The sequence below is a fragment of the Nesoenas mayeri genome, assembly GCF_963082525.1.
Source record: "Nesoenas mayeri genome assembly, chromosome: 6".
Lineage (NCBI taxonomy): Eukaryota > Metazoa > Chordata > Aves > Columbiformes > Columbidae > Nesoenas > Nesoenas mayeri.
In genome coordinates this window covers 8127212-8234063 of record NC_137545.1, presented here as the reverse complement: position 1 = coordinate 8234063, position 106852 = coordinate 8127212, and the positions used below count along the sequence as shown (strand labels likewise).

At 48.6% G+C, this 106852-nt stretch overlaps 4 protein-coding genes across 4 annotated transcripts; 1 reads left to right on the top strand and 3 right to left on the bottom strand.

The window, feature by feature from the left end:
• Positions 1-10204: 10204 nt before the first annotated feature.
• SLX9 (SLX9 ribosome biogenesis factor) lies at positions 10205-61464 on the bottom strand (the record flags this gene model as incomplete). The annotated part of the gene is made up of 6 exons (XM_080346295.1): positions 10205-10595; positions 12971-13039; positions 17549-17702; positions 21480-21548; positions 59522-59630; positions 61324-61464. 6 exons carry the CDS (start codon positions 61462-61464, stop codon positions 10469-10471), a joined length of 669 nt encoding a protein of 222 aa, XP_080202421.1. The 3' UTR covers positions 10205-10468.
• Positions 61465-70096: 8632 nt separating this feature from the next.
• ITGB2 (integrin subunit beta 2) lies at positions 70097-76659 on the top strand (the record flags this gene model as incomplete). The annotated part of the gene is made up of 15 exons (XM_080347087.1): positions 70097-70181; positions 70526-70614; positions 70906-71089; positions 71317-71487; positions 71687-71928; positions 72295-72450; positions 72639-72734; positions 72875-72964; positions 73293-73433; positions 73691-73875; positions 74553-74797; positions 75509-75728; positions 75850-76055; positions 76160-76326; positions 76594-76659. 15 exons carry the CDS (start codon positions 70097-70099, stop codon positions 76657-76659), a joined length of 2343 nt encoding a protein of 780 aa, XP_080203213.1.
• A 7984-nt stretch (positions 76660-84643) lies between these two features.
• On the bottom strand, positions 84644-92427 carry KMO (kynurenine 3-monooxygenase; the record flags this gene model as incomplete). The annotated part of the gene is made up of 15 exons (XM_080346673.1): positions 84644-84796; positions 85001-85060; positions 85142-85243; positions 85517-85599; positions 85709-85766; positions 86038-86185; positions 86358-86479; positions 86982-87053; positions 87558-87723; positions 88360-88447; positions 89194-89242; positions 89490-89579; positions 90526-90623; positions 91379-91448; positions 92374-92427. 15 exons carry the CDS (start codon positions 92425-92427, stop codon positions 84644-84646), a joined length of 1413 nt encoding a protein of 470 aa, XP_080202799.1.
• A 4660-nt stretch (positions 92428-97087) lies between these two features.
• LOC308041770 (uncharacterized protein C21orf58) lies at positions 97088-104020 on the bottom strand (the record flags this gene model as incomplete). Its single annotated transcript, XM_080346672.1, has 7 exons — positions 97088-97264; positions 98915-99054; positions 100447-100561; positions 100971-101114; positions 101674-101741; positions 103636-103693; positions 103961-104020. The coding sequence occupies 7 exons, from the start codon at positions 104018-104020 to the stop codon at positions 97088-97090; spliced, it is 762 nt and encodes a 253-aa protein (XP_080202798.1).
• Between the last annotated feature and the right edge of the window lie 2832 nt (positions 104021-106852).

Below are 106852 nucleotides of genomic sequence, written 5' to 3'. Positions count from 1 at the left end.
GCGTGCCCCCGGCCTTTCCCCCTGCCAAAGCAGAGCTGGGTTTCCCCACCCAACACAAAGGCTGGCCATGGATGGAGCTCAAAGGCCATGGCTGCTGGTGACACCAAGACACAAGCAGAACCCAGGAACCGCCAGCCTTTGCACAGAAGAATATCCAGAACTGCAACAGCCAACACTGACACCAAGATGCCATGAAGAGAGGTGGGACCTTGCTTGCAGGGTCCCTCCTGGAAGACCACTCCTGACACTCATCCTCCTGTGGCTGCCCACAGGCCCATGGGTGGAAGAAACTGTTCCTTAAAGCAGGTAGGATACAAAAGGAGGGGACATTTAAAGGTAAAACATTTAAAGAAAAACACGTGATTTTCCAAGGCACTGACCTGGACCAGTGGGAAAAGCGGCTGCTCCACTCCCCATGGCTTCTTCCCTCTCCCCGTTTGTTCCTGGCAGCACGAGGATCCGTACGCACATTCATGGGGAGGGTGAAGACGATGGGCATGAAAGCTCATGCTGGAAACAACCACCTCTTCTTATTCTTCCTCCCTTGCAGGGACCATCCTCAACCTCTGCCTGGCTTGGGGGCTGCAGCGCCTTCACCTCCGGGAACACCTGTCTGTGTTTCCTCATCACATTTTATTTTCGGCTCAAGGAATTTAACACTAGCTACTACTTTTTTTTTCTTTTTTCCCCTCCTTAGGATCAGCAGTGAAGCCAGCAAGAATGAAAACACATTCCTCAATTCCACCTCTGTGGCATGGGCTGAAGCAACTGCCATTACCAGGCTGGGAATTAATTACCTTGATGAGTACCCCTGGCAATGATGATCACAGCACCCATTCTGCTCCATGGCTGGCCCGATCAGAAAAGAGCTCCCTCCGTCCCCAAACAGCGCTGTGCCGCTGTAGCACAGTTGCTGGTGCTTATGAAACATCACATTTTCTAAATGATTTGCTCTTTTTCATCCTAATTTTCATCGAAATCTTGTTTTAGTTTGGGTTGGTTTTGCTTGGTTTGTTTTCCATAAACTGACTTTAATAAATGAATGGTTTTTTAACAATGGCTTTTCAACAATGGCTTTTCATCAAAATCCTGGGAAATTGGAAATACTAGGCTGTTGGTTGTAAAACAGAGCACAGCACATTTTGAACGCCACAAGCCAAATGCAGCTTTGCAGTTTCTGTGCTCTGAAATGGTGTTGCATCCTAGGGCAGATTGACTTGCAGCCTGGCCTCGCACCTCAGGGACCCACACCCCAGGACATGTCTGGGGGCTCACGTAGCACCAGTGGGAGCAGGACCCTGCCCAGCACAAGGCTCCAGCATAGCCGATGCTCCCTCGGCTGTGGCTCATTTGCCGCCAGTGTCACCAGCAAGGCTTGTGCAGCACAAGACGTCCCTGCGGGACGTGGGGTTTCGAGAGCTCAGATGACTGTGGGCTTTGCCAGAGCCACGGATTTCAGCAACAACCCGCTCTTCCTAGAAGTGTCGCCTGTGATTTCAGGGAATTTTGTCTGGAAATCTTGCCTTGCTGCCATGTCTGACCACCAGCTGAAGCTTCCCGCTGCTTTTTAATGGCTCTGTCTGCACCTGCTGCAGGCAACTTGTCCGCAACCTCTGGCCCAGAGAGCAGAGTCCGAGGTGAAGGACCCACGTTTCGGCATCCTGAGGGCGTCCAAGGCAGGGGTTGAACGCAGCCCTGTGTGCTGGTCCTGCCATCCCCACGCATTGTTCTTGCAAAGCAATTCCCATCCCACACCCGCCGCATGGGAGCCACTTTGCCATTCATCCAGACCTGCTTTTAGAGTCCTTGCCCTCGCCCGAGGGATGTGGTGGATGACCTGCCACCTCCTCCATCCCGTGCCACCAACCTGGGAAGCCCAAGCAGCAGATCCACGCTTGGTAGTTTCCCCCGCTGCTGCCATATGGTCCTTGGTGGAGCAGCAGCCAAGCCGGGGGAACCTGCTTCCAAAGCGATGCTGCAAAAAGGAGGAGAAACACTGTGGTCTGCAGCTCCCCACTAGAGCTGATGTTTCCATGCCATTGAGATATCAAATTGTTTGTTGTATAATTGGTGTTGGTTGCAAAGACACAGCTCCTACTTTGTAACGCGTGTGCCTGGATTCCTACCACCTTGTTCATACATGATTGATTTTACGCTTGTACAGATACCAGAACACGATACAGCTGCTTTGTAGATGGTCTGCAACACAAGTTTCTGAGGCCAGTGCATGACTGTAACCTTATCTGGGTGTTCCTGCTCCGGGGGGGGATTGGACTGGATGAGCTTTCAAGGTCCCTTCAAACCCCTGACATTCTGTGATTCAACTGTGCCAAGGAGAGGTCAAAAAAATTTTGTAAAATTAATATTGGGAATTAGGAGGAGAAAAAAATTGGAAGCAAGATCCAGCAAGAGTTATTAGGTACAAAACCAACATCTCTGGCTCAAAAATTCCAAGACACAGGCTGTGAGAGGTTGGAAAAATGTGGAAGAAGCATTGCTTGAACTGGTTTGCCACTTCCATTAGGCTGCCCACCATCAGCAACAGCATCCAGCCTGTGGCACCCCTGCTTGGCTGCAGCAGCCTGGGAGGCACTGGGCAGTACAGAGCACCCCACGGGTTCTATGGGGGCCCAGGACCACCAACAGGCTTTGTGGGCTGGGGAACCCCTCAGGGAGTATGAGCTCCACCTTTACACTGAGGTGGAGGAACATTAACAGCTTTGTAAGAGTTAAGTGCTCTTCCCACAGTAATACCTCCCTGCTCCCAACCCTGCAAATGGGTGCGTGAGACAGGCAGGGGTTGTTTTACAGAGCGAAGTGGGAGGTGTTTAGATTAAACTTTGTATTGGTGAGCAGTGATGAAACGTATCCAGGATGGCTGTAAACTCACTCAGATTAAATATACCCAAAATAGCTGCAAACACGGTCAGGTCCCCTTGGCTGGGCGCACCGACGCTGCACCCAGCAAGGAACCGCCGGCCACGTCTCTGGTCTGTGATGCTGCTCATGCACTCATCAACCCTCCGAGCAGCGGCCAGGCTTGCAGGAGGCATCAATGTCCCCTAACCCAGCCCAGTGCAGGACCTGAGCAGCCCCCTCCTCCCGACAGAGCCTGTGGAGAGCAGAGGGAGCAGCAGCATCCCCCGAGGAAGCAGCAATAATCCTTCTTGCCTCCCCCCTCGCTCGTGCTGGTCTGTGTCTCTCAGTACCTCAAACGGTGCCTGGTAAAGCCGGACAAACCAGACGTTTAAATACCAATCAAGTCTTCAGCCGCGAGAACAGTCTGTTCTCATGGCCCCTTCTGCCGTCTGTCTGTCTGTCTGTCTGTCCTCCCAGGCTGGCTGACCGTGGGACAAAGGGGTGCATATGCCAGGGCGATTATCTCTTCCTCCACCTCCTTCTCCGGGAGGATATCCTGGCATCATCCACCTTCGCCTGCCCGGGTTCTGACATTTGTTCCCTTCCCAGCAGCTTCCTGTTCGGGACATTTCTTTGTCTTGGCTTCCTCTCCGACTTGTGCCACTGAAACCAAGGCGACTGTGCCGGGAGCGTCAAGCGAATGAAGTATCACACACCACGTTTTATGCTGTCGGCATCCTCTGCAGCAAACTGCATCCCACATGATCATCAGGCAGACCTGTCGGCTCATCACACCAAGGAGCAAATGCGCTATGACAGCCCCAATGCCACCAGAGACCCCACCATGCTGCTGTGGTTGCCACCGGCCACACTGGCATCTTGCTGCCTGTCTGGCTCACCCAGCAGCCAGGAGAACCTGCACTAGATTCAACTACAAAAATCCTCCTTGGTCTACGAACGCTGAGCACAGTGTCCACATCCCACCGCTGCAGCCACCCCCCTCACTGCCCCAGAGCAGCACAGCAACTGTCCCCTGGTACCATCGGGGACAACCACGGCTCCTGGGATGACGAGCCACACCGAGCAGATCCAGGCGGACTTGTATGGTAACAGGAGCAGTTCACGCACAAACCACAGCGAGTTCACACAAGGTCACCAACACACCCAGTCTGGCATGAAACACCAATCTAAAAGCAGAGAGAAACCCTTAGATTATATTTTCATGCATCCTACTTGAAACCGAGTGATCTGGAAGATAGCCGAGCACTCGGACACAAAAGGTCTAAATCTCAACGACGCTCCTGGCCATGCTGTGTCCTGTTTGTACTATTTAACAGCTTCTTCATAAGGAAACAATCGACTCGGTTAAGGAAAAAAAGGCACCGCAAAAATCCTCGCCCTGCTGTTCAGCCCACAGAGCTCCACCACCAGCATCGCTCTTGACGCTGGTCCCGGTTTGTGTTGCTGGAGCTCCTGCACCCGGCGGAGGGAAACCACAGAGCCGCACGCTGCGGCTCCGGCGGCCCCGGCGCCAGGAAGGGACCGGCCTCAGGGAACTGAAGGCAACCATTTATTTTCGCATGGTTTTGGAAACACTTCCTTTAGCATATAATGCATTTTTTCTCCCATCTGTATTTCTTATCGCCCTCAAATATTCATTTTTTTTTAACCACAAGTCTAACTTTGTTACATCTGTGCTTAGTAACTGTAACCTATTTCAACACTTTTTTTGTTTTTCATGGATGGAGGCAATGCTTTTTCACACCGAGTCCAGGTCCACAGGTGCCAGCCCTGCTTGGTGCTGCTTCCACCCCGATCGCAGCTCCCGGGGGGCAACGCTGCCTTTTGCAGAGCAAATGGCTGAACAGGATTAGATTGCTCATCAAAATGAAAACACAAAGCCAGGTTTAACGCCTCACATTGAAGCAAGCCGTGCTTCAGAGCGGAATCAGCAGATAATTATCACGTCAGGGAAGAGTTAGCATTGCAGGGCATCATTTTCCCTTCCAAGGAAACAGTAAGTATGGAGATAAGGGTGATCCAATTAACCAGGCTTTGCGGTGGATTTCCAAATGGCATGTGGCAATGCTCTTAGGCGCTTAAAGAATGCCCAAAAGCTCTTAAAGAAACTGAGCTGCTGTGGGATAAGAGGTAGAGACCTCCTGGGATTAGTAACTGGCTAAAGGTCAGGATGTGAAGAGCAGGACTGCATCACTCCAGGGAGGGCACTGGTGGAGCCCTGAGGGTCTGACTCGTCCTGCACCTCCCTGGGTACTCTGGAAAAGGCCAGGACACAGCGAGGTGACAACAGGTCCTGGCAGGATGGCCACCAAGGGCAGTGAAAGCAACAGATAATGGCTACTGCAAAAAGGCGATGGTGAAGTCTGTGCTTCAGGACAGGGACACGTGGCTTTTTGTGCTCAGCAGCAAAGGCTCCATCAGGTGATCCACCTGGCCCCTCTCTTGTGCAACATGTGGTGAAAGGAGGAGCTGCTGGCACCAATCTCACCTGCTTCCGAAACCACCACGCGGCTCAGCTTTCGCATGGCATTGTATTTCCTCGGGTTCCCTGCTCCTGCTACATCTGCAGGAACCCACCTCGGGCTGGTTTCAGATGTACCTGTGCTGTAGATAAAGGGCAAAAGGAAACAGGTACAAATGTGCAAGAAGCTTCATAAAGCGTGGGAGATGCAAGGATCAGCTGGGGAAGAGGGAGAAATAACCCATGCAGGGAACGGGCTCACTGCACGTGCTGGGGTGCACAAGAGGGAGGACTGGCGGAAGGTCACAAACACCGTGTCTCTGCTCTGCCACCCACATTTGGTTCTGCCCCTTTCCCTTCTGGGCTGGATGAAGTAAGAGTCGCTGCAGTTGAAGCCTTTGTTGCTCCCTGAGCGCTGGGCTGGCCGTGCTACTGCGGTGGGACTGCCCAGGACCATCTCCATGGCTGCAGGGATCCTGTTGTCCCCACCCCAAGCACCGCAACCACCTCTCTGGCCAGCTGCCCAGGCAGAGCACGCAGGGGAGGGATGGAGGAAGGAAGTTCAGTGCTATTTGCTATTCAAAGGAAAAGTCTGGCTTCCCTGTGCCCCGGGTTCTCCATTTCCAGGAGTCACTGTGCTCACCATGCTCTCCCGAGACACGCTGGCCTGATGCAACCCCTGCTCCAGCAGAAAAAAGCACCATGGGCCATGGCCAGTACCAGGGCAAAACATGGGAGATGCAGGACCTGCTATAAAAAAATAGCCCTTTGCAACCTGCCAACCAAAGGCGCTACCCATGAGCTTCTGGTGAAGGAGAATCCCCTTCCACCCACCACTTTGGGTGCTTGTGCGTAGCAGAAAATATCCACTCGTAGCACCAGATGGACAGGATACCCAGGCTTCTGCTTTCAGACACGGCTTCGTGAACAGCCTTGAAGAGCAAAATCACCAACAAAAAAGAAAACAGCTGCGAAAAGCAGCCCCAGATTTTTCCAGTCCTGAGTTTGCAGAGCATTCGCTGCTTACTCATTCTTTGCTAAGTCTAGAGCTGCCGGGTCAGGCCCCCACCCTCCCCTCCAGCACAACCACTCCGTACAGCTTGGAAGCTATTTTTTCCCACCCTGCTATCTAAAAAAAAAAAGACAAAAAAATTGGCGTGAAAGCTTTTATCATCCTGAAAACATGCCAACTGCGAAGGCGACTCTGTGTCTCAGACGCCTGTTTCCTGGCAGATTTTAAGTCCTTTGCTCAACTGTTAGGATGGCGGGGGCAGGAGACGCCTGCGGCAGCCGGCTACAAACCGGAGTTTCAAACAGGCACATGTTTCACTGCTGCTAAACACCCAGGAGAACAACATTTTCAAACAGCGGGCTCAGAGCTAGACGCACAGCCAAGTGACGGCGTCAGCCCATCCGAGGTAAAGAAAAAGGGTGAATGTGCTCAGGGTGATGCCGTGCACGGAGCTGGAGGGCTACCAGTGTGGGTACAGCCATGGTGGTGTCACCCACCTGGGTGATGAGGCTTCAGCTCTGTTAGTTCTCTGTGGTTTGAAAGGAAAGGATGGGAGCTGGGGCTGTTTATCCCGGAGAACAGGAGCTGAGGGGGAGGCCTTATCACTGTCTACAACTGCCTGAAAGGAGCTTAGAGCATGGAGGGGGTTGGTCTCATCTCCCAAGTAGCAAGTGATGGGACAAGAGGAAATGGCCTCAAGTTGCGCCAGGGGAGGTTTAGATTGGATATTAGGAAAAAAATCTTCACAGAAAGGGTTGTCAGGCATTGGAACAGGCTGCCCAGGGAAGCGCTGGAGTCACCATCCCTGGAGGGGTTTAAAAGGCATTTAGACGAGGTTCTTAGGGGCATGGGTTAGTGCTAGAGTTGGGTTAGGCTATGGTTCCACTCGATTGTCCTGAGGGTCTCTTCCAACTGAAATGATGCTATGACCCAGCAACCAGGCTGAGCAGGGGAGAAGTGCTGGCTGACTGCACTGTTGGTGTCCACACTTCCCGTGACCCACCCTGGTCACAGCCACTACAGCTGATAACATAAAGGCGCTGGGAAGTCCAGACACAGGCCGAGACACTGGACAGTCCCTGTCTTGATGCCACCCTGAAAGAGCCACACACAGCCCAGAGCCCTTCATCCCGGTGATGCTTTTTGGGGCTCCAATGTGCTCACAACTGATTTTGCACACAGAAATCCCTTTTCCATTCCAGCTGCAAACTGCAGGCTCCCGTAGAAAAAATTGCACAGGATGAGAAAATGATGCAGTCCTGTCAGGCTTTGCTCTTTTAGAGATGGAAAACAGTGGTCTCTGGGGCACGAGACCCACACCAATATCTACCTTAGTGCCTATCACTAGCTCTTCTGCCAGCTGCGGATCCTCCCTGACCCTGCAATTCAGGCCATCCAAGCACTGATCCAACCTGAAGCCATTTGGAACCATCTATGAAAAGAAAACCAAGTAGTCTGGGAAGGCAGGAGTTGAGAGCCTTTCAGATTTGTTTTCAGCCTGGGGGGAAGTGACTGAGCAGAAACAGGCTTGGAACAAAGATGCGTGGGACAATCCAAGTAACCTTCCAGAGGCTTTAAAGGATCATCTCGCTCTGTGAAAAATAGATGGTGCCCAGGAAATCGGTGGTTGGATGAAATCACCAGTTGGGCTGGATCTCTGCAAAATGCAGCCATGATACACCACACACATCTCTGAGGGGAGGGATGTGATCCCACCCGTAGCGCACAACCCAGGATGGCATTTTATAAACCTGCCTGTGGCTTTTCTCCAGCAGTTGCACCCATTGGTGATGGTGCAGAGTGACACATCACCAATGTAACCTCATCTGGGTGTTCCTGCTCCAGCCGGGGGATTGAACTACAATGATCTTCTGAGGCCCCTTCCAATCCCTGACATTCCGTGATTCTGCAATCCCCGCTGCTGCAAAGGGAAGCACGAGGGCACAGTGCGCCTGCTGCATGACCCAGCCACACAAGGGCCCTCCTCGTGTGTCATGTATTATTTAAAAACCACAAGCCAAACAGAAAGCTGCAAAGCTCCTGCAAAATACAGAAGACAAGCAAGCTTCCATCTGTCCCCCCTGCCCTCCAGATACACTTCCCCTTCCCTGAGTGCCCTGCTCACTAACAACAGGAGCAACCTTCACCCTCCTTTGTCCTTGGATGTCTTCACCTTCTTCATCTCTTGCTTTCCCTTTGTTTAAGCACTAGGATGGTGCCTTTCTCAGGAGGCAGCTAGCTATGCGACGGAGTAAAGCGGTAAACAGTATGCTTGCAGAGAAAACCACCCTAAAAACCACAGCTTGGTCCAAGTCTTATTCACATCTTGGGCTGCCGGGAGCCACGAGCAGCAAGAGCAGCTGCAGGCCATGGGCATGAGGTGCTGTTAGTGCACAGACTCCATGTCCGACGCCTTGTTCTCCAGTGCAGTGCCCAGCCTGGATAACATGAGCAGGGCTGCAGCTGGAACTGGCATTTGGAGCTCAAAATCCAACACAGCCTAAAAGAAACACAATCAAATACTGGTAAGAGAGCCGGCAGGAACCAGACAGGAGGTGGGGAGATATTTCGAGCTGTTTGACCTCACCACAGCCCTCTGCTTTCCAGAGCCGGGGTCCCGCAGGGCATTACAGCACGCTGACTAACAGCACGGCAGCATCCACCCGCTGCCGGGGCAGAGAAGAGCCCTGCCAGCCCGAGAGCAGCACGGCCAGCATCTCTCGGTGGCCTCTGCCAGCAGGACTCTCTTGCCAGGCCTTGGGGGAGGAGCGGTGGCACAGTGACATTCCTCTAACAACCAGCAGCATCGGCAACAGCAGCTGCCCCGCCAGGGCGAAGGGGCAGGCATTAGAAAAACTGCCTTTGTTCCACAGGGCCAGCCGAGAGGGAGGAGAAAAAGCAGCATTATCAGTGACTGAAGAGACAGGGATGATCAAGGCGCCTGCCACTCCCATTGCGGTTGGTTTTAGGCACTAACTTGGGTAACTCACCTGCAGCTTCCACATTCTGTCAAGGCACCAGAGTGAATTTCTTTCTTAAAGGTTCCAGATGCTCCTCAGAGTTGACCTAACATAGGCAGGCTGCTTTGCCAAGACTAAGAAGCATCAGAAAACTTTCTGTATGGTTCAAAAGATGGCACTGAGATTTTAGGGTGTCAAACTGGGATCATCGCAAACAGGGAATGGCCCTGCCTTCAGGTGTCCCCATGAAAATTCACCAGAGTTTTGTGAAAATTGGTGTTTGGTAGAAGGCCTGCCCTTGCTGCAGCACTTCCCAAACGCATAAATGACCGGCTGAAGTTCAGAGCCTGCAGGCAGGACACGTTTTGGGACGCTTCCTATTGGGCAGGACCAGCAGTGAACACAACACAGGCCAAAAGGGATCAGCATCACCCATGGAAAGCACATTCTTCCTGGGTAGGAGGAAGGCAATCTATGTGTTAGATGTGATCTGCAATGATTTCACATGGCTTCTGTTTCACATGGATCACTGTACACATGGAAAAAATTCATTCTTTTAAGTAATTTTTCCAGTGATAGGAATAAGCTCATATTTCAATTAGTATTTACCAAAACAAGAGCCAGACAATCTCAGTACTGTGCGAAAGTGTGTTTATTTCCAAAGCTAAATTTCTGACATAAAACAGTGTCTCTGAACAGCAGCATCGGTCCTTACACAGATCTACAACAGCCCTCTGGGCTCCAGGGCTCGTGGTCTCGAACCACCCCAACAAAGCAACAGGGAATCTCTTTTCAGAGTTGTCAGAAAGGAGAGGGAAACGGCAGAAAACAGATACACTGCCACTGGCACAATGTAAGAAATTGTGCCTGCTCACAAGAAAAGGCGTCAAGAGACTTTGCAGGGAGGTTAATGCCTGCACAAAGATCTCGCAGAACACCCTGCTCTCTGCAGGCTGCTTGCCAAGGAGCAGCCGCCACTGTCAGGAGAGAACTGCCTTATTCCTGCAGACACAAACCAGGACTGTTTGATTTAATAATCCGCTGAACTGCTTCCAAGGACTGAAGCGGCCGCGAGGTCACGTCAGTGATGTGCTCCTCTGCAGCGCGGAGCCCTCGCGCCAGCCCCAGCGTGCGCGACTGGTCCCCGCTGACACCCTAGAGGGGTTTGCCTTCCTCCTCCTGCCTCAGCCTCTTGGAGAGATGCTCGCTGATGGCCGTGAGGGGGTTGGCTCTGTACCTGGGATTGGCGATGACCGCGTGGAACCGAGCCACTTCCTCCTCTCTGAGGACAGAAAAACAACACACCAACGCTAAGTGCCTCGTGCAAAAGGAACCGAGCAGATAAGAACAGAACTCACAAAGCAGCGGGTTTCTGTGCAGACAGAATGATCCTGGGCGCAAATGTCAGAAAGAAAGAGTGCAAGAAATAAACTTGATTTACCCAAGGGCAAAGCTCAAATTGCTGCCAGCTTCATGGGAGCCAGAGACTTGATCTCATGCCACAGAGACACAAACAATCATGTTAGTGTCCGGCATCACTTGGAATTGTTTTTTTAGAGATTTTCCCTAGTAAATCAGAAACAAGAGCCTATGGGTATCTGGTAAATCACTAAGAATGAAAACTACTTCAGAGTGCGCTAGCACAAAAGCAGATTCTGCTTTCAAGAGCTCATCTACTCTTTATTGCTCAATGGCTTGGTAATCTTATGTGCAACATGAGTTAAACACCATGAGAGGAGCACGACAGAATTACCTTTGCATGCTTGGTCACAACCGGTTGCTGTGGAAATGGTCTTGTCTTAAATAAAAGCAAACAAGCAGGGGAAGAAGAACAGAGCGAGAGGAAGGAGTGTGGAAAAAGAAAGTGAGTTTTCACAACGTCACATCCATTGCAGCCTCCTCATGTCCCTCAGCCAGCCAGGCTCCCCACAGCCCAGACAGACAAACATGCCCCTGTTCTCAGGAGCTGCTATGGATCAGCAGAGTGCTCCTCAGCTTGCCAGCGAGCTCCCTCCCTAGCATGGCCCTTTCCTTCAACGCCAGCGCTGCCCCTGCCAGACAAACAGAGAGAGAAGACAAACCTGAAGCTGGGGTTGTGGCAGCTGGGACAATGGGGTGAGGCTTAGGGAACCTTCAGGACTAACTAATGTCCTGGGAAATAAACCTCAAAGACCTTCCCCCAGAGTGTTTCCCTCCCAGGAAGCACAGAATTCCCATACCACTACGGTAGGATACGGGCCAGTGCATCTGTCCAGTTTGGGGCACACAGGGGATCATCGGCTTGCTGATACAGAAGATTGTGGTGGAGTTGCCTATTTGGATTTAGATCTGTATACAAGTCCCTCCTCAAGCCGTGTTCCTCAGCCCTGAGTGCCAGCACCACCGGACACTCACTGGTGGCACTCCAAGACATGACCCTTGGGTTTCTGCAATCAGCCAAGGAGGGACTCATCCAGAAAGCCAGAACTGAGCCAGAAAGACATTTCAGCACTGACAATGGCCAGTTTCAGACAGAGGAGGGTATTCAGAGTGTGCTGGAGAGCAGTGCTGGGATCTGGACTGACTGTTCTCCTCAGCCTCAGTTGGAAGTTGAATGGCTCAGAACTGACAGAAATCCTGGAAGCAGGGATCACAGAGATCACAGTGCCGAGCCCTAGCAGAGCTCTGCGGAGGGGAAACGAAGTTCTTGATGCCTGGTGGCAGCATAAAATATCCAACAGATTATACAGAGGAATATGGAGCTTTCAGACCCTTAACCAAGTCCAGGAATTATTCAAAAGCATTTAGTGCTTCGTTTTACAAGAAAAGGCTTGGCAGATGCCAGCAGACATCTGTCCTTGTAAGGGATGCACAGCACATAAGTCAGCATCCCAGGTGGGTTCCAACAGAGCTGCTGTAGCTCCTGATGCTATGCAGAGCTCCAGGAGCTCCTCACCTGCACAACCACAGGAGGCTTTCCTGAAGGGTATCTGCTAGAGCTACGTGGGCCTGTTCTCATAAGAGACTCAGCCACCGCTGGATGCTGCAGCTCCAACTCAGCAAGCTGAGCCAAGGGACACACCACCTGGTTGATAGCCACATTGTCCATGCTGCACAGAGGGACATGGGACAGACACAGACACTTGGTACAGCCAGAAATGGCAACTGTGCCCAAGAGGAACAAGATGACAGTTGCCGTGGGTTTGTCCTGAAACCCCACAGATCACACACAGGAGGCCCAAGCCATCACTTTCTTTTCAATGAGACAGGAAAAGGGAACTCTTAAAGTAGCAAGTGCAGTTCCCTGTGCTCTCTTCACTTAGACGTTATATGAGACAGAAGCAGCCTTAATCCATTTAGAATTGACCAAATCTGGCAGGGACAGAGACTGAGAGACACCCACAAACATCTTGCACTATGTAAAGAGGAAAATCAAAGCTGCCACCTCTTCTAGGGGCTTCAGGTGCGCAAGACTGAAACACAGGAATTGGTTGCCTAGAGAGGTTGTGTGATGTCCATCCTTGGAGATACTCAAAAGGCACGTGGTCCTGGGCAACCAGCTCTAGGTGATCCTATGTGAGCATGTGTGTTGGGCCAGCTGACTTCCAGATGTCCCTTGCAACCTCAACCAGTTTGTAACGCTCAGCAGCGACTGGACACTGAGAACTGAGTACTTACAAGAGCCGGTGTTTCTGAGCTTGTTTCATCAGACAGAAGTCTGCTGGTTCTGCCTTTGCTTTTACATGGCTGTGGAGAGAAGAAACAAAAGAAGTGAGTGTTACAGAGGAGCAGTAGCTCAGCAATTGCTGTGGAGATGGAAAGAGTCCAGAGATTCTGCATCTGCCTTCCCAGAAAGTGCAGGTAATTGTCCTGAATGGAAATTGTCCTGAAAGGCAATTATTTCCATAGCCAGACAGTAATGTAATTCCACCACATACAGACAACAGCTCAGGAGTCAGGACCAAATGGGCTAAATAAAGGCACTAAATAAAAACCCGATCACTTAATTCTAGAACTGGTCATATGCCGTCCGTTCCCAGATCACTTTCTGCTTATCACTAACCTCCAGGTCAAACCGATACCGTTGCTCAAAGATCCCATCGAACTTCCCCTCACCACCAGGTACACTTTACCTCTGCATGTCTCATGTTCCCTGCTAATGCCGTCAAACTCCAGCGTTGCCAGACATCATTTACAGAGACATCAGTTATAGACAGTGTCACGGTTACTCAGCAAGAAGAGGGAACCTGCCAGCCCTGCTTTGAGTCCTCTGCTGGGAGCACTGGGGTATAAGGTGTCTTTTATATTTTAAGATAAAGAAGGGCAATATTCCTTTTTCCCTGTGAACACATATCCTTGCCAAAGGCTTGCCAGGTTAAGTCAGCTGCAAACAAATTAGCTAAAGACAAAGCACAACAACAGAGCTTCAGCTTTTGCTACCAAACATAGGTTTTTAGAACCCGCGAAGCTGCATGAAGAGGAACCTGTGGGACCACAGGATGGTGCACAACGTGCAGCCGAGGCACAGCAGCAAGCGCAGACCTGCACTCTCTGCACCCATTTCTTATTCCTGGGCAAAGTCCAAGGAGAGCAGAGGTGTAATCCCATCCTGCATGTGCTGGAAGCACGTGGTGCCCCACGCCAAGCAGCGGCAGAGATTTACCACAAAACCAAGTGCTGGGCCCAAGCAAGGGACACGCAGGAAGGGCAGTGACTGCTTTTGGGACTTGAAGTGCACAAGGGGAGCTGCTGGTAGAACTGGACATTAGGGAAAGGAGACGAAACTTCCATTCTTCAGGACTACACAGATACAGAGAAACAAAACAGGAGAAGCAAGTGGGGGAGAGGGTCTGCCTCCCAGCCCTCTGTTAGGGCAAGGCTCAAGGAGGAATCTTCCCTTACCTGTGGGTGCTGGGGGCCAGGGCCTCCCCCACCTGGTCTGCCCCAGAGCCCTTGAGCTTTCTCAAGGTTAGGAAACATGACAGTCCCTCGCCTTCTTTTTAAGACAGCAGGAGATGGTATAATGTTGGCAGAGTTACAGTGACCTCCTCTTGCTTTTTCCCTCTCTGACCAGTCACCTTCCATCCTTTTATTCTGCATTTTTCCCTATTCTTCCTTTCCTCCTCCTCCCTTCGTCCACATTTCTTCACCCCACTCATTTCGCCATCCCTCTCTACTCATCAGCTCCTGCTCCTTTTCCCCATCTCTCCCCATCCTGGCCCATTTTACTTTTCCTCAAGGGGGATCCTGGTAGACCCAAGCTGCTGAGGGCTGCCCTCACCACTGTCCCAATCACATCCAATTTACCCTCAGCCCAGCACAATGTTCCCCAGTATCAAAGCTCCCCGCCAGCCAAGACAAACCCAAATGACATGGGTTTATGTTAGCCAGCCTTTGCAGCACCGAGCTTGCGCAGGAAAGGGCAGCTGGGCAGATCAACGCCTGCACGCTGCTCCGGTACCCTTCAGCCCCTCTCGAGGCCACTCTGGCACCGCCGGCATTGTCAGACAGTCCTGAAAGCTCAGGAGGAACGGCAAGAACACACAAACAGCTACAGGGCTGCGTGCTTCTGAAGGCTCTTCAGTTCCACTCAACAACTCTGCCCCACTAGTCCAGCAGTTTTGAAAGGCTGCTGCCTGAATTTCCCCCACCAAACCGCCAGCACGCTGCCTGCTCACTTGGACCGTGTTAGTAGCCCCGTTTCATTACACTTCATTGCCTTCATTCATTATAAAACAGAATAAAAACCTCACTGTAATGCTCTCTTCCCCAGCAGGAGATCAAATTCCTGGAGAATCTAATCTTTTATTAATAAGGCTGACAAATCACTAGAGTATTACCCTTCATTTAGGTAATGATTCAAATCCTATAAAAGCCTCCTCTGATTATTTCAAACACTTATGCACATACATCCTCGTGCTGTCCAGGCAGCCAAAAGCCAGCAAGGGGAAGAAGAGCACGGTAGCTCCTCCATCCCCGTACCAAGGGGTACCACACGTCCTCCACCATGAAGTGTGCCAATGAAGAGAAGAGCAATTCCAGCAGCTGGAAGGACCCTTTTGCCCAGCGTTGTGCCGTGAAGCAGCCTGCAGCAGACAGCCAGAGAGGGGTAAGACCAAGGCAAGCGTACAGCCACATGCCCTCCGGTATTTGCAGCTCAGAGACCTCGCGCCAGCTGCAGTTTCTATACATGCAGTAAACTTCCATGGAGCTGTCCTCACTGGATTTGTCAGGTCTCACCTGAACCCACAGGTTTCCCTGCAGCGAGGAGCTGTGCAGAGCACTGAGCCTCCTGCTTGCACTGAACCAGCTACTCTCTAGCTGTGTTTGACGCCTTTTATTTCTCATACTGGAAAAGACGACAAACTACTTCCTAACCACAACTGCGGCGATTAGAACTGACACACATCGGGACGCAGACCGGGATGCACGCACAGACAGATCTTGTTCAGGACGGAGTGCTGAGCCAAGCAGACCAGAGCGCTGAGCCAGGCTGAGGCCTTTATTAGCCACTGACAATTTATAGGATTTACAGATACGGGCCTGGACTAAGATGTTACATAAGATGTTTTTCCAATAATTGCTATTAAAAACATACCACACTGATGTTATGTTTGTTTCAGTTACATTCCCACTCATTCACAGACCAGGACGTTCACACATCATACATATGGGGGTGGTTTTCCAACCCGAGATATCGTTCTCACTGGCCTGGGCTATCATTTCTTACACTCCTAAAAAACATACTTCTGTATAATCTGTCCAAGGCCCTTTAGCTGGAACTGCACATCCTGCTGTTCCCACGCACAACCGCCTGATCTTATAGACTATTGCATTCCCAAGCCTCTTTGCGTGTATCTCATGTCCAGGCTGAGGACAGCCCAGTCACTTAGTCACTCCTTGCACAGAAGCTGTACCAGACCCATCACCATCATCCTTGTCAGCCGTCTCTGGGCCTTTTCCAGTTCTACTCTGTCTTTTGATCTGGTCCAGGATAGCAGCGACAGCATGTATTTTAGACTATACATCCACCCAGGAGAGCAATACCAAAGGAAGCACCGTAACTGTCCTCCTTCCCCTACACGTACTTTCCCACCTGGGTCAGAGTTTCTTTCTGGGGCATCCAGCAAATCACAAGAGGGTTCATGGTACCTCCATCCTTGATCTGCAACTAAAGAAGAGGGTGCTTTGCCAGACAGCCGCCTTCTTGGCCATTCTCTAATCTAAATGCTTTCTTATTATGGTCAAAACAAGGTTCCAGTTCCAACACCTTCTGAGCAACTGGAAAGGAGGGACAAGCGTTTGTGCAGCATGCAGAGCACTTTTATTCTGCACAGGGGGATGCAAAAGCAGCTGCAACACTGGATGGTCAGGCAGAGCACTACATTAAAAAGGAGAAAACATAAGAGCAACCAGAACCCACGGCTGGCTGGGATGGTTGAGACGTGGGTGTCAGAGGATCAGAAATAGCCCTTCTCTTCCAGTACAATAAAGGGAATGAAAACACCATCTTTCTGCTCTTGTCTAAAGTCACATTCCAAGCCAACAGGGTGAACAAAGAGTGTGGCCAGAGCATAAAGCTCTGCTCAAAGGGCTTGAACTGCCCCAGGAGAACACCTGGAGGTCTGCAAGGACAGAACAGCAGGCTGCAACGTGGCCAGAGGCTCATGCAGGAACGGAGACAAAAATCCTCGCAGGCAGCACTGTGCTCTGGACCCTGGCTATCCAGATCCACTCCTGTTACACCAGAGCTGTGTAAATTTGGGCAAGCCATCATCCCAATCTTTGTCACTTGCAATACAAGAATTTTCCCCCTTTGAAAGCTGCAGGTATAACCTGCTAGAACAAAATGGATTTATATTACTGAGTCTAAATCCATCTGCTGACAGTGATGCTGAAGACAAGTTTCATCATAAAAAACACAGGTCCCTCAGGTCCCGATTCTCATGCGAGGTCAGCAGCATCACGTGCTGGATGCTTGTGTGTCACTCCTGCAACTCCCAAGACACCTGGTTGCTCCCAGCCTGCCTCATGCCAACCCTCACCTGAGCAATACAGCTCCCTTCTTAGCTGTGGATTCAGAAGACGCACTTAAGCTTTCTTCTTGTGGCAAGTGAAGCACAGAAAGGAACAAGGCCCTGTTCTCCTGACCATTGGCACCAAGCCTGCGCTGCCTGTAGCTACAAGCTGAGCTGAAGGGCACGTCACCCTGCAGGAAGAAGGGAAATACACAGCCCATCCCTAAATGGCACGTACCTCTTGGGTGTCTTCCTGCCCCTGCTGCCTGCGGTCAGGTCAGAGAGCTCAGGTAGGGCTTCCATCAACGGCTGCATGTCTCCCACCACAGGTGTTGCTTTCCGCTTGGCTTCGGCTTTTTGCTTCTGCTTGGCTAGCTTCACACTTTCTATTTCTGAATCAGAAACAAGACATCACTGGAGGAAGGGGAAGCCTTTGCAAGATATCTCTTGAGCTATGAAATTCATAGGCTGCTTCACTATCTACAGGAACAACAGGCTAGAAGTGATTTAAACCAATGAAAGACTGAACATAATGCAGCTGGGTATTCCCTCTCTTGCTGTGTTTGCTTATAACTATATACATCGCTACTGAAATTTGCAATGGGAAGTCAAATCCCCAGACTGATTTTGCCTGAACTGTTTCCATTCTTTGCACCACACTGTGTGAGGCTGTTCATTGCTCACAGAAACACGTCACAGGAGTCCTGGAGTGGAAAAAAACACGCTGACTTTGCATGGAATCAGGAGAGAGAAACATGAGGGCAAGGGACAAATCAAATACAGTCAGCTCTATATGTGGCATTAAACAGTCACAGCCCCATCTCTGCTTTGCTGCTGAGACAAAACAATGGTCTTCAAGCACAGGCAAAAAAGATGGACTTAATTTCAGTTGTTTACTTAGTTTGCAGCAAGTCAAGGTCTCACCTTCATGACTCATGGTGGAGCTCAAGCAGTCAGATGCTGGATAAACCAGGCCCTTAGTATAGCCCTGCACCAAGTGGCAGACACAGCAGCAGCGGGCTGTTCCTTGAGACCACATTTACCAGCCTCCCTGCAGCAGCTCTGAGCAAGGCTGTGGGCACATAAGGCTCCACAAATGTTACAGCAGCCTCCCTTCATGGCCATGGGAGATGGGTATGAAAGCTGCAGGCTTCTGCCTCAGTCCTTGAGGTAGAAATAGGTCCCACAGCTGCCCAAGCCTTACAGAGCCAGCAGCCTCCAGGGTGAGCCCCAGCAGAACACGTTCGCCTCCAGGACAGCCCACAAAAGCCCAGCACTGCTACCAGCCTCCAGCTGAGCTCCAAGATGCCCCAACCTGTCCCAGAAGTCCCTTGATGATGCCACCAGAGACAGCTGGAGCTCAGTGGGACCCATGAGCTCCCTTTCCTTCTGCCAGGTGATCACCCAACCTGGAAATCTGCAGGGGAGGAGCAGCTTCTGCATATTGCCTTGGACAACGAGCGTATCGCAAGGACGAGCCCCAGCGCTGAGTCAGGAGCTCCTGGTCTGGTCGCGCCGGAGCGCAGTGCCAGCAGCCGCGGCGCCGAGACAGTGAGACCAGGAGGCCAGTGGCTCCAGCGCAGCACGGCCGCAGCAGCAGGACTACATCAGCACAAGTATTTTTGGTGGTAACACGGAAGCGGCCAGTCCCGTTTCCAGACCACAGGCACAACACCACCTGCAATTCTGGGTCTAATCCTGCCTCCCACACTCAAGAAAGCAGAACACAAATTCACCGGCCAGCTGCCGGCTCCTTTAATATCTGTGTCTCGGTCACTCCCCAACTCAGCTGTGTCCAAGACCAACGGTTTCTGATGAACTGCAATTTTGCTGTACATGGATGTTTGTGACAAATCTGGATTGTAAACGCTTCTCCTCACAGCAATCCCTGCCAAGAACACAGCTTTCTGTTCTACATCACTTCTTTTTTTGGTCTGGCTTTATGAAGCTGACTACTTCAGTGCTTTCGTAAACAGTATGTACTCAAAATTTTCAGACACCTGATTCTGCCCAAACATCCCAAATTCTTTTCCTATGAAGTCTTGTTCATCTGAGGAGCCATGCAATATATGTATTTTTAACTGCGCATACTTCTAATGTCTGAAGCATTGCATAGTTTTTTTCCCCTCTCTAGTCTCTCCTGAGATGATTTATTGGAATGGTAGAAATCTCCAAGTTTTGCATTTGCACTACTGGGCTGAACTTTAGTTCCCAGGGTCTTGGCATCCAATGTCATAAAAGCAGCCCTGGGACAAGAAGAAACAACAAACTCCTGGGAAGATTTAGGAAAACAGAGATGCAATGGTAACAACCTCAGCCATCCAAGTTGGGTTCTCTTTTGGGGCTCAGGAGAGCAGGCAAAGACTGCAGAACCCACAAAGATTTGCCATCAGATAAAAGTCAATGTGTTTCAGTTGACTGCAGCTCTTTTAAAGTCACAATGCCTGAATGCCAAGTTTCATTTAAAAATGTCCATCTCTGGAAATACCGCTCCATTTCACTCCATCAGCTAATAATAATATCAGTTCCTTTACTGATGCTTATATAGGCTCTTTCCAGCTCTTTCATTTTTCTCAATAACAAGCTGCATACCTGGTACTAACACTTGCTGACTTTTCCTATAGAAACCCCTGGTTACTCGCGACCCTTAGCAAAGCATTTGCCAGGGAATGCTGGTATTTGCCAGCTGGCCACAAGTTTAGTGGGGGAGTCAAGAGAGCCAGCAATTTAGGCACTTCTGTATCTGAAAAGCACCTCTAATATCTAGTGTCTTCTAAGAAAGAGATAATTTGGCCCAAAGTTTTCTGTCTTGGTGTTCTCTTTAAAGCAAAACCTCTGCATTTGTATTTCCTCAGTTTAGTAATTTCAGAGCCAGGAGAGGATGAAAGGGGCTATGGCAGGACCAAAATAACATATGTGATCTCAAGAAAGGCTGATGCTACAAAGGCATATATATCTATATATCTCTGTAGGATGGCAGGATTAAGAGAGTGTAGGGATCCTGCTCCTGGGCTTTTCCAAAGTGAGTTTGGGAGCAGTGCTCTCAGCTAACTGCAGCAACATGCCCTTTGTTTCTTGCAGAAGATATGAGTCCCATGTACTATCTTTTGCTGTGGATTCTGTCACAAAACGCTGCTGAGGACATCCCTTCCTCCACAGCATCTGGTACCAGTCCTGGGATGAGGGGAAGGCAAGCTCAGCTGTCTTTCTTCAGTCCCCTCCTTCAAAGGGTTTGCAGATGACAAAGGCGCTTGGAACTTGTTTGTTGGTGATAGGGAGGAGGTTTCCTTCACACTCACAGTGTTAAATTATCAGCTTTTTATGTGAGAGGAGCCAGAGACACCTTCACTGCAACTGGTGAAATCACAGGTTGATGGACTTGAGCTCAGGAGCAGAGAGCATATGGTGCGGCAGAAAGCCACATCCCTCAGCCCCAAACACCGTCTGCCAGCAACTCTGTTGGGCAGGAAGGTGCTAAGGGAAAAGCCTGTCCCAAGAACAGCTCCAGGTGGCAAGAAGAATCCTCTCTTACTGTGCTGAGATATTCAATGCAAAAACACAGACACTTCCCACAGGAAACAGAAGCATTTCTGCCACGGGCTGGTTTTGTTTAGCTCATATTTCACAGCCTCCAGAAAGGCCAGACTGTCTGGTAAGTGGGTTCACTGACCTGTGGCACGTGGGAAAGAGTAGTAACACAACCAGCAGCATCCAGAGCCCTCCTGTACAGAAGGAAGGGCAGGAGCGCCCGCTGCTTTCACCGCGGAGCCTTGGGATGAGCTGGTGGCCGCGCAGGGCTCAGCTCCAGGCTGTTCCACCAGCCCCAGAGCTATACAGCTCATATCATATCTGTACCACAGCTTTAAAAGACAGAGGGACATGCTAAGCCTACATGGGCACAGTGTCTCATCTGGATAAATACAGGTTTTATGTAATCACTTACATTACACATGGAGGGAGATCAAAGGTAGGTTTGTGGCAATGACTCAACCTCGGTGCTAAACACTGAGAAACAATTCCTGGGACTTTTAGCCCATGTGCTGAGGAGCAGATGGGAAGGTTTCTGAGAAGAATTCAGCCTCCTCTGGCACTGCCCAACACTCCCACCCACCTACAGAGACCCCACGCTCTGTGGCGTCCACGGTACCGTGTTTCGCAGGAGTACTTACTCTGCAACCACCTTTCTTTCCTCAGCTTCATTTTTTCTTTTTTGGAAAGAACAGTTTTCTCTTCTAGACCTAGAGAAAAAGAGAAACATTGAGATGGAGCCTGGCTCCCGCACACAGATTCAGTGCTGGACACTTCCCAAAGACAGCAGAGTCTGTAATATTTTGTTCAGCCCTTGATGATTTTGAACTTGCTGGCAGGTTGGGCAGGCTGCAGGCAGACTGGGGGATACACCTCAACTTATAGCCAAATAAATCAAACCCAGCTTGCTCTCAGTTAAGAAATGGGCAAGTAGATCAGATCATCAGCACCATACGCCCTGATTTCTCAGGTCAGGTAGCTCTTTGAGAAAAGGTTTTTGAGAGACCCTGTGTCCTGCACTTCTGCATGAACCTGGCCTGGGATCTGGCATCTTCTTCTGAGGACCAACCACAAGTGATGGGAGGACCTACAGCTTCCAGAACTGGGAGCAAAAAGCAAGTTTTAATCTGAAAATATGCAAGCTGATAAAGCTAAGAAAAACGAGCTGCAGACATGTGCGAGGGCAGGAGGGAGAATGGTGACCTGACATGGCTATTGGCGTCTGCCCATCCAAGTAACAGCCTCAGTGCCCACCTATGGAAGGACTGAAAAGGGTCTGAAATACCCAGATCAATGGCAGCCCTACGGAGCAGCCGGTTACTAACAGCTTGTAAAAAAGGCTAGCGCCTACTATACACCAAATTCAGTATTTGGAAACCAGCTGTTGATCACTGATATCCAATACCAAGTAAAACAATGTCACAAATATTTTTACAGCAGATCCATTGCAGACGCTATAAAATTTTATCTTATCTCTGGTGTTTAAAACAAAATTGACTTTAGTCAACTTTTCTCCTGAAATGTGCTGGGAATCCTGCTACTGGAATGCCAATGGAGGAACAAGCTCCCCAAGGACCATTCTTCTCGCCTTAGGTTATGCTTAAGCCTGGAAAAGAAAGAAAATACCCTTTTTCTCCTCAAAAGAAACAGGAGAACACAATTCAATGCAACTCTAAAAACAACTGAGGACAATTTCTCTGAAGCTGTGAAGCTTTCAGGATGATTTTAACAAAAGCAGGATCATAATTTTGCAATTTCAATGCCTTAAGATGAGAACAAGCCTGCTGGGTCCAGGGGGGACTTTTCCGTAAAGCCACCAACCAACACCATGTTTTGAGTTTCTCAAGGACACAGAGGATGAAGCTGTAGTTTTAATGCCTCACGTCGCAGAAAAACACGTTACTGCAGTCAGTGCACCCAAGAAGCGAGAAATAAAACCATACCGAGAAGCTATCGCTTATTTACAAAGCTCAGGGATGACTAGAAGGGTTTGCACGTGTCTGATGCTGCTCCCCATTTTTCCATCTTGGGCATAAAACACCAATGCAGGTGCTGGGCCAGCAGGACAGCCCTTGTGGGACAGGCAATAATGCAGACAAACATCTAATCACATTAAAGGCAAATTTCCTCAATCCGTTTGCCGTGGTATCAAAACAGACGCTAAAACAACTAATTGCACGTTCCCATAACCAATTCCCAGCCATCCCCACCTCTGATCGCTCCACATTTCTGAGGTTTCAGATGAATCACAAGAGGCCAAATCGCACCCCGCTGATCTCTGATCAGCAGCGGAGTATTTAAGGAACCACGAAAGCTGTTTTCTTGGCAGGAGCCCAAGCTCGCTGCAGGCCGGGAGATCACCCCAGGGGTGCGGGGAGGGGAGCCCCATCCCTCCTCTGCCCACCACGAGTTTCTGCCCTTTTCGGTCACCATCTCCCCAAACACATCCATGTCACCCTCCCCATCCCTCTGGAGGTTGTTTTGCTGCTGGAAGGTGCCCAGTTGCATTTGGCAACTTCCAGTTGTGACGCCGAGTGCCAAAGCCGCTGGAAACCCACTGGAGAACAGTGGAGGCAGAATTTAGCCAGTTAATTAACAACACAGACCGTCCCCAAGGTAATATTTTATTTTTATTTAGCTTGCAAGCACCTCTGAGATCAAAGCGAGACCGCAGCTCCAGTTTAATTATTTTTCTCTGAAATCAGAAAGGTTTGGGTCCCCCCTCCGGTCCATTCCACGTGTAATTTAACAACACTTGCCTTTGAAACCTCATACACAGAAGAAAGGTGAGCAAAACCCACTCACATTAGCGGGGGGTAATTTGCATACTGTAAACTTGACAATTATCCCTTTTAGCGAGGATGTGTTTTTTCTTCCCTCTGATCTGTACAGTATAAAACATCTCAAATATAAACAGATCTTTAAAAATCCAAAAGCTTTTTGCCTCCTACATCAAGCATTTGATACCAGCCCTGGCACTTCTCAGGATCCCACTTTCACAGCAGACAAGTAGGTCTTTTTTCAGTAAGGTTTTCTCCATTTCAAAAGGGCTGAGGTTTTTTGGTAAAGGATTCCTTAGGCTAAATATATATATATATATATATATATATATATATATATATACACACACACACATACTGCTTTTCATAAGGGACTCCTTAGACTAAAGATAGAAGCTGGACTGGTTAAAGCCATAAGACTACAAGCTTCCCTGAGCCCCAAAATCCCAGTTTTCAAGCTTGACTCCACAACCAAGGGGGTGAAAGCACAGGCTTCACAGTTCCAAGAAACCACATTACTTCAAGGACTTGGCCATGAGCAGAAATATCAGATACAAGCAGAAATATCAAATAAACCTGTGCCTGTGCAATGCTACATGAACAGAGGAGGGTTCTGCACCCTCCATGCAATGCTGCAATGAAGCATCAAGTCCCCATTTTTAAGAAAGAGCACATAGTATTATTCCCAGAACTCCGATGATACGTAACAGTAAAGCTGTTGCTGCTTGAAACATAATATTTTGGCAAAACAGGATAGGTATAAATTGAAGTTAAACAACAACAGATGTGTTAAATTTAGCCTCAGTCGTATAACAGCAGCAAAACTGAGCATATGCCTACAGCTGTGGGATGAGTTCACTGGAGAAATTCAAGGACTACATCCAAAAGCATAAGATTGGGTGTGGTTTGGGTTTGTTTGTTCCTTTCTTTTTTAAAATCACATAGTGTCACTTGCAAATTGCCTGAGACCCTTTTCCACTGAAAGAGCCTGGGAAATGGTAAACCGCAGCCTCCTGGGGCAAACACGATGGCGGTGTGACCTGACAGATGCCAGTGCAGAACCGCTGAAGGTATTCTCCTTCCTCTTAGATGAAAGCTGAAGGACAACACGGGCCAGGCAGAAAGTCAGCCAAGATGTCAGCAGAGATGCTGCTCCACGGGAGCATCTCCGTGTCCTCATCCCACCCAACCAGGTGACAACCATCTCCGTTTCTCCTCCAGAAAGCGCTCACGCAGATGTGTCTGGGGAGCCTGGGACACGAGTGGGACTGAGGTTTGGAGGTGGTGAGGACAGGCAGGGGGTTGATATCCAGGCTCTTTGCCCACCTTCCTCTTGGAGGAGGCCCTGGAGACAGCTTGGTAGCCTATACATGGTGCACAGAGACCATGGTGGTGGAGTGTTTTTACCCAGAACAAGCCCTGCCATCCTGAGCAGTGTTGGAAGAAAAGATGACAGCCCCTGCTGGGACAGGACAAGTTTCACCATGGATACAGCATTTACTTTTTATGTTCCACAACAAGCTAGATTATTTTTGTTCATGCTTAATCACTACACCAGCACGCAGGCTTTTGCCCCCGATGAGGAACGCATCCTCTTTAACGTGGGATCTGCATTCTGATCCTTCCAGATCCCCCTGTTATTTAAAGCGGAGCCTACTTCGAAGCCCAGTTTCCCATCCAAGACCCGGAGGAGCTGTGCGACTCGTACCCGTGCCAAGGTCGTGTCTCCATCAGGCCTGGTAAACATCCCCAGGCTCTGACCAGCTACAGCAAGGGCACGAAACCTCCCTCTGCAGAAGAGCCAGGACTCATCTCTACTTAGCCGCATAAGCGCACAAGTGACATGCCATCTGAAGCGGGAGCAGATCCCCTCGGGAGGTGACCAAGAAGGCACAATCTGCACAGCAGTCTGAGAAAGGCAACTCCGGAGACAAAATCTGTCCTCCCAAGTGATGTCTTGAGCGCTGCAAGCGTGCTCAGCCCCTGCCACAGGGTAAAATACCTTCTCCTCCTCCACCTGAGGCCTCTTCACAAGTCTCAGTCTTCCCACCTGCACGGTCTCAGCAGCCATGCCCAGCACAGACTGACACTGCAGGGGTCAGTCTCAGGCACACAGAGGATGCTCAAGGTGGCCCAATGTGTCACTGTCTTAAAGCCACTCTTGCAGCTAGAAGGTTATTTTCATAAACAGGGCAGAAAGAGGTCCTAAGGGAACCTAGATTTCTGAACCAGGCGTGCCACGAGGACTGCAAAATGCCTTGTCTGAGCCAGGAGCTTGACACTGCCAGTTCACAGCACAGAGAGATCGCAGAAACCACTGTAAGCCTCCCAATGGAGAAGTTACGGCTGCCAGAAGCAGTTCATCTCATCTGCCAGGTTGCGGGCTCCTCCTTGGGAAGAGTTCTCTTCTGCTCTTGGAAAAAGGTCAGCTTATTTCAGAAGTTATCCTCCCCATAGAACACATATAGGGAACAGACACGGTGGGGCCAAAGGGAGAAATACGCCAGCATGATCTCTGCAGCACGCAGCCTTCTTGGGGGAGAAACATCCACAGCAGCAGCACCGGGGGACAGCAGGACAGCCTTGTGCTCTCTGCTTTATTCTGTTTGTGAATTTCCATTAGTGCTTTTCCTCTGTTACCTCCATCCTGCTGTGAACACTCCGAAGGGGAGCAAATTAGGTCAGACCCATCACTAGTCCAGGGCACTGAAATGATTTTTTTTTCACATACATTTTTCTGGTTTTGGAAATTTCCTCATAAAAAATTTAAAGAAACTGTGTATTTACTATCAGCATGTCCTGCTGAGTCACCGGGTAGGCGGTGAGACTGAAAGAGGGAGAATGAAACACAGGATACCAGCCAGACAGTGCCACTGTCTGATACCAGACAGGCCAGGCTGCTCCAACCCCTCCTGGCCAGGAAAGCTTTATGAGACCCAGCCAGGACCCACAGGAGACAAAGCAACTGCAGGAGTGTTTGCTGGCAGTTACGGGAAGAGGACTTGCCTCCAGCAGGCCAAGTCAACCAAGTACTGAACTCATCTTTCAAAAAGCCTGGCTTTAAATAAACACAAGGGGATGAACAGTAACCATTTGACATCTACTAGAGCTCTTGAAACTCTCCATGCAGAAAGTATCCTTTTAAAATATAGTTTTTCTTTAAACTAATTAATCCTCGTTACATCGCAGATGCACGGTTTTGCACCTTTGGCTGCCCTTTCCCTGGGAGTCTTGGATGCCTACAGGGAGCAGCAGCCAAACCAGCCTCTGTGCTCAGCAGACTTGGAGGTACCTTCCTACCGCTCTTCCACTGAGCACCGACAGTCAATGAGACAGCTCCTCACCTCCTTCTCAAATGCTTCCCGAGTCAGAGAAAAACACCATTTGGTAAAAGGTGCAGCTGCTGAGGATGTTATTGCACCAGCACAGGAGCTCCGCATCATTTGCAAGAAAAAGCATCCCCAGTTGTGGCTCCTCACGAACCAGGCAGGTCAGATTGCTGCCTGGATTCGACACGTCTTTGCCAGAAAAGATGTGCTGCTTTACTTGTTTACTTATTTCCCTTCATGTCTCTTCTGCACCCAGAAAAACAAAAACACAGTTCTCCATACTCCCTGAGCTTGTGATACTTCAAAAACCACAGAACAAATGCAGAAAGGCTCACTCATAGACAGGTGCCCTGGGAAACGTTTGCCACATCAGGAACTTCGCAAGACCAGCTGTGATTTTGTTAAAGAAAAAGGGTTTTCCAGCTTCGGGAGAATGAGTTTGCCTTCAAGAAAATACATTTCAGCCCCGCCCTGCCCCTTTTCACGTCCACAGAAAAAAGACGACGCACATGCAACAAGTGTATGTACACGTCTTCCAACAAAAAAGCAAGAAGTCCTGCAAAAGTATCCCCAGGTTCTTATTTGTCAAGGAACAGCATGTCCAAAAATGTTGACTCTTCTTTGCTTCCTCTGGCATGTATTTGCTTTTTGTGCAGCCGCATAAGCAGCTCTCAGCACATGCTGCTGCAGCTTCTAGCCTTGCAAGAGGTTACCCAGTCTAGAGAGAAGCAAGGGGCTAGGTCATCGGTGCATGTTTGACATGCTCCTAGCAGCTCAGTTAACAAGATTTCTTTCAGGTTTCATGACAAGCATTCTTGCCCTTCCTGCTCACTCTTTGACTACAGCAAATTACACAAGGAACAGCCGTGGAAGATGAGAATTTGCCGTGTCTGCATGGGAGGCAGAATGAATGGCAAAGCCTTCTTGCAAGCCAGACAATCCAAGCAGCCCGCAGCACAGCCGTGCTTTTCCACAGTCAGACAAGAAACCTGACCATCTCCAATCTCCTTCCCTGCTACCACTAGCAGAGAAACCCCACCAGCCGGCTTCTGAAGGTGACTTCATAGCCCTGGCCACCTCAAATAGGAGAATCAGCCATGCTTTCTTTGCTTTCATTGCCTGCAAGAAGCCTGAGTCAAGTCTCCAAGAAGTGTGAGATGATGGAGCTGAGGCCAAATGCTGCTCCAGGCAGCACCAGGGGAGCCTGGATCTGCGGTGCCTCCCTCCCTCACCTAAGGGATCAAGATATTCCTTAAGAAACATGAGCAAGGGCATCTCTGCCAGCCCTCAGGTCAGAAAGCTGGTGAGCCTGTACACTGGCAGTAAGCATTACCAGACAGGTAAAGCAGCTTCCTCTGTTGTAATTCAGCTCCAAGGGTGCCCTGCAAAGCCCTCCCGACCTGACTCTTTGGGGGAAGGCTCCCTCAGGAGCATGGGCAGCCTCACTTCCCAAAGGCATCAGCCTTCCCAAAGCAGCAGCACGCAGTCCTGGCAAAAGTTTTGCAAACAAGTGGCACGTAACCCCTCCTTGGGAGTAACCCCCCTGTACCTGCTTCCCTGCTCCTGCTGGGAACGAGCCCCAGCCCAACAGGGTTTGCAGTGTCTCTGTTGCACTGCCAACTCCTTCCCTTGTCTGTGGAAGCCTAGCAAGCCGCTCTTCCTCCTCCTTCCTTCATCCAGCACTCACACTGTTTCTGGGAAAGAGCACATAAGTTTGGGGTAGCCCAGGCACTCAGAGCCCGGGTCAGCCATGGTCCAGGCTAGGACTGAAAGCAGCCTCATTACCACCCTCTTCTCATGCCGGCCACAGACACTTCTGACCTATTTCTTCCTCAAGTTTTGAACACTTCGACATTCCTTCCAATGCAACAGCAAAATCAAATTCTCCTTCCTTCAGCAAGAGAGCTGGCACTTGCTCTCTGCAGAGATGGTTTCCAAAAACACTCCCTAGAGATCTGAGAGTTCAGGCCCTCAGCCCTCACTAGCATGCAGTCCCAAATGCCATGCTTAAGTCAAAGAATCCCAAAATTAAAGAGTCACATCACTCTCCACATTGTGTGTTGGAGGCACATTCCTTGTGCAAGCATGACTGACTCTTGTAGTCATATCTTCAACATGAAAGGACCATAGAGACAAGGCGGTCAGCAATAGGAAGAAGTAGAGAGGAAAGCCATGAGCATTATATTGCACATAAAAAGGCTATGGAAAAGATAAGAGAGGCTGTGTTCCCATTTATAAGCACTGACCTTTGGGAAAGGCTTACGGCAAGGGCAGACCGCGCACTGCCACAAGGTACTTGGAACCTCTCCATCGAGCTGGATGTGCAGTCAGAGCACTGTTAACAAAGATCCCTGCGCAGCTACTGAGAACGTCAAAGGTGATTAACGGACTGGAGCATCTTTCACTTGGAGAGAGGCTGAGAAAGATGGAAAAGAGGTGGTTCAGGGGAAATCCTGTTCATGTGCACAAACACCTAATGGGAAGGAAGAAGAAGAGGGATCCAGAATATTCCCAGTGGTGCCCAGTGACAAGAGGCAATGGGCACACATTAGAACACCTGGTTTTGGTATAATTTTTATGAGTTTTTTTGTTGTTGTGGGGTTCTTTTTAACTGTAAAGGTAGTCAAACCCTGGAACAGGTTGCCTAAAGAGGTTATGGAGTCTCCAGGTCTCCATCCATGGAGATATTCAAAGCCTGACAGGATACAGTCCTGGACAACCCTGCTTGAGCAGGGGTTGAATTAGATCACCTTGAGAGGTTCCTTCCAACCATGACAATTTTGTGATTATGTGCAACATCCCAAACAAAAAAAATTAGGTACTTTTCGTAGATGCACTTACTTTCAACACCCCCATAGGGGTGGCTATCCTTTGGGAGAGATACTTGCCATCAAAACAAAGCACTTGCCTGGCATGGCATGGGAAAGCGCCGCAGATTTTCCATCCCTTCCCTTGCCTGCTGCTGATTTCAAAACAGATCAGTGCCACCAGCAAAGCACGGCGGCTTAGCGCAGATCAGCGCTTGACTCCAGCCCTAACACACGCAGGGTTTTGCTCTCTAGTTAGTTTACCATATGGCAGGAGCACTAAAGCACAAAGAGCTGAGCTTCCCAGCTGTCCCGACGGAACACAATGCACCTGGCCAGCGCGACGTGGGCAGATCCATTCCCCTTCGAGCCCATCCTCTGTTTACATGCAGCGCGGAAAGCGCACAGATCTGTGGCTCCCTTCTCATAAAAGACCTGCTCTTGCAAAAACAGCGCTTGAAAAGTCACCTTGGCAACAGACTTCCTTCCAGCAGGCATCTGTAATGACTCACAGGTTTGCCATCGCAACCTGCAAACAAGGTGCCGGGGCACACGGAGGTGTAGTTCTGAGCTGCCTTTACCTCCTGCAGCAAGTGTTTTTAAGGGTCATACAAAACCATGGGTCCTATCAAGCCGGAGCAGTGAAGTAGAATCCAGGGGGTCCACAGCACAATCTGGGCAGTCGGCAAGTCCTCTTCCACAGCGGATACAAAAAATTGTATTTTAACAACAAAGATACATGCACAAGAGAGATCTGTGTGGATACTGCAGCTTCAATAGGGAGTAATGGGAGGAACACAATACAATTGCTATAAAAGCTTAAACAGCAACAAATATCTGGAATGAGATTTATTCTGAGACCAAAAGTAATTCATGGTTACCAATGAGTAAATTCTCTCCTCAGGGCTTACTAAGGGAGACAGAATACTGAAGCGTCCCTATACTTCTTGACAATGCCTTGCAGGTTTCTATTTTAAAGAGATTTTCCCCAAAATACTCTTTCTATTCCTGCTAATAAGATTACCTTTGACTACAATGTCCTTTAAAAAAATCAGCAGTTCAGTACCTTCTGCATTATTACATACTGAAAGATCTATTAATAGATCTGAAGTTGTTACACTATTTGATTTTACCCAGTACTTGTAATTTATGCAAAACGCAAGAAAGCATTAATTTGCCTTGATTTCCTTGTCTTTTAACTGTATACTAGCTAGTAGACAATCAAATGGGCATTCTCTGAGGAAGTTTGCCATTTCCAGCCACTGGTTCCTATAAACCCTCCTGCATTTGTTTTGGTACCTGTCATTTCTTTTACAAGTGTATTCTTACCTACCACTTCATATATGCTCTTTCAGCTCCTCAGAGGAGCCAGTTCAGCTCAGTTGTACTTGTTATTACATTCTCAATGCAAGGATTTAGTGGTGATCGTACTAACTGGTCTTCAATAATACTGATTGTACTGTTCAGCAGTTTTATATAGCTGAAGCCACTTTGACACCTCAGACCATTTGGTAGCTTCTGCAAGTCATGCACAAGAGAGATTTAGACATAACCGATGTTCACTCGTACTTATGAACACACTTTTATGTTCACCACAGCTGTGTTTTAACCACAGCTATTTTTCCCCAAAATACGCAGCGGAGAACCTCATTTTATCCTGCAATTCCCTCAATGTGCAAACAGTGGCCTGATGGGGTGCTGGGGGAAGGAGAGAGGGCAGACACCGGCAGGGAAGAGAGCGAAAAACAAGCATTTAAAGATGCCCAGAGGAACTGCAAAAGCGGAGACTTGCGAGGCAGACAGGCAAATATGTCACTGTCATTGTCGCTGCAGCACTGGCAGCAGACCAGCCGCACATAGAAGGATGTGCAAGACAATACCTAGAACGAGTTTTGGAGCTGCTTTCTGTTCCTCAGGGATTACAGCAGACACTACAATGTGTTACGTGCAGAGCCCCACCTTCCCGCCCCCCTCTCCAGATAATATATTTCGTGGATTCGTTGGTTTGTTGTTAGAAGCACTGAGCTCTCCTCATTCCCTCGCTCCAGGTTGAGCATCTAAAGCTATTTCCCCTCCCTCCACTGGGATAAACGGGACATGAGAGAGATGCAGGAAAACAGTATCATCTGAAATTACTTCTTTCAACAGAAATGGGGAGGGATGGGCAACCAGATCACGTTCACCATGCGACTGCAAAACAAGCAGGAAAGAAACAAACAGGAGTCTCTGCTTTAGCCAGCTGACACTGCAGGGATGCAGCCAGAGGGAAAGCTACACCTGGACCTCTCCTCGGGTGCGGATGGAGGAAAAGAGGCAGGAATCCCAGCGCTCACCCCTTCTGCTACTACTGAGCAAAGGTATGCAGTACCTGACAGCAAGATCTGAGGAAAGAACAGTCACACAGCTAAACGTTATTAAGAATCTAAGACAAGGCTGCGCCTTCAACCCTCCCTTTGCATCTGTTTCGATGCAAATACTCATGAAGGTGCAGAAAGATGTTGTCTCTCCGGTAACACGCAGCTTAAGATCCTCAGACAAGGATCCTCACACCTCGCTGTGACTTTTGCTAACATGCTAAGTGGCAAACGCTTCCTCTGTTCCAGGAGAGCCTGCAGATTCCAAATTCAAACTGCTGCAGAATCGAAGGACACCTTAACAGAGATTACAAAACTATCTCCATCAAAATCATTTTGTTTTAATGCTTTTTACTTTGTTTTGCAAAAACACAATGTACTTCCAAATTTTTTCCCAGTTTTCTTTGGTTAGTCCTCACAACCAACTCAGGGATACAAACAGATTTCTAGGCAGGTTTTCATTAGAAAATGCAAATTAGGAACCACTCTACTAATTAAAAACAGCCCCAAACTGTCCCACAGTAACCAGACATCCTGCAGGGCCACTCCTTAAAACATGGAGGTTGTTATATTCACACTACTAGGGTAAAAACATTCTTACAAACTTGTGTGCTTCATAAAGAGTGCTGGATGTAACTAGAAAACATATAAAAATACAGAGATACCTTTATGCAGTCAAACCTTACTCTGACATTGCCTGAGTCAGCAACAACATTTCTCCAAAAGGGGAAAATTACACAGCAAACAATTCTATAAATGGTATTTCTATTAACAGACCCTCTCACCCTTCTCCAAGCAGCATACAAGCTTGGTATTAATTTATGGCTAATGCCCTCCTAGCATTCAAGTCCCATAAGTTAAGTCAGCTGCAGCCCCTCCATACGGGGCAGGATGTACCACAAGTACCAGGATCTTCAACTCTACAGTCCATCCACTCTACTTTAGGACTATTTTGAGTATATGAAAATACTACTTCCAGGTGTGTTCACATCCTCTAGTTTGGCTGAGACTAGGTACTCAGTATCCACATCGAGATAAGCAACAAGTGGTGTCCCTCAGGGGTCCCTATTGGGACTAGTACTGTTCAACAGCTTTATTAATACATAGACAGTGGGGTCAAGTGCCCCCTCGGCATGTTTGTAGATGACAGGCTGGAGGAGTGGGCCCACGAGAACTTCATGAAGTCCAACAAGGCCAAGTGCAAGGTCCCATTACACTGCAATGGTGCTAATTTGAAAAGCCATGTAATAGGCTAGCCCAGTATTTAAACTCCCAAACATCTTAAAACCTGCATAATAAAATGGGGTTTAGCTCCTCACAGACACTGCAGTAACTAAGCAGAAGGGACACAAAGGAGAGAGCCCTGTGTCTCCCACCACATTCACTGAGGTCGGGCTATGGGGCATTTTTATGCTGGTTGTAGCACTGGGGGAGCCAGCAGGGACAGTGTTTTAGGTTAAGCACACAGCTCATATTAAAGGCTGCCTCTGACCAGAGGCTTTCAAAGATTTTTGATAGGCAGAAGCGAATGTGAACTGTTGGCAAGACTTCTCACAGGAGGAAAAACCTTTTTCCCTCCCATCTGTTGTTCTTAAGCCATGTATGCACACTGGCTCTCTGTGGGTTCCCTGCTTGTCTAAGGGAGCCAGAGGAGTCGGAGCAGTGGAGACCACCAGGGAGCAAATGTGACAAGCTGCATTTATTTGCACTCTCTGTGATGTGGAGACCTGGCAGAGGAAGGCATCTACCAGCAAGCAGCTACTCAGCTCCTGAATCAGGCCACTAACAGATACTCACTCTGTCTGAGTAAGGGACGTGCTGGCATTTTCCTGGAAGCCCCCAGAAGGAGAGATGTTAACTGGAAATACTCCAGCCTGGCTTCCAACAGACGAGAGGATTTAGCCGTAACCACTGAGGTGGCGTAGGGCTTCTCCTGCAAATTTATGACCAGTAGAGAATAACAAGCAGGAACAGCTAAGAAGCAACAGCAAAACAGCAACATCTGGACCACCACTGGCCAGGAGACTCACGACTGTTAAAATGCAAGAACAAAAGCAAACACAGCACCCCACTCCAAGGTCTCTCCATGCCCTTCTTCACAATACACACACACAACGCTACTTAAACTCGTAGTTAACAAACATTATGGAATGACATACTGTTACACATAATTAATATATATTAACTAATTCGACTGCTGAGTGCACTGTGATCAATACTGAATTATATTTCCAGGCAATACAATAACGTCAGCCAGAAATGGAAATGCAGATACATAACTTCAGGGTAAAAACAAAACCATCACAAGAACAGCAATAAGTGGGACTTGTACAGGCCTCTCAGCAGCGCACACAGACTGAAGAGAACAAATGACATCACAAATGTCTTCTCGGTGAAGGAGGAAGAAGAACTGAGCCATGAAGGTCGAGAGATGAATGTCAAAACTAGCTGGGAGAAATTAGACCAAAACTGTGGAAGATCCACACAAGTGTTCTTCCCACTGAACAGTTTCCCTGACTTTCCTGGGGAGATTTTCTAAATTGGCATCTGAAGTGTGGATTGTCTTCCAGTTGTGCAGAACCCTGAGCCCGTGAGCAAATTTAGCCCCGAGAAAAAGGATTTGCTGGATGGCCTGAACTGAGCACATTCCTCAGGCTCAGTCTGCCTTTAAGTTCAGAGCATAGCAGCAGAGCTATGACAAGGAAGCTGAAATGTCACTTCTCTGCTTTCCCGCCCCAAAAGAGTTTCCATTAAGCAGAAATAGCGCTTCAGCACCTATAATCAAGCTGGGATTCAACCAAAATACATATTCCAGAAAAACATGTCAGGCAATAGGCAAAAAGTCTGAAGTGTTGCCAGCCACACCTAAGGAATGCAGTCCTCAGCCTCTGCTACACGATGCATCAGAGAAGGAGCCTTGGCTTAATTTAATAAGCTCTCTGTTCAGTAAATCTGCTTTCTTGGCACACTAACAGCCTCTTCCACTACATGCCCGTACAGGCAATGTTTCCAACACACCACTCCACGGTTTCTGTATGCCAACACTTCACCTTCTGTTAAAGGGATTGCCCTGTCCACAACAAATATTCATCGCCACAACGAGAGCACTCACTTCTGCACAAGGGCTTTGCATTCATGTTAAAAACCAGAATAACATCCTTCTAATACAAGTACAGGAGAGCTAATTTATGTCTCCAGCATGGTTTCCCAGCTGGGTCCGAGAATAGGGGGCTGCCTGTGCAGACACATTCCCAGAGTGTGCTGTGATGCTGGCAGGATGCTCAGGGGTGGTTTGAGAGCAGGGAGGAGGTCTGGAAGGTGCTGACCTGCTCCAGGGAATACTGAATGCAACACTGGATTGCTCATCTCTAATGGAACTAGTGGAAAAAAAAAAATAAAAATCAATTGCAATCGACTTCTCTGTTAATGACACAGAGACAGGGCTGTTTCCTCTGGAAAGATCGACATGCAATGCGCAGCAGTATCAATACCAGCGGCATTATCAACACATGACATTTGGAAACTTGGCACGGAGACAACAGCAGGCAGACTCCAGGAGAGAGCAGCTCAGGGTGCTGGCAAACAAGAGCTCAGCTTAGCTCAGCCAAGAGCTTGTTGCTGCAACAGCAGCAGCCTTCTGCCATGCCTGCCCCAGCCCTGCCGTGCACCTCCAGCAGAACACCCAACTCACTTCCACCCAGGTTAGTCTCTGCTAGCTTAGAGAGCCGAACCAAATAAAGTCAGCATCAGAATGGGAAAACACATGGTGAGGAGCAGGGGGAGGAAGAAGCAGGGCTCATCTTCAGCAAGTTGTTTGAGACAGCTGGACTGATCTTTCAGGCTTCAGCCTCAAGGTCTGTAGTGCCCATAATATATTCTAACTGCTGTCTAAAATAGATCAGCAGCAACATATCTCTAGGCCAGCTGCTGTCTTTATTCCAGCCTGCCATGAATGAGCACAGGAGCACTCTCACAAAGCAAGGGCAGCGGGAATGTCCGCAGAACGCCTCAGGGCTGGAGGAACAGGGGGCTCACAGGGTTCAGCACTGGCAGCATCTACAGCCCTTTACTTCTACAGCTCAGTAGTTTGTTTTTTGTAATAATTACCAGGCACTGGAAGTTTTAAGTGCCCAGTTAAGCAATTTGAGGAAAGTACTGCTGTATTCCCCAGCTTTTCCCTGCTGGTTGCTGTCAAAAGATGGGATTGCCCAACCTGTCTGTTCTTTTGTTCTGACCCAGTACACCCGTTCTTTCGCCAAACCACCTGGGAAGGTGGGGAAGATCTTGACACAGTAAGAGGTTCAGCAGTGACAGCACTGACCAAGCCACGAGAAACAAGAGAAACATGAACATCAGTGCTTTCATGCCTCTGGTCTGAAGAGCTAAGTTGGTAATTTTAGCAGGCATAACGTTGGAAATAAGGTACAATCTCAGAGTTTGATTAGAGGTGACTTTTTGGTTTAAGGTTTCAATCCAAAGTCCTGTTGACACTTTGCGACAGAAGCAGCAGCAAAGCCGAGCTGGACCCTGAAACATCCTGATTTCAGGGTTCGTCTAGGTTTGTTCAAAGCAAGCAATAAAAATGCATAGCGGTGCTGCTCCAAAGGGCCATGCAGGCACAGCTCCCCCACCCACAGCAACCACAGAAATGCAGATGTCTCACCATCAGACAAGGAGGAGAAAAAACAGCCTCCTGATCAAACACCCCAGCACCAATTCCCACCCTGATAGCAGCCTGGAAGTATAAAACAGAAGCTGCTTTAGAAACAGCTCAGGGGTCAAGATCAAATCAGCAGGTTTTGACCTGCTTTAGCACCAGCTCATCAACAGCCTGAAAAATCTTCCTTCCTCCTCAATTTCACCTTCTCCTTTAATGTTTCTAGCTACAGATTTCTCAGCTGGGTGCCTCTGCCCAAGGACCTAATTAGAAGCACAAACAGTGAAAAGGCAGCCGCCACACCTCCACTGGGAAATGAGACAATGTGCAGCATGGGAGAAGGAAGGTAACCAGAGGCAGGACATGATATGACAATATCATGCTGGGACATGAGTCAAACACATCCTTTGCTGGGACAAAGGGACAGGAAGAAAGTTCAAGTCTAAGGAACCGCCAGTGCCTGATCCTGGGTGAGACTAAACAAATAGGAAGGAAGAAAAAGGCTTGCCCCACCTTATTTTCTCTCAGGTAGCGCATGAGTAATTGGTGATGAGTTTTGCCTTTCAATGCCACCCTAGTTAATCCAACCAGTCCCTGCCCTTTCCAACTGATCGCTGCCTCTGTCTCCCACTCAGCCTCCAAACAGTTGCTTCCCAGCCGCTGGGGCTCAGGTTACCCTTTTTCCAGGCCAGCAGCGTCAGCATTTCTATCATCTGCTATATTCTTGCCCTGTTTGCTTGTTTAACCATGACCTCTGCTCTCCTCCCCAGTGCTACAATAGCTGACATTTCCAGTCTCGGCCCTAGACCTTTTCCAGACAAAACCTGCAGACCCTATCTTGAAGCAAGGAACGTGGAGCAGACACCTCTTACAGAAAGGCTGTGTGATCAATCATTTCTGCACTTTACCTGAGATAGCACTGCCAGCAAACTCCTGCCACATGGAGCAGACAAATTCCTTTCCCTCTTCTTTGTTCCTCACCAATTAATTCCATGACAGATCTGAAGGCCAGTGGGAAGCGCAGAAGAGAAGAAAGTACAGACTAATGACTACAAAACAGACTGGGAAGATTCAGCAATTTTCAGCCAGTTACAAGAACACTACGGACAGAAGGGACGAAAAAGCCCAAAGCCTAACTTGTACCCCTGAAATACTTTTAATCACCTCTTCTGCATTCCAGCAGGTCTGCCACAGAATGGTATTAAAGGCAACTGTGCAAGGTCAGATTCGTGAATACTTTCATATCAGCTTTTAAATTTCACTAGAAATACAGTGACACCTTTATGCTAACATAGCCAAATGGCAGCATCGCTGCATGAATGTATTTGGGACTGAGATCAGGAATGTATTTGAAACTGGGATCAGGTGCCCCGGCACCCCCTCAGCCCCATCCCCAGCTGTAGGTGTCTGTAGCTTTGGAAGACAAGGAAGAGCCACTGGAACTGTGGGTTGAGGGACCATCCAGCATCCTCACAGGCTCTTCACAGCACACAGAAGGTGACAAGAGCATCGCTGCTGTCAAGTGCCTGGCTATGTATCTGTGGCTGCTGCAAGGACAGACATTGCTGCAATGTGCAAAGTCTAACTAGCAGAACAGATGAATACAGGGAAAGTCTCCAGCATCTCTCCTGCATATTTCTGGGAAAACCTCTGCTTTTATCCTTTTGGTGGTTTTCATTCAAACACCTCTTTGCAAGGCTCCGCAGAGACTGACATACCACAGGCACTACTGACTGGCATGCGAATAATTCAAGATTAGTAGCCCATGTATTTCAATTAAAAGTCCCCTCCACAGCCATACAAATCCAGCTGCCCAGTTATGCAGCAGACGTGATTAAAGCATCTGCACAAATGGGCAGATACGACATCACCTGCAATTGCTGCCAGGGCTGCAAACGTAATGGAAACCTGAAGATGTGACACACAGGAGATGCAGCCAGCCTAACGTAACACGCAGCCATGGCCAGCCCCCCCTTGCCTTTGCTCTGTCCAGTGAGCAAACGCTGCTCCTGCCAGCGTCAGCAGAAGCTACACACTGAAACCTCACAGAGCTCTAACAGAAGGCACTCTGAGGGCTGGAGGTTGAGCCTTGCTGTCCAGCTTTACCGCCAGTAAATAGTACCACTGGGCTAAGAACATACCAGGCCTGACCAAGGCTTCATGCAAGCAAATAGCACACATCCAACAGGGCCAGCGATGAATGCCCAAGTATAGAGTGGGTGCATTTAGTACCACCAATGTATTTTTATTTTGGGAGATCTGACCAGTTGTTTTAAAGCCCATGCGGGTACCAGAAATTCAGAACACCTACGTGCAAGGAGTCCGACAACTTAACTGACCTTTTCCTGAAGGATCTTTGCCCATTCTGAACCTAGCATCTTCTAGTTTAACTTTATTTCTTTCACAAGCCTAATCTCTCTTAACCTCTGTGGCAATCATATTTTGCTATATTTCAGCAGCTCCTGTTTTCACGGATAGTCATCTTTTCCAGGCAAAAGAGCTCTGATCCATTGAATCATTGCTCATCGTCCATGCCTTTAGCAAGTGATTTACAGATAAACACGAAGGCTCTGAAAGGACTGCCTTTGACCACAGACGCTGTTACGAGCTCATATATCCAGGTTGGCTAATGGCTTTTTCTTTTGAGGTGAGGCATGGGTGCTTTGTCTGCCCCTGTGCTGAAGAAGCTCAGTGAACCCTGGTATCACCCTCTACACCAGGGGTGTCAAAGTCATTTCCACCAAGGGCCACATCAGCCTCATGGTTGCCTTCAAAGGGCCAAATGTCATTTTACGACTGTGTAAGTGTAGGAGTAGTTACATTTATACAGGCTGATGTGGCCCTCGGTGGAAATGACTTTGACACACCCCTGCTTTACACATTCACAGCCTCAAGTACTCGGGCATCGCCTACACACCAGCAGAAAGAAAAGCAGGAGCGGAGTTTCTAAAGATGTTTCTTTACTGCTCCGATCAGACTTTGCACGAAGTAATTACTGTGAACCTTACTCAGAGCTCATTAGGACCAGAGAAAAATTTCCACTAGCTTTTTTAAACCGTTGATTAATTCTTCTTTCCTGGCAGATCTCCTTGGATTCTTTAACATGTCTGGTCCCAGGCTCCCCATGGTGTGGGTTTGTTTCCCCACTCCTACCACTCCATGCATTGACAGGGAAATGAAAAAAGTAATCACATGTCAGAGCGTGCCCTTGATTTTTAAGTCTTTGCGGCAGATTAGCGTAGCGCTCCCCCTCCCCATGCTGGCCTATCTATTGCACAACCGTACGGCAAGGAGTTAATCCCACCATCTGCAGCTGTCAGAGCTGCTGCACACCAGGGAACCCAAACACCCAGCGGTTTGGGAGCACCAAGGGAACAAAAGTCCAACTCTGTCTTCTACCACTGAACAACCATATATTAAATATCATATTAATTAATTTTACCCAATAGCCGGCTTAGTCAACATAAACAAGCCAATTTTAGATTTAGACAGGGAAAAGAGCTCAACAACTCAGCCTCTACAATGCCAGCAGACTTCCATTATTTACATTATTTAAGAATTATTAGCTTGATCCCAGGCACATTTTAATCGTTCAGTTCCAACACTACTTGCATTTATAAGTGGCTTTATAAACCACCGCACACACAGAGGACTGAAACACTAACATAAATGCAAAGTAGGAAAAAGGGTGAAAATACCTGGGAAAGCTTCCCAAATTGTTTGCTACAGGCATGTGTTTGACCTCCAGCCCCCATCTCACTGTTCAGCTTTGCCTACGTGCAGCTGGGCAACAATGGACAGGAGCTTCATTGCCCATTCTTCCCCTCTTCTTTTTTTGGAGCACATATAGCGGATTTCAAAATGGGAAAGCATTTGAAGAACGGAGATAGACAAATAATTGCCTGGAGAAGCACAAGGCATGAAATTCATGCTACTCTGGTCTGCGATTGGGGTGGAGAGATAACTCGATCACAATCTTAAGCATCTACTACAGGTTGGCATCTGCTGCACCCAGGTACCCGCTCCTGCCCCCCAGAAGCACACAGCCCTCCCAGCTCAAAGGGCTGGCAAGTGATGTCCAAACCAGAAACAAGCTGACTTTTTTCTTCGCAGCACAATAAAACTGACTAGCATTGATAAGTAAACGCTTCACCACAAGGTCAAGACTGGAGATGCCAAGCAGAAGCCCCCAAAGCACAGACAAAGGTGACCCAGTGTCTTCATGAACATGAAGATTGTATGATCATAATGACCTTTAACCTTGAAAAGGTCTTACTAATTCTAGTATTCAAATGTGATACAGTGAACTACTTTTTTTTTTTTGGTGGTGGTGGTAATTACACATTCCAACGAGCCTAACCCATGAAAAACACTCATTCCAGGAGGTGTCCAGGCACCTTAAGTCTGCTTCCCTCCTCATGGGTGCACAGACCGCCCTGTAAGTTGCACTGGTTGAAAAACTGCTTCACTGCCTCTTACAGCCTCCGACACTTCTGGTGGCTGCTGCTTTTGTGCTGTCCCAACTGCTCTTCTGCTTCAGCAAACAATTTAGAGCTCCCAAAAGCCCAGAGGCACTCATACGATCACGGGCTGTGCCATCTTATGCAACACACGACACTCCCACAGCATCTTTTCCCCTGGGCAGCCCTGCATCCCCCTGCCTGCTCCTCTTCTGCCTGGCACCAGGGGACACATGGCCATCGTCCCGCAGCTTTACCAAGCCCCTCGACAGACCACCACAATCATTACCTCCCTACAGACCTCCTACAGCATCCTTCATCTGCCAAAACTGGGACTGACCACTCTGCCGGGGACCCTTTGTCTTTCCGGCAGTGATTTTCACACCAGGCAATTTTCCTTTTTTCAAACAGGTCCTAAACTAGAGCAAGCCACTCTACTCCAATATGCCCCCTTTGGCTCACCTAAACAAAGGTGAAATCTTTAAAAAGGGAAAATCAAAATCTGGTCCCCTCTAGGAGAGGCAGAAATTTGGTTGCTTGGTTGTTTTTTTCTCCATCCCATCACCTGTTTCCCTTTACTTTATTTGAAGCTTGCAGGACAGGATCAGTCAGCCACCCTGCAACGAAATTCTAGTGGTAAAATCTACTTTAAAGCAAGAAAAACTTATTTAAAATAACAGGGCTCCACCGCTTTGTGCTTGAAGCTCTCAGCAGCCCTGCCAGCAGCACACGTAGACAGCAAGCACTGCTGCACAGCGTTTACACTGCGCTGCATTAGCACCAACGAGCGCTGCCACCAGAGCCCCATCCATGTATCCCATGCAGTGATGAGATCAGCCGCTGCCAGAAGAGAGATGTTGCAAGAACACCCATGTCATCCAAGGAAATAATGGGGGGATCAAACCATAGTAGGTGTTTCTCTGCCACTCCCTGCTGTTGGTTTTCGGAGCTGCCAGATGTTTGGCATTGCCTTGGGCTTCTCAGGTCTGGGACTAGAGAAGCAAACCAAAGAGCCCTGAGAACTGTTCCCTTAGCTTTCCATGCTTCAGTATCCCCACACTCACAGGGGAATGTGCTCTGGCATCACTCCTGCAAAGAACATCTTCCTCAAGCCAAAAAAACTACACACCCCTTCCCAAGCAGTTGTCTTGCAATCCTTAGGCTGACTGTGCCCAAAATATACCTGCTGAGAACACCCGCATCCCCAACAAAATACCACAGAAGTTCTCAGAAGAGAGAGATTTTCCATTGTAAAAGAAGGGCCAGCACAAGATCTTTCCATCTTGCACGGAAGATGCTGTCAGGAAAGTATTTCTCCATGTTGAAGAGGACTGCTGGCATGAGCACTGTGCCTGCTGGTTTCCTGATATGGACCAAAGAGTCAAATGGGTTTAGATCCACCCGCCGTGCACCTACAGACTCATCACTGGTGTTTCACTCGGTGTAAGACCGAGTTTCATCTTTTTACCCTACTGACAGGATATTAATTTATGTAATGGCCCAAGAGCTGCCAGGCGCTATGAGACATTTTTCTGGCTTTGTTCAACATTCCTTTCCTGGCGAGGACCTTCCCGTTAGTCCTGCCTTCACTGGGGTGTCACAGCAAAGACACGAAGAAGTGCCAGCTTCCCAGCGGGTCCCAAGCCCAGAGTGCAAAGCACAATCTGCCCTTCTCCGGGAGGTGGGACTGATCCAAGCCGCTGCGCCAGGAACGTTTGCCAGTATCAAGAAGGCCGTTCCACTTCAGAGGTTTGCAGGCTTGGGTATCGCCACCCTAAAAAATAAGGTAGGACAGAAAGCAGCAGACAAGGACTCCCCTGTGAGGAACACACAGCACCCACAAAGTCCGGAGGAACCTGCAGCTATTGCGCCTTTGGGTGGGCACGTGGCCCTTTGGGTAGGGGAGGAGATAACTGAAGAACATAATGTGAAAACACCCAACACATTTTGGGAAAGGGAGAAAGGTGTTTTGTCTCCCCCTGCTAGTCCTCACACATGCCCCACCACCCTAGGAGCTTCAGGAAGAGGCAGGTTCAGCAAAGGTTCTCAAGACACGAAAGCTAGTTGTGCATCTCTTGAAATATTTGTTTTCTTGTAGTTAATGAAGTTTTGCCTCTACTGAGGACCTTGCAAAATCAGAGCCAGCTGTTGGAAAACAGAGGCTGATGCTGCCAAAACTGAAAAATCCATTTTTCCTGCTATTCCAGCTGCCTCACGTCCCCCAGAGAGGTCAACAGTGTGCAAAATACTGCTAAAAAGATGTGCACTGGAGATGTTCGCTCCTAGCCAGGATTTCTACACAGCTCTTTCTGAAGCCAGAAATACACTAGCTGCAAAGTCAAACAGCACTACAGCTGCCTTCTATGAATGTTACATAATAAATAATGCATTTAAGTATTGTGATGTTGGGCTCCAAATCCCAGCCTCACTTATCCTTTAAAGACTGTGCCATCATTATTTATAGTATTTATATTACAAAGGATGGGGGGGCATACTATCATATCCCATTTAAAGATTACTTTCAGATGAAGCAAGTCTAGTTCTTTAACATTTTCTTCAAGGAGAAAAAGGTGACAGCAGCAGCTGGGGTACAGCAAACAAATCAATAGATGTGTATGGACATATAGGTCAAATAAGAATTAGGCTGAGTGAAAAACAAGTTAGCTGTGAAACATTCTTTTGGCTGCTTTTCCACATATGGTGCTAGCCATTTGTGGTTTAATCTTAGGGAAGCTCCATCTTCATTGAGCCTACAACGCTTACAAACTTCCAATAAGCAAATTTTTACTATAATTTTTTATGTTTCCTTATACTGGGTAACATTTTCATATGAGCATCACTGTTTTATACACTTATTGCACTAGGAAAATCTGAAGGAGGAACTGGAAAAATTTGGTTCTGTGTCCTGCAGAGCAGAAAAATATCATTTAAAAATACAGAACTGACCTAGAAAAAGGAAGAGTTATTATGCTGCCCTCTAATGAGCACATCTAACATCTGAAAAACAGCACTCTCACAGAGATGATGTGTTCTGCCACTGGCACGTCCCCGCCTGCTCAGAGCTGTCAGCAATGCGGTCACAGCTGGAGCAAGGCAGCACGTCCCACACAAAGACACGCAGAAGAAACATCTGGATGGACCTGAGACCTATTCTGTGCTTTCCTAGGCTTAGGTTAGAGTATATGGCTGTGTCCTGTTCTGTTCCCATTCCTCCTCCAAATAGAGGGAGCAAGGGAGAGGCTCCTACTTGTGTCCTGAAGGTCGGAATTAAATATACCTATCAGCTCACTTCTGCAGTTGCCACGAGGACAACCCTCCCTCTAAAGCTATCTCCAAAGGATATTTGTTGCATTTACCTTCTGCGTCCCTTCCTTGGGTCCATCTGGATGCTATTCAACCTATTCTCTTCATTCAACCTAGCAAAGAAAATACTGTGACCTCATGATATGGAGCTAGACCACACTCTTCACTGCCACAGAGGGCCACTATGTTGTTAGAGGCACACAACAGAAACATGGAGGGAATGACTTGCTTAAGCATCTGTGAGTGTTAACGAAAAGCAAAGGAATTCAGTTCTCATGCCAGGGTGTCTCTGGGTCTGCACAATCATCAGAAGATGTTCGGTAGAAAAAGGCAGTAAGGAAGGCAGAGGAACAGCCATGGAGCAACACTTCTACCTGGTACTGATTCTAATCTCAACTTTTACTGAGCTACAGTTCCATGGTGGGTTGACCTTGGCCAGCCCCCACCAAGCTGCTCCCTCATTCCACCTTCTCAACAGGACAGGGGGAGGAAATCAGATGGAAAGTTCATGGGTCGAGGTTCATGGGCCAAGGAGACCACTCACCAATTACCATCAACAGCAAAACAGACTCGACTTGGGAAAAAGTATTTTAAGGTATTGCCAATTAAAATAGAATCAGGTAGTGAGAAACAAAGACTCTAAAACACCTTCCCACACACACCCCCCTTTCTCAGCTTCACTCCTTCATTCCTGACTCCTCTACCTCCCGCCCTGAGCAGCGCAGGGGGAATGGGGTTACAGTCAGTCCCCCACAGCTCCTCTCTGCCGCTCCTTCCTCCTCACCCTTACCCACCGTGGTTCTCCCCATGGGTTCACCTGGCATTTTTACCCCTTCTGAATTACACGTTTTCCCAGAGGCAGCATGGTGGCTGACGGGCTGAGCTGTGGCTGTGGTGGAGCTGCATGGACCTGTCCCCACACAGGCCATCAAAACCTTGCCACCTACACCCAGTACAGGTAAGCAGGCAAACATCCTCTATTTTGCAACAAGAAAAGACATGAAGAATTTATAATTCCACATAAACAGTATCTACACATTTGTAGGCTATTTCCATAAATAAAACCCACGCAGGTACAGGCACTACAGCAACAAGCGCCCCTGCAAATGCAGAAGAGCCCCGGCACTGGGGTCACAAATCACTGGCATAAATCAAAAATCAACAGCCAGAAGCTTCACTGAGAAAAAGATGAAAGTGCCACTGAAGGAAGCAACTTGAACTGAAAATCATTACTTTTGTCAGCAGAATTCCTGCAGTCTGGAACAGCCTTCCCCTGCCTCCCCAACAACAGGCACACCAGGTTATTTCAACTCAAAGCACATCGCAAAGTAGCTACTGGATGTATAGACGCAGCCTGTACCCATCGCAGCTGGCGATGTCCTACCCATGCTAAAGAAGCCCGTTCCCAGTTACATAACAACACTCAGTGACCTGAATTTACAAGTAACCTTTATTTTGAGAGGGAGAAGAAAACAGATATAAGTAAAAATGAATTTTAAAAGCCATGTAGCTGCAAGAGAAGCAAATCAGCCCAGAGCCCACACGTGCACAGCCACATTAGGCATGAATATTCACAGAAGCCAAAATTCTTTAAGCAGATCTATTTACTTTCTGCATGTCCTCTATCCACTGTCAAGCACACAGTACCAGTGTTTGTGTCCCCCATTTGCCCTTGGATATCCTGCCAGGGACCCTCTGAAACACCGTGTTTTCATTTCAGTTGGTTAGCAACATCACTAAATACAATGCTTTCAAGAGTACCTTCCAGCTGATGGTCACTCCTTGCTTGAATATCTGCTTGGATAGCCTGTTCTTCTGCAGGATCTGTTCTCTGCCATCAGCTTCATGGCACATTTGCAACACTGCTACTTCAATCTAAACCTGCCCAAATTTCCATTTCAAACAAACCAGAATATTTCAGTGCCCACTACATGTAATATTTGCATAGTCTTGTTTCCTACATTTAACTTAAACAATGCCCATTGACATTTACAGAGTTAAAAACTCCATGAAAAAAAAAAAAAAACACACCAAAAAAAACCACCACAAAACCCCCCCACTCTACACTTTCCCTCTTTCTACAAGCCACTTGACTAAAAAGTTAAACTCAAGTTATGTGCCATTACCAGTTATGCCACGTGCAAGCATCAATAATGCCACTTCTGCAGCACTGCCAACAGATCTCCAGCTGAAGCACACATTTCTACACAAGCATGAAGAAAACCTCTGTCCATAAATTGCTCTTTGAAGCCCTGTGTACCCCAAGGATCCCCTGAGCAGAACGGCACTCAGTGCAGGAGCCAGCACTATATACTGGTTTTTAAGTGTGCACTGCAATCAGTGGAGCCTGAGAGAAGGAAACGGCTCTGGGAGAGTATCATGTTTTCCCATAATTATAACCTATGGGCCATTAGTTCTGTAACTGAAGGATTACAGATTACCTCTGCCCCTATTACCAGGCTGTATAATTTAAAAATTAAACACAGAAGCCAAAATCTCAGGCAAGCTAGACCTGCTACTACTATTCCAATAAAGGATAACTTACATAGAATAATGCTATAGATCCCACTTCGTCTTAATTATAGACATCAGTTCTTGAGAGATCTACCACCAAATACACAATCTGTAACTGAAGTAAGACCCACATTAGCCTGGCAGAGATTTATCTCTCAGTAAATCAGAAATCTGATTTATGTAAATGACAATCCTAGTGTAGAAGCCCTTGGAAAGAATACCCAAGCAAAATAACCTGCCTCACATGGGCATTTCCCAGGGGTATTAGCAGAGGAAAGAGGCAGCTGACTTACTCCTGCACCCCAAAAGCATGCCAAGGCAAGTCAGAAGGGGCAACCCAGAAGAAGGAGACCTCTCACCCCACACACTCTTTGTTTACCAGCTTCTACCAATTTTCTAAATAGAGCGTCTATTAAATATTAAACTCCCAGGATGCACATTTCAGAAATACATTTGACAGCTTGATACAACTCCATACCGATGCTGGTGACAAGGGAAGGGCTCTGGCTTCCAGAGCTGTCAATCTGCCCTCTCCACAAGTGTTTCTTCATCTCTCTTGGGATCCAGTTTCTCAATTCACACAGTGTTAAACTGTTCCTCTTGTGCCCCATGAGAGGGTTTCATTACCAGGACTTGCGCTGGGTGGTATCTTTGCCACCGGTGCAGAACTATGCCTCCTCTCCCTTTGTAGCATTTATAATTTTATAACTCGATTATTCCAAAGCTGTAACATTAGAACAGCAAAGGCATGGATTTCAGTTCATAACCCTCTTTTGTAACACTGCAGCTTCAGTACCCTCCCCTACGCAGGGCTGATCTATTTTTGTGTAATAAGGATGTCTGACCATTTTAAAGTGACTTAGCAGGAGAATACTTGGCTAGTTTAGTATCCTTTTAAAGCTTTGGGAATCATAATCACACGGAGGGAGACACAGCATGACATGCAAGCTGCCGTGCCCCATCACACCTGACCAGGAAGGCAAGGGGGCACACTGGCCCCAAATTCAGTGAGCCCTTCAGTGCCGCAAGACACTGACACATCTGACCTAAAAAGCACACACTTGAGCACCCAGCTTTTTTTACCAAGACCAGAGGAAAGCTTCACAGAAGCACAGAGCAGCACCCCAGAATCACACAATGTCAGGGATTGGAAGGGACCTGGAAAGCTCATCCAGTCCAATCCCCCCATGGAGCAGGAACACCCAGATGAGGTTACACAGGAAGGTGTCCAGGCGGGTTGGAATGTCTGCAGAGAAGGAGACTCCACAACCTCCCTGGCAGCCTGGGCCAGGCTCTGACACCCTCACCATGAAGAAGTTTCTTCTCAAATTTAAGTGGAACCTCCTGTGTTCCAGTTTGTATCCACTGGCCCTTGTCCTGTCATTGGTTGTCACCGAGAAGAGCCTGGCTCCATCCTCCTGACACTCACCCTTTACTTATTGATAACCATTAATGAGCATCTTCACTGCCCTGCGCTGGACTCTCTCCAGCAGTTCCCTGCCCTTCTGGAACTGAGGGGCCACAACTGGACACAATATTCCAGATGTGGTCTCACCAGGGCAGAGCAGAGGGGCAGGAGAACCTCTCTGACCTACTGACCACCCCCCTTCTAATCCACCCCAGGTACCATTGGCCTTCCTGGCCACAAGGGCACAGTGCTGGCTCATGGTCACCCTGCTGTCCCCAGGACCCTCAGGTCTCTTTCCCCTACACTGCTCTCTAATAGGTCATACCCCAACTTATACTGGAACCTGGGGTTGTTCCTGCCCAGATGACAGACTCTGCACTTGCCCTTGTTATATTTCATTAAAATTTTCCCTGCCCAACTCTCCAGCCTGTCCAGGTCTCTGGATGGCAGCACAGCCTCTGGCGTGTCAGCCACTCCTCCCAGCTTGGTGTCATCAGCAAACCTGCTGACAGTCACTCTATTCCCTCACCAAAGCTTCACCAAAGGAGTCCCCAATCCCTCACTGAGCCCCACACTCTTCTTCAGCCACCCAGCACCAACACAGCCCAAAAAGCAGCATGAAACGGCTGCTCCAGGGCAGGCGGGCACCTCGACCATCACCGGTGGGGAACGTTACGCATCAGGCACAGCCACAGGAACCAACCATAATAAGAAATTACAGGGATCTGACACATCGTTCAAACTCCTAAGAATGATTTCAGGCTCTTCCCACTACTCACAGCCTGCTCTCCCTGGAGCAGACTGCAAATATTTTGGCAGCTTTAGGCACTCTGGAAAATGTTACTGTGTTTGTGTAGCGCTCAGTATCCATGACCACTAGCTAATTGGAGGATTAAAAAAAAAAAATGTTAATTTTAAGAAGAAGGATTTAGCCACAGCTAGAGGGAGGGGAAGAAAAAATGAAGTTAATTACTTCCATAAATATTAACACAACTGATTCCCATGATCTGGCACAAGGCACTCACAACATGGAAACAGTCTGTCTCCAGAAGGGAAGGCAAAGCACTTGGAGCAGTGCAAGTTTCAGACACTCATTCAGCTATTTCATTTAATTGCACTGACTCTAATTAAAGTGGAGCTTCATACGGCTATTCTCACAGCCGACACCACACTGCACAGACAATAAGTTGTTAAACTAATTTTAAGCAGTGTGGATTTGTTACTTTTTAAAAAATTATTCTTTTTATTTAAGGCACCATTGCCTTCAGCTTTCAGTAGGGTTCCCACTCCAAAGTCTCCCAGAAGCAACCCACAGCAGGTCACTGTCCTCGATTTCAGGCAGTCCCCAGAGCTGTTCACTGCTGGAGAACTTGGTCAACTTGACTCTTGAAGCAAGGTCACACTGATCTTCATCCTTTGGACCGAAGCAACAGACCCTCTGGCTTTGAGGCAAGTTGTGGCAACATACAGTCTCCTGTTCGAGCTGTTGTGTAGACTGAGGTCAGTCATAAAACATTCAGACACCAAAACTGCCCTTACAAGGTGATCTGGCATTGTCAGGGTAAGAGCAGCATCTAATGATGCAGTCAAAAAAACAAATTTCAGCTAAGAAGCAATGAAGAGGGAGCATATGGTAAACTGCTACCTAGAATAATTTATCTAGGTATGGTAAATTGTCACCTGTCACCTCATCAAACTACCAGGGTGGTTATCCTGGATGCAGCCTTGCTATGTCAGCATATATCCTTCCGAGCTCTTCACCTGCTCCCTCCACTTCAAGCCAAGATACACTCTGCTTATGGGAACTCCCATTCACAGTCAGAAGCAGACAGGCAGCAGCCCTAAGCCTGAAATACAAGTATTTTCAGCTAGCGTCAAGTCTGTAAACCTATTAATAAGCGCTATACTGGGTTGTCAAAAGTTAACAGCGCTCCTTCCCCAGGAGGTTCAAGTTTTCTGCTTGCTGCTGTGCAAGAAAGGAATTGGGCTCCCCCTGCCCCATCCCACTGGGTGCTCAGCTGGGACCAAAGGCTTCCCAGCAGGGTCAGGGTCTCCTCCTGCCCAGTGGCACCAGTTCAGGCTCTGCACTGGGTGCAGTGAGGGACAGGGTTAGTCACAGCTCAGCTCAAGGCATGGACGTGAGCAATGCTTTTTGGACTGTGGTTCTGCAAACAGGCAGAGGAACTGCTCCAACAGATAATGGAATAAAGATAACGCAGTGTCCTTCCCAGCCATTTTGGATGCCACGTCACTAACCTTGGGGCCGGGGGAGCGGTGAAGAGTATCACTTTGCCTGTTTACCCTCTGCCCAGCATTTCCCCTTTCCTGGGAATTTTTCCTTTCTTGAAAATTCCTCTACTGGAGGTTTCAGGCACTTTCACACACAGTGTCAGAGAAAACACCAGCTTATGGAGAGAAGTCCACAGTTTGACCTGAGACCCGCACATTCCAGCCCTGGGACACATCCTCGACCTGTGCAGGTTACACGAAGGACGTGGACACCTTGCAGAAGGTAAGTGGGTGAAGAGGAGACAGGCAAAAGAGAGGTGGGAGAGAACACTCCAGGGCTGAAAATGGCTGCACTTTGACTATTGTCTTCTGCTGGGTGGCTGAAGACAGAGATAATCATATGAAAGAGGAATGAGGAAATGCTAAAACAGTTGCTGGCTCTCCTGAGCCCTTCTCCCCACATCCCCTGAGCCTGTGCAGGGAGGGGGAGCTGGTGTCTGGGTACCAAGGCTGACATGCATCATTGTCAGCCTGTTGAGTCAAGAGCAAGGGACACTGCAGAGCTACTCCACCCTGAGACCACAAGAAGCAGCCGCCACCGCCAGCTGCATCAGGGGCAGCAGATAAGTGGGACAGGCTTGGGAGCACAACTTTAGGTGCTTAAGGCTGAGCTTTATCCCAATGGCAAGAGCCAAAGATTCCTTTAACGGAGCTTGGGTGCCCCATTTTAAAGCCATGTTGATATCCAGTCCCCACCCACAAAAGCGAGAAATTCAAGCTCAAATGTCACCCAAACAGCCACTCCTCCTAGTCCATAGGCCAAGTAGAGATTTTCAAAGATGTTAAAATAATTTCAGTACAACACAACCGAAGGCATCACCAATAGGTTGCCTCTGACGCCACCTCAAGGGGGAGCATTTCAGCGCTCCCAAAATTCACACAGACCAAAGCCTAGGCTGATAACAACAAAGATAGATGGAGCAGGAACATCTTGTCATTTTGGACTAGCACAGCATGTCGCATTTTACACACACAGTGGAGATGCTACAGCCGCTCCTCGCAGGCCGCCTGCTGTCATTATCAGTTTGTGGAGCAAACTGTTTTCACCCCTTTCCTTCTGAAGGGTGTTACGGTGGGGAACAGCTTGAGAAGGGTGCTCAGCACAAAACAAACACAAGACAGGTGTGACAGCTGCCAGCACAGAATTAAATGCTGAAGAAAAGCGACAGCAGCAGAATTATGAAGATCCATCAGAAGATCCAGACTAGGAACGTGGCGAATGACCAATACAAGCAAAAGATTTTAAAATACCACAAACTTGCATTAGAAAAAAAAGCAGCAGAGGCTTAAAACTGATATTCAGAAAGGATGCATTCATTAAAACAAGCAGGATAAAGTTGTTGGGTTTTTTTAATGTTTCAATTGCTAAACACTCCAACATGACAGGAAAAAAATAACCAAACCAAAGCACCCCACACAACAGGAACCTCTCAGCTTCACGAAACCAGGCACCACACAATACCCAGGAAGGCAGAGCTGAAGGGGACCACACGATGCAGCAGGCAGCACAAGTAACCTGCTGCTACCCACAGCACAACTCTAGGATTTGCACAGCAGCATTTAATGGAGAAACGTGATCAGGGTGAGGACAGAGGAAGAAGAAACATAATATTTAAAGGCCACAAACAAGCAGAAATCCAATAAACATATAAGAATAAATTATGGGGCACAAAGTTTTGCATCCTGTCGGAGCTCCTGAAGAGTGGAAGGGGAACGGCCACAGCTACAGTTCTGCAAGTAACACAACAGCGGATCCACTGCAGGGGTAGCCGTGAGTCCACGCGCTGTAGGAACCGCGATGCTGGGAGAGGAGAGGTCTTACGTGGATTCTGGCACATAACCCATTAGAAAAAAACAGAAAAAGGAAAGCAAATTGTGTCATATAATGTTGGTGCATCATCTCATGGCAGGACCACAACTGCCCAGCCAACCACAGCTTTTCTGCTTCTCATTTGAGGCTACAAAAGAAGAACAGAATTGGACAAGTGGCTGCAGAGCCCAAGGAGAAGGAAGAGATATGAGACAGACAGAGCAAATCTGGAACACCAGAGCAGAAGCTGAGGTGCAAACCAGAAGGACACAGTCATTGACTCTGCAGAGGGAGGCTTGGTGACATAGGAACTAACTCACAGAATATCTGACAAAGTGGAAAAGCAAAGCCTGCAAAATCCAGCAATTCCAAACTGTCAGGTTCCTGTTCGGCCTGATTTTATTCTCTCCTGTCTCCACATTTCTTCAGGAGGAAAAGGGACTTCCTCCCTTGTCGGATGCTTAGTAATTTCACTCCTCTGCTCCCCTCTGTGCCACCGATAGAAGAATCCATGCTGCCAGGCAGTTCTGGTTATCAGAGGACAAAAGCTGTCAAGGTGCAAAGCGAAGCTCAGAGATGTTACAGCGTGAACGCCTGAAACCCCGCTCTGGTTTTGCATATTGTGTCAATCTAGGTTTCAGCAACAGCAAGGCCCAGCCCAACCCCCGTTCAGGCTAATGTCCTACATCGCTCTGTGCCACCACCTCGGTACAGAATCACAGACTCAGAAAGACCATTTAGTCCAATCCTCCTTTCATCTGTCACTAGGATCAGGTTGCTCAAAGCCCCATCCAACCTGACCTTGAACACTTCCAATGACAGGGCACCCAGGGCTTCTCTGGGCAACCTGTTCAGTGACACACCACCCTCGTCGTAAAAAAACCCCAATATCTATGTATCTATGTATCTATATATATTTATTTCTTTTTTATGTCCAACATAAACCTACCTCTGGCAGACCTTATGGTCTCCTTAAAGACTCTTAACTGGTCCAGGACCAGAGGCAGCAATGGTTTTAATTCATGTTTTTGTAGCTCACCAGGAATACAGGAGGCACTGGAGCAACCAGCAGCAAAAGCTACTCATGCCACAACCTCAGAAATCAAAATGACAAGCTAAGACTTTGCAAGCAATTCTGAAGTGGAGCATCTCCCTTATGAGGAAAGGCTGAGGGAGCTGGGGATCTTGAGGAGACTGAGGGGTGACCTCATTAATATTTACAAATACATAAAGGGTGAGTGTCAGGAGGATGGAGACAGGCTCTTCTTGGTGACAAACTGATTGGACAAGGGGTACAAACTGGAACACAGGAGGTTCCATTTAAATTTGAGAAGAAACTTCTTCTCAGTGAGGGTGACAGACACTAGCCCAAGGCTGCCCAGGGGGGTTGTGGAGTTTCCTTCTCTGCAGACATTCCAACCCGCCTGGACACCTTCCTGTGTAACCTCATCTGGGTGTTCCTGCTCCATGGGGGGATTGCACTGGATGAGCTTTTGAGGTCCCTTCCAGTCCCTGACATTCTGTGGTTCTGTGAAGTGGTAGCACTTGCTGCCATGGCATTTTTGCTTTCTCAACAACACATCTTGTCACAGTTCCCTTCCAGAGAAGCTGAAAATAAAGCAAGAAGCTGCCAGTCCAGTTGTTCATATCATTCCACAACTGGTTCATCATCCACTCCAAAAAAAGAGACATTCCCAGGCAACTGTTTTGCCAGAGCCATGCTTGAACAGGCCCTTGCTTCAAGGAGCAAACACCAAGGAAGGAAAGCTAAAGCAAAAAAGCAGCAACCCCCCCATATGACAGGCCATTATTTCTGACTTAGCTGGAAACATTTAATTCCCACGCTACAGATGCTTGCCCAGATGAGATTTATTTACTCACACTAGTGACAGAGGTCCTTGCATGGATTAGATTATGGCAAAGCATTTGATTTACATTACGTCAGCGGCTAAGTAAACTACACTGATAGGAAGCAATCATTCAGCAGCAAGTCATGGACTTAACTGCAGTGTTCACAGTGATGCTGCTGGCTTTTGTTACCTACGAGCATGTGGAAATCATCTGGAATCTGATGTTAAGATGAGCTAATGATTAAAGACAAGAAGCAGAGCAGGAGAAAGTAGTTGCAGCAGGTCTACTTCACAGTACGGCATGGCTCAGAGCTTCCCGTACTAAAATACTTTCCGTTTTAGACCACTGGCTTTCTGTTGTCACACACACAATACTCACCTAAAATGAATTCCATTTTAGTGACATTTTTTATTACAATTCAACCTTTTCCTTCTCGCATCGCAAGAATTACTGATTCCAGCACAGCCTAGGCCAATGCCTCGCACCCATCACTACAAGCATGCTAAACCAGCTTCGTATCTAAGTGAAGCAATGAGACCATGACTATGACAGCAGCAGATACTTCGACAGGGCCCCCTGCCTCCAACAGGTACACCAGAAACCCTCAGAAAAACTGGGCCTTCATTTCATCTTTCATTTCATCTCCGTTCAGCCTCGGCACACACAACCACTCGTGCTATCAGAGATGCTAACCCTGCTATGGATGCTGAACTTGCCAACAGCTCGGGACAACTAAACAGGCCCCCCAGGCCTCTGAGCAGCCATGCTGCCCTTCACTGACCATCTTTTTTGAGCTGAGAGGACCAGGACCACACGTAGCACCAAATAGCTGCATGTACCATGGATTTATTAACGGAGCGTAACAATGCCCTCCAGGTCATTCTCTTTTCCTCCTGCTTCCCAATGGCCGATTTGCTTTTTTGACCACTGTTGAGCTCCAGGCTGGCATCTTCTACAACGTAACCCAATTTCAAGTTCTTCCTCAGACTAGATTTTAACTGGAAGAGACCAGAACTGTAGAATGAAGCACAGTGTAGAAAATTCAGTACACAAGGGACATTTTTCATGTGCCATTATCAGCTGATTTTACAGGTACTCCAAATAATTCAGTGGATTCAAAAATGTTACCTCTGTGTACCCAGTCCAAGCTGCCCTGACTGTCTTTGTGAGAGCCCCACACTGACACATATCCCCACACTCCCAACCTTCTGCAGGCTGCTTTGAATGAAGACAGGGCAACTTGAAACCTGCCTTAGGAACTAGGAGCACGAGTAGAAGGCAGCCACCCTCTTTGACAGCAAAGATGAACACAAACCCTGAGAAAAAAGTCTGTCCAGGCCAGGCTAGGAGAGGTGATCCTTACTACACGTCACCCCCAAGCACTAACATCATCTGAGGCTTTCAAAGAAGTATTTACCTTTCTCCACAGCTTGCTTCTCCAGCTCTTGATCACGCCCCTAGTCTAAGGCATTCAGAAGAACTGGGATATGGCAGGGCACAGCCAGCTCATGGCAGACACAGGAATGTAACAACAAAGTGAAGTGCATCTCCTCCAGCTGCTAAACTAACAGTCCTCATTTACAGAATCACAGAATGTCAGGGATCGGAAGGGACCTCGAAAGCTCATCCAGTCCAATCCCCCCATGGAGCAGGAACACCCAGATGAGGTTACACAGAAAGGTGTCCAGGCGGGTTGGAATGTCTGCAGAGAAGGAGACTCCACAACCTCCCTGGGCAGCCTGTTCCAGGCTCTTCTACCCTCATTGAGAAGAACTTTCTTCTCAAATTTAAGTGGAACCTCCTGTGTTCCAGTCTGAACCCATTACCCCTTGTCCTATCATTGGTTGTCACTGCAGAAGAGCCTGGCTTCATCCTTGTGATGCTCACCCTTTACATATTTATAAACGTTAATGAGGTCACCCCTCAGTCTTCTCTTGTCCAGCTCCAGAGCCCCAGCTCCCTCAGCCTTTCCTCACACGGGAGATGCTCCACTCCCTTCAGCATCTTTGTTGCCCTGCGCTGGACTCTCTCCAGCAGTTCCCTGTCCTGCTGGAACTGAGGGGCCACAACTGGACACAATATTCCAGGTGTGGTCTCACCAGAGCAGAGCAGAGGGGCAGCAGAACCTCTCTGACCTACTAACCACCCCCCTTCTAATCCACCCCAGGTACCATTGACCTTCCTGGCCACAAGGGCACAGTGCTGGCTCATGGTCACCCTGCTGTCCACCATGACCCCCAGGTCCCTTTCCCATACGCTGCTCTCTAATAGGTCATTTCCGAACTTATACTGGAACCTGGGGTTGTTCCTGCCCAGATGACAGACTCTGCACTTGCCCTTGTTATATTTCATTCAATTTTTCCCTGCCCAACTCTCCAGCCTGTCCAGGTCTCTGATGGCAGCACAGCCTCTGGTGTGCCAGCCACTCCTCCCAGCTTGGTGTCAGCACTCATTTACCTCTCTAAACTCCTGGTGTTAGAATAAAAAGATGACAGAAACCAACAGTCACCTCACCTTCTCCAGAGAGAACGAAGCAGAACAGTTTGTCATACACACAGACACCTTTACAGCTGGACAACACATAAAGAACTTCTGCAAAAGCTGCCTTGAGTGCCCAGGCCATGTGCAAGAGAGGAAGGAACAACGCAAGCAAGTCAGGCAGAGGATGGACAGAGAGAAAGCAGGGAGCCAGAAAGTACATCCTAGGTGTAGAAGGAGGCCAAGGAACCTGACAGAAGTAGTCAGCTAAAGACATAACCATCAGTCGCCTAGTCATCCCTCTGCTGATCCTGCCAGCCACCATCCTCTCTTAAGCAGTTTACGGGTGTGCTGACAGAGGAAGCCACAAGCCATTGTCACCACCTCTTCTTCCTTACTTTTTCAGCAACCTCTCAACCCTGTGGAAGTCCAGCTCCACATTTGACAGCTTCAGGATGAGCAGCAAGCCCACCAGCTCACATAGCTGTGGTGCTTGGGCTCTGTCAAGACAAAAAATCCAGTCCCCTAGTTCAAGCACAAAGCCACAATGTGAAAACCCAAGTGGAGAGAGGAACAGAGTCAGAATAGTAGGAGGAAGATCCAATGTTTTACCCAGAAATACCATATGCAGATACCTTTGATCACAGAAACACAGCCATGGAGTGAGATGCTGGCTTTCTGAGAACTACACTTTCAAAAGCAGAGGGGTGCAGGGTCTAAGAGAGGTACCAGAGCCAAAACCCATAGCTGCCAGCTGGGCTTGGTAAATAGCAGAGCATTTCCTGCCAGGTTCAAGCCATCTAACTGCTCCCTGGTTTCACCTATGCCCTGCAAGCCTCTTCAAGCCCACACTGAAGTTTTCTAGGTTGTCCCTGAAGTGTCACAGCACAAGAGTAGATTGTAACACAAAACACAGAGGTAACAGCAATCTCAGATACTGTGAAGGAATCTTAGGTAATGTGAGGCACACATGCATGCACACACATGGAGGACAAATATACCAGCCTTTCAACTACCACATAGCATCCTTGACAGAAAAAAAAATCATCTTCAGCTGGAAAAAGCACAGGAAACATGAGTAAGCCTACCCACAGTCTGCCAATTTGACCTTCTCAGAGCTCGAAAAGCAAGTGGGAGAGAAATGCTTTTTTGTCTTGCTATTAAATCTTAAAATAACAATGTGTAGGAGAATCCTACCCTCCTGCCCTGTGCACTGAGCTAAGGGGAGATGGGTAGAAAGGGGAGGAAGGTTGGAGTCCACTTGAATTTCCTGCTGAACAGGCTCTCAGCTGACCAGAGATCCCAGGAGACAAGGCACGTCTGCCTAGGACCTCTTTTCGAACTCCAGGGTGTCTGCCATTGTATGCATAGCCTAGTTACAGTTCACTGAATTAACACAAAAAAATGAATTGATTTCCATAATGAAAAAGCCTCCACATGGCTCCAGTAGGATACAAGAAGAAAGGGCACAGCAGTTTGGGAAGATGAAAAAAAAAAATTAAATCACTTTTTGCCTCATTGAATTGCAGTTTTGAGCCCCTAAATGAACAGCTATTTTTAGCTGATCATCTGGAAAGTGCGAGGGAGCACAAAGCATTGGGGTCAGCATCACTGCCTGCAGGAAGCCAGCACGCAGCCTCAAGAGAGGGTTAGACATAGCCGGGCACCGCACATCTGCATCATCAGCACTGCGCAGGGACCAGCAACACGGTCTATTTATAAACCAGACGTGTACAGCTGTAGCCTGCAATGAAAGACCAGGATTGCAGGCTGTCAGCCTTCAACAACACGCTGTCTAATTTAATTAAAGAGATGGCTACGTTCACATGCACACACATATGCACACATGTCCTTTTCCCAGGAGAGTTACAAACAATGAGCTCAGTGTTTTGAAAACAATACATTTTACAAAGGTTTCTGTGCAGAGGGTAAGCATCTCCAGCAAACGTGTCCTCACACAACCTCCCCATTCCCTCTCTCTGTGAACAAATACGACTGATGGGCTATGGCTGCTACATTCACCGCTGCCTGGGTAACTGCCAGCCCTCGGGTGGTTGTTGGGTTTGTTAGTGGCCCTGTACATGAAAATAGTGTCACCATAGCGGTATTAATTTGCATGGAGGGAAGAAATAAATTTAGCTTGCAAAGAAGGTATTTGGGTGTCACACACACCTTCTGCACCAGGACAGACTCCTGTGCCATCAGTTTCCATTTAGAGAGGTGAAACCTGGTCTCAGATTAAAAGCTCTGTCTGCCACTAAGCAGCTAGAGGGAGCATTTCCTTGTTGTGGGACTAGAAAACAAAAGCCTTTATCAATCTCCTCCCTGTTCCCACTCTCCTGATATTCCCTGGTAGGCTGGACTCTTCTGCCCAGGAGTCCTTGAGCCAGGTGCCTAGCAACAGCAAAGGACAGGAGAGAGCTGGCTGCAATCAAGCTGCCATGGGTAAAGCACTGCTCAGGAACAACAAGCAACTTGCTGGCAAAATACCAGGGTACAAAAGGCAGCTGCCCCCGCAGGAACATGCGAAGCTGTGTTTGGGTTGAGATCTCCTGGGCTTGTTCTGACGGCCACTGCAAATACAGCCCCCAGTGTCTCTGTTCACAACCTAACGTGGCACTCATTCAAAACACCACAACAAACCTGTTCTGGAGGAAATGATGCTCCTGGAGTCAAAGTCAAGCTTCTTTACTAGAGTATCAGGGTCAATCTTCAGCCCGGAAAAGACACCAGGAGATGAGAGGTCCCAGTCCTTATCCAAAAGAAACATTAAGCAGGAATCAGTACAACCACCACCAGGAAATATTCATTTTTTAAAAATAAAATATATATATATGTATTTTTTAAATCAAATCCAGCACCACCCATACAGGAGCAGGGCACACCTCCCAGCAGTAGCATGCAGGTGCCTTTCTGGAGCAGGCAGGGGTAGGCAGGTCACCCCACTGGCCTGGCCCCCCAGGCTCTTGCATCCAAAAAGAAGTTTCACAAAGTCACGTTTTGACTGTTCTATTCCTAACAGATTTCTGTCTCAACTCAACCTCGCCTCACTTCAGTGAATTCAGGTATTACTTGCAGAACTGTGAATGGCATCTTCAGAAACAGCCAGACGTGTTACAGGTGGTAAGCGTGTAACAATACAGATAAGGAACAAATGACCACATTTAGGGGCTTAAATCAATGGATGTCAAGCAGATTCAGTAGTTATTATACTAGCAACTTACCAAATCTTCAGCATCTTATTCCTTTAAGCATACAAATTCTCCCTAAGTCCTCAGCTTTGCAGTAGCTTCTCTGGTTTGAAAAATGTATTAGCCAGCAGTATCTCCCAGCACCACCACACAATTTTTGAGTGGTACAAAACCAGCTGTATTCGGCACAGCTGATTCCTTCCTCCTCACAAGGGAAGCTATAGTTGCATAAAAAACATTTACAGCTTTTCTGTGTCCTTGCTGTGAGTGGGCTGGAGGAGTCGCCCAGCTTCAACCTGAACTGCGTGTTAATAGCACAGCTGGTGAAAGAGACATGGTCTTCATGGTCTTAAATCCCCTCAAGGACTGAGTGGAAACTGACAGCTCATCTCCACCTGCCCTCACCTGAAACTGAACAGAACCACTGCAAAAACAGGCCAGGCGGCCTCTTACAGACAGCACCCACTGGTAACGACCCCCACACCAAAACTGGTCATTGTGCTTGGTTTCCCTGTGAGCATGGTCAAGACACATGTGTTTGCTCCTAGACAATAGGTACCACTGGCTGAAATAAGTTTGCATGCGTGCTTACTTACTGAGAGCCTTACTGCTGACCTCCCTGTTTGGTTTAAGCAAAAGTTACTCAGCTCTGTCTGTTACAAAGTAATTTGCACTACCCTGGTGCCTGTATTGTAGCAGGCATGCTGGTTATTTCTCCCCAAAGGAAGAAATTCCCGATGCCAAACATCCACAGTTTGTAATAGACAGATTCAAAGCCTTAAAGCCACTGAGCCACAGCGCAGGCACCCTGTCCCCACCAGCAGGCTCTCCTCGCTGCCTGCTCAAGGCCTGGGATGCTGTGGTGGCTGCTCCAGCGTAGCTGCTGTGGCCATGGTGGTAGCCCCATGATGCTAGCAGCTCCACCACGGTGGCTGACAGCGTGGGGCAGCGATAGCCCCCGAAGCACACCGGGGCTCCCCCGAAGCACAGGCTGCACCTCACGCTGGAGCACTGAAGCCCCAGGCTCCCTTGCTTTGCCCCCTGACTTGACACACGTTCCCACGGGTGAAAAGCGGCGTGAGAGACACGCAGCCGCCCCGCAAAGAGCGTCACGGCAGCGTCACGGCCGCAGGAACAGCGGGGGGTCCCTGGTGTCACCCCACGAGCGGGAGAACCCGCGCAGGGCGGGCGGCCCCTCACGAACCGCGTCCCCCCACCCCGAGCCGCCCTGTCCCGGCCCCGCTCCCGCGCTACCTTGCCGGCCGGCGCGCTCCAGCCGCCCGCAGCGGGGCCGGGGCCGGGCTCGGGGAGCGGCAGCGGCGGCGGCGGGTCCCGGGCGGGCCAGGGCCGGGGGGCGGCGCGGTGGAGCCGCGGGCGCTTGGCCTTCCCCACCATGGCGAGCGGCGCGACGGAAGGGGACGGGCCGGCGTGTGCCGCGCCCACCTCCGGACCGGCCCCCGCCCGGATGGCGGCGGCTCCGCAGAGAACCGGCCGCGGGGGTTGCGGCTCTCGGGGAGCCACTCGCGGTGGGTAGAGCCCAGGAAGCGCTTCCGCGGCTGCGTCAGCCGGAGCGCTGCGCGGCTGTTCACTCTGAAGCGTAATGGTGGCGTCTGAAGCACCAGGGGTCCGCTGCCGGTGGCTTTGCTGGGCAGCCCGGGGGCTGATTGCCTTCAGTGGGGCTCCTGGAAACGGCTGGAAGGTGTTTGGTGTGCTGCCGCGATTGAGACGGACAAACGACGTAGACCAAGTTCTTGTGTACAAACAGCAGCCTTCATTTATTGCCACAAACGCTTTTTTATATAGTTGTTACCAGCTCGTGTGCATTTTTGCTATTGGTTACGGGCTGCAATAGTAATATATCATTGGCTAATTTTGCTATCGTCAATGTTACTCTTTTACTCTCTCCTTTCTCACAGGTACACCTTAATATCTTCAAGGTCAATCTGTGTTCCTATGCCCTCCGTCAGGGAATCCACAGACCCACCGCAGTCCCCACAGTGTGCTTAGATTAAACCCAGAGACCCTGTGACACAGTTTAAGCCCCTGGAAGAGCTGAGGCCTCTTGGTAGCATTAGCCAGAGACCGGGATGCCACAGCAGGATAGAAAACTGAACTGTGAAACTCACTGGCAAATTATTTCCATAGTTACGACAGCAGAAAATACCTGATGAGCTCCCGTGGAGCCCAAGCACATGTTGGACTGTGCAGTCATGGACCCAGGTGTGGACCCCCCAAAAAACAGCCTTAGCCCTTGCTGTACCTTCCCATGCACATGAGGGGGTGAGATGCAAAGATGCTTCTCCCCTCAGGTGAGTAAAACCTCCAGCCTTGGGACCCCCATGGTAGTTTTGCTTTTTAAAAGCCCTGATGGGTGCTCTGTGTTTAAGTGTCTTTATTTTCCAGCTGGCCTTTCTCTGCCCTCGACAACTCCCTGTGAGCTGTTTCCCAGGGCCTGGTGTTGGGGAGCAGCCCCAGGGACCCACATCCCCACCCTCCTTTCAGGTAGCATTTTTCCACTGCTTTTTTGAAACCTCAAATAACAACAACAATGAGATTTTATATTTGTCAGGGGCAGAAAATAACACTGAGAAAACTTCCATTACCCTGCTCTAGGCTGGATGAGCATCATTTAGGAGCAAAGCACCCAAGTGATGTCTCTGATCATGAAAAACAACTCTAGGGAGTGACCACTCTGAGAGTGCCCAGCTGGATGCACAGCTGGATGCACAGCTGGATGCTCTGCTCCCCACCCCAGCTGCTCAAGGGCATCCTGCAAAAACCACAACAGTCCCACTGTCCATGGGGAGGGGAAACACAATCCACTCTAGTAAAAATAAAATTAAAAAGGGGAACTAATAGAGATGGTTGAAAGAAAACAGAAAAAGGAATGTTTAACAGCTTAAAAGGCTGATAGTTGGGTTGGGGAGTATATGCGCTACAATTAAGCACATACGTGTCTCCAAAGGATGCTCAGCCCCTTCACCTGCAACAAGTTTAAACAGCAGCAAGGCGAAATAAAATGTAGAAACAAAAAGACATCCTCTAGAAAATAAAAGTGTTTCCCAATCCAGGAAGTGTCAGAGATTGAAACCTCAAATGGGTGAAATCCATGCTGAAGGATCGTGGGTGTTGCCAGCTAAGGGGACAGCAAGCAGGAGAGATTGGACGCCAGCATCCCAATGGTGCCTGCTCCAGTTCCAGCTTGCTCTGCTTGAACATCTTGTCCCGTGCACGATTGTGAACGCACAGACACGGTGTTAAGAGTAACTACGCATTGGCTAATGTGTGTAGTTGTAGTAAACACCCAGGACTAGCGAGCCACCATGCTAAGCACGGATATGCTGGAGATGGTGGGGGGAACATACACAGGTGTTAAGTATCCCCTGGGAACTGTTAGGGATGGTGCTCTGCTGTGGTTGTCTGCCCAAGGCCAAAGCTGCAGGAGACCATGAGGAACAGCTCCGGAGGAACTGGGAGTATTCAGCAAGCTTCAGCTCTGTGCTGCAAGGATTCACGTTATACCTGCTCTGCTCCCGCTGCTCCAGCTCAGGAGGCGCCCAGCTCCCCCACCCCCTTCCCTCGACCTGTTGTCAGCAGGAGCAGAAGGGTGTGACAAACCCAATGAAATAATTGAAAAGAGCAGCTGGGTAAGGACCTTATGCAACACAAAAAGGATAAATTACAACAGCTCATCTCACTTGAACACACTTCCTTCCCCCAGATCTGTGACTGGCAGTGCTGGTAGGAAACTCCACCAGCTTCCCCAGCTTCATCTGCCCCAGCCCACCCATTCCAGGGCTGGTTGCTCTGCAGCACCCACCCAGGCTTTCTGAGCAAGGTGGGGTGGACACCCCAGCTTTCAGCAGGCTCGTCCTCAGCTCCATCCCTGACATACCCCACAGCAGCCAGGCAACAGCTGCTCCAACACTCATCCCATCACGAGCATTGCGATGATGCTCTCTAGCTACACCCAGGACATGACTGCGATGAATCAGGCCAGAGCCCTGTCATCTTCCTTAATAAAAACAATGTCCCACGGAGCATTCATCAGGGCTCAGAAATTTGCTGCTAGCACTGCGATCCTCTTTGCTCGCTGCAAAAATAAACTTAGCTCCGTAACTGTAAGACAGCAGCAGGTGAACTGCATTGGTATTTTATAGTGCATCATGGTCACTCAACGTTAGCTTGCTGGAAGGGGAGCCTACAAAGCAGTTAACAAAAGCTTCACATTAATTATCTTTAAGCATATCTACAATCCTGTATGTTTACTAAATGACTTCTTTTTCACTTCAGGGCCCTAAAGAGGTTAAGAGATAGTTGCCAGGAGCTGGTTCCTCTCTGCTCAGGGAAATACTGTTGTGGGTGCGTTGGGAGGAGTTATTACAGCCCGCACAACAAAATTTGAAGGCTGCTTAAAAAAAAAACCCACACAAACCTGAGCTGTACTACAGCAAGAATGGTGCTGGCATCCTCTGTCAAGAGAGGAGACCTTACTATCCCAGCAGGGACCCCCAACACAGAAATATCAGAGCCCAACCCAGAGTCTGAAGGGAGCCAGCTCCCCATCTCCGCACCCAGCGGCTACTGACAGCTCCCAAATGAACCAGTTTTTCCCACTACCAGCTTTATTTGCCCATTGAGGAACTGGGCTGGCCCCCGGCATTGCTGCGAAAGGTTAAAAGTGGGGCAAAAAGGGTGTATTTTGGGTAGGGTCCCTTTCCTGGTGCAGCGGAAGGGCTTGCAGACCACCGGTGTAGCGCAACGAGGAGATGACCCTGCAGCACCGGGTGTTTTGGCCAATGCAAGTTGGGCTGGCGGAGTTTGGGGGGGAAACACACCCTCCCACAGCCACCGCTCTGACTTCCTCCTTTCTGCCCCAGCCGACTGTGAGACAGAAATAGGAAGGAAGGATTGGGGTGCGTTGCAAAGCTTCCCCATGCCTGGCTGCTTTTCCCAGCCAAGCCTGAGAAGCTGAGACCATCCTCATCCCAACCCAAGCACAGGTCGGAGAAGGGAGCTTGATGTGAGGTGAGTACAGCATCTCCATTTTCTCTGCTTCTGTTCTTTTGGCGGGGGAAGGCAAACAGGCAACAAATCAGTTTTGTAGCTCTGGTGTTTCCAATTAATTTGTTTTATAATTCCTGATCTAATCTCTGGCCACTCAAGTCATTAAATAGGCTTCGGGCAGCTCAGCATGGTGTCCCTCCAGTGTGTGAAGTGGCACAGCAGTCACTCCGCGCAGCCTTTGCAAAGGCAGCGTGCTTGGTCTGTAATGTTTTTGCTTGTGGAGGTAGGATTAAGCCTGGAACTGCAGGTGGTTATTGGGGGGAGGGTGTCAGACCCCAAACAACCCCTTCCTCACTACCCCACAGGCCTGGAAAGCAGCGCAGAGAGGGTGCAGTGTGCTCACCCTGAGCTCTCGCACATGGTGCTGGGAAGACCGGTGCCGGCTGCGTCCCCGGCCGGCAGCACCGGGCAAGCAGCAGGGCTGGGGGCTGTGCCGGCTCCCCCTGGGACACGCCACTTCCTCCTGGGGTCCCAGACGAGCACCCACCGCCAGCCACAGCGTGTGATGGCTCAGAGGGGAAGGCGGAACCAGCACGGTGTGAGGGTGACGGGGATGGGGGCTCGGCGCGCTGCCACCACCAGCACGCTGGCACAGGGACCTTCCTGGAGGTTCCTGCACCCCTGTGGGCCTGGGAGAAGAGCTGGGAGAGGGTGTGAGACCCTCGCTCTTCTCCTCCATCTCTCTGTGTGCTGCACACACCAAATACTCTGCTGATGGTCATTGAAAATGCCTGGCAGCAGCAAGGAAAGCAGCAGAGGCTACGAGCAAGCTAACCCAAGGGAGAGCAGGTCCTTCCTAAAATCTTTGTGGCTCTTGGATGTGGCAAAATGTGGGGACACCCCAGGTATGAGGGAAAGCAACCTGGAATCTGGTTTTGATTCTTTTTCCAGCACGGCAGCCCCATCTCCCAGCCTCCCAGGGAGGTAAAAAGCGAACGTGTGAATGCTCGCAGAGGCGTCGAGCCCTGCAGCCAGCACGGATGCCGGTACGCAGCTTCTGCAAAGTGTGGGAAGGCTTAAACTGTGCACTTTGCTGTCACGGCTGTCACATCCTGCTTCACATGGTGGTTTTACGCTTTTTTTCTGTCCTCATTCCAGTGCTGTTTCAGTCACAAGCGATCTCAGCGTGCTGGAGAGCGCGGTGCAGGGTGCATTATTTTCTCACAGGAGGACATACTTTAGTAACCATAGAGCTGGTGGCGATGCAGGATTCTTTCTTTGCTTCCACAAAGCATGAGCTCTGCCACCTCCAGGGAACGGGTTGTGCCCTCGGGCAGGTCCCTGGGTCACTGCTTAGCCCAGGGACTCTGTCCTGTATCTCTGCAAATGCAGCAGCCATCACAGCATCCCTGCTGGGATCAGCCACAGGGTGATGCCCACTGGAGACGAGACACAAGAAATGGCTTCTCTGCTCTTATAAATCCCCTTTCACCCCCAGGCAGGGCTCTGACCCAGGGAGACACGACAGCACAAGGTCCCAGGCTCCGAGGGCAGGGCAAGTGTCTCACAGTCACCCAGGGACCTCAGCACTCAGCGCCAAGGGACAGGATGGGCCAGGCACCTGGTGCACATGGGAGAGGGCTCATCCCACACACCCATCCCCTGCGAGCACTGGAGACCGCTGGAATGAAATATATATAACATATATACACATTTCATACAGTAGGACACAGTAATGTATATTAATTTTATATACATGTATAAAAATATTTTGATTTTTATATATTTTATATTTTTCTGGTAATTTATATATATATATATAAATACGTATACACACAGACTGAGTGTGGTATTCTGCACAGAGGGAGTGTTAACCAGTCGGTAGCACTGCATATGGCAGTTTGCATTGACAGGAACTATCCACCTCACGCAACCAAGTGATGGAAGAAATGACCACAGGCCAAGTGACATCCGCTCTCCCATTCTCACTCTACTCTGCCTGTTTACCACCTGTGCATGGGGTCTGGGGCCACCCAGAGTAGTGGGGGAAAGGAGCAGCGCTGCTGGGTGCAATACTTGGTGCCTCTGTCACAGCATGATGGTGACGCAGCACCGGGGATGCTTGGGAGCATGGAGGAAACACCCAGGGGCACCAGGGGACAAGCACTGATGCTAGTGGGACCTCACCATTGCAGGCGGATGGTACAAACGCTCCAGGAGTCCTCCCGGGATACTGGGCACAAAAGCACATCCTCCTGTTTTGCAGGGAAACAAATGTTTAGCAAATCACTAAAGGGGACTTGTGGCCAACAGACTGCAAGACCCGTCCCTGCTGTTGAACACTCATCTTTTTTATAGCAACGAGATTGCCATTAGCATCAACACTTCCCCTTCAGCCCTATTTATATATCCCAACTGTGCTGCACAGTAGCCTGCTCCATCCCACCAGCCTGCCCAGTGTCTGAGAGACTGGTGTGCCCCAGCTCTGCCCCCTGCCCACAGGTAGGACTGCACCCAGCCCTTTCCTCACGTACTTTCCCTGAGGCCACCTTCACGTTTTCTGTCTCACAGACCCTTCAGGAGCACCTTGCCCTGCCCAACCCATGCCAAGTACATAACATACAGCAAGCGAGAGCTGCTTCATAGATTGAATATCCTAGTGGTTTCTGCAAAGGGCTCCTGAGCCACCCAGTGCATGTGGTGAGCAGATCAGAGCTCAGGGCCAAGAAGGACCCTGGTCCTGGGGTGCAGCCTTCTCCCCTCAATGCCATCACGCAGCCAAGGCCAGGGAGTGGAGCCTGGTGGCCACGTGCCCTGTCCGTAGCCAGGGCGCTCGGTCTTGGCACCCCGCTCCCCATAAAGGTGGTTGTAAAGCTCTGCAGTCCTGCCCCTTCACACCAGGGCAGGAGGATGGACTGCGTGTATCCCTCCATTTGCCTTAATTTATGAAAAAGAGGGGAAAAAACCAACATCCCAGGCAGGGAGCAGAGCACCCAGGACCAGCAGTGGCAGTGCAAGTTTGGGACTCGGGCAAAGGGATTGCTGAGGGCCTTGGAGAAAACACTGCTGAGACCCCTGTCTGGGCCCTGCTGATGCAGAGAGTCAGACCAAAAACCTGTGTTCCCCTCCTCCGAACCCTGTAAGGAGGCAGACAAAAGCAGAAGCCTCATTTGTTCTCTTTGAAAGTCACACTACGTCACATATACACTCATCCACCCACGCACCGGTGAACAATTTCCCTCCGCAATAGGAGAAAAGACGTGGTGAGCTAGCTTCTGCTGCTCTCCACTGGTATCAGGGTGTGCTTTACATTCTCACAGCAAGGAAAATTAAATGGCTTTGGGAATCAGATAGGCATCCAAATCCAGCCCACAAAGTGAAGCCTACATTACAAAACTCAAGAACAGACAGAGTTGGGCATGTGTTGAAGTTCCCACTTTATTTCTAGGATTTGAGAGCTTTTAAAAATCTATTTTTAATTGAAAACTTGTTCTGTTTTATGAGACGAGCCTATAAGCAGGAACCCCTAACCTCCAGCATGGATGAGGAGCTCACAGAGCTCACTCCATGCCACTACTGCCCCACACCTTGGCATGGCAGCAGTAACTAAACGCTTGGAAACAGCAGGCAGGTGGGATGGCAGGAACACTTTCTTTTAAGGCTGACAGTGTCATCCCTGGCTTGTCTGGTGTCTTACAGAGGCTGATGAGCTAAGAAAGGACATCCTGATGTCTCAGAAGGGAATGTGAGCAGCCCTGCATACTAACCTGGCCTCAGTGCCTTTTGAAGGTTTCCCGTGGTTTTTTTTCTTGTTCCCATTTCACTCTGAGCCATTAATCCAGTAGGTTCACGGACGGGGCTGATGGCACTTTGCGAAGTTGTCAGCAGCCAGGGAGTGGTGGTTTTCTTGCTCAGGTCAGCGTCAGAGCTATTTCAAAATCGGTGACCTGGTTTTTGGACGCTGTGCCTAATATTACTCAAAAGGGCAATGTTTGTTGTTCCTTCATGCTTTCTTATTCCTTTTTCTTAACAAATTCCTCTTTTCTCACTTCCCTGTGTGTGTCCATGTTGCAAGGCCACTACGGTGTTGGGTTTTGCTGGGGGAAGGCATTACGAGAAATGACAGCATTAACAAACATGATCTCATTGGCACACACTGAAAAATTGCTCCGTGAGAGCAACTTAGCCAACTTTATGGATGGTATAAATTTCTGGGATCAACAGATGTGCTTTGGGGCAAGAAGCGAGTAGTGTGAGCAGCTGGAACAAGCACCGTGAGAATGTGCTTGTGAAGAACGGGGTCTCTATCATGCTTTGAAATGCTGGTGGAACTGAGCATAGCAAGTGGTCACCCATGGCCTGGTGTTGGAAACCCTCACTTGTTGGAAACCCTCAGCAGGAAAACTTATTTTAACCGACTACGTGAAATACTTCATTTCCTTGATGAAGCAGTTATGTGTAAAGCAAGTAGTAACAGACTTTTTTTCTTGTGTATCCAGCACACAATGCTAGTTAATTAATAGAAGTGGTCCTTTTGTTAATTTTTATTCCAATTTCCATCCATATATAGCTCAACACAGAAGCTGAAAAAATTCACATCTAGTGAAAACTAAATGCAGTGCTTGAGATTTTCCACTATTACGTAGGTATAAATATATAGGTAGAAGGGTCTGGATAAATACTGCATCAAGCTTTGCAGCAGTTCAGCAGAATGCATAGCAATACAGTGCAAGTGCCTGCTCTGATGACTTCCACATTTAGTCCAAAAGCTATGTATGTTTATTCAAAGCCAATTTATTTTTGTAAAAGCACACAAGCACCCATCCTGATTCAGCCCACATACCCGGGGTGGCTACCCTGGCCCCGGCTGCCCGATCCTGGGGTTGTGGCAGTGTCAGGCTCTCAGGCTCTGCCCACAGTGGGACAGGCTGCAGGAAGGACACATCCCCTCTGCAGCCACTTTCTATAGGGTTCGAGGGCTCCCTTCCCTGCAGCTGCCATGCACCAGGCAGTCACAGAGATGCTTTTTGTCTCGCAGAAAATGTTGCGCAACTGCTGCCTCCAGCTGCCGGTGGTGACCTGGGTGCTGCTGCTGGTGACAACAGGTGAGTCCCACCTGCCCTTCCTCAGTGCATTCCTTCGGTACCTTATGTGGGCAGTGAAATAGGGGGGGAACCCAAATGCTGCCCAAAAGCAGTGGGAACATGGCACTGAGTGGTGTGCAAGGGTCAGATCCTGCACTTTTTGGGATATGGATTTAACTCAAGCCACTCCAGCTGAGGGACAGCGAGGCAGGTGAGCACCCTGCCAGAGCCCCCAGCATGGGATTTATAGGCAAGGTGGGCTCAGAACAGCATGGGTACATGGTGCTGGATGTCAGAGCACCCTGTGGTGCCACTGCTGCCTCCCCTGAGTGCCCTCACAGCAACCCTGCCTCTCTCCATTCCAGCCTCTGCCACGGAGTGCCCCAAGATCAAGGTGGGGACATGCAACGACTGCATCCAGTCTGGTCCTGACTGTGCCTGGTGCAAGAAGCCGGTAGGTGCACACAGCGTCTGGCGCTGCCAGCCCCCAGCAGTCAGCTAACAGGCAGCAGGATGCTCATCCTGCACACCCTGCACATGGTGCAGGGAGGAGACTATGCCCTGAGAGTGTTTCATGTCCTACCGGGTGGATGGGACCAGGAGAAACCTGACAGATGGGATCCCTCCAATCTTCCTTTCTCCATCAATACCCTGGAGACCTGGTCTGGAAGCTGGGTCATCTTGTAACAAGTCCGTTCACTTCCTTGCTCCTCTGATTTTTTTTCCCACTGATGTTGCAACACAGGGTTTCACCAAAGCTGGTGAGCCAGACTCTGTCCGCTGTGACACCGTGGAGCAGCTTCAGCAGAGGGGATGCCCACTAGACGAGATTCAGTTTCCAACCAGCAATGCTACAAGGACACAGAACAGTCCCTTAAGCAGCGACATACAGCTGAGTCCCCAGGCTGTGCACCTGAAACTGCGGATAGGTACGGTCTGCCTGGCACTCCCAACACCCTTCCCCTTGTCCGCAGGCTCGGCTGGAGGCTAGTGCTCCCCAAATGGCAGGGCAGGCAGCAGGGATGCAGCAGCACATCACAGCATGCATTTCCTCCCTTTTTCTTCCAAAAGAGAGGAGGATCCCAGCAGGGGGTGGGCAATAGGGTGACATGTGAGCCACAGCACAGCAGCTGATCCCAGAATCTGCATCCCACAGGCCAGCCCGCTGTTTTCGAGGTGAAGTTTCGCCGTGCCATGGGGTACCCCATCGATCTCTACTACCTCATGGACCTGTCCTACTCCATGCTGGATGACCTGGAGAAGGTGAAGAAGCTGGGAGGGGAGCTGCTCAGAGCCTTGGAGAGCACTACCCCTTCTCGACGCATAGGTGAGCCTGTCTCCGGCATGGGACCCTGGCACAGCTGTTTGCTGCAGAGCTGGAGTGGGATGCAGGCAGCAGGATGCATGCAGCGGGATGCGAGCAGCATCCTGCTCTCTGCCAAGGGCAAGGGATGTGGACATGTACACAGGGGCCAGTAGACACCTTCCGGCCCCTGCCCCTAACGTTGTGGTCCTGGATGCCCTAGGGTTTGGCTCCTTTGTGGACAAGACGGTGCTGCCCTTCGTGAACACGCACCCCGAGAAGCTGCAGAACCCCTGCCCCAACAAGGACACTCCATGCCAGCCTCCCTTCGCCTACAAGCACATCCTCTCGCTGACTGATGATGCCAAGAAGTTCGAGAGCGAAGTGGGGAAGCAGTTCATCTCGGGGAACCTGGATGCCCCAGAGGGAGGGCTGGATGCCATGATGCAGGCAGCGGTGTGCGGAGTGAGTCCCCATGTTCATCCTGCTAATGGCAGCTGTGGGCAGGCATGAGGGCTGTGACCCACACTTATGGACCATCCCTCAGTAGGTGGCTCTACCCCTCTCCAGGTGGGCTCTGGGAGCCCATCATGTACTTGCAACCCGTGTATAAGTCCCAATTTGGCAGCCAAGCAGGTTACACTGATGGGGAGCAAGAGAGCATCTTACCCCAGAGCCTCCTGACCCTGATCTGTAACCCACCTCCTCCATGCCCCCTGCCCCACACCGTGGCCAGCACAAGATCTGCCGTGCTTTGGCAAGGACCATACCATGCCCACTGGCACTGTCCTCCCAGCCCTGCTCAGAGACAGGTCTCCATGCTGCTTGCAGGACTTGATCGGCTGGCGCAACGTGACCCGCTTGCTGGTGTACGCTACCGACGACGGCTTCCACTTTGCTGGTGATGGCAAGCTTGGGGCCATCCTGACCCCCAACGACGGCCAGTGCCACTTGGAGGACAACATGTACAAAAAGAGCAATGAGTTTGTAAGTACCCAGGGGCTGCTCGGTGTCTCCACACCCTCAGCCTTGCTCCTCCAGGCAGAAAAAAAAGCCTGCTGCTGAGACCACAAGGGCACCATAATCACCATAACTCGGGCTGTGAAACCCAAACTTTCCACCTTTCCACTGATGGGAGAGATTGTGCTGAGTGCCGTGTCCCTCTCCCCACCTAGGACTACCCATCTGTTGGCCAGCTGGTCCAGAAACTTGCTGAAAACAACATTCAGCCCATTTTTGCTGTTACCAGTAAGATGGTGGATGTTTACAAGGTAAGGAGATTTCAGATGGTCCAGGTACCTCCTGTCCCTCCCGAGGAGGACAGAAACAGCTGTGCATGTCCTCCTGCTGCTTCCCCCTGCTCCACCATCAGCTGAGGGGGACCACTCACCTCTGTGCTCTCTGTTGGCAGAAACTCAGTGAGATGATCCCAAAGTCAGCAGTGGGAGAGCTGAACGAGGACTCCAGCAACATCGTTGAACTCATCCAGGAAGCCTACAATGTAAGTGCTGGAGGAGGCTGTGTCTCTTCTGTCTGGCAGGGCTTGGAGCAGTTCCTGTCATCTGTCCTCACGGTCAGAGGGCAGTTGGGACCAGGGCTTTGAGGACAGGACATGCTGAGTCCCTCTGCCTACAGCAAGCAAGAGGTTCCTGCCTCTCCAATGCTATCACCTGCCTTTCCAGAACCACCCCAGGTGGCTGAAGCCCCAGCCTGAACTGCTCCCTGCCCTTATCCCCTGAGCTGGGGGTAAGCCCTGACCTGCAAACCCACACCCCCTTGCTTTGGTCTCCTCTTGGACTTATGGCATTTTCTCAACCATTTCATCACAGAACCTCTCCTCACGGATCATCCTGGAACACAGCACCCTGCCAGATGTCCTGGAGGTCAAATATGACTCTATATGCAGTCAAGGCAATGTCATCTCGGATGAAGCCAGAGGGCAGTGTGACAACGTCAAGATCAATGAAGAGGTATGTTCCCCTGCGCCGGGAACACCCCTTGGCTCACAGGGTTCCTACTACCCATCCTGTGTAACAGCACAAACCCAGCCTGTTGTTCCAGGCTTTCTGTTTACATGAATTTAATGCCAAGAGTGTCCAAAATGCTGTGGGATGGGGGGATCCTCAGTTGCACTGGATGTGTGTGTGCTCAGCCTGGGGCCAGTGTCACCATTGCTGAAGCTACCTGACCACTCTGGCCTTTCCCTTTCTCACTCTGCACTTTCTAGATCACCTTCAGAGTGAAGGTCACAGCCAAGGAGTGCATCGAAAGCCAGTCCTTCACCATCCGGCCCCTGGGCTTCACGGACACCCTCACTGTCCACCTGGACAGCAACTGCAACTGCAGCTGCGACGAGCAGCCCGACCCGACCGCCTGCAGTGGGAAAGGCAGCGTCGTCTGCGGGATCTGCAGGTACGTGCTGTCCCCCCAAAACACTGTCTCAGATGCTACCAGAGCTGGGAAGCTGTTGGGGAAGGGCCTTTGGGTCAAGCCAAGGGCTCGGTTCTGCAGCTTCACACCAGTTTTCTTATTCAGAGAGGTGGTTTATGTTCATGGAAGTAGGGGACATGGTGAGCTCTCTCTTCTGTTGGTGGAATCCATGCCGCTTTCCTAAGGGCATCCACTCACCCATCCCACTACCCACCCATCCAACTATCCAACCCACCCACTGAGTGGACACAGATTTCTGTAGAAATCTTTCAAAATCCCACTTCTGGGCTGTAGTTCATGCCGTTATTTAAGTGCAATTGTTGCTTCATGGCCCCTCAGTGACAGGGAGAGGAAAAGACTGGGTTTCCTCAGGAAACACTCAGATCTCCTTGGCAAGGGTTTGGAAATTATAAATATAACAATTTCTGGGCAACCGTTTGGTGTTGTAAATACGACCATCACAGAGAACGGCGTTTCTGAGGTTTCCTCCTGGTCAGCAACCCTGCTCCAGCACGGAGTTTGCACCAACACACCATGGCTGGGTTTTAGAGAGGCTGTCCCAGATTTGCTCCTCTTCAGTTGAGGTCTGAGCCCCACACATGCCCCATGGTGTTTCTTGTGGCCACTGGCCCAGCCTCGCTCCTCTCCTTTGATGGCAGCTGCAACCTCGGCTACATGGGGAAGAATTGCGAGTGCGAAACCAAAGGCAAGACCAGCAAGGAGCTGGAGGGCAGCTGCAGGAGGGACAACAGCTCGGTCATCTGCTCGGGGCTGGGGGACTGCGTGTGCGGGGAGTGCATCTGCCACGCCAGCGACGTGCCCGACAGGAAGATCTACGGCCCCTACTGCGAGTGCGACAACATGAACTGCGAGTTTTTCAACGGCTCCCTCTGCGGCGGCAAAGGTGATGCATCCGCACAATGGGTTCTCTGCCAGGGCACTGATTAGAGAGATTAAATCCCCTGGGAGATGCTGCCTTTCTCTGCCAAAACACAAGTAGGTGGGTTTGGGGGTCCTGGGTCCCACTGCACCAGCCTGCAGGTGCGGCAATTAGAAATGACGCACACCGGGATGCAGACAGAGATGCACACACAGACAGATGCACGCACAGACAGAGATCTTGTTCAGCAAAGAGCGCAGAGCAGAGCAGAGCGCTGAGCCAGGCTGAGGCCTTTATTAGCCATTGACAGTTTATAGGATTTACAGATATGGGCCTGGACTAACATGTTACAAAAGATGTTTTTCCAATAATTGTTATTAAAAACACACCACACTGATGTTATGTTTGTTTCAGTTACGTTCCCACTCATTCACAAACCAGGCCCAAGGACATTCATACATCATACATATGGGGCAGTTTTCCGACCCAAGATATTGTTTTCACTGGCCTGGGCTATCACTTCTTACACTCCTAAAAAACATACTTCTGTATAATCTGTCCAAGGCCCTTCAGCTGGAACTGCACATCCTGCTGTTGCCACATGCAGGACCTCCTCCACCATCTCATGGAAGGTGGCGTGGAGACTGCAGGATGGGTGATGCTCTCCAAGCATGAGCAGAGGAAGGGTGACCTGGATCTCTGTAGGATCCCAGTATGAAAGGTTTTTCCCTACAGACCGCGGGACGTGCAACTGCGGGGAGTGCGAGTGCAAGCCTGAGTTCCAGGGCAGCGCCTGTCAGTGCAAGAAGTCTACGGAGAACTGCTTGAACAGCCGCAAGAACGTGTGCAGCCTCCGTGGGACCTGCCACTGCAACCGCTGCCAGTGCCGGGGGCAGTACCAGCCCCCCTTCTGCCTGGAGTGCCCCAGCTGCCCCTCGCCCTGCGACAGATACGTGTGAGTGACACGTGGAGATGGCACGGGGGGCGGCGGGGATCCCCCCACCTGCCAGGCAGCCAAAGCCAGGTGAGAGGACCTCTGCCCCCGCAGAGGTAAGCTGTGACCAACTGTTTTGCAGCTCCTGCGTGGAGTGCAAAGCCTTCGAGAGCGGCCCCTTCGCAAAGAACTGCACCCAGGCCTGCCCCAACATCCGGACGGCTGAGGAATCGACGGAGGAGAGCAGGCAGTGCAAGGAGAAGGACTCCAACAACTGCTGGATCTCCTTCCGCATGGTCCAGGATGATGGCGAGGAGATGTACACTGTCATCGTTGACTCTAACAAAGGTACCCCAGCCCTGCTCCTCCTGCCCCGCTGCGGGCAGGCTGCCGGCTCTCCTGTGGTGGTCTCACCAGGGGCTGCAGCTGGATGCTGTCTGTCTGTCCTGCAGAGTGCCCAGAGCCTCCCAACATCGCACTGATCGTGGGAGGCACCGTCGCTGGTGTGGCCCTCATTGGCCTGGTGCTCCTGCTGATCTGGCGGCTCTTGATGGAGCTGTTTGACCGCCGGGAATACCGCCGGTTTGAGAAGGAGAAGTCCAAGGCCAAGTGGAATGATGTAAGAGAGCCCATGGATGCTGGTGGGGTGTGCTGGGGTGCTCACATACATGTGGTGGGGACACCTGGAGAGGACATCCTCTCCAGAGGTGGCCGTGGCAGACCTGAGCCCTCCCCATGGGCTGGTTTTGTGGGGGCTAAAGCAGCTTGTGGGCTCTTCTTCCAACACTGTCTGCACCATCAGTGTTGGGAAAGGTGGAGTGGGTAGCGCTCCGCTCGAAATCCAATATAGCACAAAAATGTGGGCCTCTCGCCTCTCTCCCTCCAGGCTGATAACCCCCTCTTCAAGAGTGCCACCACCACAGTCGTGAACCCCAGGTTCAACGGGGAATGAATTGGAACAACACCTGGCAGCACTAGGACTCACCATTAAATAAAGAAACGCCAGGCTAAGGAAAACTCAGACTACGGGTCCCACCTCCTCTCCTTTCTCCTGTTGTTCCCTTCTTCCAAGAGGCCACCCGCATATCAGGTACTGGCTGAGGGGCTGCACCTTGCCTGTCTCCTGGTGCAGCGCTCAACAATTGGATTAGTGGAGCTGGGAGAACGGAACAGCTGCAGCTTTGCTGTGGATGGGACTGCAGAGCAGGTCTCACCAGCGGACGCACGCAGCAGCTTCCATACCGACTGTCTCAGCTCTTGATGCTAGCTTTGCCTTCTGGCAGGAGCTTTGGACACCAACCCCTAAAATCAGCTGCAGGCACAGAGTGCTTCCAGCCTTGATTTGGAGCTGGGATTTCAAACCTGCCATCTCTCTTCTGCTGTAGCAGGTTCTGCGTCCAGGCTGCTCCGTGCCTTCCCCAGACATGCTGGTCCCCACCATTAAAGCACTCACTGCCGAGCTGGACATGGAGGGTTCTCCAGGCTGGTGGTCTGCTCTGCAGTGAGGTGATGGGCCCTAAGGATTAGTGAGCACCTGTACCTACAGATGAAGAGCAGCTGGAGAATATGCACTGAATCTTTTTTGCAAACCATCAACTGCTCCCCAGTGTTGCCCCCCTCTCAGACCTATCTTAGGCGTGGTTCTACTTGGGCTCCTGCAAGCTTGGCTCACCTCTGCCAGGCTTTGGGCCCTCTTCATGACGAGGGGGCAAAGGAGGAACTATTTGAACTATGAAATGCTGTCACCAAGCAAGTGAAACATTGCCTGCAGCTCAGAGCTCTTCCACAGCTTCTTGCACCACCCCTAGTGCTCTTTTCACTGCTCTGCAAGTGCATCAGACACCCCGAGGGCCAGGTGTGCAAAAGGTCCAGCAGTATCCAGAGCATCTCTGGCTCAGCGCTTTTCCAAAGCATGCACAGCAGCTAATTGCTCTTATGTTGTGGGATTGTTCCTGGGAAATAGCGGTACAATTCCTTATTTGCTTTAAGTCTGGGAAAAATTTGCAGATACCTGCATTATGTCACATCTTCATTTGCTCTTTGAAGAGGTTTAACATTAATAAAAATTAATATATAAAGTAAATACATCTATCCTGCTAAGAATCACCTCTAAGGACAGGAGCTGAAGCGTAAAACACCTTAAATTAGAGTGTCTGTACCATGTCAGATCAGAGGTTAATTTGGGTTATTTTGCTGTTCTTCAACAGTGACTGTGAGAGTCTAGGGCAAGGTAAGGAGAAAGAAAGTGTGTCTGATACTTCCCCCAGTACTCTCCCAGCCTGCAGCTATTTTTGGCACAAGGACCCCCAGTTCCATGTAGGTCCTGTGCACCCCGTGCCTGGCTGCGCAAAGACACCAGAGACACCCATTAGGGATCTGGGTCTTGGATGCAAAGCCCATTGCCAAGGACCCAGGCAGAGGCTGGTGTTACCTGAACATGAAGAGGCTATCTAGGATTCTATGATCTCCTTCATCAGCAGCTGCAGGTCTTACTGCTCATGTAGCGTGTGCAGTGCAAGTACAACCACAAAAGTGCTTCAGAAGACAATTAGAGAAAATCTATGAGGGATCCAGACTTTTAAAAAATATATATATAATCACACAGAAGTCTATGCTAGGGCACACATAAAAGTCCAAAGAGGAAACAGTGAGCAAGGAGGGTCCTTCAAGCCCCTGAGCTTGCTTTAGCCAAAAGGCTTGGTGGTTCCTCTGTGGAGACCTGCTTATAAAAGTCAGAAGTATTTCTCAGCCAGGTGTGGAGTGGCCCTTTCTCCAGGCTTCAAGCACTGCCCCAGAACATCCTTTCTTAAAGTTGTTTCATTTCCACCAGGAATAACTGAACCATATTTTCTTTGGCTTGGTGTGGGGAAGAAGACAATCGATTTTCAAGTCAAGGTATTGACTTGATTTTGGTAAGAGCAGAAGTCAGCAGTACAGACTGGGACACCCCAACCAGTTCCAGTGGCCATCCTGCTGTCTGGGACTGCCCATGAAATCTGCACCCAGCCTGTGACACACTGTGGACGGGTCTTGATAGATAAAGGTCTGTTGCTGAATTAGTCAGGCTCAAAGGTATCTCAAGGCCACTTCGAGAACAGACTGCTGTGAGAAAGAGGGGCGTTCCTCAATCACCGGGCTCCTGGCGTGGCGTGAATCATCGGACGTATCATCAGTGAGACTCCAGAGCATGGACAGCCCACGATACTCATTTAACGAATCCATGCTTGGAGCGTGGACGCATGATTAGAATATAGTTACGTATATAAGGCGACTTGTTTCTGTAATAAATGGCTTAGCGTGATTCACATTGAATCGACTTGTTTTGCTTAGTCCTTATCTCGCTCTACATCTGGTGACCCCGACGTGATACTCTGAACAGCGTACCACGGAACATGGGGAAAAGCCTAGAGCGGCCCAGCCGGAGGCGGATCAGCTGGACTGAGAACCAGGCGGAGGCGTACAGACGTTCCGCATTTTGTTGAAGAAGTCACTGTAAATGATGAGCGGCTGGGAGCAGGAGGAGGGAAGAGTGAAGTTCTTGGGCAAAATAAATCCTTTGACGAAGAAGCCGTAGTTAAACTCCTCCTGCCTATTCTCTCTATGAGAGGACTTAAATAAGAAGAAAGTAACATATGTGGACTATTAATTCGGTATAGAATTTATGGCTACCCAGAAGAAAATGAGAAGGCTTTTAAACGTTAACTTTGGGACGATATAGGGCAGAAATTATGGAATAAGGTCAGCAATGGAAATGATAAAGAAACTAAATCACTAGCGACTAAATGGAAGCTTAAAATTTCCACCTTAAAAGACTTTAAGGCTGAGCGGGCTACCATTGCCAGAATTTTTCCAGCGTTGCAGCCTGATAACAAACCTAAAAATGACTGTGAAATTTACCTGGATCGTGTCTTTTGACTCCCTCCCCACTCCATCCCCTGTTGTGCCAGCGGCACTGATTCAGCAGTCTGGGGCGGGGGGAGGAAAATTACGGAGTGGATGGCCTCCCGTACCATCACACGACCCTAAGGAGACCAAGCAGTCCAAGGAACTGGAGTCAGATAATTTGTCAAAAGAACTGTGTGAAATGTAACAGCTATAGATCATTTAGGACAGAACAATGGGGATTCGTCGAGGGGGGGCAGGTGTCCCACAACTCCTGGAAGAGACACTAATTGACACACCGCAACTACAGACACGATAAGTTTCTGAAATCCTGAGGCAGTCAACAGATCTTGCATATCAAGCTATGAGAGAGGTGCCAAATCATTTGCAACTACTAATCAGGGTCCCAATGAGAATTACATGCAATTTATTGACCATCTTCAAGACGCCATCAGTAAGCAGGCCGAAAACTTAGAAGCTAAGGAAGCACTAGTGTTGAGATTAGCAATAGAGAATGCTAATGTTTGCTATCAATGTGTTATTTGCAAGTTTTCCAGTACATATTATGTGCTCCTGTGTATTGCCTCTCTGAAAATCAAGCAGCTTGTCAGGAATGTGAGTTAATTGTTTTACTAGTTGTTTTTAAGTGTGCTGTAAAACCTTCTCCCACTTTTCCCATTCTCGTTGCAAGCAGCCCTGTGCCTTCCTCCCCTCCTCCCCCCCCCTTCTCAAGGTTTTTACTTGCAAGATGGGGTCAGGAATAATTGTTTTCAGTTGTGTTCCTAAAAAATCAGTATTGGGAGGTGTTTTAAAACTTAGGAAAGCACTCAGAATTATAAGGAAGGAAGATCTTGTAAAATATTGTAATTAATGGTGGCTGCGGTATAACTTAAATGATTGGGAAAAGTGTCCGGAAAATAGAATCTTGTTGCAATTAATGTTGTTTTTGAGGCCAGAAGGTCAGGACAAAATAAATCCCTACAAGAGATCATTAAATCATTTCAGACAGTTTTACAGGCGGGGTGCTTTGAACTTCAACAAGCTGAGAGAGAGTTAACTGATAACACACAGGTCACAGAAAACTTGTTAAAGTCTGCAAGATGCTTTCCTTATTAACCTGTTTTCTTTGTGGGTATCTGTTTAAGTATGTTGCAATTTTGGTAGGTCTGTGCTATATGGTACGATAAGTTCACAGTGTGTTAAATCATGAGAATCCGTTGACTCAAAATGTGCATTTTGTGATAATTCAGAAGATCATGAGTAATTTAGTTCTTTACTGCGTGAATGTGATCGTGTGATTTTACGTGTAGTGGCTGTTGTTTTTCTCTCTAACATGCTAGCTTTATTCCAGCATTCAGACTTGCGCAACTCTGTGACAGGCTGTGTCTCATCTCAGTGTGCTGGATTTGGTCTTTCTGTATGCACATCATGTAAAGAATCCTGGTTTGGGAATAACAGCTGTAGCGCACCAGACGAGACATTAAAACAAAAACAAACCAAAACAAAACAAAAAAAGGCCTTGCTCAGTCTGGCTCGGTGGGTGCGGATGGGTTTCAGCGCGCAACTGACTTTTTTTGTCAGGGAGACCCAGAGGTACCTCCACCTGGCTGAGCAGTAGGTGGCCCAAAGGTGCAATACAAAAAATTGAGATATTGTCTTATATTGGTGTAACTGTGATCCATCTGCCTATTTGAACTTGGTATATGGTTTTCATATCTGAGCTCAGTATTTTAGTTTGCATATTCATATTTGGTACCAAAAGAATCTTGTTTGGGGAGATAATTACAAAATGGGAACCGGTTCCACTGCTAAAATTCCACCTTGCTCCCCCTGAGGATGCATCCTTACACTTTAGAGTAATTGCTTATATTGTTAGAAAAGCATTTAAATTGTTAAAATGCTATGATAGATGTGAATTTAGAAGAGGTTGTATTTAAAAGTTGCTAGAATATTAACTGATTTATATTTAGGAAAATAGAATAATGGATTTATGTTTATTATACTGGTTTATACTGTTTTTTGACATTTCTAAATTGTAAAAGGTAAATGGAGCTAAGGAATGTAACTATTTCTGAGCTACTTGAAATTGCATATAAAGTGTATTATGGCTGGGATGAAATGGGAAAACAAAAGACCAAAACATCCCAGGCCTGTGTACAGCTCATTGTAACTGAGATAAGCCAGCTGCGTGACCTTGGTTATATCTGAACTGCAGTAAGAAGAGAAAGAAACAAAAAAAAAAACAAAAACAAACAAACAAACAAAAAAAAACCAAAAAAAAAACAAAAAAAAAAAAAAAAAGGAAAAACCTGGCTGCCTGCTTTTAAAGCAGTGAAAGGGGGGGTTCTCTCTCCCCCCAACTGCAGTGCTGTAATACTGACTGGAGCAGTCCGAGGGTGAAGTTTAAAGGCATCCTTAGCAGACCCATAGTTCTAATGAAACTGGAAAATTAAACCAAAAATTTGTTAATAGACTTATTCTGTGGTAATTAGTTGTAAGAGACTTCTTAGTAAATTCACCATGCTAGTTTTTGAGGTCATAGGAGAGAACGAAAGAAAGGCCATTTTTTGTGACCAATGGAATGCCAAATTTGGAACAAAGTTTTAATACATGAATTCTTGTAGTTGCCAGAAAGTCCTATACCTCTCTTAGGTTAGGATTTGTTAAGTAAATTGTAAGCTCAAATAACGTTTTCTGAGAATTCTGTTTAGTTGCATGGCCTACAAGAAGCTGCTGGGATGCTGCAGATCTGCTTGTGCAAGTGAGAAATCTCCAAGGAAATTTCAAATGCTGTATTTCTACTAGTATTAACAGCCAATGTTAACACTACACTGATAGATCTGAAACAGGACTTCGATCCGGTAAGGGAAAACGATATCCAATAAATATGACAGCCAAAATGGAATTAGAAACTTTGAGGAATGAATTTATGACAACCTTACAGGCTGGCTGCATTCGATTGGACTTGCAGATTTGTCTATAGCTACAACATAGAAACAACCTGTGGCTATTGTGGGACAGTATGATGAGATTGCTAGCAAACTGATATACTGACTGTTATATACCAATTGTCACTCTGATCAAGAAAATGCAGGGAATGAATTTAAGTCTTAATAGACCATGATCCTTTTGTCATATATGTACCATTTGTGAAATATAATTCTGATTTTTTTTATTTGTAATCTATGTCTTTATAAATTGCACTAGCTGGTTTTCTTAACAGCACAGCTTTTGGCATGCCTAAATGTAAACTGCTGCAGAACCTGCAAGTCTTTAACATCAGGTCATAGGCCATACTTGTATTTGGTCTGATCCTACATACTTGCAAGGTTTTTGTTGATGGTTCTGGGAAGTCTCATAAAGCTGTAGTGGTTTGGTGTGGAGATAACAATTGGCGTCATTCTGTAAAAATTATTGAAGGTTCAACCCAATTAGCAGAACTTGGCACAGCTTTACATTACTTAGAGCTTTTTAAGGAGGAACCTCTAAATTTTATTTGTGATTCTGAGTATGTAGTCAAGATCCAACGCACATATCTGGTTCTGAATTTTTGTTGTTGTTGTTGTTTGTTTGTTTTACAAAAAAAAAAAAAGAAAAAAAAAAGGGGGGGAAGTAGGGGAAGCACCACAAAACCAATTGTCAAAAGCATTGTATGTGATGAAATACTTTGCAAGTATGACCCAAAACCATGCTAAATCAGAAAGAACCTACATTAGTTATGGTCAAATCACTAGTCAATTAAAAAGGCCACATCAATTGATAACCTGGGGAAAGGGTTATGTTTGTGTCATTACAGGCCAAGGATTGAAGTGGATTCAACAAAGATTCAACGGATGCAGATGGACAGGAGGGAGATAAGTTGTGAGGACTGTTTCAGATGTAAACCATGGATCCTATTTCAGTGTTACAGATGCTCGCAGACCTGGTGGTCTAGAAGCCTATTAGCAAGCAGGTGGTGTGCCTTCTGTGGAGAATGGCAATTTGAACAATCAGCAGGAGATCCAAAAGGGTGATATTATGATTAGATAGTCAATGCATAGATAAGGTAAAATTATGAGATATCTCTATCACAGTAATCTAAGTTCAGCAACTGATAAAGTTTTAAAAGGGATATTAAGGTTAAGCTATTGATCTTTTAAATAGGTTAAGATAACTTTTAAGATATTAATTCAATTATTAGTATATGCTGATGATATTAAGTATGTTACCCTATAAGCTGCGCAGTTATAAATCTTTTAGGAATTTAAGAGAATATATTGTATTAACTTGTCTGGTTATTTTGAATCTATTAAAATAGTGTGTTAATAAGGTTGTCATAGTAGAATTAAGGTTTTAAGAATAGGCAGGTAGTTGTTTGATCTTATTAAGTAAGGTTTAACTGCATTATATGTAATTGTAATTATGTTGTTAATCACGTGTTCTATGTTGCAGTATATTTCAAAAATGATGCACCGTGCGGTTTAAGGGGCCTGACTAATTCAGGAAAAGAAAGGGGGAAGTGTGAACGGGTCTTGATAGATAAAGATCTGTTGCTGAATTAGTCAGGCTCAAAGGTATCTCAAGGCCACTTCGAGAACAGACTGCTGTGAGAAAGAGGGGCGTTCCTCAATCACCGGGCTCCTGGCGTGGCGTGAATCATCGGACGTATCATCAGTGAGACTCCAGAGCATGGACAGCCCACGATACTCATTTAACGAATCCATGCTTGGAGCGTGGACGCATGATTAGAATATAGTTACGTATATAAGGCGACTTGTTTCTGTAATAAATGGCTTAGCGTGATTCACATTGAATCGACTTGTTTTGCTTAGTCCTTATCTCGCTCTACAACACACCACATCACTTGAGACAAGGCTGCTGAGGTGAGGCAGATACACCTGAGCCCCTGTAGGACTCTTCTTACCCAGGGAGAGGGACCATCACCACTGCAGGAGGCAGAGGAGCTGCAGGAGCTGCCCGGCCACATCCCAAGAGGTACAGCATCATCCAGCTGAGCCAACAGCCTGTGTCTCCACTTTTATTGCAACCAGGAGCTCCCCTTACATTTAAGTCACTCATGTGCCAAAAGGAAAATTTCTGACATTCTTCAGAGAATGGGACCAGCGCCACAAGTTTTCCATGCAGAAGTCCCGTGCCAGCCGCTTTATGAGCAAGTAGGTGCCACCCAGTCCTGCTGCCCCCACAACAAATAGCCCTCGATCAATTACCTGCAAGTGCAAAGAAAAAGTGCAGAGAGAAACCTCAGCATCATCAGAGGTTTGTTCGTACCCTGTGGCACCAAGTGAAATCACACCTGCAGCTGCCTGGCAATATCCCACCACCAAAACTGCCCCCAGCGCAGAGCAGTGCTGGTGTGCAGGATGCTCACGAGGTTTGTGACATGGGGAAGATGGGCACCACAACTAACCAACCTTTTTCTGCCATTTCCAGCGCTGAAGTGCCTCATGGTAGCGAATTCTGGTGAAGGTCACCTGGGAGGGTTGCAGGAGCACGTCACCACCTCAAAGCCAACCAGGAGGAACTTGTGGCGGCTCAGGTAGTGGGGACCTTACCATGGTGTACAGTGGGACGATGGTGGAAGGCATGAGCGTGTGGAGGAAGTTGTCTACGTGCTTCCGAAAAATGAACCACGTTGAATTCACGTGCTCACGCATCTGTGGCAGAGCAACCATCACCCCTTTGCAGGGTGTGTTGGCAGAGCTCCCCTGCATTTTGCTAGCTCTCCCACTGCCTATCCTGGAGGTCACTGCAAGGAGAAGAGCCTCTCCAGCCACAGTGACATCCCCAAGGAGCTCTTAGGCCAAAGTCTGCAGGGACAAGAGCCCAACCAGAGTCTTGCCAGACACCCTGTCCACTGTGTGCATCCTAACAGGGTGCCACTGTGTGCGCAGCCCACAGGACCACGAGTCGGTGTGCGGCTCACCTACCTCTACGTAGTTGTACATGGCTAAATCTGAGATCGCGTGGTCATCTGGCACTCTCAGCCTGGAGAACTCAGGGAGGCAGGCACCTGGGAGAAGAAAGCAGCAGCTCCTGGGCAGCTCTGCAGCAGGGGATCCAGCTGCCCTCAGCTGCAGAGGGATCCTCTGCTCTTGCTCCTCCCCGTCCAGCTCACTCACCTAGGTCATTGTGAAACTGGTCCATTAATTCATCAAAAACCAGACAATCCTCAAAGCCCTGGGAGGAAATTTAGCAGGTAAACAGGCAGAAGGAACCATGCATCATGAGAAGTGCTCTCACGGATGCTTAGCTAGTGTAGCTGTTCGCGCATGCATGGTCCCAATGACCACAGCTTCAGAGCAGGAGTCTTACTCCAGGCCACTGTGCCAGGGCTCTTGCAGAGAAACCCAAGAGGTTGCCTTTCTCAGCAGCTGCTGGAACCCCCTCCCACCTAGTCCTAGCCCCATGGACCCCTACTGACATGGCCTAGGGCCAGCCCTGAACTTACCGCATTCATGCCCTGTCCATAGAAGGGCACGACAGCATGTGCGGCATCTCCCATCAACATGCACCGGGAAGCAAGGTGGTAGGAGGAGCACTTCACAGATATCATGGCCTGGGCTGGCAGCAAAAAGTAATCGTGCTTCAGCTCTCGCCTTCAGGCAAAACAACAGATACTTCACTTGTGGGACCGCAAGAGACAAGAGGAGCAAGCCCAAGCTCAGCTTCAGCAGAGTCTCCATCACCAGGATGCTGGTGGGTGAGGATGTGCCCCCTGGCTTTGCAGCACTGCATTGATGAGCGAGAAGGGGAGATGGCAGCACTCACTTTCCGATGAGAGGGATGGCGTCTGGGAAGTGGGACTGGAAGAACGCCAGCACTTGCTCGCCTGTCGTGAGCTTCTCAAATTCCTCAAAGGGCATGAAGAGCGTGCAGGTGAAGGACTTGTCCTGCCAGCCGAGGAGGAAGGTCAGAAAGTAGCCCAGAGGCCATAGAGAGCACCTGGCACCTGGAGCAGCAGCTCAGTGCCCGGCCTGTCACCCGGCAATCGCAGTGACCCGCTTTCACAGTGAGGATGAGCACTTGGCAACACCATTTCCCACGGTGGGCTTGCAGGCACTGGGGGCAGGCAGCGGGGAGGCAGAAACAGGCAGTGTGTGATCTGCCGGCATGCTGCCCGGTGCTCCCTGATCTGGTCTATAACATCCAGCTGCAGAGAACTGGTTTTCAGGGGGCTCGGGTGGCCTCGGATGTGGGAGGTGGCACAGGTACCTCCTCAGAGCTGTGAGGCAGAGACAGACCCCTGCTCTGTGGGACACCTGGCACACACTGGGGGTCCCTCCTGGCACCTTGTCAGCCCTTCCAGCCCCTGCCATGTGCCTGCCACCACAGCCAGTTCATCCCCACAAGCTCCATCCCATGCCCCAGGGGAGAGTGACTGTGGGTTTTCACCATGTTGGGCAGTGCAATCATCATGAAGGTGTTTCTTGGCCAGATATGGAGGTAGTTTGGTTCCATGGCAAACTGAAAGAGAAGGAAAATAGCCTTATGTCCCTGACCTGCCCTGCTCAGCTTCCCCAGCCCAGCCTCTGGTTCCTCTCCACACCAGTACACCATTTCCCACCCTTTGTACCATGAGAAGACACAATGACCACAGGGCCCCTTTCTGGTACCTGATGCTTGAGGGAGAGACAAAGGCAAGAAGAAAGGGTAGAAAAGACAGGCAAAAATCTGGTTTGCAATCACTAATTTCCTCACAGACACATTCCCATACCCCAGGACCTTGAGTTAACCCCACTACTCTGGGGCAGGCTCTCTAGGATTTTTGTAGCCAGGTATCAAGACATCGGCCCCACCACTTGAAGAGGAAGAGATGCCTGCCTTCTCCTAGGAAAGTTTTAATCCCTTGGCTGAACCCCAAGCAAGGAATCAGTTTCTCTAGAGCTGCTGTAGCAGAGCCACCATGAGAGGGGAGGAGGGTGTCACACCTGCACAGGTGATAGCAGCCCCCAGGACAGGCACACTTACGTCTCCATCCTTGGGAGGGATGGTCAGCTCCATATAACCATGAGGAATGTACTCGTGACTGTAATTAAAGCGCGCTTGTCTCATGAACTGCTTTCTGACTGTTGAGAAGGCTCCATCACATCCAACGATAAGATCATAGGTGACTTCCAAGGGCTGCTGGTCAGATCTGAAAGTAAGGAAGCCCCTCGGATCAGTCCTGCTGTAACTCCAGGCCAGTTCAGCACCACTGGGCACAGCAAATCTGCCTTTTGCAAAATGCCAGTGTCACCTCGAGCATTATTAATCTTCTAGGGCAAGGGAAGACTGGCTTTCACTGACTGGGAAGCTCAGCATTTGGATAATTATTACCCTGTAGTTTATCAAAAGCATAACTCTGTCCAAGAGTGTAACAGGCTCTAATGGGATAATGCTGCAATTTCACAGAGCCTGCATCCCCAGGTGGACAGGGGGCATGACCAGAGCTTAACACAACTATGAAACAAGCTTGTCAGCTGCCCTCTGTGATGAGCAATCAGTTTGAAAACCAGCGCTATGGAGATTGGCACATTTATTCCCTGCACAGGTCAATGTGTGCCTCACCTGTTGCCAGGCTGCTGGCAGCTTAGGTAGTGGTTTAAATATTTTCAGCCTTCCTATGGACCCTGTTTTGATGTCTCTTCTTTCCGAAGCTGACACTGAGTTTTGCCTGCTCAGGAATAACACGCTAGTTTCAAACAGATTGCTCAATTGTTGAGGTTTTATGAATGATTAAGCAGAAACTAACTGAACACAGTGCTTCATCCCAGGCTTGCGCAGGGGTTACCTTTTTATGGTTAATGTCCCCAACTCTGCGTTGCACCCCACAAGCTTGTGTCCAAAGTACAGTTTAGTGTTGGAATACTTCTCTGCAGCTGTGAAAAGAAGATACAGCTACATGTAGAGGCTTGAACTGGGACCCCCAAAATATTTCCAAGGTAACCCTAAATTATAGGGACTTTTGCCATCACATCAAATAATATTGCTGTGTTGAGCAATGGCCAGCAGGCAAGGCACACTAGGATTTGGTTTGGTCATCTCTGGTGAAAACTATTTTAAAAGTGCAAGGAATGCTGCAAAGATTTCTTTCTTCCCCACAATGACATGAGTCATTGACCTGTTTCCACCATCACTATATTCAGGCCAGAATGCTACGCCTGTAGTCAATGGGAAATTTGGGGAAATTTGGCCCAGCCTGATTACACACTTCACCACAGTGCTCCAATTTCTATTTGTCTCTGTACAATCAGAGGTTGCAGGAAATGCCACGAATCATGGCAAGGCTGAGGAGGTATCTCCTGCTTTGGCTGTTCTGGAAGGAGATGCAGTGGCTCCCACTCCAGGGTGGATGCAGAAGAGCCGAATGAACACACAGAAAGGCCTTGGGGGACTTGTTTGAATATCCTTTTGTGTCAGACAAGCAGCAAGGAAACAGCAGAGATTTTCTCCTTAAAAACACAGCTTGTTCACATTTGCATTTTCTGAGAACCAGGTTATGCCGAACTCATGGGCAAAGAGCACCTAGGGCCCAAAGTCTCCTGTTCAGGGGGCAAACCATTTAGGGTGAACACCCTAAGTGAACAGAGTGTAAAAGTATTTGTAAACAGATCTGGCAACCTACCTGTTAGCAGCTCTCTGTTTAAGTTTGTTCTGTCCACAGAGAGAATGTACTGCAAGGCAAACAAACATGGGGTTCAGGAGGCATTGCTGAAGGACGCTCTGCATGGCCAGGTGAGAAACATCCACCCTCTTCAAACAGCCCTGCCAAAATCGGGGGGGCACACAATCCCCTTCCTGCTCACAGCATCCTTTCTAAGAGCGTGAGCCTCAGGCTGTCCATCCTGCAGAGCGACAAATGCCATCAAAGCCACTTTGTGCTCTGCAAAGCATCTCCAAGTGGCAGCACGAGACCAGTACCTGGTTCTTCTTCCCATAGGGGATAGAATACTTCTTCCCTGAAGGCGTGTGTATCCTCCGTGCCCGCATGGGAATGCCTTTGGACACAATCTGAAACAGAAGGAAACAAAACGCAGTCTTCTGGCCAAAAACGAGTTGCCAAGCGGCAGGGCACAAGCCACCAAGCGCCATCATCCCCGCGCACTGCACTCCAGATTGAATGGGATGCTTTCTGCTCATACATTTTCATGTGGATATCCAAGTTACTGGGGAAAATTTTACAGGGCTGTCAACACTAAGCCACTACATTTTACTGAGATTACTTACAAGCTCATTCTCACAAAAATCAGTGCGAAACCAATTTTTTTTATAGAAGGGACATGAAAAGCCGCAGGGTGCTGGGCCGGGCAGGGGATAACAGTCAGGTTATATCCTGATGCTGGGATATGACCTGTCAAAGCCTGGGCTCCTTCTCTGGAGAGACCAGGAGCCAGGACATTGCACCACTGCCAACATCTGAATGTCAAACGGTAGCAAGCACCCTGCAGAGGAGCGCCGGGCTCTGAGCCAAGAGTGCTGTGCAGAAGTCAGAGTGCACAGATTTCAGGGGTCAGCCCAAAGCTCAAGGTTTTGAGGGAAAATACAAATCTGGATGTGTCAGTGGAGAAGCCAGCTCCCTTCATCTCATCCTGCTGGTACTCCAGCTCTTTTGGGAGTCTACCGGCTCCTGCCCTGTTTGCCCTCACCCTGCAGGAGGGAGTGGAGCATGGGGGAGATGTAAATATTGGAAGGTGTTTTCTGAGTGTTAGTCTCCTGAGGAAGCACCCTCTGCCATGAGCAGAGCCCAGCTGCCCAGGCCTTGTACTGTCCCCAGGCTGGGAGAAATCCCTGTTGGTGGCTGTCCCCAGGCTGTGGGCAAGCAGTGGCAAAGGTCTACCTGCACCCTCACGAAAGCAGAGCTACTGTTGTGGTGGTCCCTTTGTGCTTGGGGAGCAGAAATGAGGCTAGTTGAAGTCAACCATAGAGATCCCGCCAGCAATAGAGGCCACCAGGGTACCTGCTCTTCCATCCCCACAGCTCGGAGGGCTTGGCGTCCTCTGTGGGACAGCGCCAAGTTAATGCTCCTGCCACGGGCAAGGCTGGCCACCCGGATATCTGCGTGGAAAGAGTGACCGGTTATGGAGATGCCGATAACACAGCCTGGTGTGGGCGGCATCTCCCGAAATCCCTGGAGTGACAACAGGTAGGATAGTGGGCTTCTCCTCCCCATCACTGTACATTCAAGTTGAGTTTCATCTTCCATGGTGTCATTCTCATCTGCCGCTTGGCTTGTCATCTCTACCCAGGTTTTATTAGTCTGTCAGCTGATAGACACTGAAGGCGAAGGATTTCTCTCCCTTTCAGCCAGCACCTGGGCTCCAAATCTTCCTTACTCTGTTGTGGTGCCCTGCGGAGCTGAAAGCTTCCTAAAAGCACCCCATCCCTCCTGCTGCCCACCTCACCACCAGCCATCCTCAACACCCCTGGCAGTGGTTACCGGTCCAGCTGATTATTTTAACCCTAAGAGAGATGCTGCAACATTAACAACAGCTGTTGCTTCCAAACTTCTGATCCAGCTTGGTTCGACAGCACTGTGCTATAATTCTTCATGCAGAGATCAGTTTTCAAAGGTGAGGATTCGAGTAAATATTTAAGTAAATAATATAAAAAAGGGCATCATTTTAGTAGCTGAAGGGTGGATTCCTTTCATACAACATATTTCAAATAAATGCTCCCCCCACCAAGGAGAAGTGCCACACTTTCAGATTTCATTTTCTTTCTGCACTTTCAGACAGCTCACAGAGCTCCTCTTTTGCTTCCTCAGGAACAGAAATATATCAAGAAAGCAGTGATGATCAAGCTGAACTTACCTTCTCTGGCTTCATAGATGTCAACATGGAAACCTCGTCTAGCAAAGAAACAGGCATTTAATGCACCCACCTGCAAGAGAAGTTTCAGGAACAGTAGATGAAGTGTTTCACTAGCAACTATATCACAGATCATTGTTGAGATGCACCAAAGGAAAGCAGTGGTGAGGGGATGCAGCTCAGCATATACAGAAAGATGCTTTGATGAAGAATCTTAGAGATGAAGAATCTCCACTTCTGCCTGGAGATAAGTTCTCTGGCACCCCTGATGTGCCTGCGGAGCCTCCAAGACAAAAGTCACCCATCAAAACTCATCATATAAGGTCATACTAGCTCAGGACTTGTTTACACACAGTAATTAATTACAGCAGGACCAACCCCTTCAGTCAGAGGCAACAGGAGCTGGTACAGGCAAGCTCCCTGCTCCCTCCAGACTATACATATCTTCCTCAGTAGGATTCAGGGTAATGCAGCATTCCTGTGGGAACATGGAGGGGAAGCTGGACCTGTGCAAAAGCAAGATGTTACCTTGAAAAGGACAGCACACATATGTCCTGCTTGCTATTTAAATGGATGTCTGTCTTGCTCTTGTTTCATTTCCATCATTAATTGCTGTCAGAACTACAGGCTTATGTCATGGCTTTTTTCCAGAAGCGTAGGGACAAAGAAGCTAATGGCCAAAAAGTCAGAAGAGAGATTCAGGTGCTGCAGGGTTCCATGCTGTCCTTTGGAGTCAGGTGCATTGTGTCTCTGGGATATCTCAGCAGCAAAGCTTTCCCTTGAGGGAAAGAACTGTTCTCCTCCCACAAAGTCTTAGGGGCTCAAATGAGCCTTGCTGCCTCCCCCAGTGGGAACTCAACCAACTCCTCCACAGCACCCCATCATCCGAGGGAGGAATGATTTTAAGAAAAACCTTTCACCCCATATCCAAGCAATGCTTTCACAGCCCCAGCTCCTTGGCAAATGCAATCACACAGCAGCCAAATCGTGTTTCCTACCAGACCACCACCGACAATGGCGACTCTTTTCCCCCGTGGGTCATTGGGGTCCATCGCTGGGGCAGCCCCCAGGTCACAGCTTCTTCCTGCTGTGTCCCCGGTCCCTGTCCTGCTGCGCTGCCCTCACCGGTGGGGAGGAGAAGGGGAAGGACGTGGGCAGCTGAGTCACGCCAGGGTTCTTTTCCCCTGGTTCGTATTAAACTTTAACTCCCAGCCCAGAGACTGCCGCTAGCCGCACTGAGCCTTAGGTGAAGAGATGTGAGTGCGGCGTTATTCAGCTAAGCCTTATTCAAAGGCCTCTTTCAAAAATTGCAAAGCAATTCTGCAGGCTTCAAGGATGTCCTAACAAAATGCACACAGAGCAGGAGGAGAACTTGCATCTGCCAGGCTTTTGCTGGTGCTTTGCTGGGCGGCACTGCAAAAGCACCACCACGGCACCCTCTACTCTGCCCTGGTGAGACCACACCTGGAATATTGTGTCCAGTTGTGGCCCCTCAGTTCCAGCAGGACAGGGAACTGCTGGAGAGAGTCCAGCACAGGGCAACCAAGATGCTGAAGGGAGTGGAGCATCTCCCGTGTGAGGAAAGGCTGAGGGAGCTGGGGCTCTGGAGCTGGAGGAGACTGAGGGGTGGCCTTATTAACGTTTACAGATATAAAAAGGGTGAGTGTCAGGAGGATGGAGCCAGGCTCTTCTCGGTGACAATCAATGATAGGACAAGGGGTAGTGGGTTCAAACTGGAACCTGCAGTTCCTCACTTCTTCTCAGTGAGGGTGACAGACACTGGCCCAAGTTGCCCAGGGAGGTTGTGGAGTCTCCTTCTGTGCAGACATTCCAACCCGCCTGGACACCTTCCTGTGTAACCTCATCTGGGTGTTCCTGCTCCGGCAGGGGGATTGGACTGGATGAGCTTTTGAGGTCCCTTCCAGTCCCTGACATTCTGTGATTCTGTGACGATGCCAAGTAACTTCTGGAGCACCCTCCTGAGGGTGGAATGTGAACCACACTGCTTGCCCAGGGGCCTGATCCAGTCTGTGAGGACATCTTTTGCTCAAGGAAGCTGTGTGTGACCTGAGCGTGCTGGGGTGCAATACCAAGCAAAGGGTCCGTGCCTAATCTGCAGAAGCTTTCCAGGGTTTGGATGAGGCTGTGAGGACACATCTCTGTGTGCACTGTTTCACAAACCCGTCCTTGGGACGAAGTGCTCTGCTGATCCAGCACTGCACACCATAAGCTTTTAACAGGGAGGAGCCAATTACAACCTGCTCACAATAATTAAGCAGCAGAAAGTGAAAACACATACATTAACATATACTAATTACCTGCAGCACACAGCCCAAACCAGCAAATTTGCCTCAAAGGAGCAAGACCAAATCTCCATCGCACATGCTGGATCCCAGGAGATGGGGAGCAGGTGCCACACCATGGTCCCAACGTGCAGTACAGTGCAAGGATGGGACATACAGGACAACAGGACCCAAAAGCAGCCCCAGGCTCAAGCTTAAATGAGACTGCTGGTCTTGGGGAGGGCAGGGGTGCCAGGTTGGGCTGTTAAAGGTTATTAGTGCACGCAGGCCCTGGCACTGTGTCCAAATGAGTCACCAGTGAAGACCCTCTGTTGGGTTTCTCTGATCTTCTCAGCAGTGAATTTGCTCCACACCAGCTGACTGACTCACACACACAGAGCAAAGGAAACAGAGCAGAGGGGGCAAAGAGCAAGGTAAGTTTTACATAGCAAATAAATTATTCATTAATTGTTTTCAGAGCACAAGCAGCACACTGTTAGCTTCCAGCAGTGACAGTTATTATTTGGAAATATCACTCAAAGCACCCTTTACATACTTGTCTGGTAGCCTTTACAGATTACTCCACCACCCTGGCTTACCAATTTGATAGCAGCTCTTTAAGGTACGTCAGTTAATTCATAGGCTTCTGTGGATAACACAGCGTATAATCATATAATTAAAGCCGGTCTGGCAATACCTCTTTTCTGCACAAACATCCTCAGCCACGCTCCATGTACCTGCCCTGGGGACAGGAGGCACAGACACAGAGAAGCACCGGAGATGTTGGTGAGCAGCACTATCTGGGATGGTAAGTGGGATACACATCAGCTTCTGGCTGCCAAACCTGTCTCCTTAGCTACTGACAACAGTACTTGGCAAACCAGATTGAACTTTGCCTGTCAGGGATTATCTATGCCCAATGCAATCTCTTCTTCTCAGTAACCATTCCAAACAAAATTTAAGTCCCTATGTTATCTTCATCAGATTCATTCACAAACTGCACCAGGCAAAAACAATGTAAAGATGTCCTCCACTTTAAAAACAGGAGAAAGTGGGAAGACATTGAGAAAATGCTACTAATTAGTTGTTTATCTTTCTTTATTAAATACAACCAGGGTGCTGAGAGCATGAAAAAGTATTGTTTGTTTAAAAACTGAGTGAGCCTTCTGAGGAGTCCTGAATGAAAACAGGAACAGGATAATATATGCTCAGATTAAAGCCTGCCCTCCGAAAATTAGTGGGAAAAGTAAAGACAGGAAAAGTGTTTGATTTGTGTTACTGAAGAAAAAGACACATCAATATCCAAGAATCTCAGGATTTTATCATTATTTTTAAATCAAGTCTAAACCCTGATTATACATGTGAAAGGTTGAACAATAGTGAAACAAATATACATGATTCCAGTGTGTTTAAATCACCTTCCAATAGCTCTTTGAGAAGCAAACCTTGAGTGGCTTTGTAAATGTGAGATTAGGGAGAGGCGGAGAGTCAGAGTCCTCCTGGGGCAGGACACGTGGACAGTGGGTAGCTGGGGTGGGCATTGCACCTCAGCGCTCAAAACCCACGACCGCAGGGGCAGATTTCTTCCTGTTCTTCTCCACTGAGAATCATTTATCCAAAGAGTGCATGAAGCCAACTCACACAGGCAGGGCGGAGTGCTGGTCTTCAGGAAAATACAATGCCAGGTTTTTGCTCTGCTACGCAGCTAATTTGCATTTGGATCATTCCTGCTCATCCTTACGTCCCCGGTTAGGTGATTACTGTAGGACAAGTATATCTGCGAGGGAAGTAAAACCAGAAACACAGAGAGGAACACTTCATGCTGGTGCGGTTTGGTGACTAAACGCTCATTCATGCATCCTGGGTTAGTCTGCATCACCGTCCCCAGGAGGGCAGTGGGCCCCTTCACAAGGGGCATTTCCTCAGTTCGCACATGTAGGGGACTCCCAGCCCTGGAGCTGGGCCATACTCATTTGCAAGGGCTCAGATAACACTGGTGTCAAGATTATTTCATGCCCAGGGTGTGCTGTGGGTTGCCGGGCCTGCAGGACACTTTGGGATGGCTTTTCCTGATTCTGTGAAGAGACAGCAAAAAAAAGTGGCGATTGCTTGTGGCTGGTGTGGGCTTGGAAGACGACAGGAAACAACTAAACTAACAGAAATGGGTGAGCAGAGTGCAGGTGTGTGGTATGTCTGTTCTGAACATCTGCAGCCTTTCTCCCACACGCTTCTTGTACCAACAATGTGCAGTCATACAGGCGTTAGGCTGTCGATCAGACAGATTATTTAGGAGCTGTTCAAGTACAGGCTGAGCTCAGCAATGCGATGGCCCACTTGCAGAGGAACACATACTGTCAGTATGTGGGCCACCTGCAACAAGAAGAATAGGATTATTGTGTTTAGTAATAGCAAAAGGACAGTGTAGATGTGTTAAATCTCATAATTCATGATGGCAGGCAGCTAAAGAAGAAGAAGACGACATCTTAAAAGCCATGACAAAATCTTTTCCTTATTTCTGCAAATAGCTAATTGCACCAATTCTGGAAGAAGCCAGGAGATCTTTACTGGTACAGATTACAAACCCATGCAAAAGTGAAAGGGGTAGAAATGTTTATCCTTTACAATCCCATTAGGTAAATAATCTGTTAAAGAATTCAAATCCCATGGTGAAGAGGGCCATAGGGATACCCCTGCCAGCAGGTTGCCCATGCCTGAGGATACAGAATTACAGAATGTCAGGGGTTTGAAGGGACCTCAAAAGCTCATCCAGTGCAATCCCCCCATGGAGCAGGAACACCCAGATGAGGTTACACAGGAAGGTGTCCAGGCGGGTTGGAATGTCTGCACAGAAGGAGACTCCACAACCTCCCTGGGCAGCCTGTTCCAGTGTTTGATACCCCCACTGAGAAGAAGTTTCTTCTCATATGTCAGTGGAATCTCTTGTGTTCCAGTTTGAACCCACTACCCCTTGTCCTACCTACTACAGCAGTTCCCTGTCCTTCTGGAACCGAAGGGCCCAGAACTGGACACAACATTCCAGATGTGGTCTCACAAGGGCAGAGCAGAGGGGCAGGAGAACCTCTCTGACCTACTGACCACCTCCTTCTAATCCACCCCAGGTAGCATTTGCCTTCCTGGCCATAAGGGCCCAGTGCTGGCTCATGGTCATCCTGCTGTCCACCAGGACCTCCAGGTCCCTTTCCCCTACACTGCTCTCTAATAGGTCATTCCCCAACTTATACTCAAGTTATAAGACTGAGTGTACAAAATCATCACTTAACCTGCCTCAACCCCATTGCTGTGTTAAAGACAATGCTCAGGACTGGCCTTAGCGAAGAACCAGGAAGGCATGGGATTGTCTGTTCTGCCTTGCTGCCCCACCGGTGCAGGAAGGAAGGGCTCCAAGGTGACATCCGTGCTGCCTGTTTACTCACGTAGGTAGGGCAGGGAGAGTGCTGCTGGTCCAGCCATGTGCCGCGGATGTGGAGGGGAAGCCCGTGGGGGGCCCCGGGAGCAGCGCGGCGGGCGGGTAGTGATGGTGGTGGTGCACTGCAGATGGCCTGGGCCTCTCCGCTTTCAGAGCCGGGGCAGCTGCAAACTGCAGGTCCTTGTTGGAGACAGACAAAAGGCGATTTGTGAAATCTGCGTCCCCACGGGGAGCGTCACTGGGTGAGGGGCTGGGTGCCCATTCGGCCATGTGTCCGGGGATGGGTTTTGTAGGCTCCAGCATAGTAGGTCCAGCAAACACTCAGTGATTTCAGATTTCACCTGATATTCAGAGACACTCAGACCTCACTCCCCCCAGTTTATCCCACTGATCTACATCAGGTAAACACATGGTGACAGATGGCCTGGGTAAGAAGGTAGGGACCAGGGGGGTGCACGCTCTTCCTCTGCCATCTTCCCTTCCCCCCTCCACAGAAACCTGCAGATGAGTCTTCTGGCTCCCCCAGACATCTCCACACAGCAAGGGGGAAAGAGTATTCCAAACCAAAAGCTACAAAAATTAAGGAAAATAGAAAAGGACCTGTGTGCAAGGCAACGCTCAGCAGAGCTCTGACGCGAGGAGGAGCCGGCACTACCTGCCATTTCCACAGCACATCCACCACGCAAGCACGGCTGAGGGAGCCAGCCAGCCCCTCTGCGCCCCGAGAGGGCTCCTGGGGGACATCAGTGCCCTGAAACGCGAGAGCTGGCAGCTGCTGGGGGAGGCTTTCTGTCCAGAGCAGACATTTGGTCCTAACAGGTGCAAAAACCCATCAGCTCCCTCCAGGAGGGGACGGGCTGTGGACGAGGATTGCATTTCCTCCCCTGCCTTAAACCCGGGGCTCGGGGCCTTTTGAGCGTGTGTTGCTTTTGCAGATAGCACATAGGAAAGGTGTGAGTGAGCTGGGCAAGGACTGCACAAGTGTGGGAGTTACCTTCTCAGCGCTCAACAACTTTAACATCAGAGAAGAAGAAATCTTTCTTACAGTGCAGGGAAAAGACAGGGTTAGCTTGAAAATGGGGGGGTAGGCAAAGTACTGGGGAAGTTTTTACAACATCCCCTCCTCCCCAAAAATCAGCTGTCCTTGCTTCTTAGGTAATAAATGCTACAGATTAAAGACTAGAAATACATTTTCCCAAAGCAGTTAAGAACACTAAGGAGCTATATCACCTTGTTAAAAATAACTTAGGAATTTGGCATCTAGGGACATGTTTAAAATTATATACCTCTTATCAGGCACTGGATATGTTTTTGAAAATCCCTACAGGGATCTACAAAGCTAAACGTCTTTAAGATCTGTTCTGTTAGAGCTCAGTAGCCATTGATTTTCAGTGAGATAAGAACTATAGCAGTGGGGCTTCAAGTATGATCACAAAATCTGTGCTTTGGCTCTAGCCCATTTGAAACTGCCAGGTCAAATTTTAGCAGTTACAAGATCTGTAACATAAATATTGCCCAGCTGTTCACAGCAAGTGAATAATCTGTTAGTGGTTCAACTGCACAGACCGGATGATTTTCAGAGCTGGACTAAATCCAGTTTGCATGTGCAGAGGAGACCTTCATCCCCTGGGTCCTGCCACAGTGCTCATCATGGTGAAGAGGCAGAGTGTGCTCTGCTCTTTAACAGGCTTCTGGTGCGCTGGGTCTGAAGATACAGCTGTTAAGTGTCCCAGATTTTCTGCATGTTTTGTCCAGGCCCTGCACCCTCCCCAGGAGATCAACCATTGCCCCATGTGAGCAAGGATGCCCTTCAGACTCCATGGTGGTTACCTGCTGTCCATGCTGAAGCAGGGGAGAGCTGGCTGCAGGAGACTGCGCGAAAGCCATGGGTGGCAGAGCCTTCAGCATCATGTTCTGCATGATGATCTGGTGCATCTGGGCATTCTGCATCAGCATCATCTCTACCATATCTGGGAAAAGGTCACCCCAAGGAGGAAAGTAAGACCTTTATCAGCAACTGACAGACAGCAGAGGCATCTAGGTAAGAAGTGCCGCCCAGCGTACAGACTGGTCACTGCAACCATGACAAAGCAGCTGAATGGAACACATGAAGAATATTAGCATTATTTGGCCAGGCAGTGTAAAATTAACGTCTATGGATAAGACTGTTCATACCAGTTCTCCTGTGTCTCCTCCCTTCTAGAAGAAAGGTGCTGTTGAGCATCTTCTGTCCATTAGTTTCCCTACAAGCCCATCCCTCTGGCCATGTGGACTGTCAGGCTGGAGAAGGGATGAGCACTGGAGGTCTCTTGCTTACACCAGCTTGGACTGGCTCCTTACAGTGCTCTCTATTGCTTCAGCTCAAGATCATTGCTTTCCACGTGAGAGGTTTCCTCAACTTTACGTGATATTGCAGTGCCACCTTGAGAGTCCACTGCATGTGCATCAAATCCACTCACCATCACCTCTCTGGGTCCTAATCACAAAGGACCTGTGCTGTGGAACTAATTCACTTGTTGGGGGGGAAGGAAGAAAAGAGGTGGGGGGAGGCATGAAAAGAAGAAAAAGAAGAAAATCAAGGCAACTCTCCCTTTTTTTTTTTAACCTGGTCATACCGGTAGTAGTTTACATGTATCAGGTTCAGAAAAGTCATGCGTGAATTAGGACTATTCTGTTTGTGAAAATAAATTGATTCAAAAATCCAGACACTTAGATGAAGAAAGAGCTGAGAAATATTGCAGTTTCATGACTGAGGATTCCTCTGTGGGATGAAGAAACCATTGGCTGAAGTTTGAGCCAGGGAAGCCATCCAGGTTTTTGTTCATGTATTATTTCACAGTAGCATCCACCTATGTTTAGAAACAAACGCTTTTTATTGGCGTTGCACTATATTTGGAACAGCACTTTCAGCTGTTCTGTCTTGTTTCCAAACACAGGGTGTAATAAAAGCCTGTATTGTTCTGAGGAGATTGGACTGCAGGTTTAGAGGGAACAAAAGAATAAAACCAAAGTTTATAAGCCTGTTCGTTAATTTTTGAGTCGTCTGTGAGCATGAGTTTGACCTCGTTAATATCACTCAGTGCCATGGGTTGAGCTGTTTTGCTTTCCTGATCTTCCCTGGCAGCTTAACCTGAGTTTGTAGTCCCTTTTTCTTTAGTTTCTGCAACAAGGGTTTGTCTGAAAGCCTCTCAGAAATGGCATCTAGTCCATTTACAGAGTGCAATTCCCACAGCTCCAGCAGCAGCCCCATAATGAAACAGCACGTCACTAACTGGCTTGGATGCTGTGCCATGCCCCCTTCCACCTGCTGTGGCACCTGGCCTGGCCTGTCCAACCCGGCTGCCCAATGGAGGGTACGTTACCTTCTTTAATGCTCCCAGAGCGGGGGGCTGCACACGGCTGGGCAGGGGGGATCTGTGTGATCAGGGGGGGTGGCTGAGGTAACTGCTGGATGATGGTGGCTGGCTGAGGCGGCAGCTGAAAAAGAAAAGGGAGAAGTCAGGGTTGGTTTTAGCCAGTTCCCTCATCTCTGGGAGGGGACAGCAGTGGGTATCATCTGCCTGGACTTCAGTAAGGCTTTGGACATTGTCTCCCATGAGATCCTTGTGGAGAAGCTGTTGAGGTCGTGGGCTGTATGAGCAGTGATGTGCATTGGAAATGGGCTGAATGGAGGGGCCAGAGCATGGGCAATCCTCCCACTCCTCTTGCTACCTCGTTCCTATGGTAAACCTATTAATTTTGTGCCTTATTTGTAAGATGATTTCCCCGGGGTTGCCTCGGGCAGTGAGGGACTCATATAATGGCAAGGGGCATATCTTTTCCACCCGTGGTTGTTGTCTCAGACCAGCGCAGCACTAGCGGTGTTTCCAAGGAGAGAGGATCCTACCGTCTGCTGGATAATCCTGGGTGGCTCGGCCTGGGGAGCTGGAAAAGGTATCTGGAAGACGTGCGGGAGGGCAGCCCTGTGGTTATGACCGTGTCCTCCAGCAGGTGCAGGGGGCTGTGAAAGCTCTTCCAGAAGGTGCTGCTCCTGCAAAATCAAGTATCTTCTTAAAGAAAACCCGCTCGTGAAGGGAAACACCCAGCCGGTGCCCACAAAACTATAAAGGAACTTTTTCTTCTCACATATCTTGAAGCCATACAGTTTTCAGCACAAGCAAAAAGTAATGTAAAACAAAATAAAGGACAAACTGCCAAAAGTTTGGGAAAACGCTAAAAATTGGTACCCTCCATAAACTAGCAATAAATAAGGGTTACTATTATTCCTATTTTGGCAGCATTAAAAATCCCTTCCTCGCATTTTGGCACTACCTCAGCGAACTTATGATGCAGCAGCTCAGGACAAACAGGATAAAGCCACCAACTTACTGAAGCAGGTGTGTTGTTACCTGTAGGGAGAGAGGACACCCCCTGTTCTTCAACCAGTCTCCCTGGTTGGCTGGTCCAAACTCTATACCCCAAACCAGCAAGAACTGAATCCTGCCCAGCCCAAAGACCAAAGAACAGAAAAGAACTGAATCCACATCACCAGTGGATGTGCAGGTAACGTGGCCCTTCCTGTTGTTTTTGTCCCCAGAGAGGGCTCTTACCCGAAGCTCCTGCAGAAGGTCTTTCCTTCTCCTCAGGGCACTCTGGAGCATATCCTCACGTCTGCTCCCTGAAGGAGGAAAAGTCCATTATCTTCTCAAAGGATTGCAAAGACAGAGCTATCATAGCACCTACATTATGAGATTCATTCTGGGAAAAGTGTTAGGAGATACCTTGGCTTCTTCCACAAAAGGATTTAGGCTACTTTTCTTGTCAAATCCACTAACAGATACTGACTTTACACCACATGCAGACACAGCTGTTCAGCAGCTCTACAAAGCCAATATGCCATCTCCAAAAATAAACTTTTCAGGTCGCTTTCTAAAGCCCCCTTCTAACCTCCTGGCTTAGAAACTCATTTCAGCCTGAAATTTTCTAGATACACTCTGTACATGCAGAGGGTGATGGTGCAAAGGGTAAAAAACGTTTGTTGTGACATATCAAAAGAAACTCAGTCTAGAATGTCAAATTTTCTGTTTCCTTTTTGTTCTGAACTGGCTTAGTTTTCATTTCTTCCCACATACAGCTGATTTTGAACTCAGTTGAAATGGAAATAAGAAATGATGTTTTCAGATACATTGGAGGCATGCCTGGCAAGCATCACTTAGTATTTTGAAGCTCTAAGTTTTTAAAGGGATTTTTATATTTTGGCCACAATGTTTGAAGTTTCTAAACATTTGTGCACCAGCTAAATGTATACGAGTCCAGAGTACAATCTGGAAATATTACTGATCTTCTACTGATAGCATTTAATAAAAAAAAAATACATATAATTATTGATACTGCATGTGCCATGCAAATAAATGAATGCACCATCCATAGCATGCATAGATTCAGTGGGAGTACTGTTGAAAGGAACACACTACTTGTGCATGAAACATCACAGCAGTCTTTGAAAGGGTTTGATAAAGACACGGGTTATTTTAAACTCCCTTATTTATCAAGTTTTAGCTGGTTTGCCAGCTTTTATAGAGAATTGTCTAAACTTTGGAAGTTTCATAAGCATGCTGGGATTCCTGACCTCTCTGCTCAAACCAAAGTCAGGATGTAATTGCACATGCAATGGTTTCCTGGTAAAATAGTTTCCCAGCTCTTATCAACACAGCCCTCAAGACCAACTCTTCCAGTATAATGATTTATTTCGTAAGCTGAGTCATATTTTTTTACACTGGAAACCACATTCTGGTCTGCACAAGGTTGTGGTTGCCAGTTTCAGCCTTGCAAAGCAGTATTAGCAGTGGAGTGTTCCTCCTGCCTGGATCCCTCAGACACACACAGCCAAAATAATGCCTCCTTTCCAGGATCACCAAAGCCAAGCACACAGCTGAACCGCAACAGAGGCTTGCTCCTAGGTATAGGAGCTATGACAAAGAGGATTCACCAACAGTTTGCTCCAGTGAAACCAGTATCTGCAGCTGAGAGGCTGCAGAGGACACCTGGGCAGGAGGTCACTCTTATGCCAGTGCTAGGCTGGTTCATTTCCCTTTGACAAACAAACAAACAAACAAACCATTGAAGAAATTCAAAAGATAAAAGGTATAGAGCTGCACAGTACAGCAAGCCAAATCTCCTTGTATCAAGGCTGCTAAGGTTCACTGGCTTGGTTAGGACCGAGAGTAGCATATAGGCTGACATTACTGCACAAGCTTCACTGGAACGTGCATTCTTGCTACTTCCAATCCTTGGGGCTGCATACAGATTTAGAGACACTGGCTGAGCTGGGGCAGCACTAACTCAAGCTTGGAGTCTCCCTCCTGCTCCACAATGTCCCTGTCACAGAAGCCCAGACAGAGCAAGTTCTGACTACCCAAATGCCCAACCACTGAGCATGCAGAGGCCCCTTCCAGTTTTTGAGGGAGCAGATGTGATTATCTGGTGTCACCTGCTAAGGAACTCATGCCTGAGAACGTCACTAAGCCCTTTCCATATTATGTCCATAATTAGAACAAATGCTTCACTTTTACTTGCAGCTGGGAGTGGTGATTCCATCTTCTCCAGGTTCTCTTGTTCATTTTCTAGTTTCTGTTGGTAGAACCACAACAAGAACTGGTTATGAGTCTGGCAGCAAAGTTCACAACAGTTTCCAGCCCTGCCTTACAGGTATAGTCTGCCTCTGCTTGCATGAAGACAGACGTTCTCAATTGGCTGCAGATCCTCTTCGTATCTCAGTTATTTCTACTGAGATATTTTATAACTACTGAGATAATTATTTTAAATACAATATTAATGCTTGAACACGCAAGAGCAAAAAACAGAGCAAAGGTGAGCACTGCAGAGTTATTCCCTTACCTTTTCTAGGAGTTTGATTTTCAGTCGCGTCAGGTGATCCACCATGGAAGGGTCTGTCATTGTAGTAGTCTCCTGGAAGAGCAGGCAGGCAAAAACACGTTAAAAAGCTACACAAAGGCAGATAGGTTTTCAGGGGTCATTTTTCCCCCTCCACAATCTTCAGAGAAGAATAATTCCATTAGAAAAAAAAAATACGAGATTGTGAGCAATTGAGGGAAGAAGACAAAAGCTTCAGCTTCCCTCCCAGGTAAAAATGAGTACAGATGTTCACCACAATGTCGCAGATACAGCTTCTTCTGCTATTTCTCTTGATGCATTTTCACACTGCAGGTTGCGATGGTCACAACAGGGCAACTCAGGGTGAATATTTTTCTCTTCTTAATGGTTGCCAGCCTTTTCCCAGCAGTGGCACTGAGCCTGGCCCTCTGTGTTGTCAGGATCTTCAAAGCAGCTCCGAGTTTTGTGCCTGTAACCTGGTTGCTAAGTTTGTAGTGTCAACCCACAATATAAACAGTTTAATCTCCAAGTGTAGAAGCTTATTTACCTTTTGTAAAGCAAATGCCCAGCACATTAGTAGACAAGGAAAAAAAAAAGAAATGGAAGGCAATGGTTCTTTAACACAAGCCTAATGCTAGGGGTCAGATTATGATCTTGCTGACTGATGGTACCTGATAGCAATATTTAGCCAACTGTAAGGGGCCCATACACTTTTGACATAGCCCTTCATATGAGTTTTCATCACCAGACAGTGACACAAAACTCAAAAAAATAAGGAGCATAGTTGGAACTCATCCCTGGATGAGTAAAAGAGTAAAGAGCCTATGATTTAACTTCCTTTGCTTACTATCTCCCAAGCAACCTGCAGGGTATCTCCCTCTCCCAGCAAACACCTTTCCAGGGCAATGTTCATCAGCGACATCCATAAAACCAACACCGTGGCATGAGAAAGGAGCCAAGTAACCGATACTTAGTCACAGTATCATATTTTAAGCTTGGTTCTGCTCCTCAGAGAGCAAAGCTCCAACCCTTCCTTACTTGAAGGCCATAGCAAAGCCACAGCTGGAGCAGCTGGTAGATGCTTGCGGGGAGCTGTATGAGAGCAGCACAGCTCACTCCTCCAGCTGTGACCCACGCAGCGTGCGTGTGCATCCTGTCCTTAAAATACACCAGCTCATAGTCACCGGAGAGGTTATAGAAACTGAGACGTGGGGATCCCAAAAATAGCAGTGCCGTGTCAGAGCTGGGGCTCAGCTTTCCTCAGCAGGGCTTGTTTGTGAATGCCACAAGTGACATGGCAGAACAGAAAGTCCTCTCACCTGCCAGCAGTTTTCCTGAGAAACAGCTCTGTGTGTGTTTTTGTAACCCAAATAGATTTTCCTCTGGTTATCTCTAACATCTTTGATCTGTTCATCCTTTGGGCAGCTGCAACAACCCTTGACAAGGAGTTTCCTAGTCATCTTAAACATAAACCTAGTTATGTAACTAAACTACATAAGTATAGTTTACTTAAGTGTTAGGCAGAAAAAAATGTTACATTTAGACTGTTTTGAATCTAGATTCCTGAAAAATTATTGGAAATCTCCTTTGCTATGCAAAATGTATATGACTGTTCTCCATGCACTATTTCCATACCATTTGCAACTTAACATTCTGTATCTTATTCCCATTCAGGTGCCTCTTTTCTAAGCAACAGAATCTATTTAATCCATCCTCAAACAGCAGATTTTCCTTACTTATTGATCTCATAACTTGGCTGGGAAGGTATAACCCAAGAGTCCCCATACCCATCTCTTGGCCTCTGCTATATGCCTCCCTCAGAGATGTTGCATTAACTGCGCGTTTCATCACCCCGTGGCTGTCTGTCTGTCTGTACAGTCTCAACTTCATCCTTGTTGCTTCTTTCTGCACCTTTCCAGTTCATAAACCCTTTTGTGATGGGGTGACTGGGATTGTGGGCAGCGTTTGGGCAGTGATGTAGCAAAGAAAGCTCTGTTGACATCTCCAGATGGGCATCTCCATCAATGGCTTTAATGCTGCCTAAAAGTTAAATTTCTAGAGCCTTCCTTGAAATAGGAATAGAGGGTTACAAGAAAAGCTGACAAAAAGAACCAAGTATAAGTATTCCCTTAAAAATACAGCACTAGTGTTAAGCAACTGAGTTGACTACAGAGGAAAGGGAGAGAAACATCTGCTTGATGTGACAGGTATCCCAGAGGAAATCCAATACTACCTAAAAAGATGCTTTCCAGCAAATTTTTTCCTACACTCATGGACACCCTGGTCACAGTGTGATCTCTACTCCAGGGACATCTTACAACCTGCTAATTAATGGCTCACCAGGAATGTGCCAGGTGGACCCAAGAGGGTCTTGTTGAAAGAGATCTATAATTGCATTGAATCACAAACTGGGGATCACACATGAACATGGTGATGCAACAGCACAAAAACAGACATCTTTCATTCTGCAAAGGATTAACGGGAATTTTATGTGCACCTCACAGGAGATAATTATTCTGCTCTATTTAGCAGTGCTGAAGTCAGAATTTGAATACTGTGCTTAATTTTATACATGGTGGTTTTAGAGGGAAAGAAAATGAAGAAAAAAACTTTAGAAAGATACATTTAAAAAATATAAGTTCTGAGGAAGACTTGGGAGGACTGGTTTTGTTTAGTTATTAAGTACATGGTGAGGACAGACTAGAAATCTTTCAATAAGTGAAAGGATATAATCAAGAACAGGGTGGGCTTTTACTGTCTGAAAAAACAGGGCAAGAAGCATTTGACTTAGTGATGGAGAAGAAAACATGATAAAACCAAGAAAAAATAGTAAGATAAATGATGGAGCCGCTATCTAATTAAAAACTGTCACAGTTGTTTAAAAACCATAAAGAA